Source organism: Pangasianodon hypophthalmus, chromosome 10, assembly GCF_027358585.1.
Source record: "Pangasianodon hypophthalmus isolate fPanHyp1 chromosome 10, fPanHyp1.pri, whole genome shotgun sequence".
In the NCBI taxonomy this organism is placed as follows: domain Eukaryota; kingdom Metazoa; phylum Chordata; class Actinopteri; order Siluriformes; family Pangasiidae; genus Pangasianodon; species Pangasianodon hypophthalmus.
The window spans coordinates 4,334,493-4,478,671 of NC_069719.1; the positions used below are offsets into that span (position 1 = coordinate 4,334,493).

Sequence of the window (144,179 nt, forward strand, 5' to 3'; positions counted from 1 at the left end):
AGCCACCTTCCCCTGCAGTTGCTGAGACATGCTTGCCCTCTCCGCAGCCTTATGCTGGGCAAACAGGAGGATGCAACCCATTTATTCTACAATGCTCTCTCTTTTTTGGGATGCAGCCCTCCCAATTCCCCTTGGAGAGGGCCAAGATAGCATATATGATTGCCCTATTAACTGGTAAAACTCTGTGGTCTGGCACCACCACCTGCCAGACCACCCCACGATCAATTCTTTCATTGCAGCACTACAAAGCACCTTTGACCACCCAGCCAGTGGAGGGGGCCTGACCATGTCCCTCCTCTGGATGAGCCGATTATACCATTGAGTTTCGAACCATGGCAGCTAGTTCAGGCTGGAACAGCCAAGCTCTCCAGGCAGTTTACATACAAGGCCTCTCAGAGGATTTGAAAGATGAGCTGGGTGCTTGTGATCCCCCCGGGAATTAGCCTGGACAACCATCTACAGGAGCGACGGTTGGAGCGCCAGTTAAATAGGTCAATCCAGCCAGAGCATGTTTTCAGACGGGCCCTTCTAGCTCCCCCTGCTAGAACCCATGCAGTTGGGTACCACTGCTTTACCATGGCAAGAAGGGCTTGATTGCCTTGACCCACAATTGTCACGGCACCATGGGCAGTCGGGCCAGTGCCAGGCCTCCCGCCCATACAAACCTTTAAAAGACAGGGGTCCTCCCAGATAGAGGGGTCTGGGTTTGCCCTGAATGCGGCCCCTCACACTTCTGGCCTCTTTCTATCAGCCACCCTTCTTTGGGGCGAGGGCAAACAGGAGAGCCTCTAGGTTTTTATTGATTCAGGGGCCGCAGGCAGTTTCATTGACGAAGGATTGGCCCACAGCCTGTAATTGCCCCGGAGGTCCTTTTATACCCATTCCATGTTTCTGCCCTGGATGGGCAACCACTGGCCTCTGGGCCCATAACCACCCAGATGGTGCTGCTCACCCTGTGCACAGGGCCCCACCCTGAGAGCGAGGCCCTAAACATCAATAGGGTTCCCAAGCTACTCCTCGTCTTGGGTTTCCCCTGGATGCGTCAGCACAACCCCTGGATCAATTGGTCCACTGGTTCAATCTCAGTATGGGGCTGCCAAAGCACCCAGCCTGAGGGGCACATACAGCTCCCCCTCCATTGTAAAGGAACCGGTGGACCTGTCGGGGGTGCCGGAGGATTACTGGGACCTCCAAGAGGTGTTTTCCTTTCCACCTTTACACCTCATAGGCCCTTTGACTGTGCTATTAACCTGCTCCCTAGTGCAGCCTCCACAGGGCAGGTTATTTTTCCCTTTCCCACCCAGAGCATAAAGCTATGGATGAATATATCCACCTCACCGGCAGGCTCAGACTTCTTCTTTGTTAACAAACAGGATGGAGCCTTCACCCCTGCATAGATTACTGCAGCCTGAACGCGGTGACCCAAAAGGACCATCACCCCCTGCCCTTGATGAACTTGGCCTTTGACCGACTACAACAGGTCAAGGTATTTTCTAAACTAGACTGACTTGGTTTGCATCAGGGCAGGGGATGAATGGAAGACCATGTATATCATGCCCTTGGGTAGCCCTTGTACCCCCTGCAGTCTTCCAGCGCTTCATAAATGAGGCTCTCCACAAGATGTTGAACCAGTATGTGTTCGTCTACATTTATGACATCTTAATCTTTACCAACTCGCTAACAGAGCATGTGGTACACGTCCACCAAGTCCTTCAGCTCCTCCTTCAAAATCACCTATATGTGAAGCTTGAGAAGTCAGTTTCAATTCACCATTATCTCTTTCTTGGGCTTTGTCGTATCTCGTAACTTCTTCTTTTTTAATTTTTGCAGAGATATATCTTTGGAAAAGCATTTAATAATGTGATTGTATATCCAATCTTTTACATAATTCTCATAATGCAAAATGTACTCTGCAAAGTCATCGAAGTTTGATTTTTCTAGTAGCTCCTTCTGAATGGTGTACTGAAATAGTACTTGTGAACTATAATCAGTAGTCTTATTCTCAAACTGCATCAACAACGTCAGGTCCAAGGGACTGGTCGATATACTCAGTGACTGCTGGCTTAAGACAGAGCTGAGTGAAGTCTCGTGCTTTCCTCTGGCACTGGTCCTACTCTTTGTACAAATCAATAAAATCAGAGAGATACTGACTCTTAAATTTCTGTACATGTTTTAATGGATGTTGCTGAATGAGATACTTCCTGTGCATCTCAAGGAACTTCCTAGAAGCAATGCCACAAAAGTGCAGTTTAAGGTCAAATTCAAATTTGATATTGAATTGGAACTTGCATTTTTTACGTGTACATCAATTTCATCAAGCACATCTTTTGTAAATGTTTCTTGGTAATCACTTTTAGATTGTGTAAACTATTCAATCATCCTAGTGCAATTGGTAATTATATCAACTGCAATAACCTCTACGTCATGCTGTGCACTTTGTAGATTGAAAACAGCTGCAAATTTTTCCCAATCTTTTCCCATGTTTACATGTTTTATTTTGGCCTTGAAATCTTTTTCGCCCATATTTTGTCAAAATCTCAAGTTTCTCCTTTCCTTTTCTCTCTCCTTGTTTGTCCTCATGTCAACAGCAGCATCTAATCTTTTTTTCACTTGATACTTAATTTAAGTCTCCAGAGATTTAATGCTTTTGGCAAAAACAGCATTGTATTTTTCCACCAAATGCACAATTCTGTCTTTTCTTTTGTAGTAATTTTTCAATTTCTCGGTAATTGCTTTTGTTTGAAGCATAATCTCTTTATCTGAATTTTCTTTAAGTGGTTCAACAATCTCATGAATAAAACTGGTTTCAGCGTTAGATATTTGAACTTTTGCAGTACTAAGCAAAGAGAAGATATGTCTTGTAAAACACCACTCCCAGTCTGAAAACTCGTTGTCATAGGCATGGGCCACAAGTTTCTGAAACTAAAGATGAAGTTCTCAAACTTCACTGTCTTCATACCACTGCTATGCAGATGACACTCAACTCATCCTCTCCTTCCCTCCCTCAGACACTCATGTTTCTGCTTGGATATCAGCATGTCTGGCAGACATCTCATCATGGATGACAGCTCATCAGCTGAAACTTAATCCCACCAAAACCGAACTGCTGTTCATCCCAGGTGATTCATCCCCATCTCAGGATCTTGCAATCTCCCTAGACAATTCTCTGATCTCGCCTTCGGTTACTGCACACAACCTTGGAGTAACCATGGACAATCAACTGTCCTTCTCCTCTCACGTTGCTCATGTCGATTTCTCCTTTATAACATCAGGAGAATCCGTCCATTTCATTCCACACAGGCCACACAGGTGCTTGTTCAGTCCCTTGTCATTTCAAGACTGGACTACTGCAATTCACTCCTGGCAGGTCTGCCTCTGAGCGCCATTCGCCCTCTGTAACTGATCCAAAATGCAGCTGCATGACTGGTTTTCAACCTTCCTAAATTTTCCCACACCTCCCCATTGCTACGCTCCCTCCACTGGCTTCCTGTAGCTGCCCGCATCAGATTTAAAACACTGATGCGTGCCTACAAAGCCAAAGACGGACCAGCACCCACTTATCTCAAAGCACTTATCACACCTCGCACGGCACCACGCTCCCTCCGATCCTCTAGCACTGCTCGACTGGTCCCACCATCTCTCAGGGTACAAGGCATGCATCGAGACTCTTCTCTGTTCTGGCACCAAGGTGGTGGAATGAACTTCCCCTAGATGTCTGAACAGCTGAGTCACTGGCAGTCTTCAAACGATGTCTAAAGACTTACCTCTTCATAAAGTACTTAAGTTAGCACTAAAAAAAAAAAAAAAAAAAAGTATTGTCTGAGCGCTTGTCTATTACCTCCCCAACAGAATTTTGGACTGATGGTATTCCTAGTTTGTGACCTAGCAAGCCAATATCAGAATGTATTTTTGATAGACTTCAAAGCACTATTGTAAGTCGCTCTGGAAAAGGGCGTCTGCCAAATGCCATAAATGTAAATGTAAAGCTACTCATCCATTGCAGGAACTCTGGGATCTGGGAGGGTTCTTCATCTTTTCTTGCTTCAAGGATACCCAAGAGGGTTTTCTTAAAATCAAGAAGAGACACACTGTAGCCTGTATTAACTGGTGCCATTGGTGGTGTGCCATAGGCCTGGTATGTACCAGTTATTCTTTTCCACATCATAATCCAAGACATTAGTGAATTTCTTCACATTAGGCTGCTTCTCCAGCTCAGCTGCAATCAATTTCATCTCATTTAATTGGTCCAAGAATTGAACTGCTATCTGCAAGATGTCCTTCATCTCTGTGGAATTTTCCATTGCTATATACGCTAAGACCAATCACAAACGTGGCCAATTCATTGTCATGTTCATAACTCTCTTCTAGTTGTGCTAATGCTGGTGATTTCAACCCAGCTATATCAATCAGAAGTACAAAGTCATAAAGTAACTCTTCCTTCAAGTCTTTACCCACAGGAAGGAAAATCATGTACGCTCCATGTGTCCACTGCTCACTGCAAACTGAACTCCAAACAGTGTTGAGTAGTGTTGATTTACCAGTACTCTGCACTTCTAACACCTGTCAGAACCAGCAAACGGCTCTTCTCCCCAACCATCCTGTGAAGCTCCATGAGAACATCATTAACCCATTTCTCTGGGATATTTGATGCATCTCCATCAAATAGTTCAAGAGGAAATCCAGCCAGAAGCATTTTGGCAGCCAGAGTAGGGAGATTTAGAATTTTGTCAGATATTTTAGTTGAACCAAATGAAGCAGCCTCATAGATTAGTCCCATTTCTCTCATGTAATGGTCTATGCCAAGAGAGCAATCAAGAAGCTCCTGGTCTAATCGGGCTATAGCATCTCTGTCTTTCTGTTGTTCACACTGTGTATATTCGTGCCATAGATTTGACATGTGTTTGCGTGATCGCATGTCCAGCTTTACTCCCAGCCATCTGAGAAAAAAAGGCTTGCTCAATGTCATCAGAGGTCAACAATGCTTTATTAAGATGTCCATTGTTTTAGTCATCTTATACTGGCTTTGTTTGTTCTGAATTTCATCTTTTTCATTTTGAAGTTGGACCGTATACTTCTCCAAACTCAACTCTCCTTAATGTTGTAATCGGAAGTGCTCTTTTTCTATCTGAGCCAGTCTTTTCCAGTTTTCACCTTGCAGTGGCAGCTGTGTCTTTTTATATTCCACCACTTGACGAACTCCAATACTTTTCATGAGTTCCTCTGCCATTTCCTCTGCTGATCCACAGGCTCTGTTTTCACTTTCATCAGTGCCCAGACCTAATTCTTGAGCAATTCTCTTCATAGCCTCGATTTCATGATCTGTGATGCTCACTCAGCACTTTTTTTAATGGCAGAAGTGATTGTCTTTGAGAAAATAGCCAACTTCATGTTTGGCTTTTCTGAATGATATGATTACTTTCCAGTTGCAGAGTATCAACTGCTGCTTTAATGGGTGACTTCACATTCTGGTTCTCTGAGAGTTGACCACAAGAAAGATTTTGGACTTAATTTCTTATAAAGAGGCAAACAGCCTCTGCTCATTTTTGTCCACATTGTCTAGGAAAACAAAGACAGCTGTTGACACCTGAGTAAGAAAACTGAATTGTGTTTCAAAAGTGCAAATATCTCCTCTTAATTTAGCAATAGCCACTGGCTCAGGAAAGACATTGATGCTATTGTTTCCACATGGCAGATTCCAGCACATTTCAACCATGCCATTGGAGATTAACCTGGGAGCAAATCCTCCGATCATTTCTCGATGAGAAAAAAATCATGATGTTGCTGTTACTTGTTGAGCACTTGGTTCAAAACCTGTGACATGGACAAGCTGCAGTTGCTTAGCCTCACAAATGATATCAAGGGAATTTTCGCATGAACAACACTGTCTTCAACAAAGCCTTTAGATTCTGACATTGAATGGGGCCAATCTTTCAGGATACCTTGAAGTTCCCATAACATAAGAGTGCACTGATTATGTATTCCGTGAGGTAACAAAAATGGTACTGCAAACTGGCACATAGACATTTTCAGTGCCATTTCTTGCTGGAGATAGCTAGACGAAGAGGGCAGTGTGGAGATCTAAAAATTGGGACTACTATCACAGTCCTGCTCAGCAAACAAATCATCCGTTTTATAATTTTCTCCAGTTGCACATAGTAAAGATATTAAATTTGAATCAGCCATCAGTACCTTTCTTAAGAAACCCCATATCATTGCTTGCAGTGAGTGAACATCAGATACACTGGCACAGTTGATCTCCAGCAAAGACCTGAGGGTCAGCTTGTATGGGTAGTATTTTTCAAGTCCCAGTGTTTTAAGGAATGAAAGAAGTGCATCTGAAAGTAGAGATTTTATTTTAATATCAATGTTAATATCAGTGCTAGTTAAGAAAATATGCTCCAAACAAATATGTGTAGACTGCTTATCGTAAACATTTCTGTGTCTCATTCAAAAAAAAAATCATCTATTGTAAACCTACAGAGCCTGGAAACTGACAAAAGTATCTGAATATGAATTTTGTATATTTCAATTATTTACATCACATTAAAAAAATGATTTTTTTTTCTGTGTTGTATTGAATAAATTTACATTTTTGCCAATGGTTTTTCTTTGTTTTGAACATGCTAGGGGTAATATTTGGCTTTTTTTTTTTTCATTTTACACTTATAGTTTAAAAAAATAAAAATGTGCATGAAAATCTCACAATTCAAATTTCAAAAATTTTTATGTACAGATTTTGTGTAAATTAGGTCAAAGGTGAACCTTCCAGGATTCACAGGAGAAAAGGTTTTTATTCTACTCAAATAATTAGTTAGCTAGCTTTCTACAGTGATGATAAACATGGAATGCTTAGTGTATGCCCGACATAACTATTCTTAATGTTCTAGCTAGTTAGGCCATGCTAACATTACTTGCTTGCTGGTAAAATTGAACTGCTTAATAGTAATTTAGCAATTTTAGTATAGCATGAAAACTTTGGATGAACTTGTCTCATTAAGGTTCATATCTTCCATTTTGATTCCACTTAACTGTACTAAATGTCTCTTCGTTTTATTTTATGTGATGTATACAATTGAAAAACATGAAATTCATATTCAAATGCTTTTTTAGTTTCACACAGTTTTTAGCTTTTAGATCACAATCCTTTCATTCCATGTCTTCAATATGCAATAGACTTTCACCAGTTAAATAAATTGCGTACGAATAAACAAAATTAGTTTTCTTATGTACGTCATTTCAAAGTGGTGTGGAGAGTGGTGCATGACATATATAAGTGGGACTCGTGTCCAGCTGAGTTTATTTTATATACTTATTTTATACAGATGTAAGAACATAAACATGTAGAAATACTTATGTAGTTGTTGTATTTAAATTACTTCTGCTGTAATTTCGAATATGGTAACTTGTCTAACACCTTGTCATGTACATATAAACATATAAACACATGATGAGACCGTCAACAAAGTCATAAAGTAACAATGACATGTTTGCTGAAAATACTTTCATGTCATGTTACTACTTCTCCTTTTCTCTACTTGCCAATCATATGCTGGACTGCATGTAGCTTTTGGAGTTATCCTGTTCAATTTGTAACTATGGTCAGAGTTATTTCTGATACATTCACCATGCTGAGTGTATCTACGAGCTTTGAGCCTGTGACTTGCTAGCTTAGCGCGTTCTCTTGTTGTTAGTTTAGAGTGTTAGCTTACACTCTGAGATGTCTGAGATAGCTAGAGTGTTGTTATTGCTTCTAGCAGCTTACACAGGTCACAGGATAGAAATGGTTGTGTCCATCTGTTTTCCTCTCATCCTCTGAAGCTATTGGCACTACCAGGGACTAAGTGTGCCTGTCCTTCTGACCTGGGACTAATAATTCCAGTGGACTACGCTGCATTTAGCCCAAACCAAAATGGATTTATGCTCATGAATCCTGTCCCCAAATCTCCTGAAGCCCAAGATCGGCTACTAGTTGTGTGCCTAGTGTCTTGGAATTAACCATTTGTGTGAGGCTCAGAGGCTGTCTGCACCAAATGGCAAGCTATATCCAAGCTTAGATCCTCGTTCTAAGTCTGCCCTAACACAACCTAGCCAGATTGCAAATTATAAATGTTCAGGCCCATCAAGGACTTGCATGCAATGCAAAAAGCCAGAGAAACACCTTGAGATTTTCTCCATATGTATAAATGACTTGACATCAGGCATGACTCAGGTAAAATCACTAATTTTATGGCTGAAACCAAAAACTATGGCTCATGACCTTCAGCAGAGCCCTCCTGATAGCCTCTTGGCAAGCAACCAAGAGGCAGAGGATGTACTGACAACTGAGTCTTGTTACTCCAAAAACTGTGGTGTCCAGAAGATGGCCAAGAGTGCTCTTCCACCTACCAGTTGACATCAAATTATATGTAGTGTAACAGTCTTGGTCTGTCACAGTATTTCCTCTTTTATATGTAAAGTTACTACCTGTGACTAGGGGGAGTATGGTGCTGGGGGCTTGAGTATAACAGCAATGTAATGATAGAAGAAGTCAGATTGTTTGGTGCTAGCAGCATGGTTCATGGTGTCCTGGTGCTACTCTTGGAGTCCGACTGAGAATTTAAAGGATTTTCTGCTCAGTTAATAAGGACTCTTTAGTCTTTGCTATCGCTACCCAAGGAGGGTTATTTACCAGAGAAGGTTTAACCTCAGGACTTCATACTCCTATCCTGTTTGGGACGTTTCTTTGGTTGATGTTCTAGAACTAATGGATGATTGTACCCTTGGTTTTTGATGGATTGTGAAGGACTAACCTTATCTACAACTGCTCCACACATTTCAACATTTTTTACCTTCATTCATCTACAACATCAAGGATTTACAATCTACGTGGACTAATCAGATAAGACATTTTTGATTTATTTTTTTATTTTTTTATGTGCAAGGGTATTGAATGTTTTTCACATCTGATTTTTGTGGGTTTATGTGGGAATGCATACCTTGTGTTTATATTGTATATGACTTGTTTATGGAATTATATGTTCCTTTTTTGCATCTATCATTTGTCTTGTTGAGTGTTTGAATTTACACAGATCCTATTTATAACTTTGCCGGTGGTTCCCTCCGACAGGTAGTTTGGGGTTTAAAATTCCAGGCGATTTGTCAATGGCTCAATGGAAGGATTACATATACATCTATGTGGCAGGCTGGTGGGTGCTGACAGGATCGGCCTGAACCACGTAATCTCGTGCATCTCATAACTGGTAGTTTCACCAGATAAAGCATTAGGCTCAGAGGTATGGCTGCTCCAGTGTTAAGTGCAGATGTAATCTCATGTAATGAGAGCTTATATTACTGCACAATTGGCAAGTATGAGTAATTCTTTGGTGAATTTTCTGATAACATTGGAGCAGCTACTCCAAACAGTAGAAGCCAGCTCCTTCAGTACAGAAGTTTCCTTCAGTTTCACTTCTAATGGCCCTGCCAGAGAAATGGGAAAATTGTCCTCCAATCTGGCCTGTCTGCTGCAACAAATGTGGCTAACAGTACAAACTGCTGGAAACATGCTAAGCAACACTGAGTACCTGGGCTGCTCTTTTGGCCTGCAGCCAAAGAAGTGCTAGAGTGTAGATTATAGGTTTCTGTATCATGAAGCCAGTAGAACAGTGCAGATCAACCATGTGACACCAGTAGATCACCTAGGAATGAACCAACACTCCAACACCCTTGTAAGGCCCCAGGATCCATCAGAGCCATAGGTATATGAAACCACACAGCCCAAGACCTAACAAAAGCCTGAATGCCCCAGATCCACCCCATAGGTTGGACCATAAGTTGCAATCCCCATCTTGAAAAAAAACTGCATGGAACCCACCAATCAAGAGTGATGACTGCTGGCGGGATGCTTCACAGCTGAAAACATTGCCCATTGGACAGCAACTACATAAGATAAGTGGGTTCTGATGACCATGTCACAGAGGTACAAAATCCTTTCTGCTGTTGGCACCCAATTTCAGACCTAAAAAGACTTGCTGTTCTGCCCCAAGAAGATTGTTACCTCTTGGACAGATGTGAAATTGAAAAAGTTCAACTCAACACATTTTCTTATTCTTTTTTCTTATGATTCAGGCAGATGCAGTACATCCAAAGGAATGGTTTGCACCCAGAAGTGGTTCAACAGGAACCGAAATTTCTGGTAAAAAGGAGCAGGTGGACCTCTTTGCTGGTGCCAAGTCGACTTATGGTTGATCATTGTTCTCCCTAATGGAGCCCTCTGGGACAAGACACACTAGCTCACAACTGGCCTTGTGGCCTATTGTATGCATTTCGACATTTGCTTGTTGGTCTGCTGACACCGCAAAGAATTCAGCAATTATATACATGAGCCTGTAATGGCCACCGGGTCCCTGGTTCCCACTGCTACTCTTGCAAGTGATTGGGCTGTGCTGACAGCTTCCTCCCCAAAAAGAATAAACGTCACAGATGAATGGAGTGGTGAACAACCTCAAAGCATTCTACAAAGGTCAGTCTGCAGAATGTTTCCTATGTTCCCTACTGCACACCTCACTGTGCTATTTGAACTGCATGGCATCCATTCATTCATTGGACCAATTATTCATCTGTCACAGTGCAAAGACATGGGGTGCCCCCTTATCTAAACAGAGATTGGCCCACTGGGTGACAGAGATCATCACTACAGCCTATGAACAGTCTTGATGCCCAGTCCATACCATGACGTGCCAATCCATGAGGAGTCTGTCACCTTCATGGGCACTACTAAGAGACATGCCACTCCAGGAGGTCTGCAGCTGTCTGGACATCACTGTGTAACTTCTCCAGGTTCACCAAGGTCAACAATGCCCCTCCTAGTGCTGTGAATGCAGCTATCATCACCTACTTTCCCATTCCATAGGTTCCTTATGACATTGTGGCAGGGGGTATCCAGGCATTAGACACCACCCCTGGCAGTTAGAAGGAGTGAAATAGAGCATTAATTACAGATTTATCTGGTGTTTTATGAACACAAAATAACCACCAGGGTTCCCTTTCATTCAGAGCTGCATCTGACCCAATAGGCATTTGGCAAGTAGGGAACTTTGTTTTATAGAAAATACTACATCACTGTCACATTACAACTATATTGAAGGTCTTTGCATGCTTACACACACAAGATATCCAGATATCCAGATATTGTGGTGGTCACCTGGTGGTTATCTGGTGTTTTGGTGACTGTGCCACAGGGTGTGTGTCTAGTGCAGCAATGCATTCACAGCCAGTACTCACACTTTCTGCTTTCAGCTGATGTCGCTGGCTAGCCCAAACACCTATTTTTCTAGAGGCAAAAAAGGGGAGTTGAGTGTGTAAGTCTTCCCTTGCCAGTACATAGCCTCTCCACCACCAAGAGTCCTGCCAAGGCTCCTCAACATCCGGTGGCAAGATAAGATACCAGACACCAAGGTTCTTAGCCAAGCTAGCATGCCTAACTTCTTCGCACTGCTGCAACAGTCCCAGCTTCACTGTGCTGGACACATTACAAGAACATTCGATGACAGACTCCCCAAATGTATTCTCTATGGTGAGCCAACATCTGGTGGTCTCTTCAACCCTGCTGCCCTGTCCATACTGCAGCAGAACCTTCCATGCAAGAATCTGCCTCATCAGCCACCTCCGCACCCACCCCAACCCTGACTGAAGATGGTCATCTTCATCATGAAGGACTACATACTATCTGGTGTTTATGACCACCATTATTCTGTGTGAAAATGGCTTTAACTGATTAAGTCAATGTTAGTTAGTTAACAAATAAATTGAATAAATGTAAAACTGTGAAATTTATTATTAACAGCTAGTAAGGTGACCAGTTTGATTAACCAAATTCAGTAACTGTAGAATTCATTAAATCAATAATTACTTTAATTATAGAAAAAGAAATAATTTATTGCCAGCAACATAAATAATGCAAATCCAATATACTATGTAATTCAATTAGTTTATATATTAACAGAATGTAAATCAGTAAAGAAAATATATAAACCAATTGAATTATACAGTAAAGAAAATATACTGTATAATTCAATTGGTTTATATATTTTCTTTAATGAGTTACATTTAATTAGAAAACTGATCAATAATTCACAATCTGTGGCTGTGGATGGTCCACATGGATAAAGATTGCACTTTGCAAAAACAGATTTTGCCCAAGACTCACTCTTGATTCAGCGGATAATCGCACTTGCATACTGTAGATTTGTACAATAGGACTGCTGCTGTAATCATAAAGACTGTTCTGTGCTCATCCCTGGACTCTTATTCACAATCTGCTCATATTTTCAACACACTTAGTATTGTTTGACTTGACTCTTCTACAAACGTATGCTGGAAAGATTTATAATCCTTCACAGCCTAACTAGTGGGTTATTGCACAGTTGCAACATATGCTTTTCCTGCTTCATTTCCTTTTAATTATCTAATATAATTGCTCTAATCAATATATGGCTATTTGTAACTGTCTGCAATAACAGCCCACCTATGTCACTGTTAATATCCAATAATACATGAAAACTAAAAGGGGGCCCCCATGATTTTTAAAATAAATATGCAAAAAAGCACACTTTACTTTCATTTGGTGGATTGTTTATGTTTAGGTTTATGTAACAGGTACTCACAGGGGCCCCTTGTGGTGTGAAAACTCATTATTATTGACAACTTGGCTTAAAAATTTTGTGTTAAGTGTTACTTTGCATTGCAATGTATTTATTTTTATTATTGTATGGTTGCAAATTTTGTTAACAATTTCTTTGTAATTTTATTTTTGTAATTTATTTGTAACTTATTTTTTTACCTTAATTTTTTAATATATATTTTTAATTCCATTTTTTTTTATTTATATAATTTACTTGCTTGAAGATTTTGTTTTTTGCTTAGGGCTAACAAATTATTTAATTAAAACTCACAATGTCAGGATAATTTACAACTTGTTACAACTTGACCAAATAATTTAAAAATGTATTTGGGCAAGCAAATTAATTTCCCATTCAAGGTTATTGTTTTTTAATATTAATAACTTCAGATAAAAACCACACCAAAGCATTTTGAATCACTTTATTAATACTTAAAACACCCAACTGCAACAGGATATTTCAGTTTCACTAACTATAAAGTTCATCTCATTTCAGATCAAAATGTTCATCAATACATTGGTGGAATTCATTTCTACCCGAAAGGGCAAATTGTCATCTACTGAGTCAGAGTATACTATCTTATCTGCTCACTCTTTCAAACAACAGCGCTTTACAATGACTCATTTTTTTAAAGTTGCAAAAGAACAGAAGAATGTTGCCAGAAGTTACCTGACCATATTCCACCTTATGGAATTTTACAGATTTCTTTTTCATTTTCAAAACCTGCTTTACATAATGAAATATAATGATTGTACAACTACACCACTACATTCATTCATCTTCAGTAAGCGCTTGATCCTCATCAGGGTTAAAGCAGATCCAGAGCTTTCTTATACACTAGGCAAGAATTCACCCTGGATCAAACCAGGGAACTTGGAGCTGTGAGGTGACAATACTACCTGGTGCAGCAACACAACACCCATACATATTTTTACACGTAACAAAATTACAATTACTGAATCCATGTTACAGTTAGAATACCTCTTACAATAGCTCTTTTTTTGGCTTTTTTTTTTTTCATTTCTATCTTATCAACATTGACAGATTTTGTTTTTTATTCATTGGAAACCTTTTTGGAAAATCAGAGCATAATGACATACATACATACCTCTTGGCTCTGTTTCATGTGTTGTTTTTCCCAATTTGTTATATGTGTTTTTAAATTGGATAAAATGTCATGAAACTATGAAATAGAAAGTGTGAACTCCTCTGTCATGAAGACTTTCATGTGGCAGAAAATCTACAAACTGTTATAAAGTGCTGAGCCTGGTGACTTCTTTCATAAATTTTAAACAAACATCTCCTTACGGAAAACATCACCATATCAACGATTACACATTTTTCTTTGTTAAGTAACAGTACATTTTAATCCATTTATTATTAGCCTTGGATTAAATTAGGCCACACAAGTCCCTGAGCTCTAGCTTTTACTATAGAATGTATAGCACATTAAATATATATATATATATATATATTATATTTAATGTGTGTTAATGCAAGGAATAAACATGACAGGCTGTGCCAGTAAGGAAGACATGGAATATACCGTATACACAAACTGATGAAAAGAACCAGGTGAATTGCATTATGGGGAGGCAGAGCAAGGCATCCAAATTATTGTTATAAACATATGTAACACTTTTTTTTCGGTCTCCTAATACTTCTGCTTTATAAACTGTTCCTCTCAATCTATTAAGAGTTTATGTATATTAATGCCATTCATTATAAGACATTAAGCTTGGCATATAACATTCTAAACGCATTTATAATGAATCATGTATGGATGACTCATAGAAATCTGATAAATATGGGAGATATTAGTTTATTTTTAAAGCACACTGAAATCACATTTGACGTTCCAACCAATTTTGATTTACAGATTAATATATTTATGTTTGTTTATGTAGTTAGTTCAGTTAATAAACATAATTGTAACATTTCTAACAAAGTTGTAACAACTGTAACAAAGTGATTAAAAAACATCATTGTAACATCTGAATTAACATCGCAAATACAGAAATATATAATACAGAAACCACAAAAATGTTATCAGACAAATAATATATAATTAAGGATGAGCCGATTTTTCAGTATAACAAAAAGATGGCTCAACAGACAAACATAACTAGCACACCTGAGCAATAACATGAGTGATGGAACTGTGAATATTTTTTAATTGTATTGTTCAGTTAGACTTTGTGTTCTCTTCACAAATACCAGTATTTTTGCTGTGACATTTTGGAAGTTTTTTCTCATTTAATATTGAAGTTATTCTTCAGACTAATAAGCGCCTGCTCTTTAGTGATTTTCTTCCATTCATCTGGATACACAGCTGGTTCTGCTTCAAACTGTTTAGCAAATTTGTCATTATATGTCACCATCACATACTTCCAGTAATCTGAGGCCTTCATAGACATGTCAGGTGCAATATGCCAGTCTGGGTAGTACTTCTTGTAGTCTTTGCAGGGATGAGGTTCAAAATTTGTTTCATGACTTCGAAACGTTCCATTCCCATGTACACTAGATGTACAGATCTCTTCACAGAGAGTATTAGTCTTTGCATATACAAAACCGCCAAGTCCTTTTGGTCTATGTAGACCTGCATGGTGTTGTCGATGTTTCTTTCCTCCTGCCTCACATGGTGTTTTGCAAAAGGGACACTTTCTCCCACATCCAAACACCCTCTTAAAGAGCTCGTTTTGGGGCTTCACAGACACATTGTTGAGTGTCTCTTTGATATCAGTTGACCTGGAGATTTCCTCTGTTAGCTGTCGTTTCATGTCATCTATACATTCATAGAGACTTTTGGTGAAGGGAGCACAACAGCTTGTATTCTGAAAGAGGACCCCTTCCACTGTGTTCATGGATATTGAGATGACACGGCTCATAGATTTGCAAAAGTTCTGGATCAACCTTGTTGTACCTCCTGCATTATTGGGCAAAGGAGACCCATTGTCATCAAGCTTAGAAGCTTCCATTTCTTTCATGATCCTCTTCATTATGATGTCCAACTTCTTCATTTTTAAATTTTGCAGAGATATGTCCTTGGACAGGCATTTAACTATATGATTGTATATCCAGTCTTTGACGTAAGCACTATATTGCAGAATGTACTTCTTAAAATCATCAAAGTTTGATTTTTCCAGTAGCTCCTTTTGAATTGTGTATTGAAACAGCACTCGAGAGCTATACTCAGTTGGGTTGTTTAGCAGAACTGCATCAACAATGTCAGGTCCAAGGGACTGGTTAATGTACTCAGTCACTGCTGGCTTGAGACAGAGCTGAGTGAAGTCTCGTGCTTTCCTTTGACACTGGTCCCTCTCTCTGTACAAATCAATGAAATCAGAGAGATACTGACTCTTAAATTTCTGCAAGTGTTTAAAGGGATCTTGCTCAGTGAGGAATTTCCTGTGCATCTCAAGGAATTTCCGAGAGGCAATGCCACAAATGTGCAATTTAAGGTCAAGTTCAAATTTTGTATTTATTTTTGAACCTGCATGTTGGAGCTGTTCATCAATTTCCTCTAGCACATCTTTTGTGAAGGTGTTTTGGTAATCACATTTTTCTTGTGCATGCTGCTGAATGATTTTATCGCAGTACTTAATTATACCCTTTGCAGTAATCTCTAAATCTTGCTTTGCGCTACGCTGTGTGAAGAAACTTTGTATTTTCTTTTCCAATTTTACATGTTTCTCTTTGACCTGGAATTCCCCTCGGCCATACTGTGTCAAATCTTGAACTTTGTGCAAATCCTCCATGACATTGAGATTGACTAAACTTGCTCGCAGTTGCTTCAAAACATCAGAAGGAACATCCTTTTCTTTTAGACCAGTGATGTTTGCCACCTCTCTTTTCCACATTCTCTCAAAATCAGCTGTGAGCTCTTTGTCAGACACCTCATCTCTACAATGTTTGTAATTTTGCAGAAGTTGAAGGACTTGGCACTCAATCATTGCAGTTTGCTTTCTGTGAATGTCTTCTAATTTCTTCTTGTTACTCTTCATCTCAAGAGCAGCATCTAATGTTTTTCTTACTTCATCCTTCATTTCGTTCTCTAGACCTTTGATGTTATTAGCAAAATCAGCTTTGTACTTTTCCACCAAGTATACATGGCGGTCTTTCTTTTTGTAGTAGTCTTTTAGTTTTTCAGTAATTTCCTTTGTTTGAGAGGCAATCTCTTCATGTGATTTCTGTTTAAGTGGCTCAACAACCTCATTATTACCACTTGTTTCAGTGTTATATATTTGAACTATTTCAGTTGTAAGCCAAGATTGAATATGTCTTCTGAAAGACCACTCCCATCTTGAAAACTCTTTGCAAAGGTTGTCATACGCATGGGCCACAAGACTGTTTCTGAAACTAAAGATGAAGTTCTCAAACTTCACTGCCCTCCACAAGCTACTCATCCATTGCAGGAACTCTGGGATCTGAGAGAGTTCTTCATCCTTTCTTGCTTTAACCACTTCCAAGAGAGTTCTCTTAAAATCAAGAACAGCCACACTGTAGCCTGCATTAACTGGTGCCATTGGTGGTGTGCCATGCCATAGGCCTGGTATGTACCAGTTATTCTTTTCCACATCATAATCCAAGACATCAGTGAATTTTTTTATGTTACGCTTCTTTTCCATCGCAGCTGCAATCATTGTCATCTCATTTAGTTGGTCCAAGAGCTGTTTTCGTTCGGTCAGGTTTTTGTTATATGCTGATACACCAGCAACATTTTGGTGAACAAAATGACAAACTGTTTTTTTACCAAGTTCTGTCATCCGCAAAAAGGCATGAACTGCTATCTGCAAGACATCCTTCATCTCTGTGGAATTCTCCATTGCTATATTGATGATGGTTACATCACTAAGACCAATCACAAATGTGGCCAATTCATTGTCATGCTCATAACTGTCTTCCAGTTGTGCCAGTGCTGGTGATTTCAATCCCTCTGTGTCAATTAAAAGGATAAAGTCACAAAGTAACTCTTCCTTCAAGTCTTTACCCACAGGAAGGAAAATCATGTAAGCTCCACGTGTGCATCGTCCACTACCCACTGCAAACTGAACTCCAAACATGGTGTTGAGCAGTGTTGATTTACCAGTGCTCTGAACCCCTAACACTGTCAGAACCAGCAAACGGCTCTTCTCCCCAACCATCCTGTGAAGCTCCATGAGAACATCACTCACCCATTTCTCTGGGATATTTGATGCATCTCCATCAAGTAGTTCAAGAGGAAACCCAGCCAGAAGCATTTTGGCAGCCAGAGTAGGAAGGCTACTTATTTTATCAGACATTTTGTTTGTCCCAAATAAAGCAGCCTCATAGATTAGTCCCATTTCTCTCATGTAGTGCTCTATACCAAGAGAACAATCAAGAAGCTCCTGGTCTAATTGGACAATGCTGCCTCTGTCTTTCTTTTGTTCACATTCTTTGTATTTGCGTCGAAGGTTTGACATGTGTTTGCGTGATTGCATGTCCAATTTTAGTCCCATCCATTTCAGAAAGAAGGCTCGCTCAGTATCATCAGAGCTCAACAAAGCATCTATGAAGGTCTCCATTGTTTTTGTCATTTTGTACTGACTTTGTCTGTTCCAAATTTCCTCCTTTTCTTTTTGAAGTTGAACCTTATATTTCTCTAAGCTTAATTCTCCCGAATTGTGTAATCTGCAATGCTCTTTTTCAATTTTAGCCAGTCTTTTCCAATTATCACCTTGTAGTGGCAGCTGTGTCTTTTTATAGTCTGTTATTTGACGAACTCCAATAGTTTTCATGACTTTCTCTGCACTTGCTTCTGCTGATACACAGGCTTTTCTTTGAATCTCATCAACAGCAAGACCTAATTCCTGAGCAGTCTTCTTCATGGAATCAATACTATATGATTTGTGACATTCACTTAGAACAGTCTTAATGGAAGAATTGATCATTTTTGCAAAAGTAGCCAAATTCACTTTTTGGCTTTTCTTAATTATGTGGTCTCTTTCCAGTTGCAGAGTATCAATTACTGCCTCAATCGATGACTTCACATTCTGCGTCATATTTCTCTGAGAGTTGACCACAAGAAAGATTTTGGACTTCATTTCTTCCAAAGAGGCAAACAATCTTTGCTCCTTTTCTTCGACACTGTCCAGGAACACAAAGACAGCTGCTGATACCTTCATAAGAAAACTGAATTGTGTTTCAAAAGGACCAGCAGCTCCTCTCAAATTAGCAATAGCCACTGCCTCAGGAAAGACATCGATGCTATTGTTCCCACATGGGAGATTCCAGCATATTTCAACCATGCCATTAGCAATTACCCTGGGAGCAGAACCTCCAATCATTTCTCGATGAGAAAAGAAGTCATGGTGCTGCTCTGAATTGTTGAGCACTTGGTTCAAAACCTGTGATTTGGACAAGCTGCTGTTACTTAACCTCACAAATGATATCAAGGGAATTTCTGCATGAACAACACTGTTTTCAACAAACTCTTTAGATTCTGACATTGAAAGGGGGCGCCATTCTTTCACGATACATCTAAGAGCCCATAACATTAGAGTGCACTGATTATATACTCCTTGAGGCAACACAAATGGTACTGCAAACTGGCACGTTGACATTTTCAGTGCAATTTCTTGCTGGAGAAAACTATCTGCACAGAAAAAGAGGACAGTGTGAAGATCTAGAAGGTTAGGGCTACAATCATTGTCGTCTTCACTAAACAAGTCACCTGCTTTATCTTTTTCACAAAGTGCAGATAGTACAGATCTTGATTTCGAATTAACCATCAGTAACTTTCTTAAGAAGGCCCATGGTATTGCTTCCAGTGAGTCAATCTCTTGATTGGACACAGTGGCACTGTTGATTTCCAGTAAAGACCTCAGAGTCAGCTTGTTTGGGTAGTACTTTTCAAGTCCCAGTGTTTTCAAAAATGAAAGAAGGCCATCTGAAAATAGAGATAAATTTTACTTGAATACTACTGATATAAATAGTCACAAATGTACATCAAAACTATTTGTAATCAACTGTTTTCTGACAGAATACAAGATTTCCCCCCTTCAAATTTTGTGATTTGTTAAGTAATAACAGCTAAGTCTTTAGTCTTTGTTTGAAGGCAGTCAAGGAAAGGAAGCAGGGTTTGATAAGTCCCTGCAATTAAGTGGAGGCTGTTGGCTTTGTAGGCAAGCATCAGTATTTTAAATCCGTTGCAAGCAGCTACAAGAAACGATTGGCGTGCAGCAATAGGTGATACAGGAGAGCTTGTGAAGCTTGAATGCAAATCATGTACTTACATTATGAATCAGATTCAGGGATCTGATGGCAAGTATGACTAGGGTGATGGGGATGCAAAATGCAACTCTGCACTGTGTGCTCACAAATGGAGGTAGATAAGGTGTGTGGTCTGTGTGGTCCCAGAGGCCCTCCCCAGTCTAAAGTATACCAGTCAGTATTCAAGGCAGTATTCAGGCTGCATGCAGACCTTAAACCATCAGATCCTAATTCAAGATGAGGCATGTGAAAAGGGCTGAGTGGTGAGGGTGAGGTGTGCTTACAGAGACAAGCACGTGTATGCACCGCTGCTCTTGAATTAAAGTTAGTGGTTATTTCTTGCCTGTCTCATGCAGTGATCTTGGAAACCAGTTGGCTGTGATTTGTTTATTTTGCTGCTGATGTAGGACTGGCTTGGTCCCAAAATTAAAGCATTTTGCTGTTTTATATGGCCTTGGCAGTGTAGGCACCTCTGGGTATGCCATGTGACTCCCTTTCTCCTTGCACACCTTTTGGCCTTCCCTTTGGTGCAGCAACAAGCAGTAATACTTTGAAAAACATTTTCAGCAAGGCCACTGTGATGATTGGTTAAAATGTTGTGCTTACCCATTTTGAAGTTATTAATGAAAAGCTGTGCAAAATGAGTAAGGACACTCAAACAGAAGGAACTGATTAAATTGTTGGTCCCAAAAAAGCCACAGGAAAATCTGTTTTCATGTGGCTCATTATATCCCTATGGCTAGGCAACTGGAGATTGATAAAACACTACACTACTTAATGGGCCATATTTATTGGCCAGGTATTCATTGTGATGTAATTTAAGGATGTGTATCATGTCCCCAATCTAATGTAATAAATCCGGTGGTGGCCCCAATACCAATACAAGATATCAGTTCCATACCATCTCTACCCCCATCTCTATGTCCTAAGCCACATTCCCCAAATTTAAATTGAAACGAATTCTGATTTCCTTCTGTTATGCCATAGTGTTATTAACTTCAACTTACCTCTAAGCTGGCTTGAGTCCCTCTGTGCTGATCCTGATCCTGATCCACGGTCTTTTGTAATGCATAAAATAAAGTCATATTTAATTAAAGACACATATCAGATTAGCAGATTGTTAGTAGTAAAATCAAGTTGAAACTGCAAATGTAATGCCACATACCCACAGATATCAATACATGTGCATAAATACCTGAATGAATATATAATGTCAAAAATGCTAATACATAGTTCCTACTTTTAATGACATCTCTGTTAGAAGCCATCTTTCTTCAGCATTAGGCTGTTTTTCAAGCTACCCATACAGATCTTCAGAAACACCTGTGGGGGCAAAAAAAAAAGAACATGATTCAGTCTATCCGTCCAGCCAAGGTTTTCTATAGCGCAATATCTCAAGAAAGAGTGGTTAAATGTTTGTAGAATTTATATGGAATTATGATTGTGACCAGCAGATTAACTGATTAGATTTTGGAATTGATCCAAGGTCACAGCAAGGTTAAATGTCTCAAATAGTTTTTCTTCAATAGCTTCCTTACTCTTTGTCATATAGACATGCTACTTACATATTCGCGTTCAGGAACTCAAGGCCCATTGTCTGGCTATCTACCCTCGGTCCATATGTGTGGCTGTCCATCTGTCTGTGCATTTGTTGAGATTCTTGTTAGCATGATATCTCAAAAAAGAGTGGTTGAATGTTTGAAGAATTTATATGGAATTATCATTGTACAGTAACTAGCAGATGAACTAATTAGATGTTGAAATTTATCCAAACAGAGTTAAGGTAACAGCAAGTCAAATGTCTGAAATAGTTTTTCTTCAATAACTTCCTTCCTGTTTAAAGAAGGGTATTTCTGCCATACTTATTATTAACAAAAAGGACTAGATCTGGTTGCAGAGACGTCCCCATCAACACATCAAGGCATCAAGTTCTAATTGTTTTTAACTTTGAAAAATACCAATTTAAAGAGGTGTTATTGTGAAAAGAGTTTATTTTGTATTTTGGATAGGTTTTTATGCTATAAATTATTACATCTGTGCATAGTGTGTTTGCAGCAATTATATATATATATATATATATATATATATATATATATATATATATATATATATATATATATATATATATATAATGTCATTATATAATATATTATATATATATATATAATGTCAAATAAATATTATTTGACCATTGTGGGTCTGCTTAGGGACATTGGGCCTATTGGGTAGCTTCAGCCAAAATGGTCTGCAAGTTTGACAGAGAGAGGAACACTACAGCAATTTAATATATACCTTTGAAGCCTCTGTCAACTTATTTTTATAATTAGCTTCTTATTATTAGCTGTAGCTTGAGTGGATTACTTTCGACTGCAAAAGAAAGAACAATGTACAGTACTGTGCAAAAGTTTTAGACACCCTTTTTTTTAGTACAAACTTTGTTATAGATTTTTATTTTATGACTTCTACATTATTGATTCAGTATGAAAACATTTTAGATTTCCAAACATTAGTTGTCCAGCACAAAATTAAATGTTACAGAAAAATGTTTGTATGTCAGTAAAGAAAGCAGCATATTACATAAGAGACACTTTTCAGACAAAAAACATAATGAAGGCTGCTGGGTTTCTCTGCAAAAATAAAAAGCAAGTCTGGCAGTCAAAGTCTCCAGAAGAACTGTGGCTGGTTCTGCAAGTAAAACTTACAGCTAATTCCCTTATAAAACTGCACAAATTGTACCTCAGACTACTTTTTTTTTAAAGCATCACACCAAATATTGACTTTGTTTCATTTATTTTTACTGCTCTTTATAGTATTTAATGTAATTAATGTAGAAACATTTAATTTCATTATTTTGAAGGCATCTTTGCTCTACAGCATTTCTTTGCATGTGCCTAAGACTTTTGCACAATACTGTATATTTTCAGTTGAGATATTTCTGAACTTCTTTTTTCTGCCAGTTTCTTCTGGCTGGTTTGAGTTGGGCAAGACAATATTTGTTAGAGCTGATGCCAGGCCTACAAAATTACCAAATAGAATTAGCCATCTGCTCACATCAACCTCCCTTGACAGAAACTATAGTGGCTTCTTTCTTGCTTACTCAGCCTATTTATGCCTGAACAACTGAGTGAAACTGCATCCAAATAGATTTTATATCTATATTTATATTTTGTTTGTTTCTTTGCTTGTTCTTAAAGTGGTGATATGAGAAGTAGCGTGACTGCACTACAATTAAGATCATCAATATCTACACCTACTACTTTAAAAAGGTAGACATATTGTTTTTTTCTAATTATTGTTTCACAACATAAACACATAAAAATCTGATTTTGCCAAGCTTCACCTGTGAAACCCCTGAAGTCTTACATTATATTTGCAACTTACCACAAGTGCTGTGCCACAAGAAATATGCATAGAAAAACACAAATCTACATCCCACTGCATTTTTGGCTTGCATCTTGTGTAAAAAGCAAAGTATTATGGAAGCTCTGCTGTTATTCCCATCTGTTTTTCTAGCACTAACAATGCCAATGAGTTGTTTAAATTGCCAGGGAGACAGCACTGCTAATCAGGACTATTGATAGCTTTTTATCTTAACTAAATTGTTATTCAATTAGGAAAATATATTTCTGATTGTTCCATTTGTTAATGCTAATTAAATGACAGATCATTAGTCTAATTTTTAATACTACGTCTATTAAAACGCTACAAATTTAGTATCTACCTCTATCTAGTAGAACATACAGTCACACTGGAGTAATCACTGATTTGTCAGTCAGACTATGTTGCTGAATGTCTTAAGAGGCATTTGGCCAATGGCTTTCTATTAATCTCATGATCTGTCCTGTGAATAACTTCATAACAATTTACGCGTATACAGTTCTCTAATTTTATAAAATATACTTTGTATCTTGTAAAGGGAAAGGGAAAGGAAAGGGCTGTAGCTTCTAAAGGGAAAAAAAAATTGAAGTGCAGAAAATTGTAAAGTTTTATCATTGCTTACCACATTTAGTCAATTAAAGGATGAGTTCTCATGCTGATGTTGGTGTCAGTTCTGTTGTTACTGCTGTTTGTGGTCAGTATTTATACTCAGTAGACTATTCTACACCCTGAGTTGGCATCATTACTTTTGATTCATTATCTGCAAATGTGCAGAGCAGGTTTTGCAAGTGAAAACAAAAGTCTAAGATAAGATCAGGTCATGTTACTTTTGGTATTTTTGCAAGAAAGCATCATAATGATTTAAGACTGCACTTAACTACAGTGACGAAATACTGAACAGTTCACTAACAAGTTCTCCACCCTTAAAAACACATTTGTGTAAGACATAGGCCTACCATTGTTTTGAAAAGTGCTGCATGAGGGTGGGGTGACAAAATATTACATGTGCATGATAAATGAGAAACAGGTTGCCAATGACTAGAATAAAGTAATGTAAATAACATTTAAAAAATGCTTTTTAAAATACTGATTATCACAAAGCAGTTTTACAGGCATCATTGACCTTGAAAACTATGGCCTAGGTATGGGGATAAATTAAGTATTTTATGTAGCAAAATGCAGGTTGTTAGAAATACACTTGTATATGCAGTAGACTACTATCATATACTGTAAATCATTCCTTTTTTTCTGTTAAGTTTGGTACACATGGAGGAGATTGGAGGTGACGGTATTGGAGATTGCACATCTCTGAGCTCCTCCATGTACAAGAAACACAGTTGTATAGGATGTTTTGTATAGGATGTAGCATTACAATTTCCCTTCACTGGTTCTAAGGGGCCCAAAACTGTTCCAGCATGACAATGCCCTTGTGCACAAACTGACATCCATGAAGACATGGTTTGCCAAGATTGGAGTGGAAGAGTGGCCCTGACCTTAACCACACTGAAATCCTTTTGGATGAACTAGTATGCAGACTGTGTTCCAGGCCTCCACAACATCAGTGCCTGACCTCATTAATGGTCTTTTGGCTGAATGAACAAATCCCCACAGCCACATTCCAAAATCTAGTGGAAAACCTTCCCAGAAGAGTAGGGGTTATTATAACAGTAAAGTCAGTTATCCACAAACTGTTGTGTATACAGTCAGGTCCATCAGTATTTGGACAGTGACAAAATTTTTGTAATCTTGCCTCTGTACACCACCACAATGGATTTGAAATTTAGCAATCATTGCGATTGTGATTGAAGTGTAGACTTGCAGCTGTAATTCAAGGGGTTTAACAAAAATATTGCATTAACTGTCTACGAGCCTTCCAGGCTTTTTGGTGTTGCTGAACTCACCAGTGCATTCCTTCTTTTTAAGAATTCTTTTTTTAATTCCTTCTTTTTTTCAGTATAATGATGGCCTCCTTCACTCACAGTGGAGCTCTTTATTTTAAAGTGCTTGAACTGTTTTATGATGTACCTTTCTGCATATGTAGGTATATTTACAACAAGGTTGTTGTTGTGAACCTGTTTCTCATTTTAGTCTTTTCTCTGCCTCACCCACATCTTTATAAAAACAAATTTACACCCATGTCATTTACAGATTTGTTCTCATGTAACATAAAGGGTGGGTAAAGTGGATTGTTTGCAAAAAGAAACTACTCAGGAAATACTGGAATGGCAAATTAAATTGAAAGTTTGCAAACGCCTATGAGGTGGCACCTGGCAGCATTTTTTCACCTTCAGATATGATGTCGTTAATAATGTCGTTTTTTTACCTATCTGTAGGGATTTCTGAACATGTTTTTTAGTTAATGCTAAAGAAACAAAGTAACAGATGAGGCAAAGTATAGGAACTATAGATTTTAATATTTGACAATATTTAATATTTAATCCAATTTTCATGCATGTGCACTTGTGTATGTATTTTATTTTCTTAGTAACCATGAACAGAAGATAATGTCAGTGGATCTCTGTTTTTGGGTGGCACTTTCCCTAACACAATGGCCTCAGAATATTGCATGAATATGAATATTGCATACTCTTCTAATATATATTCATACCCCTGGTCTGAACTAAGCAGTAGCCCTACCAAATCTACCCAGACATGCTTGAAGGACACATGAATAATGGGGAAAGGTGGCAGTTTGTGAGGTTAAGCTGCACTCTGCAGTGATAGGTCACGAATAGGATTAGCATGCATTCACTCCTACCACAATGCGCCTGACCTATGGGCCTGGTCATTTGTACTTAAGTGGTGCATACATTCCACGGGTATGGCCACTGCAGTCTAGGCTAGGGGCATGATGGCAGGATGTGCCATGGTGTCTACACAGCCCAACTTCTCCAGCATACAGTTTTCCACCATAGTCACAATGTACTTCAGGCCTGCCCCTGCCCTATCTCCATGGAGGTTACAACCCCCTTGCCAGGATCTTAGTTAGCTGGACAGATTATCTGGTTCATTGTTTGAAGGTACACCACTGTGGGGCTGCCAGAAACTGCCATTCTGAAGGCCTGTCACCTAGGCCTCACCAATACCTGATCAGCTAAAAGAACTATTGGGTTGATTACGGTCTTCTGCAACCTCTGGAAAATAGGTCATGATCCAAAACATTAAATGTACCATGGAACACTGTGAAGGCCACCATCAACAAGTGGAGAAAATGGAGCACCACATGGACATTACCAAGAAGAGGATATCCCTCTAAAATTGACAAAAGGACAAGAAGAAATCTTATCAGGGAGGCTAGGAAGAGACCTATGGCAGAATTAAAGGAGCTAGAGGAATATCTGGCAAGAACTGGTCACTCCTTGCATGTGAAACAGTCTCTCGTATTCTTCACATGTCTGGGCTTTTCAGCTGGGACTGGGCCGCTAGTCAAGATAGAGGGAATCATGGATAGCTCCAATTTAATTTTAAGCTTCTAATTTAATTTTTGGCACAAAACCTGCAGGCCTGAATCTGACGAAAAATTTCACCATCCAGCACAATAATGCCCAAAGCACAAATCCAAGTCAACAAAGAAATGGCTTCAGAATAAGAAGATCAACTTTTCATAACGGCCTGATCAGATCCCAGAACTAAATCCTATTGAAAACCTGTGGAATGAGTTGAAGAGGGCTGTGCACAGGAGATCCCATCATAAATTGATAGATCTGGAGCATTTTTGCACGGAAGAGTGGAATAAAACTGCCAAATCAAGATGTGCCAAATCAAGCTGGTAGACTCTTACCCAAAAAGAGTAAGTGCTGTGCAATGTTACAGCAAAGGGTGCTGTAACATTGCAATTGTTAAGGGATGTGAATACTTAAGCAACCAGATTGTTGTAACTTTGTGACAATCCCTGTGTTACCAGGAAAATGAGGACACGGGATACAGGTGTGACACAACTCAAAAAAAAAGATTTTAATGTAACAGAAGCTTGCTTTTCAGCCTTGTTCATCAAAATCACACGCACGCAAGCCATCCGGCCTGCCACTTACTCCACCAGACACTCTTTCTCGATTATGATGTAATTACTCTCACGCACTGAGAGCTTGCAGCTGATATACAGCATGGGGTGTTCCTCCCCCTCCACCATCTAGGACAACACAGCCCCCAGTCCCCTGTCCAATGTGTCCCTCTGTAAAACAATTGGGAGATAGAAGACAGGAGAATGTAAGAGTGGTCCACCATAAATTGCAGCTTTTACCTGAGTGAAGGCTTGTTGGCATGGCTCCGTCCACTGGACTAGAAACTGTCTCACTTCCTTTTTGTCTTGGGTCTTGGGCAGGCCACAATTGCTGCTGTCTTATCAATTTGGGGACACACCTCCCATGGCCTAAGTGGAAGCCCAGATCACGTACTTCCACCTGTCCAATTGCACACTTGGGCCCTCCCCACCCTCCGTCGTCGAAGGTCCAGGCAACGCCTCCCCCCGCCAACACTGCGCCCACACCGTATTGCGCTACTGCAGGGCCCATCCACATATATTCCCCTTAACAATGCCTGCAATGCTGGCCAATTTGTTCTCAAAATTAGTGGATGGGTGAGGCGAAGTCTAACCCCTGCCTCTGTTTTATGCTTTTGTACCTGGAATTGAATTATGACGGGCACTAGTGGATATGCATGCACATCCCCATGCACACACTTCACCACACGTGCTGTATCCAATATCTCCAGACCTTGAACCATGCCTTGGTGAATTGAGTTTTGTTTACAGCCCGAATCCACCAATGTACGGTATATACCCTATATACCACAGGTATGTGGTATGTCCCAGCTCAATCAAGGAAAGTCTGCAGTGCTTCACGGACCCAGACCAATGCCCCAACTTTCATCATGTGGCATTGGTCCTGAAAATGCCGGGTTCCCCACAAAGCCGACACACTTGACCAGGGCTTACTCCCACACCTGTGGCTCCAGAGGCACCGACCTGAGGAAGATGAGAGACAACAGAAGTGGGAGGGGTAGCTCGGAAAACCAAGCTCAAGGAATTGGTTTACGGGTGAACAGGTGCCCATTTCCGAGCTGCCAGGAGAGCGGGATGGCAGGTAGTGAAACGTGAGGAGGAGAGAAGGAGAAGGGGAGCTGAACCGCCTCTTCCAGTGACGCCAGACGGTGGCACTGGACCCATTCCGCCATCCCCTCCAGTAGCTGTGTGACGGACTGCTCCAGTACCACTAGGTCGACTACATCCTCAGTGCTGCGCTCCTCTGCCAGTAATCACCGTCAACAGGTGTCTCGGAACTCTTGGGCAAATGAGAACGGGCAGCCAAGCTCACTGAGCGCCAGCAAGCGGAACCACTGATGGTGCTGTTAGGGGGACCGGATCCTTTCTTTGTCTACACTTTGGCCTTTCCATCACTTTGACAGAGATTAATCTTGGTTCCAGAACTTTTGTGGCTCATGTCTGTATTTCTTTGTGAATTCCAATCTGGCCTTCAGATTCTTACTGCTGATGAGCATCTTTGCATCTTGTGGTATGGCCTTCTTGGAAGTCTTCTTCAAGTGGTGGATTGTGATACCTTCACCCCTACCATACGGAGATTGTTGGTCATGTCGCTGACTGTTGCTTTTTGGTTTTTCTTCACAGTTCTCACAATGTTTCTGTCATCAACTGCTGTTGTTTTCCTTGGCCAGCCTGTTTCATGTGTGGTTGTTAGTACACCAGTGGTTTCCTTCTTTATCAGGACATTCCTAATTGTTGTATTGGCTATGCCCAACGCTTGTGCAATGGCTCTGATTGATTTTCCGTCTTTCCTCAGTTTCAAAATGGCTTGCTTTTCTCTCATAGACAGCTCTCTGGTGTTCTTTTTATAATAATAATAATAATGCATTTTATTTACTGGCGCCTTTCAAAAAACACAAGGTCACCTCACAAGCAGGCAAAAAATACAAATACAAATCACTACACAAGACAAAGGCACACAACAAACACTCAGCATATACAAATAAAATACAGTAAAGACTCAGTAGATTATTATAGACTATTATAGAAAAGCCTGAATAAAAAGATATGTCTTAAGACGCTTTTTAAAAGTCCGCAGGCAGTCGCTGTTACGAATATCAAGGGGAAGGGAATTCCATAGGCGAGGGGCAGCATAGCTAAAAGATCTGGCAACCATAGTAGTTAGTCGAATCCGAGGTACCACAAGAGAAATTGAAGATGAGGATCTGAGAGCACATGGAGGGGTGTAAACATGAAGAAGTTGAGTAAGGTATTGGGGTGCAAGATTATGAAGTGCCTTGTAAGTAAGTAACAGGATCTTGTATTCAACTCGATACCTTACTGCAACTGCTGAAGAACTGGAGAAATGTGCTCAGTAGAAGGTGTTCTAGAAAGAATACGTGCTGCAGAATTCTGAACCAACTGAAGCTTATATAGCAATTTAGATGGAACACCAGTGAGAAGGGCATTACAATAATTTTTGGTTTTTTGATTTTTTAAATTTTTTAACAACAAATGCAGTCTTCACAGGAGAGAACAGCATACCTACAGTGAAGCATGGTAGTGGCAGCATCATGCTATGGGGCTGCTTCTCTTTAGCTATGACTGGGGTTATTCCACCAAGGAATGGCTTCAGAAGAAGAAGATGTTTTGAAATGGCCCAGTCAGAGCCCAGATCTAAATCCTATTGAAAACCTGTGGAATGACTTTAAGTGGGCTGTGTACAGGAAATACCCTCACAGCTGGATAGATCTGGAGCATTTTTGCAAGGAAGATTGGAATAAAATTGCAAAATCAAGATGCGTTAAACTGGTAAACCTGTACCCAAAAAACTGAATGTTGTATTACAAGCAAAAGATGCTTCAGCAAAGTATTAGTTAAAGGGTGTACACTAGGGGTATAATAATACATCGTGACATGATGCATCATGGAAATGTGAGAGTCATATTGTGAAAACCAGCATTCTGTTAATTATGCATGTAATGCAGTTGCACTGTTTGAACACCAGAGGTCCCAATCTGAGAGCATCCATAGAGAGCATGCTGGTCACATATTCATGTTCTTTCTTGAAGAGCCTGCGAGATCTGTACTTGTGAAGTCCAGTAGCCTGATAGCTCTAGATTGCAATGACCAACATGCATTATGCATTATAAGGTTACACAACCAAGTTAAAATGAGCTCTACAGTAGCTTCCAAACAACACCAAAGGCTGCAGAAACCAGACATTTTAGCCAACTTTGGAGCTTTATTTCTGCTGCGTAAGCTCATTATGTTTCAGTCAATCAAGTTCTCAGGTCAGACAATTTGTTTATTCAATCAAAATATTTGGGAGAATTTATAAATTTATTTATTTATTTTTAAGATATGGTGAACCAGTAGTACAATATTACCTCTGCAACCATTTTTTATTTATTTAGTTTGATCCAGACAAAAATGCACATTGTTTTGCATTGTTTATGTTTCAGAAATAAAAAAAAGGTCTTTAGTCTTTTCAGTCATAATTTTTCTTCATTCAAATTTTGTTCACAATATTCTGAAAAGTGAAATCGTGAAGCCAGTATTGTGAATCGAATCAAATAATGACCGGAGTGTATCATTACACCTGTAGTGTGCACATTTGTGCAACCAGGTTATTATGAGTTTTTTCTTTTTCTTTTTTCCCCTAAAACATTTCTAGTTGATTCTCACTTGAATTTTTTTGCCTGCTATATCACATTAAATGTGAAAATGATACAACATGATTTATGTTGGTTTTATTTTATTTACAACAGAAAAATCTGCCATTTCAACAGGGGTGTGTAGAATTTTTATATCCACTGCCTTTGATTCTATTTAGTGCTCAAAATATATATTATATTCATATATGTTTTTGTATTTGGATTTAAAATGGAAGTATCTGAAAGTTGGGGGGGGTCTGAATGTTTTTTTTTTTTCTGAATGAAAATATTTCTTAAATAATTTTCTTGTTGTAATATACAAAAAACTAGCCATATTTTAGACAAGAGTAGACAAAACCACACTCTTTGTTGATAGGTTGTCTGATTGAGCATGCCCCTAGTCAGAATGAGAGAACAAGTGGAGGACATTAGCTAGCTAGCTTGCTACAATGTCAGCATGGACATACAAACAACACCTAGCTCTGTTCCTTAGCCCCAACCAGCCTCTCCGGACACAGAAAAGCTTTAGTAAGTCTCGGTCATTACTTAGCCTGCCTGCAGCAAGAACTTGCAGGCAACTGTGCATGAGGCCCTTGCCAATGACAAGCAAGCTCAGGTTGGCCTTAAGCAATTCCTCAAGAAACACCAAAATGGTTTTGGGTAAACTTCTTTCAACCTACCCCAGCTTTTTTGATGCCATGCCAGTGGTGCTGACTGTGTTTAAACACACAGTGATATTTGGGGCCTCAACCACTATATGCAAGAACTCTTCCTCCATGTTGAAGAACCTATTATCTGAGCACAGAGGAAATATGTTTCTGCACTGACAAAAAGCCCATTTTATCCAGCTGGCCTTCGAGAGGAACTTAACCAGAAAATTTTGTGCAGAGTGGAACAAGCTACTTCCAACTCTACTGAGTGAAGGCAAGATGAAATTTTTTTTTTTTTTTTTACATTTTAATAGGCTATTAATAGCTGGTTGTATTTGGTTAGTTGCTTATATTTTTTGTGTTAAAGGTTGTGTTACAGATGTAACCTAGCCTAGCCTAACCTATAAAATGATGCAACTCTTAAGCAGTAGGCTGCAGTGTGTAGGCCGTGGGGTTATGTGTGTTTTGCGCAGTTGGGTAACATCACTGCCCCCATTCTGAATTTCATATGTCATCTCATGGGTTCCCAGCTGGAACCAGTTCTGTCTGGTAGTCCTGGTTAAGGTTGAGGTGGATCTGGAGCCAATCCCAGGAACAGTAGGCAGTAATGCACCCTGGATGGGACACCAATCAGGACACCACAAATACACATTCACGCACTCATTCACACACAATACATGCCAAGGGGTGATTTAGCAAAGCCAAGCTACTGGCATGTTTTTAGGAGGTGGGACAGTTCTTATAACCAAACAAATGTATTATGTTAGGAAAAAAAAAAGCACAGGCTATGCTGTTAAAGGAACATAGGGAATATATTTATTAACAGTTATTATACAGATGAAAAAGCTGAGGTGAATATTAAGAGGAGGCATGCCAACCAAACTATAGTTATGAACATATTATGTAACGTTTTTAGGTCTCCTAACACTCCTGCTTCATAGTCTGGTCCACAAAAAAATCTTCTAAGCATTTATGCTTATGCTATTCATTATAAGGCATTATGCTTGGCATATAACATTTATAATGTACAGTATTATGTATGGAGAACCTGTAGAAATCTAATGAAATCTTTTGTTTTACTATGTACTGTGTACTTTCTAATGCTGCTATGTATCTAATATCCTTTGTCTTGTGGGTCAGTGCTAATACAGTATATGTTATATGTTTAGACCTGAAGCTAGCTAAACTACATTTCATTATACTGTATACCCATGTACAGTATATGTATGATGACAATAAAGTTGAACTGAATCAAATTTAATGAATATAAGCGATTATTCATTTATTATGTTTTTATTCGTTTATTTTAATAACAAAAATGTAATAACACTTTCCCTCACAACCAATTTTGCTTTACAGATAAATTTATGCATTTGTTTATGCAGTTAATTCATGAATATACCCATACTGTATGATCATACAGTATATTCTGAATAATGCATTCATTTGAATTTCAGAAAGTAATTAATAAACATAACTGTGATCTTTTAACAAAATTGTAACAAATGTAACAACACAATTGTAACATTTGAATGAACACTGCAAATACAGAAATAATCAAACCATCAAAAAAATTCTAAATTCACTTTTCCTTTTTTTTTTTAATCACTGTAGACATACATGTATAATGTTTATTAGAAACCATTTAACTACCTGAGAATCACTTTTATTTAGACTGATTACATATTTAGATGATAGTAAGTAAGGATGAGCCTTTTTTCATTATAAAAAAAAAGAGAGACATAAGAAAAAGAAAAAGACAGACATAACTGGCGCTCAAGATATCACCTGAGCAATAACATGAGTGATTACGAATTGATTTTTTTCATCGCTAAGTTGTTTAGGCGGATTTTCTTCAGAAATGCCAAAAGATTTACAGTGACATTTTGGAAGTTTTTTCTCATTTAATATTGAAGTTATTCTTCAGACTAATAAGCGCCTGCTCTTTAGTGATTTTCTTCCATTCATCTGGATACACAGCTGATTCTGCTTTATAACTTTCAGCAAATTGCTTATTGAATGTCACAAGCACATACTTCCAGTAATCTGAGGCCTTCATAGACATGTCAGGTGCAATATGCCAGTCTGGGTAGTACTTCTTGTAGTCTTTGCAGAGATGAGGTTCGAAATTTGTTTCTTGACTTTGAAACGTTCCATTCCCATGTACACTAGATGTACAGATCTCTTCACAGAGAGTATTAGTCTTTGCATTTAGGAAACCGCAAAGTCCTTTTGGTCTGTGCACAGCTACGTGGTGTTGTTGATGATTCTTTCCTCCTGCCTCACATGGTGTTTTGCAAAAGGGACATTTCTTCCCACATCCTAACACCCTCTTAAAGAGCTCGTTTTGGGGCTTCACAGACACATTGTTGAGTGTCTCTTTGATATCAGTTGACCTGGAGATTTCCTCTGTTAGCTGTCGTTTCATGTCATCTATACATTCATAGAGACTTTTGGTGAAGGGAGCACAACAGCTTGTATTCTGAAAGAGGACCCCTTCCACTGTGTTCATGGATATTGAGATGACACGGCTCATAGATTTGCAAAAGTTCTGGATCAACCTTGTTGTACCTCCTGCATTATTGGGCAAAGGAGACCCATTGTCATCAAGCTTAGAAGCTTCCATTTCTTTCATGATCCTCTTCATTATGATGTCCAACTTCTTCATTTTTAAATTTTGCAGAGATATGTCCTTGGACAGGCATTTAACTACATGATTGTATATCCAATCTTTCATAAAAGTGTCATATTGCAGAATGTAATTTTTAAAATCATCAAAGTTTGATTTTTCCAGTAGCTCCTTTTGAATTGTGTATTGAAACAGCACTCGAGAGCTATACTCAGTTGGGTTGTTTAGCAGAACTGCATCAACAATGTCAGGTCCAAGGGACTGGTTAATGTACTCAGTCACTGCTGGCTTGAGACAGAGCTGAGTGAAGTCTCGTGCTTTCCTTTGACACTGGTCCCTCTCTCTGTACAAATCAATGAAATCAGAGAGATACTGACTCTTAAATTTCTGCAAGTGTTTAAAGGGATCTTGCTCAGTGAGGAATTTCCTGTGCATCATAAGGAATTTCCTAGAGGCAATGCCACAAATGTGCAATTTAAGGTCAAGTTCAAATTTTGTATTTATTTTTGAACCTGAATGTTGGAGCTGTTCATCAATTTCCTCTAGCACATCTTTTGTGAAGGTGTTTTGGTAATCACATTTTTCTTGTGCATGCTGCTGAATGATTTTATCGCAGTACTTAATTACAGCATTTGCAGTAATCTCTAAATCTTGCTTTGCGCTACGCTGTGTGAAGAAACTTTGTAATTTCATTACAAATTTTACATGTTTCTCTTTGACCTGGAATTCCCCTCGGCCATACTGTGTCAAATCTTGAACATCGTGAAAGGTTTCGTTGACATTACGATTGACTAAACTTGCTCGCAGTTGCCTCAAAACATCAGAAGGAACATCCTTTTCTTTTAGACCAGTGATGTTTGCCACCTCTCTTTTCCACATTCTCTCAAAATCAGCTCTGAGGTCCTCATCAGAAACTTCATCTTTCTGATCTTTGTAAATTTTCACGAGTTGAAGGACTTGGCACTCAATCATTGCAGTTTGCTTTCTGTGAATGTCTTCTACTATCTTCTTGTTACTCCTCATCTCAAGAGCAGCATCTAATGTTTTTCTCACTTCATCCTTCATTTCTTTCTCCAGAAATCTAATGTTATTAGCAAAATCAGCTTTGTACTTTTCCACCAAGTATACATGGCGGTCTTTCTTTTTGTAGTAGTCTTTTAGTTTTTCATCAATTATCTTTTTTTGAGAGGTAATCTCTTTGTATGCTTTCTCTATAAGTGCCTCAACAACCTCATTTGTACCATTTTTTTCATTGTTAGACATCTGAACTATTTCAGTTGTAAGCCAAGATTGAATATGTCTTCTGAAAGACCACTCCCAGTCTGAAAACTCTTTGCAAAGGTTGTCATACGCATGGGCCACAAGACTGTTTCTGAAACTAAAGATGAAGTTCTCAAACTTCACTGCCCTCCACAAGCTACTCATCCATTGCAGAAACTCTGGGATCTGAGAGGGTTCTTCATCCTTTCTTGCTTTAAGGATACCCAAGAGGGTTTTCTTAAAATCAAACACAGCCACACTGTAGCCTGCATTAACTTGTGCCATTGGTGGTGTGCCATGCCATAGGCCTGGTATATACCAATTATTCTTTTCCACATCATAATCCAAGACATCAGTGAACTTCTTCACACTGGGCTTCTTTTCCATCTCAGCTGCAATCATTGTCATCTCATTTAGTTGGTCAAAGAGCTGTTTTCGTTCGGTCAGGTTTTTGTTATATGCTGATACACCAGCAACATTTTGGTGAACAAAATGACAAACTGTTTTTTTACCAAGTTCTGTCATCCGTAAAAAAGCATGAACTGCTATCTGCAAGACATCCTTCATCTCTGTCGAATTCTCCATTGCTATATTGATGATGGTTACATCACTAAGACCAATCACAAATGTGGCCAATTCATTGTCATGCTCATAACTGTCTTCCAGTTGTGCCAGTGCTGGTGATTTCAAACCCTCTGTATCAATCAGAAGGATAAAGTCACAAAGTAACTCTTCCTTCAAGTCTTTACCCACAGGAAGGAAAATCATGTACGCTCCACGTGTGCATCGTCCACTGCCCACTGCAAACTGAACTCCAAACATGGTGTTGAGCAGTGTTGATTTACCAGTACTCTGAACCCCTAACACCGTCAGAACCAGCAAACGGCTCTTCTCCCCAACCATCCTGTGAAGCTCCATGAGAACATCACTCACCCATTTCTCTGGGATATTTGATGCATCTCCATCAAGTAGTTCAAGAGGAAACCCAGCCAGAAGCATTTTGGCAGCCAGAGTAGGGAGATTGAGAATTTCGTCAGACATTTTGGTTGAACCAAATGAAGCAGCCTCATAGATTAGTCCCATTTCTCTCATGTAATGCTCTATGCCAAGAGAACAATCAAGAAGCTCCTGGTCTAATTGGGCTATGGCATCTCTGTCTTTCTTTTGTTCACACTCTCTGTATTTGCGTTGAAGATTTGACATGTGTTTGCGTGATTGCATGTCCATCTTTAGTCCCATCCATTTCAGAAAGAAGGCTCGCTCAGTGTTATCAAAGGTTGACATAGCTTTTATGAAGACATCCATTGCTCTTGTCATTTTGCACTGGCTTTGTTTTTTACAAATTTCATCTTTTTCTTTTTGAAGTTGAACCTTATACTCCTCCAAGCTCATTTCTCCTGAATTTTTTAATCTACATTGCTCTTTTTCTATTTTAGCCAGTGATTTCCAATTTTCACCTTGTAGTGGCAACTGTGTCTTTTTATAGTCCGTTATTTGACGAACTCCAATAGTTTTCATGACTTTCTCTGCCATTTCTTCTGCTGATATTGAGGCTTTGTTTTCACTTTCATCAATGCCAAGACCTAATTGCTGAGCAATGTTCTTCATGGACTCGATGTTACATGATGTGTGACACTCACGTAAGAGAACAGTCTTAATGGCAGAATTGATTGTCTTTGCAAAAGTAGCCAAATTCACTTTTTGGCTTTTCTTAATTATGTGGTCTCTTTCCAGTTGCAGAGTATCAATTAGTGTTTCAATAGATGACTTCACATTCTGGTTCATATTTCTCTTAGCATTGACCACAAGAAAGATTTTGGACTTAATTCCTTGTAAAGAGGCGAACAGCCTTTGCTCATTTTCATTAACACTGTCCAGGAACACAAAGACAGCTGTTGACACCTGAGTAAGGAAACTGAATTGGGTTTCAAATGTGCAAACATCTCCTCTTAAATTAGCAATAGCCACTGCCTCAGGAAAGACGTCAATGCTATTTTTTCCACATGGCAGATTCCAGCATATTTCAACCATGCCATTAGCGATTACCCTGGGAGCAGATCCTCCAATCATTTCTCGATGAGAAAAGAAGTCATGGTGCTGCTCTGAATTGTTAAGCCCTTGGTTCAAAACCTGTGATTTGGACAAGCTGCTGTTACTTAACCTCACAAATGATATCAAGGGAATTTCTGCATGAACAACATTGTCTTCAACAAACTCTTTAGATTCTGACATTGAATGGGGACGCCATTCTTTCAGGATACCTCGAAGCGCCCATAACATTAGAGTGCACTGATTATATACACCTTGAGGCAACACAAATGGCACTGCAAACTGACACACTGACATTTTCAGTGCAATTTCTTGTTGGAGAAAACTGTCTGCACAGAAAAAGAGGGCAGTGTGAAGATCTAGAAGGTTAAAGCTACAATCATTGTCTTCTTCACTAAACAAGTCATCTCCATCCTTTTCACAAAGTGCAGATAGTAAAGATCTTGATTTCGAATTAACCATCAGTAACTTTCTTAGGAAGGCCCATGTTATTGCTTCCAGTGAGTCAATCTCTTCATCAGACACAGTGGCACTGTTGATTTCCAGTAAAGACCTCAGGGTCAGCTTGTTTGGGTAGTACTTTTCAAGTCCCAGTGTTTTCAAAAATGAAAGAAGGCCATCTGAAAATAAAAACAAATTTTATTGTAATACTAATGATATGTGGTGATAAATTATAAATGTCACAAATCTACATCAAACACATAATATTCTGTAACATTTGGTAACATTTATATTTATTGCTTTTGGCAGATGCCTTTATCCACAGCGACTTACAGAAGTGCTTACTAATCTCTATCAAAGATATATGTGTCCCATGCCACCCCCTGATGTTGCATGAGCAGCAGTTTGAAAAGATGCAGTTGGCTGGCTTTGCATGCCTTGGTGGAAGCACGTGATAATCCTTGCCCTCCCTGGTCAGTAGCTGCCGTGTGATAGAGGAGAGCTGCCTAATGGGTGAGAATTGGCCTCCTCTTTTCAGCTAAATTGCGCGTAGTGATCAGCCTAAGAGAGAGAGAGCTTCTGTCTTTTACAGTCCATCCCGTTTGCCCGTTGGACCCAGAGAGAGCGAACAAAGGCTGATGGTCCTTTTGATGGTTCACGGGGCGACGTATAGCCATCTTATGTACTTTAGTTTGCTGTAAAGTACTTTAATAAAATTGTGCACCCTATTTGTGGATGCATGGTACCTACAATGTCTTCTGTGAATCTATGGTTGGTCACTGAAGCACTGAAAGTGCTGGAACCGTGTTGTAAATGTTAGGATTTTTCTTCTTGTTATTATTATTTTTATTATTTTCTTTCTGCCTTAGAATGAATTGTGCAGACAGGCAAGTGAGATAGGCCCGATTGGCCCAGTGGTGATGCTAGAGTACAAGTGTTTATGTTTTGCTCCATATGCCATAAACCATGAGCCAAACAAAATTCTTTTTGCCTCGCATTTCTTGGGTTCTCCCAAATAAAAAAGCCCAAGAACCATTTAGCTCTGCCCAGTTAGATTTTTATGTTATTTTACATATCTGTATGTGTTAATTTGTAAGTGGATTGTGCACTGTGCTAATCTGTAAGTGGATTTTTGATGATGACCTAATTAATTACAAAACATGGCCACCATCGTCAATCAGATGTCAGCAGGCATTTGTCAGGTATAACATTTGAGCTATCATCATGAAACGTGAATAATTGTTTCAGGTTCAGTTTTTGCCCAAAAAAAAAACATCTCTTGAATCTTGAAATCTCTTGAAATCTCTTGAAAAATAAGATGTAGAAAGAAATTTTGTTTCTGAAACTATAGAAAATTGCCTTTTGAACCATTCAGCCACACCCACTCAAATTTATGATTTGCATAATCATAAAATGAACCAAACTGGAAATACATGTTCAGTACATGTAGACGTCTGAGGACTTCTGCAAAGGTTGGGGTGTGGTCATACATAGGGGTGGAGTTTAGGTTCAAATTTCTCAAGAACCATAAGGCTGATCAAGCTGAAATTTAGTATGGTGCATCTATGTGCTAATCTGTAAGTGGATGTTTCATGATCCCTAATTGCTGAAAAAGCAGGGCTGCCACTGGCCAATCAAGTTTTAGCAGGCATTTGTCAAGGTTCCCATTAAGCCATTAACTTGAACTATCATAGAACTTGAATGGTAGTTTCAGTGAGGGACCTCATATTCATAGGGGTTGGGGTTAAATTCAAACAGCCATTTCTCAAGAACCAACGGTCCAGTTGAGCCGAAATGCATTGGTGTGATGCACTGATCTGCTAATCTGTAACTGGATTTTTAATCATCACTAAACTAAACAACTAGCATTGAGCTATCATCACAAAATTTGATGAGTATCTTCATATATGGTCTCTAAATGGTTCTGTGTATCTTGGCAATAACTGGCCAGTTGGGGTGCTATTTGTGAGGAGTGCTTTGACCCCATGCATCGCCAAATTTGGCTATATTATTATTATTATCATTGGCATAGAAAGATGCTTCATTTTTGCTGCAACTTGAATTTGCACACATGGCGGAGTAGTCAAGGCAGTCTCCACAGAGTGTAGCTAGCCTAACATTGCCGAGTGTTCTATTGTAAACTGCATCATGTCTTACCGGCAGTTAACAAAGACTAACAGAGAAGATGTTATTCACGAAAATACACACATTTTAAATTTTAATCACAATTACACCTGCAAGGTTATTTCAGTATATGTGCAACAGTAACGGAGCTAATAAGCTAACAAAAATAATGTCCATTAATATGTAACTGCCCGGGGTGAGTTAAAGAGGTGGATATCAATAACCCAAAATTAGTCAATAACACTGGATATATATCGCTAACTTTATTTTTGAGGAAAGCAGCAGGCTGTATATCAAATCAGCAAGCTCTGTCCATTACAAGCTGGACCGTTAATATTTGAAATGCAATCTCGAGACCAGAATATCTAAACCAACATGTAGGGTTGTTACCAAATGAACCCAATAATGAAACAAATAGCCCAACTAAACTACCCAATATGTGTAACTCAATTGAGTTAAAAGAACAACATAACTTTTTTTTACTGTGTAATAGTGGATATAAGATATGCACCATCTCTATCCCACCTCTATGATCTACCCCCATTCACCAAATTTAAACTACAATTAATTCTGATTTCCCTCTGTTATGCCATAATGTTATTAACTTCAACTCACCTCTAAGCTGGCTTGAGTCCTTCTGTGATGATCCTGATCCTGAACCAAAGTCTTTTGCTATGTACAAAATAAAATAAAAAAAGATAAATAAAAAATAAATTAAATAAATAAATAAATAAGTAAAATTAAAAAGTTGTATTTAATTATAAACACATAGCAACTTATTTAATTTAGCAGATTGCTAGCAGTAAAATCTAGGTTGAAACTGCAAATGCAATCACACACACACATGTGCATGAATATTTAAATGAATATACCATGTTGTGAAAAATACTAATATATATTTCTTACTTTTAGTGACATCTGCGTTAGAAGCCATGTTTCTTCAGCATTAGTTTGTCATTTTTTAAGACACTGATACAAATTTTCAGTTATACCTGAGGAGAAAAGAAAAGATTTGATGTGGTAAATATTATTAACTATATGCAAAGTCATGGTATGGAGGATGCAGAGCAAAAATGGTCTGTAAGTAAGAATAGCAGAGAGAGGCACTCTAAAACAATTTAATAAATACCATTAAAGCCCCTGTCATCTTATTAGCTTCTTACTATTAGCTGTAGCTTCTGTGGTTTAGTTTTGACTGCAAAAGAAAGTACAATGTTTTTGGGGTTTCTTTCTGCTTTTCTGTCAAATTCTTCTGGCTGATTTGAGTTGGACAGGACTATACACTGTAACTGTAACAGGATTGTATATGCTAGAGGTGATGGCAGGCCTACAAAATTACCAATCGGAATTAGCCATCTGCTTATGTCAGCCTCCACTGACCCCTAGCACTGAAACTAAAGTGACTTCTTTCTGCTTACTCAGCCTCTTTGAAGACCATGAGCGAAACTCCACCCAGATAGCATCTTGTATACATGTCTTCATGATGAGCAGATTTTATATGTTTTAATGATGAGCACATCTAGGCCATATTGCTTTTCAAATGAGAATTAACAGATTGAGTGAACTACAGTTGAAATAATAGCGATCTACACCTACTGTAAAATGGAAGACAAGCATTATTTTTGTCTGATTAATCTATTTTTTACAGTAATTCTTCTATTTACACATATGAACATTATTAAGCTACAATTCTTTCATTTCTGACAATGTTTTTAGCATTTATATGATAAAATCTCACATTAAAAACAAAAAATATGTTATTCTGATCTTGCAGAGCATCACCTGTGAAACTTGTCCAACATTATTTTTGCACTTTCCACAAGTTCTTTGCCACTATAAATATGTGCAATAACACAAATATACATCCCACTGCATTTCTGACTCTCATATTGTGTAAAAATTAAAGGTATTTTGGAAGTACCGCTGTCACTCCTACTCTTTTATCCAGTACTAGATAAGAGATCTCATGACCTGTCCTGTGAATAACATTGCACCAACACATATATAGTCAATTTCTCTATTTTTAAAACACTGGTATCTTGAAAATGGAACAGTAATGCAAAAGGTTTGTAGCTTCTAAAGGAAGAAAATATTTGAAGTTCAGAAAGTATTTTCATTGCTTACCACAGTCAATTACAGACTGTTAGGATGAGTTCTCATGCTGATGTCTGTGTTATTTCTGTTCTTACTGCTGCTTGTGGTCAGTATTTGTACTCAGGAGACTGTTCTACACCCTGAGATGGGTGTAGAAAGGATAGTTTTGCTTCACTATGTGCAAATGTGCAGAGCAGGTTCTGCAAGTGAAAAACAGTCTGAGGTGACATTTGGTCATGTTACATATGATAATATGCAATAAAGCATCATTATGATTTAAGACAGCATTGAATTCCTTCAAGTTCCAGTAAATACTAAGCACTTTGCTAATAAGTTGTTTTCTCCACCTTCATGTACGTATTTGTGAAAGACATGGGCATACCTTTGTTTCAAAAAGTGCTGCATGAGGGTGGGGTGACAAAAAAAAAGGAATATGGGGTAAAATAGAATATGGTTGATTTCTAGTTATATAGTTTTATATAGTTATAGAGTATTTGTGATAGGATATCTACTTATATAGTATTTGTAGATAGTATTTGTAGATTGCTTTACACAATACTCATCATCTCAAAGCAGCTTTACAGGCATTGTTCACTTTGAATGCTATGGCCTAGGTAATGGGATAAAATAAGTGTTTTATGTAGCAAAATACAGGATGTTAGAAATGCACTTGTATATGCAATAGACTACCATCATACAGTAGGAATCATTCCTGGAGAGGCTACAGATTTTTTTGTTAAATTTCATGCACAAAGTATTGGACAGAATATTTCTCTCAAGTAATGCAAAGAATTTTCCTTGCACAAATATATACATATCCCAAACACACTTTTCAAGCAAAACATTTCCCAAAAGTAAAAATTTTAAAATAATAAATATACTGGTCATAATTAGACCAAACAAATGATTTGGACACTCAAGAGTGGCTTCATTAAAGATCACAGTTATTGTGTTTTAGTATTTAATTTATCATTCTTTGTTTCTCAGAACTTCTTGACAAAGTCTGATCATGGAATCAACCAGTTTCTGTAACAATTGTGGTGGAAGTTTCCTCCAAGTTTCAACCAACAAAACTTTCAGTTCAACCACAACGGAGCATTGACAATCAGCAATTTCTTCTCCATTGCATCCCATAGATGCTCTATAGGGTTTAGGTCAGAGTTCTGGGAAGTATTCACTTGTTGTTCGAATAATTTCTTTGTTGATTTCTGTAGGTTTATATCGAAAATGCCTCTGTACACTTCTGAGTTTATGACGCCATCAGTGAACACAAGCTCACCAACACCACTGTAGGAAAACCAGCCCCAGCCACTTCTGTGCCTTTAGAGGAGTTTGGTTGGAATTTTTCTCCTGGTTTTCTCCATACAAACACTCTGCCATCAGATGCAAGTTAAATTTGGATTCATCTGAAAATAAGACGGTTCTCCAAAGGTTTCTGTCTTTCTGTGCATGTTTTTATTTTGCTAATTTCACCCTTGTTTATTCCTGAGGCTGATGAATGGTTTCTGCCGCATTACTCTTCCCTCTGTAACCATGCTCATTGATGCTGTTTTGAATATTTTGGGCTCTTGTTGTACCTTGTACATTCTGGTAATTCTTATTGATGTTTGAAGCAATTGTTGCTGATGTTTCTCACATGATTTTCTTGATTTTACTCCCAATTATCCTGCCCAATCTGCTAGTGGGCTAGTGTTCTTTCTGGGTCTGAGTGTACATTGTCTGTTTTCCTTCACAAGTCCTTCGTCTTGCTCTGGGGACAATTTTCATCCACAGAACCTGGGCTTCTTCAAAATTAAAGGGAGAATGGATGGAACACAAAACAGGAGGATATTACAAAAAGAACCTGCTTTAATCTGCTAAAAAAAAAAAAAAAAAAAACACCAAAGCAGGAGTGGTTAAAAACAAAAAAGGTTACTGTTCTACAGTGGCTAAGTCAAAATCCAGATCTGAATCACACTGAAAATCTGTGGCACTGTTTGAAAATTGCAGTTAACAACATCCAACCAAACTGAAGAACCTAGAGCAAATCTGCCAGGAAGAATGGGCGAAAATCACTCCCAAACAAAGCTGGTACGAACTTACCATAACACACTTAAATCTTTTATTTCAGCAAAAGGTGGTAGTACTAGTATGAATAGACTGAATAGATACATTTAAGAGCATATTGGTTTGCAATTAAAAAAAAAAAATACTGGCTGGAACAATCCATCAAGAATTGTGACAATACGTTTAATGTAGATTAATGTAATGGAGGTGTGGGACAGTGGAGCTCTTTATTTATTGTTTGAAATGTTTTGTGATTTTAACTTACTGCATACTGTATGTAGGTATATACGCAACAGGGCTGTTGTTGTGAACGTGTTTCTTATTTTGCTCATTCCTCTGCCCCACCCTCATTTTTGTCCACAACACTTTTCAAAACAAATTTACACCCATGTCCTTTATGGGTTTGTTCTTTTAGAAAATAAAGGGTGGAAAAATGTTTCCATAAAGATGCTGATAAGGAATTACTGGAATGGAAACTTAAACTGAAAGTTGGCACCTCTGAGGTGTCACCTGACAGCCTTCATAATGTTTTTCGTAACTTTTAATGTTTTGTTCACCTATCTGCAGGTATTTCTGTTTAAACATGTATTTCTGGTAAAACACGTTTAATAGTTCTGAAGAAACACAGAAGATGTAAAGAGTATATTATAGATTTTAATATTTGACAATATTTAATAGTTATTCAAATTTCTATGCATGTACATGTGAGTATGTGCTTTATTTTCTAAATAACCATGAACATGAGCTCATGTTATTAGATCTCAGTTTTGGGATGTCACCTTCCATAGCACAATAGCCTCAGAATATTGCATGGTATAGTCCACTAATATACATTCCTGCCTCTGGTCTGAGGTAAGCAGTAGCCCCACCAGATCTATCCAGACATGCTTGAAGAATGGGAAATGGTGGTAGTTTGTGGGGTTAAGCTACAATCTGCAGTGATAGGTCAAAACAGGATTAATATGCGTTTACCCCTACCACAACAGGCCTGATGTATGGGCCTGGTCATTTGAACTAAACTGATGCATACACTCCACAGGTAGGGTCACTGTAGTCTAGGCTGGTGGCAGGATGGCAGGATGTATCCACTATGAACCACTACCCAACTCAACCAGCACACACACTGGTCTTCCCTCCATGGTCCATTTGTACATTGGTCCTACCCCTGGCTTGGAGGCTACCATGGAGGCTACAACCCCCTTGCCAGGATCCCAGAGAGCTGTACAGATTATCTGGTTCACTACTTGATGGTGCACCAACATGTCACCTAAAACTTAACAATACCTCTGCAGCACACTAGTACTACCTGAGCTACCAGATTGATCCCCTGCAACCTCAGGAAAAGAGGTCACTACCTTTCCCCAGACTACCATCAGAAAGATTATACCTAATTTGGCCTCTTGACCTCTATAGCTTTCCCTGGAGGGACTACAGGAAGTACTACCATAAGACCTCTAACCCAGCAACTGAATGTAAATTAAAGTACCTCCATGGCTCAACTCTGGTCACTTTCAACCATTCCATGCTAATTCTATTTAAAACTTTCATGATATACGGACAGGTTCGGTCCTGTTTTTGCTGTGTTATTTCAATGGAGTTTGTCAGTTGGTCTTCATATGGATATATGGAATGATATGATTATAGAAATATGCTGCCTTCAATCACCAGTTTGCAGTTGTGCACAAGTCAAAAAACTGTTCTCAGCTCTCATTCCTCTCTCTGAGATCATGTAATTATGTTACCCCTTTATATACTTTATTTTCTGTGCCAATCTTGGCACTGAGGTTCCCCATTAGTAAAATTTATACTTTGCTGAATGTATATATCATTGATATCTTTTAGTTTATTGCAATCTTTGATATCTTCTTGATTGTCATTTTTTGGAACAATGTTAAGCTTGATGTTTTTCTTTTTGGTCTTGACTGTTGCTTTTGGCACGGTGCCTCTCAGCTAAAAACAACTGTGCATTTGTATGGACAATATATCTACCACTCCCTCCATGTGTGGATCATTATCATATCTTTGCCTGAATGCACCTCTCCTGTTGACGGTCTTAAACTGGCCATCTTAATTGTTAACTGCCTTTAGCTTTGTGCATTGTGTACATGTTCTAGTTTCCAATCCTCAAGATTTGCTTTAAAAATAAATTTTTAAGAGGTCATGCCCAAGTCTCACCCTTGCTTCACTGGATAATCTCACTTAGATCATGTACATTTATACCTAAGAACTGCTGCTGTAATCATAAGGACTGCCCTGTGTGCATTTCAGGACTCCTATTCACAGTATGCTCATACTGAACATCCTGTCAAACACAATGCCTTTATAGTATACAGTTGTAGAATGTAATGATTTATAACCCCACTATCTGGTACCACCCAAAAGAGGGTAGGTTATCTTTCGAATCTGGTTCACCTCAAGGTTTGTACCTCATGTTTGTACCTCATGTTTCTACCTCAGGTCTCATGTTTTGTTTTGCGTGCCACCATCACCTCTGGCTTGCTCATTAGCGCTCTAAATTTACATCAGATTTCTGTAAAGCTGCTTTGCGACAGTATTTACTCATAAATGTGATATACAACCGAAATGAATGTTAGAAATATGAAGTATGAAATATAAAGTATAATGTTCTCCATAAATGTGAAAATGTTACATGAAACATGAAAAGACAGCCTTATCCTTACATAGTGTATACATGCAATAAATCATAAATCATATATAAATGTACCAATTTTACTACAAACAGTATACTAATCTAAATTTTACATCTACATTATAATGGCAAGCTTCCTGAATACGTTATACATGCATAGTCTTATAATGAATGCATACCACAGAAACAATTAGAGGTGCATTACGCTTGCATGGAGAAGACAATAGTCACATAACGAGAGCCTAGAGGCATTTTCAGAGTTCATGTGTCATTAAAATATTTCAGAGTTCATATAAAACATTAAAATATTGCCTGTGGTGATAAAAGTAGACATCTCAGCAAACATGAAGAGCAGGTTTAGAAAATGTGAAGAATATGCACTTCCTAGCCACTTTAATAGTCACCGAGATCATCTGTACACCTGCTCAATTCATGCAATTATTCAATCTGCCAAGCATGTGGCAGCAGTGCAATGCATAAAATCACACAGAGTGAAAATTCTACACTGCTCTTAAAAAGAAAGTTTCTTCTTCCATTTTGTGTAAGAAAAGCATGGCTTCACATACAATGACTAAATATACAAGCTGTATTTCCCCTCTTTGTGAATTCCTAGCTGAGAGTGTGTTATCCCCCTCTCACTGAAACCACACTATTAGATTTTCAAATACACTTTGAGCCTCTTTTAATCAGACATATTTGACTCACCAACAGAACAGAGTGAATTAACTGAGCTCATTCCTGGGATGTGAAGACAGAAATTAGCTATACATAAGTTGTGTTTAAGAACATTGCAAATGCATATAAGATATTATCTAATGATGACTTTTGGCAGCATTCTTTTGCATTGTCAGATTTTAAAAAAAAAGAAGAAAAGAAAAAAGAAAACAGAATTTGTAATTGGAAGACAGTATTCACAAATAGATAGTGTTGTGGAATTGTAACTTCCGGCTTGAAAATGTGCGGCAGCCTGAGAAAACCCTTTACACTGCGATATGTTGCTGTTCACTCTGCATACTTCTTGAAACTACATAAGTTACCCCCAAAAGTGAAAAGCGAGAAAACTGCATTTAAAGATTTCATTCAGACGCAGGAGCATCATGGACATTTTTACAGCAGCTATCTGATTACAGACTTAACTGATAAGGTTTATGTCTGTTTTGCTTACTGCACATAGCTATCCAACAACTTAATCAAAGCATGTTATTCACTGTGTGAGGAAATCACACTTTGCTAGCAAGGCTTTAATCTTTAGACAGACTGACTGTTTATACCACCTTGCGTGTTAAACTGGCTCCTTACACAAGATAATTTTTGGAAGAAAGCCAAGGCAAGATTGGAATGTCACCTAAACAAAATCATGACCGTGATGTTTTGTTAAAACATATTTGTTTTATCAAAGTTGAGATGTCAAAGTAAATTACTGTTAGGAAACCACACCTTTGGCTGTTTTTCAGTATTTAGCCACAGCAACATTCTAGAAGTTTTCCCAGAATGCCGCACATACACAGTACATAGACTGATCTTTGCCTATGTGCAGCTGTAAAACTGAAAACACACTTAAACAGCTTGTTCATACTGACTGAACATTCATTCATCTTCAGTATCAGCTTTTTCCTGGTCAGGGTCATGGTGGATCCGGAGTTTATCTCGGAAACACTGAACACAAGGCGGGAGAATTCCCAGATGGAACACCAATCTTTCACAGGGCACCATGCACACACACACACACACACACACACACACATTTACACACTTATTCACACCTAGGGGCAATTCAGCATAGCCAATCCATCTACTGGTGTGTTTTTAGGAGGTGGGAGGAAACCGGAGAACTCAGAGAAAACCTACAAGAGCACACGGAGAACATGCGAGGTGCCATCTACGCCACTGTGCCACCCCCTGACTGAACAATGTAGAGAAGTGTAATTATTGTCACCAATATTTTAAGAAATATAAATATATTTGGGGATCTCCTCAAGCCAATTTTACTTCTGTCAGGAACTCTACACTCTTCCATTCAAGCTCAGTTATAGAAGCTTTTATATTATATGACCAGTTATATGTTTGTGCATACTACATGCTGCTTACTGCAAGTATGAGTATGTAGTACACAGTACATACTGATGCAGTATACATGTATCCCATTTTAAACACAGCCACAGTTTTATCTACAAGCTAGAGTTAAAAATCTGTCATTTCCACTTCGAAGTGTCTGGTTTCCACTTTCTGTAATTTACCTGAATTCACTCACCTGTGCTTTACTGACATCTTTGACATCCCATTATACAGTTTATAGCATTTTGTAAAGTTAAATAATACATATTTTAATATTTATAAATATTAATAAAAAAATTTTAGCAGGCACGTCCATTACCAAATCCACGTCCATTGGTAAAATCATTACCAAAATAGCTTACTGGTATTTCCTTTTAAAAATCAATTCTCTTTTCATTTGCCAATTATTTTTATTTTTAAATTATCCCCTCCCAATCCAGAGAAAAGCCCAAGATATATTTAACATATACAGCTGTACACATACATAACTCTACATCAGTCACAACTGATAGTTGAGGCATTTATAAATATTCCACAGTTCTGTGTTATAGGTGGTGTTTAGCATTAATGTCGTAGTGTTTTCAGACACACATCCATAATGTAAATTACTGGTGTGAAATAGCAGTGTGCTAGTGATATCTGCGGTGCACAGATATCAGTCAGAAATTATTCATTAGCAGCAGCATTAATGGCGTGTTTGTGAAATGGAATGAAGAATTATTTAGTCAGCATTTGGTCATATCCTCATCTGCTGAAATGCAGTTCCACTTGTTCTGTTGATCCCTTCGGTGCTATGTTCATAGAAGGCACGAAGTGCGTGCGCACACACACACACTGTTTCTGTCAGTCAGGTTGGCACAGTATGAGTCTATTTGGCATGATATACACGAATGAGAGGCCTTTGCTGTGTTTGTCCATGCCTCTGTGTGCGTGAGTGTGCGTGAGTGTGAGTGTTTGTGAGTATCATTCACTTTCAGATCCTCTGCATTTCGACAATTGCTCATCCGCCAGCAGATGAACCTGTGCAAAAACACACAACAATCCACATTACAGCACCCACAGTGCTGATTAATATCATCCATCCTGGTGTGGGTGAAACCATAGTTACCTGTGTGTCCAGGATTCGCTGGTAAGCGGGGGCGGAGAGTTCCTCCAGTGTCTCGGCCACTGGTTTGTTGAGTGTTTCTGGGAGGAGGAGTCCCATGGCTCCGGCTGACACACCAGTCAGGCAGAACACCATGAAAGGCATGGACGCATGCAGCACTTTCTGAACGATCAACAAAACACAACCAATATGTCATCACTAATATATCACTGAAAATAAGGTATAGTAAAATGTATATAAAAAAGATCTTTATCTGGAAAAAATATCTATGTATAGAAATGAACAAATCCAGGTCCATACAGCCATATACACTCACCGGCCACTTTATTAGGAATACCTGTACACCTGCTTATTCAGCCAATCAACCGATCTTGTGGCAGCAGCACAGTGAATAAAATCATGCAGATGCAGGTCAAGACCTTCAGTTAATGTTCACTGCAAACTCTCAGTAATTTTGTCTGTGGCATGATTGTTGGTGCCAGACAGAGTGGTGCAAAAAACAAAAAACATCCAGTGAGCAGCGGTTTTGGAGGCAGAAACACGTTTGTTGATGAGAAAGGTCAGAGGAGAATGGCCAGACTTCTCTGAGGTGAAAGGAAGGCTACAGTAACTCAAATAAGCACTCTTCAGGACTCTGACACTACAGAGGGCACGGACTCACCAAAACTGGACAGCTGAAGATGGGAAAAAGATGTTTGATGTGAAGATTAACTGAAGCTTTTCGCCTGTATCTGCAGGATTTTATGCATTGCATTGCTGCCACATGATTGGATGAATGAGTAGGTATAAAGCTGTTCCTATTATAAAGTGTATAAATAAATAAAATAAATATAATAAATAAAATATATATATAAAATAAATATTTGTATAAACACTATATGTAAATGCTCACAGCACATGATTAGTGTAAAAATCAGACTAGTAAAATACACTGTTATAAACAGTACTCACCATACTGGGTACAAAAGGAGCCAAAATGCCTCCAACCCTACAAGACATGGAGCACACACCCAGGCCTGCGTTCCTAATTCAGTCACACACATACACACACACAAAAAACTAGTGATGAACACTGGACAAACATTACAAATCATACATTTCATAGTCCGACCACTGCTCGTTACAAAGGACCCAGTTCAGGTAAATGATATAGCAGAATGCTTGCATTTTAAGAAACTAAACTTAACAATAATAATGATCAAAATAAGATAATTTATGAAGTGTATTATGTATGAATTACAAAGTGTCTAGTCTAACATTCCACTGTAGGAATGAGTGAACTAGTGTGTGTGTGTGTGTGTGTGTGCATGTACCTGATAACAGTGGGGTAGAGTTCTGACGTGTATACATAGACGATGTTGAAGGCAGCACTGACCATCAGCTTCCCCAAAAGAGCAAAAGAGCTGCCACTGACCACAGAATCTGTGTGTGTGAGAGAGAGAGAGAGAGAGAGAGAGAGAGAGAGAGAGAGAGAGAGAGAGAGAAAGAGAGAGAGAGAGAGCGAGAGAGAGAGCAATAGAGAGAGAGACAGAGAGAGAGAGAGACAGAGAGAGAGAGAGGCAGAGACAGAGAGTCAAAGAGGCAAAGAGAGACAGAGAGAGAAAGAAAAAACGAGAGAGCGACAGAGGGAGAGGCCAAGAGACAGAGAAGTAGAGAGACCGAGACAGTCAGAGAGGGAAAGAGAGAGAGAGAGAGAGAGAGAGAGAGAGAGAGAGAGAGAGAGAGAGAGAAGGAGAGAGAATCAGACATGGAGAGACAAAGAGAGGGTGAGGGAGAGAGAAAGAGAGAGAGAGAATCCATTGTTAATTAATTCTCATAGGAAATTGAAATCTAAATAGATCTTGTCTTAATTAAATTATTTTTCAAATTTTAGTAGCAGTTTATTTCATTTAACACATACGTTCCTAAAACAGTGTCTGATTCTGTTTGGTAATTGTTGTCAGTCTTTTAAAAATCCAACACTAATAATAGATTCAAATTATCATAGTTTATGGCCTTATAATATTCTAGAAATTCCATCTAAAAATGAAGAGTCATCAAAGCAGCCTTAAAGAAATCTGGATGTAGATTTAGATCCACAGTGAACAAGCCAGAGGCAACAGTGGTTAAAAAGACACCTCCCTGAGACTACATGAGAGGAACTAGACTTCCACCATCCTCACCGGATAGTGGGATTATAAATCATTACAGTGTACTGGTGTAGAAGAGTAAAGCCATACAGTACAGTACTGAGTGTGTAAGGATGCTCAGTATGAGCAGATAAGAGGAAATAAGAGTCCTGGGATGAGCACAGAACAGTCTTTATGATTACAGCAGCAGTTCATGCATACAAAACTACAGTATATAGGTGAGATTGTCCACTGAAGCAAGAGTGAGACTTGGGCATAAACTGTTTTTGGAAGTGGAAGAGGATGGAAGTGACAATAGTGTGAGTACAGTGATGCAGAAGAGCTTTGTAAAGAGAAGTATAAAGAGCCAAGTTTGCTGTTAGTACTAGCCAATGCATGTTATAGAATATGAACTTTCAGTTCAGTTTATGGCAATTCAGTTATTATTTAATTTAAAAACTGAAACATTATAATTTTTATCTGTTTACAGTTACACTTAATGTTGTGAAACATCCACAAAACAAGCTAGTTCTTGTTATTACTAACTTCATACGTTTTGCACATTTTAGTAATTTCCCTGCTCCCAACACACCTGATTCAACTAATCAGCTAATTAACAGTCATCCCTAAGTTGAAGTGTGTGTGTTAGAGCAGGGAAAACACTCAAATGAGTAGGACAGAGGGTTCTTCAGGACCAGGGCTGGGAGCAGGTGACTTGTATTTTAGCAGCTTTAGCAGTCATTTAAACATAGCCGCTTTAATCAGTTAATAAATTAATAAAACAAATTCAGCTTGTCATGTTACTGAAGACTGTTCCATGTCATTAAAATAAAGTTACAGCTGTACTTCTAACTGGTACCAAGCCCTGATAATGGAGACTCATTCCACAGATGCTAAATAAACCTCTCACACCTGTGATGATAAACCTGTGTTTTGCCTCGCAGCAGATAAATAAGTCTCACTTTCTGACCAATCAGAATCAAGAATTCAACAGCACTGTGGTGTACTAAAACATATCAGTCTACTCTTTAATGTGTTTAAACGTGTTAATATTTTTAACTCTTTTATTTTTAATATTTTTATTTATGGGCTTAGTAGTAGGACTGACATATTCCAGGCAATACTATACTTCAGCTTTGACTATACCGGGCATCCGTTAATATAAGAGCAGTATTTTGTCAGTATTGCAGGAATGTCTACACTCTGTTTATAATAAAATGCAGTATTATCTCCTCACCAGCTTGAACAGGTACCACCACTGACAGAAGACAGCACAGACCGGCAAGGATAAGAAAACTGGCTAATGATTTTCGTCTCCCTGACCTGAGACAAAGGAGAGTGAGGACGAGAGAGAGAGACAGAGAGAGAGAGAGAGGATAAAGAAAATATCAGTAATAATTTAAAAAACACATTACAGTGTGTTGCAGTGTTCATATAGAAAATACTGTAGCTATCTGGTGATAATGTTGCTGTGCAATATTTTCAAAATATTAAATATAAAAAAAAATTCTACATTAATGAGTCGTGTCTATTCAAAATTACAAATGCAGCATGTGTGTGTGTGTGTGTGTGTGTGTGTGTGTGTGTGTACCAGGGCTTATTGATGAAGTATATGCACAGTGGGTAGGCTGGCAGCTCCACCAGGCCGTACATGGCTACAGTGAAGTACAGACTGCCTTTATCATCACTTGCATTCATCGTCAATCCATAATACACCAGACTGCAGGCATACCTGCAACACACACACACACACACACACACACACATCATGTACACATACAGACATTATCGTCCACAGATAAACACAGCTAACTCTTAAAAATCACAAAGCCATCGTCCCATGATTGAGGATGACGTTGATATTCATTGTATGAATTTTACAACAACATATAAAGACTTTGATGAAGGTTTATAAAACAACCAGAATCCAGAATCAGCTTTTGACATTTTATAGATTTTAGATTTACGGTTTTCCAGTTTAGTCGTCAAGACATTGGCCAAATTTGGTGTATTTCTGTATTTTGCTTCTACAAAGCTCATGGAGCTAACATGTTATGGAAGTGTAAAGCTACCAGTTTAGCACTGTGTGAGCTGCATGCCTAAATTATTTCACACTTAACTCAAAAAAAATTTGGCCCATGACCACCATTTGCACATAAACCATTTCATAAAACAGCAGATCACATCTGTATTAAAAAATAATAACCTAATCTGAATTGTATTATGATCTGCAATCTCCATGTTCAAACTTTTAGGTCATGCCTTCTAGTTTATTTCTCCAATAAAAACGGCATATGATTCAATCTACATATGAATCTGGAATGATTACCTGACACCCTGGAAGCCCCGATCCCCCTCATCTCACATAGTAATATTTTGGTTTTGATTTTCTTGATTGAATGATAACCTGACACGGTGCCCTTGGATAACGGACTTCATTTGGTGTTAATGGGAAAAATGTGTACACGATGTTCACCAAACTATCACTTTAAACACTCCCTTTGCTGTTTGTGGCACAAGCAGTCAATCAGAAACACAATGGAGTGATGTGTTAGATCATAGGATGTGTGTTTAGTAATGTGTTTAAATTGTTTCATCAGTCTCAGTGCACACACTCGTACTCACCAGACGTACATGAGGACGACAGTCCTGCAGCGCAGCACGCGGTGTCTGACCAGCTGCAGCAGTCCTGCGTTGGGCGTCTCTGTGCCCGTTGTGCCCGGAGTTTTCCTCAGCTTCAGAGTCACACTTCCCTTTCCATTCCGGCAAGCAAAATCCTGCAGCACTTTCTCCGCCTGTGCCATCCGGCCCTGAGAGTACAGCCAGCGCGGAGACTCAGGCAGCATGCTATCAGCAACACACACATACACACACAGGCACAAACAGCAACATTTTATTTTATTATTTCTTTTTTTATTATTATTTTAATGTTTTGTAATATTCCAAGTTATCTAATTTAATTTACCTTTATAATGTTTTATCATTTATTATGCTTTATCATTTACTGGGAGAACACACACACACATGCACGCACACACACATGCGCACACACACATGCGCGCACACACACACACATGCGCACACAATCCCAGAGTTAAACAAGATGTTTTTCTCATTTTGTTTTAGTTTATATTTTTTGTAACATTCAAATTTATCTATTTTAATTAACTATTTTTTAACTAAAAGTATGAATTTAAAGCATTTTAAATATATTTATTTCATGTTTTGTAATGTCTAATGTATCTATTTTAATTGACCTATATTAGAAAACAGGAAGACTTCCCAAGCTCTCTGGTTTGATATTTAGAAATTCAGGAAACTTTAAAACATTTTAAAATGCAGCAACACAAAGCTAAAGAGAGCAAATTGTGTAGAAAACATCTGGTGAATTTGTGGGGGTAATAATAAATAAATCTGGCACAAAATGAAGTTGCCCACTCCCAAACTCAAATTTCTTTTCCACATTCCTGTGTCTTTCCTATTTTCATGACTTCTCAGTGAGTCCTCAGTTATTTAAAGCTAAATTTTAAAAAGTAAGGGACCGTTTTTCCAAAAATAACGTGGTATATATTTTAGGGAATGCACTGCCTCTTGAAATAACGTTATCTAGCATTATGTTAACAGTTTAATTATTTTACTTTTCATCATGGCACATTGTGCTAGTGGTTTATAGCCGTCACAGCCGTAATTCAGATATTCACACGTACATGCAGAAGAGGAAAAGCAGCACACCGGGGCAGTTAGCAGCCATAGCCAGGTTTCTCCAGGACCTGACGTAGTAGCCAAGAAGAGCGAACAGAGCGATGCCCACTGCAAAGGTCATGTTGGTTATCGTGCCTGTAACACACACACACACACACACACACACACACACACACACACACACACACATGCAGACACAAGCAAAGCCTTGCATAACTATTCATTCCCTTAAACTTTTCCACTTTTTGTAGTGTTACAACCTGGAACTGAAATTGGCTTCACTGAACAAATACCATTCAATTTATTTAAAATCATTTTGCAAACTATATTAACTTTTTTTCCCTGCTTCAATACCATGTGCTATTTTATGCAGAGTCATAACATATAATCCTACAAAACAACACTACAAAACAGGGAAAAGCTCAAGGGGGTGAATACGTACACAAGGTACTAGTGAGTATTATGGCTCACTAGTACTACACAGTGTGGCATCCTGAAGCTATTTGCTTGTGTTCACTGAAAAGTATCTATAGCTATATGTTGTGTAATGTCAACTGAATGTTAACCGATTGTACAGATTGCCGCAGTGTGAGATTTTGTTACACCTCGAGAATACGCTACCTGTCAGAGCCCAGTAGGCTTTACCCACGTATTCCTGTGAGAGGATGAAGCAGACGAGTGCCATCCCTCCGTTCATCATCCCCACCATCAGCCGCGACAGAGCAAAGAGCTCGTAACTGGGGGCCAGCGCACTGCCATAGGCAAAGATTATTTCAAAGAACAGAGCTGAAAGAGAGAGTGAGAGAGAGAGAAAGAGATGGATGGAAAAACAGACTGTCTGGAGTCACTGATAAAATCAGAACATGAAAACATGCACCAGGCATCTGAAGGTCACACTTTATCAGTGTAGTAATTTATATATATATATTATATACACACAACAATGTAGTGAATATCTCATGACACATTCTGAATGTTGGTTTACTTTTTTTGGGGGAAAAAAATGACAATATATTGAAATCTGTTGTACTTTTCTGTTGTCACTTGAGGTTATTTTTTTTATAGAAGTTAAGGTGAGGATCACACAATTATTATTTTGGCCATGATAAATAAAAACACAGAATTGAAGAAGGGTCTACTTTCTTTTTCCCATGACTATATGTTAGGAATAAAACACGCTGTTGTAGGAAACTAATCAACGACTGAGCAGTGTGATGCAGCCTGACTCTACTCTGTTATTTTTATAAAATTGATATATACACAGCTGTTTCTAAAGACTTGTCCTGACATCCATTGCTAAGTATCCAACAGAGAAGCATTAGTACTGATGAGGAAGATGGGTTTCCTTCCGATTTTATCAGACAGCGGTCCGAACAGCACGTTTCCCACGAGCACGCCCACAAAAAACAGCGATCCTGCCAGGCTCACTTTGTACGCCTCCTGCTTGACCAGGTGCCACTGCAGAACACACACAAAACACACACTGAGCCAATGGTACATACACAATATCTCAATATCACATTGAGACTAACTGTTAAAATTCAGAATACATAATTATATGCAAAGGAAAAAAGTTGCTCAATATAATGACCAAAGCTTTTATCACAGCTTACACCACAGTGCTGTTGACTTCTCCATTCTGATTGGTCAGAAGGTGTTGATTAATTTTCTATAACAGCAGCTCTGACAGTAGTGCAGGTGCGATTTGCATGTTTCTGTTAATGCACTTGTAATAATAAGCTATTGTTTCTATAGTAACAAAGTACAACAGAGGACACATTTATTTAACATTTTTGGAAGGAGTCTCCAGTGTGAGTGCTTTGTAACAGTCAGAAGTAAAGCTGTAACTTCAAGTTTTCGGTCACAGGAAAGTCTTGATGGCAGAGGGGGTGGGGCTGGTGATGGAACAGCTGATTAAAGCTATTATAATGTAAATGATAATAGCAATTAACTTGTTTCCTGGATACCATTAAATGTAATCATTAAATGGATAAAAATTACAATGTGCCTAAAAGTTCTTAGCATTTTCATATTGCTGTGGTATAAGAGGAATAAAACACTTCAGTGTGTGATGTTACTAGAAAATAATCAACTTGTTGATTCATTTCCTATGACAGCACACCCCAAATATTTTATTCCTTACTTTTGACAATCTACATATTAAATAAAAATTTCAAAAATCCAATAAAAATGACTATAAACTGTTTCAGCTGTTCACGCCATGTTAACGTTTTGAACAGAATTATGTAAACAGAAGTACGGGACTGAATTGAGTGCATCTCTCAGGAGCATAATGCACTTTACACTGCACAACTCATTATCATCTTCTTCCTGCATGAACCTGCGATCTCTCACCTCCGTCACGATGGAGCTGACGTCCTTCGTGAACGTTACGGTGTGTGTGAAATCTCCTCCGCTCTGCGTGATGACCTCGAGCTGGTACTCGGGAACAGCACCGATGAGAACGATGAACATGCACTGACACGCCATGTAGATCTGTAACAGAAACAAGAGCACGTTCTGCCATCATTCATTGTATGTAACAGTATCTAAAAGGGTCGGACAGCATGGGGCAAGTCAGTAGAGTCAGCTCCAGAATTATTGGCACCCTTGGTAAAGATGGGAAAAGACAGGAACATGAGAAATAAAATGTAAGAAAAATGACTGTGTGGTTAATTAGTTTAATTTCACACTGAAACTAGGAAAGAACTATGAAATAACCTTTAATTGAAGTAAACTCATTCTAAGAAAATAAAACCATAACAAAACAAAACCATCACTGTCACAATTAGTGGCACCCCTACATTTAGCACTTTGTGAAACCTCTACCAACATAACAACACTCTTCTCCTATACACAGCCTTCTCCTATAACACTTGATGAAATTGGAAAATACAGAGCAAAGAATCTGAGACACTCCTCGATACACAATCTTTCCAGATCCTCGGTCCGCTCTTGTGTCTCCTCTTCAGCTCCAGTAGTTTTTAATAGTGTTTAGATCAGGGGGCTGGGATAGCCATGTCAAAAGCTTGATCTTGTTGATTTTTGTGTAAATGTAATCTATGGATATTTGGATCGTTGTCCTGCCATGCAACCACTATGCAGCTGTAATGTCTTGGCTGAAGTAGCAAGATTTTCATTTAAAATCACCTGGTACTTCATGCGGACTTCGCGTAATGCACAACACTGCAGACCCTCAGCTGTACCTAACAGTCGGAATTAGCTTTTTTCCCCTGTATAACCATCATTCTTTGTATTCAGTGATTATACTATTAATACCTACTTAATACCTATTAATACTACCCCTTGCTGTGTCCTGGTGTTTGGGGCGGGGTTACACATCAGGAGGGAGTGTCATGTGTAATCCCTCCCACAGCTGTCATTTGCTGTTCTTTAATAGCCAATGCACCAAGCAAAAACAGCTACATCAAGACACAGGAGCACAAATTTTTGACTTTTGGCTTTTTATAATTAGTGGTTTTGGTGATGTGACAGAACAGTAACTTCCTTTTAGTCCAAAATATCAGTGTTTGATTTGAGATGTTATTACCTTACAAAAATGTAGTGTGTAGGAAGAAATTTGAGATGCAAGCTACTATACAAATACTATTTTTGTACTTTTTCTTTAAAATAGTTGACCTTTGCTGTTAAACAAGTAGATTGGAGCAGATTTTAAAGGATCTCACAAACCTGCATTGATACTGGTATAGCATAACATTAACGAACAAATCTGAAATATGGAAGGAATAAAACACTTGGGGTCATGCTGTTATAGGAAAACAATGCAATGAGGCGCAGTTACTGTTACCACCTTTTCCAATAGCAGCATGTGTTTTATTCCTCTTATACCACAGCAATTTTCCAACAATTACAATTCTCTTAACGAATAAAACTGTTAATACACAATTACAGTTTATTAAGAACAACACAGTCCTCTCTCCATGCTGAAGGTGGAAAAATGAAAGTTACAGCTTTACCTCTGACTGTCACAAAGCACTGACACTGGAGACTCCTTCCTTAAATGTTAAATAAACGCCTCCTTACAGAAAGCTTCACCATATCAATGTTTACACCTGTTACTCCGTTCTAATACGCTATTATTTCTATAGTAACAGCTCATTCATGAGGACGTGTATGACAGCCACTCTACAAAATCTAAGGCTAATAATAAATGGATTAAAAATGTATTATTTAACAGTCGTTGATATGGTGAAGTTTTATGTGAGGAGACGTTTCTTTAACATTTATAGAAGGAGTCTCAGGTGTTTTCCACCATGAGAAATTTGAGGATTCTTCAGGATAGAGACGTTTTGCGATTTCTGGTTTCTTAGTAACTCAGCGTCATAATTTCAAGAGGGAGAAAAAAAGAGAGGTTTTATAACTGCTGTAATAAGTGAACTAACTTTCCAGAACATTAAATGTAATGATAAACGAATGAAAAGTATATGTCGTTCATGTAATCCCTGGCAAACTGATGTGGTATAAGAGGCATAAAAATACAACGGGACATGCTGTTAGAGGAAAATAATCAACTTTTTGGTGGTGAGCTCCTCACCCTCTTGGGATAGTAGAAGTATGGTCTCGGGATTTGTGTGAAGCTGATGTGGAACTGGCTTTGGAGCTTATTTGGAAGAATGCATTTGCTTCTTCTTTACTTTTGCTCACCGGCTGATTCAGTATAAATTTGTATTTTTTTTTTTTTTATTTTATATAACTCCACACTGCGCATTCCAAACAAAACTTACCGCTATCATTTGTTCCAAATGTTCCTCAAATGCTACTGATACCTTCGTCCTTGTATTGTGGCAGCGTCCTCCAGTCAAACATCTCCGGGAAAGCGCTGCAGACTTGTTGTCCTCTTCTTTAGAAAGAGATGCTCGTATATCCCCAGAGACGACTCACCTTTCAATCTAAACCTTCTCCACAAGAATATACTACAGGCTTGCTCAACTGATATACCATATCAGTTTGCCAGGGATTTTTTTTTTATTATTATGTATGTGTATATCTAGTTCGTTGTTATTCTGTTCATTGTTGCACTTTGGGATGAGGCAATAAGGAAAATCATTTCACTACATTACATCACATGTATGTAATATGTATGTGACAAATAAAGATCCTCGAACCTTGAACCTGAACCTATTATTTGCTTTCTCTGGCTCTTAATGTATCATAGAGAAATTTGATCTCAGTTTATCTTATCGTGTGTACTGTGTGTGCGGCTGTTTGTTCGGTTATCTAGTTTATGTTTGTACAGCACTTTGGTCAACTCCGTGTTGTTTTAAATTGTGTTATATAAATAAATTGTCACTGACTGAAAATATATTCACAAAAACTTTAGGATGGTTATAGTATCTCCAGTAGATGTCACTGATTATTTTCCTATAACAGCACGAGCCCAAGTGGTTTACTCCTTACGTAATAAAAACTTCTGACCAATCAGATTCGAGAATTCGACAGCAGTGTGGTATAATGGTATTTATATCAAGATATATCCTTATATCGATGTATGTTGGGTTAAGAGAACAGGTATAGGGGAAGAATTTGCAGAACTTCTCGTTATAAAATCTGAAGCCTGAAAACTTACTGATTGCAGCTTTAATCTGAAACGGTGCCATTTTTTTTTTTACATGCAAATCTCACCTTGTGCCAGAGAGGAGATCTGACTGTGGAGGATTTCACCATGTCATGCACATTATAAGCAAGAATGAAGCCTACACTGTGCATTAATAAACCTAAGACTTGCTTTGGCTCCAGCTTGTATACATATACACACGTGTTTAGAAGCATTGCTAACCATGATGCTAGCTAGCTTTAACATTACCTGCAGCAGTACCAACACAGCAACCATGCGTTTCTGGTGTCCGTCAAACTCCCCGACAAGTTGAAAAGCTTCTTCCAAATCCATTTCTGAGAAATAATTCGCGACATAACATGTCACATGGGTTTAAAAACTAAACATCTGCTTAAAACAAATAAAAACAGCCAGGCTTCCTGATGCTGGAATCACGGAGGGAGAAATTTCTACGCCAGAATCCCAAACGCATGCAGTTATTAAACTAGGGCACTTTGTAGGACGCAGACTCTTACCAGTTCATTCACTAAGTAGGGAGCTCGGAGAGGAAGTGAACAACTTTTTATAAACAGGCATCTGGGCTACGCTTCTTAGACGTGGAACTGTATCACGTGACTCAGTGCCCGAATTTGATTGGTGCAGCCTTTGTAATTGAAATCTCGCTCCAGGAAGTGATGGATGGAGATTAATTAACCCTTTGTTTATTGGATCCCCCCTCCCTCAACCAAAAATAAATAAATACAAATAATAATTATTTGTTATTATTATTCAAATATCTTTATCAGGGTCCAAGCCAGTCATATGCCCTGAACATTTTACACTTCATATATGAGGACATTATTGAATAAAAGCACATTTATTGTTGTCATACCATCACTCTTGAGAATCTTAACAGCTTTATTTGTTTAAAGTCAGACATTTCTTTTTTAAAAACAGTCCTTAATCAGCAGTTGTTCTTAATTTTTTAAAAATTGAAGATGACAACACAAACACAAATACCCATTTTAACCAAGTGATAAACAAATGAATTTGACACAACACTTTGAACTTATTATTCAACATTAAAAACAGTGAGGATAAAGACATACAAACATATAAAGAGACTATTTAAATTCATGTCAAAAAATAAAGACAGATTAAAATACATATGCTATATAAGTATAATAAGTACTGAAACGGTACTGAAACAGGTAACTGAGTAAAGAAACTGAAATGGAGTCATCACTGATTTTGGGTCCTGAGCGGTAATCTGGATCGAGGTGGCGTCACCAAGGTCTCGTTTTCAGCTACCTTTGAGCGGTTCAGGGACTTGCTGCTGGGGTTTTCTTTTTTGGACTTTTTCTGTAGTAAAGGAAAGAAGAGCAACATTGTAATAAAACTGCAGTTAAAAACTGTTCATGTGGCTTAAGGTACTATAGAAGTGAGTCAAGTTCTAAAATGCAAGGGAACTTGGGCTGTGTCCCAAACTTCATCCTGATTTTCATGACAGTGTGGTTATACTAAGGGTTTGCATCGACTAGTCTAGTACATTAACTAGGCGCTGATGTGGGGATGTCAACTAGTCAAGGTGGTGGGAAGAAAGCAGCTAAATGTAACCTTCAGTACTTAGTACTGAAAATACACTGTATGTCCAAAAGTTTGTGGACACCTGACCATCACATATGTTTACAGTATTAGATATACGCTATATGGCTAAAAGTATACAGACACCTGACCATCACATCCGTACGTGTTCCTTCGCCAAACTCTTGCCACAAATTTGGAAGGACAATTGTATAGAATGTCTTTGTATGCTGTAACAATTCAATTTTCCTTCACTGAAACTAAGAGGCTCAAATCTGTTCCAGCATGACAATGCCCCTGTTCACAAAGCGAGCTCCATGCAGACATGGTGTTTGAAGGTTGGAGTGAAAGAACTCGAGGGTCCTGCACAGAGCCCTGACCTCAACCCCACTGAACACCTTTGGGATGAACTGGAACACCGAATAAGTTCCCCGGACTTCTTCATCCAACATCAGTGCCTGATCTCACTAATGCTCTTGTAGCTGAATGAACACAAATCCCCACAGCCACGCCCCAAAATCTAGTGGAAAGCTTCCCAGAAGAGTGGAGCTTATTATAACAACAAATGGGGAATAAACCTGGAATGGGATGTTCAACAAGCACATATGGGTGTGATGTCAGGTGTCATATAGTGTATTTTGTTGTCTGAAAATATTTCAGACTAAATGAAGCCAATTCTACAGTCGAGTGCACATTGTTTATGACTACACTGGGAAGTGTCTTTACTTTTTAAAGTTTTCTTTTGCTTTAATAGAAGGCACACTCTCTCTGCCAGAATCAACTATTTCAGCTGAGCCACAGCTGCCTTCAGTACATTTTAGTAATTGGTACATCTTTAAATAGTGTAATATGAAGACCTGCCAACCTCAAATTAGCCAGCATCCAGTTAAATATCAAGAGTTCAAAACTTGTGCAACTGTCAATCATTCCAGATTGAGTTGCTGATTGGCTGAAGTGCCATTTTATTGGTGGGGAAGGGAAGAAGCCTTCTCTATTTGCGTATGTCTGAACGATAACTTTACCTTAAAGAAGGGAACCCTTCCCTCCTCGTAGCACATCAGATTCTCTTCCGATATAGACTGCTGGGTCGAGTTACTGTCACTGGAGCTGCAAACTTCATCCTCCAGAGAGTCCTATACATAGATATATACATATTACTCCTTTAAACATTCCACAGGCAACATTCAGCCTCATACAAAACATTCCCAGAATGTGGTGTGAGGATTGTACCTGGTCTACAGGTTTCTCCTCCTCCTCTCCCTCGAGGAGGACTTCACACTGACCGAGCGCGCTCATTAGCTGCTCCTGCTGAGCCCTAAACTCCTCCTCCAGCTCTGTTCTGCTCCTCAGTGGCACCAGTACACGTGGGTACATGTAGTCCTTACGCTTCGGCGTTGTGCCTACACACACACGCACGCACACACCACACACACACACACACCACGTTTTTTTCATCAAACAGTATACATTTGCTACTATAAAGGCTACATCATCTGCACAACTAACAGAAAAACCATTTGTTCGTTTTTGTTGTAAAAATACTGTTGTAAAAAATATATATATATATATATATATATCTCATTGTTTTATGAGTTGTGACAGTTTGGGCCACCAATTTCAAAACTGTCTGGATTGTTTGCAAAGATTAATAAAATCACTTTTAAAAAAATAAATAAAAAAAATAAATAAATAAAATGTGAAGGGCATAGAAAATACAAAATTTTAGGGTGCTTTCCCACCTGTTAATCTTTTTGCCAAGTCTGAATCAGAGAAAACTTTTCATTTGATTGAAAATGTATTTGTAAAGCTCATTCATTGGTCAGAAATAATTGGCGATGGAAAAAGGTGAACAGAATGTTACCAAGTGTGCACAGAAATCACCCAAACATAAGGACACAGATTATAGACTTTCAGTCTATTAAAAAAATGAGGACTACTCCCTACTGGAACATCTCCTGGGGGGGAAGGGAAAAAAAAAAAAAAAAAAAAAAAAATACAACACATCTCCTGAAACATCTCGTGGTGTCTCACCAGTAGGCAGATCCTGTTGGAGTTCACTACTGAGGAAGTTGTTGACTGTATTTAGGGCTTGTGTGGTGAGAGTTGACAGCTCTTCTCTGTGCTGCTGCAGGATGGCCTGGTCTTCACCCGTCTGCACCTCCACTCCCTTCAGGAGCCCTTCCATTTCCTGCTGCACTGGAGCGAGGCGAGTTCGGCATTCCTCCATCACAGCCTGACCGCGCTCCTCTACACGCTGCGTGTACACGAAGCAGAGGATCAGAGGTTACATCTGCACACCCTCAATTAACCATTCTTTTGATAGATAGATAACATTCTAACCAATTATGTTATTCTTTTTTTTTTTTTCCAGGCAAACTTGGAAGGGATTTAAAATGAACACTGTTGCTACCCAGTGGTTTAATCAAACATACTGTTATTTAAACATACTGCAGGAGAATAATTATCAGTTTTAAATTAGTATGTATAATCATAGTTTTACACTTTCCTTGTCACAGCTTTTTTTTTTTTTTTAAATCATTTTCCTGATAATTTTTATGTTTCACTAGTTTCACTGCTTTATGCAAAGTCACTCAGTGAAGTACACTTGCATGTGCACCGTGGTGTTTTGAATTGAGTGTTCGTAAATATTAGATAAACAGCGAACGGTCCTGTGTCTTCATATCATGTTAATGTACCTCTTGAAATTTCATCATGATTAGTGTCATAGGCACAAAAAAATTCAACACACACACAGGAAAATCAGTGACTCAGTGGTGTGATGTGGCCCAATGCAAAGCAGATTTACTCTTACCACCCCAATGGCAATTATTCCTCTTATTATACTGCTACAATTTGCCAACGACTACAATTTATTTATTTAAGAATGAAACATTAATCCTTTTCAAGTTACACTGAATGTTATGGAATATCCATGAAATAAGTTAGTTACTTTCACAGCTGCTCTACCGTAAGCGAAAACTATCATTCTCTCACCAGCCTCTCCTTTTCCCTTTTGCATCTTCTCATTTTACCCAGAAATCTTAGACCTTGCCATCCTGAACATTTTCCGATGGCAGAAAAAGTTTTTACCTTTACGCCAACATTGGAGACTACTTCCATGAATGTTAAAACTTCCCCTTACAGCAAACTGCACAATATCAACAATTACACAACTTTTTAATCAGTTTATGTGGTGTGTCTACCATAAAGGTTTCTGTGGAGGTTAGTACTATAGAAAGGATGATGTACTAGAAAAAAGGTATTAATATAAACCTGTCAGACCTGCCGTTATTAAAAAAAAAAAAAAAAAAAAAAAAAAAATGAATCACCTTCTGACCAAGTGGAATCGAGAATTCAGCAGTGCTTTAGTATAAATAGCGTTATAGCCTGAACTCTTTAGTCAGATGATACCCAACCCCTCATTTTTACATGAAAGCTTTTTATGGTCTTTCAAAAGGTTAACATCTTTGCAGATTAAGCATATACGAGTATCAACCAGTATGAGCAATACATTTAGATTAGTTGGGATTCCAATGACGAATATAAAAGAGGGTAAATAAATAAATAAATAAAAGATCTTGTACACCAACAGAAGAACTGTCATTATCACCAGGAATGTGACACACAGCTCACTTCCTATCAGCCCTTCAGTGATAGTACACGTCTTACCTTCAGAAGCTCGTGCACTGCGGCCTTGTTCTCCTCTGCGAGGGTCAGCTGATCCTCAGCACGTCTCTCAGTCAGGTCTCTGGCTGCACGACACCACTGAAGGCTCGAGTCAGCCAATGACTCCAGAGAGCTCTGCAGGAGGCCGCAGTAACCGGCACCTTCCTCCAGCGCTGTGCGTCCCTCCTCCGCCACTCCACTCATCTCCTTCATCACGCCATCTGTACATGAACTTAAACGAGCGCTGACTGACGAGCTCTCCTGCTCAGCCTCGGTGCATTTGCTAAGCAAATGAAGAAACTTTTATATTAACATTTATATCACCGTTTACTCAATTTCCCAAATTATAAGTACATAAAAAGTTATGAATAAAAGAATGTTTAAATGTTAGAAAAATGGCATGTTGAGAAAATGGCCATGAGTCTATGTTGAGTTAATGCATTCTAGTGCTTTGTCGAATTTTATATTCAAAATATTTGAGGTTGTGCTGCATGGGCAAGGAACAAGAATTGCGATTTTACAGGGGCTGTTAACCTCAGCGCTCCCTCCTCACCTCTGTATTGTGTTTTTCAGAGTCTCCATCGGAGGTCCCTGTGCATCTGAAGCCTCCTGAAGCCCCTGAAAGTCAGACTGTGTGTCCAGGGCCAGGAGGTTCATCTGATCCTGGACACACTGAAGGAGCTGCGCTACACGCTGCAACACAGAGCGAGAACCCGACAATCACAATCAGTAATGGACAAGGCAGTATACATACACTATTTTAATATAGCACATTGCTCCTTATACATTTAGTTTCATTTGGCTTGGGCTGCTTAGTGCATGTTGTGTAGTTATACAGATGTAGCGTATATTGTGTCTCTAATGCATTTATCTTTAATCAGTCTGAACTCACAGCACTTCTGTTAACACATTGTTTTTAAATGTGCTTTTTGTACAGAACACATGAGGCCCTGATGTTATAGAAAAATAATCAAGGATGGGGAGAGTGTTATGATTAAGTAGAATTACTGTTACCACCCCAGAGTTAATTACTTTCCTGTACCAAGGTATTTCATTTCTCTTAAACCACAACAATTTGCCCAGATTCATTAAAGAATGACATACTTTTTATCCATTTGTAGTTACATTTAATGTTATGGTTACAGTGTGCATGTTGCATGAGCCACTTTTTTAATCATCAGAGAATTGGTTACAGAATGGCAAACCATTCTATAAAATTAAGTTTTTTATTTAGTAAACTTGTGCTGAAATAACTAGTGTTTTTTTTTTCTTTTTTTCATTCTTTCATTCTTTTAACAAGTGTGGTGAACAGATGAGCTGAGGATAACTGAACAGACATACTGTTTTGTGTTGGTGGCTGGCCTGGTTGATCTGCTCTTTCAGCTTGCTATGTTCAGCCTGGAGGGAAGTGAAGCCCTGAACAGCCGTTTCCCGCATGCTCGCCAGCGCCTCCACGTGGCCACTGAAAAATGCAGTCATCTCTGCCTTCATCCCCTCCATCTGAGAGAAGAAAATCACCACCACCGTGACACACTTCAGCATATTATTTAAGATATTAGACTCTACCCTGGTAGTAAATTCAAGAAGGCTTGCGACTATAGCAACAGTTAATTGCCAAATAATAACTTCATTTAAAATTACAGGCTATAATAAAAAAATAAAAACTGCAAAAATCTGGTGAAATGCAAAACATTCATGGACTCCTCATGTGATGAACAGGATTACAGAACTGACAAGAAAACATGATTCGATTTCATCAACAATTAGAAGACCACTGCCCAAAACAGTGAATAATTTGAAGTGACTGGCATACAACTGTGTGTGTTGACTATGTACCACTTCAGGTTGTGCTTTAATATAAAAATAAATCAACAATGGGGTGGTGTAATGTGACCCAAAGCAAAGCAGTTACTGTCACCACCCTGAAGTTGATTATTTTCCAGTAACAGTATGTCCTTTGTTACAGTTAAATACTGTGGAACATCCACAAAACTAGGTAGTTCCTGTTATCACCTACATTATAGCAGCTAAACAGTCATTCCCTCACCACGGAATTCCCTCACCAGCCCTCCTTTTGTTCTCTCGAAGAAAATTTAGAGGAATAAGAAGGGGGGGAAAAAATAAATAAATAAATAAATGCAGCTCATATTAATCAACACCTACTGACCAATCAGAATCGAGAATTCGACAGCCCTGTGGTATCATGTAACACTGTCTACCTGTTGGCATATTCCTAATTTAAGTCACCTAAATTACAAATGATTTGTTTCAGGATAGCTTTTATCCAAGTAATGACAGAGGAACCCAAGTTTTGAACACATACCTGTCCAGCCAGTGCATTATATCTCTGCAGTGTCTGTTTCAAGCCTTCGTTCACGGCCATAATTGATCCGATAGCAGGCATCGCTTTTGCAATTAGAACATCTTCTAGGTGAAGTTTATGCTCGTCCTTTGGGGAAAAGAAAAGTCCAGATTAGTACAAAAACACTAATCCAGTGAAAACCTTCTGTTATAACAACTACAAACAGAACAGCTGTTTTACAGTCCCTGGGATTTGAACCCACAACCTTTTCATCAACCCAAATCCTGACTGATGCTGACGTAAATGTGCTTATATTCCAGGCACATCCTGTGAAATCCTCACCAGCATTTGAAGCATGGCATCTCGGCTCCCGTTTGTGAGCTCTTCCTGCTGCAGCAGCTTGGCCTTACAGCCGTCCACTCCTTCCTCCACCGCCTCCCGGACAGCAGTGTAGGAACGCAGCACGGAGCCCACGGCCTCCTCAAACACGCGGCCCGTTCCCCCCAGCAGCTCCGCTGAACACACACAGACCACAGCAAGCCACAACAAGATCACAACCTGTTCTTAGTGATTCTTCAATCTATAGAGTGCCAATCCTAATCCAACAGGCTTTATTCAGAAGCATCAGACATGTTTAAAATAAAACTCTACTTTGAAGAAAGCGTTTTGTTAATTGTGCCATTTCGTATAATTCAATATGCCGCATGAAGGCCTCCTTGAAAATCAGGGATTTACTCCATCATATACACTTGGAAATTCAGTTTTAGGCCAATATGTACACTAAACACACACTGAATTTACACTAAAAAGAGTCTTGTGTACCTTGTATACACTTTATAGATTACAAACAATGAGCTAACAGCAGCCGTCTAGTCTCTATTCAACCCCAGGAGTGTGATATACTCACCCATGGCACTGCGGTAGTGATCTAGCATGGCAGCGTGTTTGAGGCTGTGCTCCTGCAGTGCGCTTTGCATGCTGCTGCAGGTCTGCTCCATTTGCTGGGCGAAGTTACTCTGAGCTACGGTGTTGTGCTGCTCCACGGCCTGCACCCGCTGCAGCTTAGCATGTAGGCCTCCCACGTCCGCCGTGCTCACCTCCGCCGTACTCAGCAGCTAGGGAACATTCATAACATTAATCGTTAAGTGCAACGTCTTATATAACAAAAATCCTTTATTCGCTAGGATTGTTACGGTTTGACGTTTTCACAGCATCACACCTGCCCTGCAGTGTTGTACAGCTGGTTCTCAGAGGTCTGCAGCTGAGTGGTGATGAACTCCTCCTGTGTGAGCCTCTGCCTGGTCTCCTTCAGGTCCTTGTGAGCCTCCTCCAGCTTCTGGCTCTTGTCCTGCAGGTCCTCGTTGCACTGGTCCAGCTTCTGTTTACTGTCTGTGAACAGCTCCATCACCTAGATTAGAGATTTAGGCACTTTATTCTCTTTTCCTGAAGAAAATCACTTTTCAACTGCTTCGCAGCCAATTCTGACTTCAGGATGGCCGCTACTACAGTTTTTAAAAGTCCCCATGAATTCAAAACTAGTGTCCTAGAGCTTTTTGTCCAAGTCTGTACCGATACATATTAAAATTTGAATTTAAATATGCGAGGTTTAAATTTGAATTCTATTTTAAACTTTCGTAGTATCATTTCGAGTAGAACATAAACATGGGTCTTTCATGTAGAGTTGTTTGTGCAGGTAGAAAATTGTTTAAATATGTTTTCAGCTAATCAATTTTTTTGAAAATTGCACAAATCATTTTGTCAAACAGCAAGGAAAATTATCCACAGCCTCAGAGTACATTTTCTGATGGTGTTTACAAATGTGTCTTGAAATTCCAGGCCTTTAAGACATTACAGGGAAAAATTTTTTTGAACCATTAACAGGAAATAAAAGGACAGCCGTTAACTTGCTGAAAGTGCTGCCCGCCAAAACCGTGTGCATGATCGTCACTCGCACAAAAGCAGAAGTTTGAAATACTCACCCTCTTGAGTTCCTCCTCCACCGCTGCAATTCTGTCTGTGTACTCTGTGATCTGTTCTTCCTGACTCACCAGTTTACTGTTCATACTCCTACAAAATACACACACAATCAACACTCAGCTGATATTCAGTGCTAGTTTCACCAGCAGGGAGAGTTTGGATTGCATGAGTTTTTTACAAAATGAGGCCACAAGGTGTAAGAGTTATAGCTGACTAGAAGACTAGAATTCACATTCATTCTGGGGGGGAACTAAATAAATAAATAAATAAATAAATAAATAAACTTGTAGTCTGCTAGAAGTTAAATGTATGGGACAGCACTCTAAATAATTACACACACTCTGAGTTAAAGCTTGAGATGCTTTTACACTTGCCATTTGTCCGCCCCTCAACCACCAGCATACATTTTGCATGTAATCTTGCGGGAAACAGATGATTTACTAAGAATCAGATGCTTTTATTAAAATGTCTGGGGTTTTTTTTGGTCACAGAAGAGCTTTCAGACTTGAAAAAACTTCAGAGGGTGACCTCGAGCACTTTGTTTTTACCTTTCAAACAGGTCAAGTTGGGGTTCAAACGAAAAACAAACATGGAGGAGTGAATGCTGAATGAAAAACGAGTAAGTCTTATCAGCGAAGTGAACATTAGGAAATTTACACCATGTCTCCCATATTCCAAGCATCCTTATGCACACTGGCCTCATCGTACACTGTACATTAAAAGATTCTACGAGAACAAGTACTTGGTCTAATGTTCTAGTAAGAGTACTAATCATAACTTGGGAACTCACTCGTAGTTCTCAGCTGAGAGATACACGCCATGCTTCTCCCGGGTGGCAGCCAAATCCCGCTTCAGACGCTCAATCTCCTCTGTGTACTCCTGGATTTATATTAAAAAAAAAAAAAGTTTCATTAAGTCTGATCACATTTTTAAGCATCAAGCATGCCAAGAGAAAATTAAACCTTTCATGTCTGACTCAACCGTAAATGCCACATTTTCAGTAGGTTTATTTAATATCTATTGTGTAAGCGCTCACACTTAAACCTTCTAAGCAGAAGATAAACACATGCAAGTATCTATTGTCCTGTTCCATTTTAGAGAAAAGCACACATTTATGATAGGACTTGCCTTGATTAGGGTTCTCTTGGTGAGTTTCTGGTTCACTTCAGGCTTGTTCATGATGTTCTTTGCCCTGTTAGCATAATCCAGTGTACTCAGAGTCTCCTGCATTCAGTGACCAAGAAAACATTTAGGATCAGTTACAAGCAAGCGCTCTGGCATTCAGGTTTGCTGAAATGCTTAGAACAGCTTTGACTTAAACATGGCGGGTTAGAAACTTACAAAATCACCATCTACCTCTAACATTTTCATTTATTTTAAAATGTCCAGTATAACTAGCCTTAACTGAAAATTTTCAGCAATAAAAACATTTATGGAAGCCATGTACGTGACTGTTTCAGTTCAGTAGTCAGGGAACTGATCAGGGAGTCGGCCATTTTAATCGCAAGATCCTTCCAGTTCACTGGAACGTTCGCTCCCTAAAATATCCCACAATGCACCACAAAAACCAGGGAGCATCGATGCTCACTATGTTCCCTTACTGGAAATGACGTCACATTTTCTGAAGCCTCTCAGCTTAGGGGGAAGAAGAAAGAAAGAAAAAATAAAAAATAAATGATGGACGAACCTAACCAACTTTGCCTATAGATATAAATAGCTTGCTTTCATTGTTGTAGCTCTCAAACGATTATTTACATTAGCAATTTTTGACGTTCTATATACAGTTTGTTTGAGTCTAATGACTTTTAGGTGTTTAATGAATAAAAAAAATCCATTAGCTAGCCTACGATCCTGCTTGAAGTACCATGACAGAAATGCGTATGATTAAGCCAACACATATATACGACATATAATGTCAGAAAAATATCAGTCCTCCCTGTCGTTGATAAATGCCAGTGGTGATGTTTCACGACAGTATGTAGTCATGTTACAGGTAATTGAGTCATCAGTGTACACAATATACTACTGATTCACGAGCTAGGGATCTGTTTGAGACGCACCCATTGATTTTCTATTCTTTATACCAAAGTGTTGCTGAATTCTAAATTCTGATTGTTCAGGAGATATTGATTAATTTCCTATAATGGCAGTATCATACTGCAGCTGCAGATGACAAGTTTATATTAATATGCTCACTCTAATACTTGATTGAAAGTGAACAACTGTTTATAGCTGCTATAAAAACGCAAATGATAACAGGATCTTGTTCTGTGAACGTACCACAACCATAAACCGATAAAAACTATGACATACTGTTCTTTAATTAAAGAAAAGAAATTAGTTGCACTGGCCAATTTCTGCAGTACAAGAGGAATAAAGCACATGGTACATGCTGTATAGGAAAATGATCAACTTCAGGATGGTAACAGTAGCTACGCCCTGCAGCGAGCCGCTTCACATCACCCTGTCGTTAATTATTTTCCTATAACTGCTCGTCCCCAAGTGTTTTATTCCTTATGTAACAGTAGAACTATTATTCTACAACAATTTTAGCGATAGTAAAACAAAAATAAAATTTTCTTCTGCACAGAAAACCTAGTCAGTCGGTGAGATTTTAAGCAGCATGTCTGCGCACCAGGAAGTGAAACTCACCTCTAAGTTGATGGAAGCTGGAGACACGGTGGCAATGATGGAGGTCTTGGTGCGTCCACCCAGTGAGTCCTGGAGGATACGTGTGAGTTTGGACTCACGGTAGGGCACATGGGGACCGCGTTCTACCAGAGCCGTGATCACACGGCCCAGCGTCAACAGGGACTGGTTAATGTTTCCCGCCTCACGTGCACGCTTGTCCACTGCTCCAGAGCGGCCGATGTTCTCGCTGCCCGCAAGATCCACCTACACAGACAGAGATACTTCATTAATATGATTTACTTCAATGAGACACAAATATTATACTAATACAGACTGCAAGACAGTTGTCCTCTAACATACACTAATGCAACAAGTGTGCTTTAACCTGGGAATAAACAAAAAATCATTAATAATGAATATCCAAAATAACTGATACAAAGCAAGCCTTACCAGGTTCAGTTTTCCAATCTTCACCAGCTCCTCTCCATCCAGAGTGATCTCCTTCATGTGAATGGTGACGGAGAACACGGAGTGGGAACGACTGGAGGGAAAAGCAAAAAGTGATTATTCTCTTACCATTCCCCATCCACGCACCCAACGCCGCCTTTTAACAAAACTATCTCCGTAATAAACTCTTAAGAAACTAAAGCCTACCAGAATTTCCCCATTTTCTCCATAATTTCAAAAGCAAATCATGGAAATTTATGTGGGTGTAGGTTGTTTTCCTACCTGGAGTATGCGTTCATCAGTGTGGATGCAGTCTTCCTCTTGGCTGCTCCTCTCTCGAGGATCTGATAGACCTCGTTCTTGTTATGTACCGTTATCTCCTCCAGTCCCTTAACAATAACACCTCTCTGATAAAGAGATACAGAGAGAGGAAAAAAAAATAATAATACAGTCAGACACACAAAAAAAAAAGAATAGCATCTAGACTTAAATTTGAACTTAAAAGACCTAACACATTCCGTTATCTCTTCAACAACTGTCTTCAAACAATCATGGTACTGTTACTGACCTTGTTCCTGGGGTCATCAAACAGCTGCAGCCTCTCGGTGACATCTGGTGAGGGGCTGAGCAGGTCAAACAGCTCTTCATTATAGATCTCCAGCAGGGAAACCTTCACTGAGAACTCTGTGCCGTTACTGGTCAGCTTCTCAAAGATCTGGTGAAGAGTACGAGGGATGATACCAGCCAGAGGATCCTGGAAGAGAAAGGCATAATGCATCATCACCATCATCATCATCACTGAAGTTAGTCCATAGTCACTGTTTCTTTAACAAAATCCTCATCTTACCTCCTCCCAGGTGAATTCCTCATTAGGTGACCTTTCACCCTCCATTGTGAAGGTCTTCCCTGTGCCTGTTTGCCCATATCTTAAAAAGAAACAAGAAAAAACATTTGGATCAGATTCAAAACAGTTCTTAAACATCAAATTTTCTGACAGATATCATGGTTTGAAGGTTCACTCACGCGAAAACGGTGCAGTTATATCCCATGATGACTTCGTCCAATATGGGGCACACCACGCTCCTGTACACATCTATCTGCTTTGCAGACGGACCAAACACCTGCATATGAACGAGACGGGGTGAAAATTAAACCTACCACATTACAGTATACATCTGCAATGCGTATTACAACTTTCCTTCTCCAACACACCTAATATATTTAGCAGGGGTGTTACATGGTTTCATTTTATTTGCCATAATTCAATAGCTGCTTTACATATAATTTACTCAAAGACAAATACAACGAAATGAGAACAAACAGTTCAACCAAAAATGATCAGTTTTTCCCCCAAAACCAAACAGTATGGCGAACATTTGACCTTTTTTAGGGACTTTCTTTCATCAGACCAAAAAAAAGAAAAAAAACTAGTTTATTAAATAATACCTAAATGTGATGTGCAGTTATGGTAGAAGAAAAACACAGTTACATCATAAGGTTGGATAGAAGGTGTGATGGGCATCAAACTAACATTGAGAAGCAGGATGCAGCTTGATCTCAGTAAGATTCAGGGTTTAATAAATGCCAGACATTCAGCGAGGATTTAAAACATTTTGAAAAAAATAAACAAATACATTTTAAAATTAGTGATTAGTGAAGACATTATATTGGTGCATAATCTGTGCATTTTATGTTAAGGAACTTTCTTATCCTGAATTTCAGGCAAATATGAAATGCTGAGCAACTTTACTGCAGTCACTAACTCTTCCTCTTGCTGTCCATTGAAAAAAAAGAAAAAACAGTAACACAATGTTTTGTTAAGTCTGGAATAAAAGATATTATAATAAAAAATAAAAACTCATTAACACCACAAACAGCATGATTAAAAAGATAAAGGTGCTGAGTGGACTCTCACTCTCTGTGTTATAGCAACTTTGGGACTAAACCTCGCTCCACGGACTCATTGAATCAGATTGCGTGTAACGTGCATATAAACAGAGATCGTCTACAGAGTGTTCAGTTTAGGATAGATATAAACAGCTCATTGGGAATCTGCAATCGGATTGAATTCATTCAGATTTCAAAAACTTTGCATGTAATATGTAACAACCACCAGTTCTGACAGTGACACGCAAAAGGTTTCCATGACTTACTCTCCCATTATCAGATTATTAAAAGGACATTAACACGCAATCGAAAAGGCATTTCACTCGGATTGGCCTCGGTTTGAGTCGGTTTACTCTGTTCCGATCTAGCTGTATACATGCACTTTAAGCTGTCAGTCTGATTATTAACGGATTATTAGGATGCATGTAAAAGTTGCTAATATTCAGCAGCCTTGCATCAGTAAGTATTTAAGTAAATAAGTAAGTAAATAAATGAGGTAGAAATCTGGTTCAACACACGCACCATGTCAAAGGTGTACGTTTTCCTGGAGGTTTTGTCGGTGACGTTCCCAGTACGGACCATCACCTCTTTCCTGTTTGAGTCACACTCCACCACTCCATGGGAGTTAGACTTCCGCTCCACTGCATTGAAAGGCCTGGAAAACATTCACAATAAATATCCGTTATAAACACGGGCAATAGATTCTCACAAAAAACTTCACAACATCCACAAGAAACATCCTCAATAAATATCCACAGCAAACCTTTACAATAGACATCCACAATAAATCTTTACAATAAATATCCACAACAAACCATCATAATGAATATCCATTAGAAACATGAAGAATAGATATTCACAGTAAACAGGCACAATAAACCTTTACAATAAACATCCACAGCAAACCTTTACAATAAATATCCACAATAAACATTATAATCATGGACAAGAGAACAAAGAATAGAATTTGTATATAATATATATAATAAATATGAATAAATGTACATATAAATAACCTCCTCAGTAAATATCCACAACAAACCTTTAACAAAATATCCACAGTAAATATCCACAATAAACCTTCTCAAATAAATATTCATTATAATCATGGACAATAGAAACATTATCCATAAAAAACATCTGCAGTAAATGTCCACAATAAACCTTCTCAAACAAATATCCACAACAAACCTTCACAATAAATATTCATTACAATCATGGACAAAAGAAACATTATCCATAATGAATAATTGTGTTTATCATGTTTATAAGTGTTTATCAGTAACCAACATCCTCAGTGTTTAATATTCAATTGACATCCTCAGTGTTTATCAGGAATGATCATCCTCAGTGTTTATCAGGAATGATCATCCTCAGTGTTTATCAGTAATGATCATCCTCAGTGTTTATCAGTAATGATCATCCTCAGTGTTTATCAGTAATGATCATCCTCGGTGTTTATCAGTAATGATCATCCTCAGTGTTTATCAGGAATGATCGTCCTCGGCGTTTATCAGGAATGATCATCCTCAGTGTTTATCAGGAATGATCGTCCTCGGTGTTTATCAGGAATGATCGTCCTCGGTGTTTATCAGGAATGATCGTCCTCGGTGTTTATCAGGAATGATCGTCCTCAGTGTTTATCAGGAATGATCGTCCTCGGTGTTTATCAGGAATGATCGTCCTCTGTGTTTATCAGGAATGATCGTCCTCAGTGTTTATCAGGAATGATCGTCCTCAGTGTTTATCAGGAATGATCGTCCTCGGTGTTTATCAGGAATGATCGTCCTCTGTGTTTATCAGGAATGATCGTCCTCGGTGTTTATCAGGAATGATCGTCCTCGGTGTTTATCAGGAATGATCATCCTCAGTGTTTATCAGGAATGATCGTCCTCGGCGTTTATCAGGAATGATCATCCTCAGTGTTTATCAGGAATGATCGTCCTCGGTGTTTATCAGGAATGATCGTCCTCTGTGTTTATCAGGAATGATCGTCCTCAGTGTTTATCAGGAATGAGCATCAGTGTTTATCAGGAATGAGCATCAGTGTTTATCAGGAATGAGCATCAGTGTTTATCAGGAATGAGCATCAGTGTTTATCAGGAATGAGCATCAGTGTTTATCAGGAATGAGCATCAGTGTTTATCAGGAATGATCATCCTCAGTGTTTATCAGTAATGATCATCCTCAGTGTTTATCAGTAATGATCATCCTCAGTGTTTATCAGTAATGATCATCCTCAGTGTTTATCAGTAATGATCATCCTCAGTGTTTATCAGTAATGATCATCCTCAGTGTTTATCAGTAATGATCGTCCTCAGTGTTTATCAGGAATGATCGTCCTCAGTGTTTATCAGGAATGATCGTCCTCAGTGTTTATCAGGAATGATCGTCCTCAGTGTTTATCAGGAATGATCGTCCTCAGTGTTTATCAGTAATGAGCATCAGTGTTTATCAGGAATGAGCATCAGTGTTTATCAGGAATGAGCATCAGTGTTTATCAGTAATGAGCATCAGTGTTTATCAGTAATGAGCATCAGTGTTTATCAGTAATGAGCATCAGTAGTGAACACTTGTGTAATGATCAGGAAGAGAAAAGTAAAAACACAGCTGAGTGAAGTGTGTACCTGCATCTCACAACCACTTGGATGTTTCGGCCCTTTTCCTCTTTTTTGGTGATGGGTATTAGATTAGACATGGTCAGAGAGCGTCTTCTGGAGTGATCCAGCTCGGCACTTTCTCTTCACTGATGTTTTGCTGTCACATGTTTTTAAAAATAAAGTGTTTACATTAGACAGGGTGTTTACGCTGTTAGTTACCTGCTACGCCGTTGCTCGCTAATTAGCTAGCTGACGTTATTTAAAGGTTTTAAAACGACTAGCTATAACCTGACTACTACACAAATAAGTACACTTAATCAAGGAAATTTTAGGGGAATGTTTTAACTAATTAAACAACTTATGTCACACAAATAACAGCGATATGTATAAAGCTAGCCGGTGATGGCGCCCATAAAGTCACTGCTGCTAATTTAAATGGACTACAAGCTAACGATTACAACTAGCTCGGAAAACTTACCCAACAGTGAGCCCCGCGCTGGTGTCTCACACGGGGTGAAGATAAAGAAGAACTCAATATTTTTCTCCTGAGAAAAATCAAGGAAAAAACACTTCGCGACTCTCCAAACGTCACTCCACTGAACAGAACAAGCGCAAGTGGACAGTTAGCTGACTTTGAATGTTGCGCCCCAGGAGCCGTGAGCCAATCAGCGTACGGCATTACCCTAGTCTGCAATGTTATTGGTTGAAGTCGCGGAAAAGGGGCGGGTCCGTGTGGCATCACGGGAGTTGGATTTGTTAGTGAAGTTTTTTTACACTGAAGGCAAAGTTTGAAGGTTGAATAGTATATTAGAGTTTACTTCATGGGGTGCTTAAACTTTTTGCAGGCAGAGAAGCAAACCTGTTTTTCTTATACACTTGTAAAAGAAGATTGTGATTTGTAATTAAGCTTATAACCTATAAAATAAAGCTTGTAACTGAAGTTTGGTTTGATGGTTTTGTTATTGTTTTGGTCAGAAACCAGCAAAACGGGTGCATTTAAATTAAATATCTCTCTAAGGTTTAAAATCTTCCTATGGCTAAAATGTTATCTTTTACACAAACCTCTTGCGGTCTCACTGGAAAAACGTGGACTAGGAACTGAAACTTGTGTTGTCACATTTAGAAAAATAAACCTTAGCATGTACATTGTGAGTACCAGCGGAAGAAGAATGTGTAGCTGTAGAGCTTTACTGTCAGGAAGTCAGTATTAAACTGTTCAATTTCCATTATCCTTTTCTCCTTTTCTTCAGCTATGAAGTTGAAGAGCTATCTTTAGGAAGATAATATTTTAGCCGTAGGAAGATTTTAAACCTTAGAGAGATATAATTTAATTTAAATGCACCCAATTTGCTGGATTCTGACCAAAATAATTACAAAACCATTAAACCAAACTTCAGTTACAAGCTTTATTTTATAGGTAATAAACATAATTACAAATTACAATTTTGACCATACTAGAACTGTGTACTGGTCGCTGCTGCTTATTGTCCCCTTTTAGTAGTTAATGTACTGTCTTAGTTATTGTCCTGTTTTAGTAGTTATTGTACTGTCTTAATTATTGTCCTGTTTTAGTAATAAATGTACTGTCCTAGTTATTGTCCTGTTTTAGTAATAAATGTACTGTCTTAATTATTGTCTGGTTTTAGTAATAAATGTACTGTCTTAGTTATTGTCCTGTTTTAGTAATAAATGTACTGTCCTAGTTATTGTCCTGTTTTAGTAATAAATGTACTGTCTTAATTATTGTCTGGTTTTAGTAATAAATGTACCGTCTTAGTTATTGTCCTGTTTTAGTAATAAATGTACTGTCCTAGTTATTGTCCTGTTTTAGTAATAAATGTACTGTCTTAGTTATTGTCCTGTTTTAGTAATAAATGTACTGTCTTAGTTATTGTCCTGTTTTAGTAATAAATGTACTGTCTTAGTTATTGTCCCGTTTTTAGTAGTCATTGTACTGTCTTAGTTATTGTCCCGTTTTAGTAATAAATGTACTGTCCTAGTTATTGTCCTGTTTTAGTAATAAATGTACTGTCTTAGTTATTGTCCTGTTTTAGTAATAAATGTACTGTCCTAGTTATTGTCCTGTTTTAGTAATAAATGTACTGTCCTAGTTATTGTCCTGTTTTAGTAATAAATGTACTGTCTTAGTTATTGTCCTGTTTTAGTAATAAATGTACTGTCCTAGTTATTGTCCTGTTTTAGTAATAAATGTACTGTCTTAGTTATTGTCCTGTTTTAGTAATAAATGTACTGTCTTAGTTATTGTCCCGTTTTTAGTAATAAATGTACTGTCTTAGTTATTGTCCCGTTTTTAGTAATAAATGTACTGTCTTAGTTATTGTCCTGTTTTAGTAATAAATGTACCGTCCTAGTTATTGTCCTGTTTTAGTAATAAATGTACTGTCTTAGTTATTGTCCCGTTTTTAGTAATAAATGTACTGTCTTAGTTATTGTCCCGTTTTTAGTAATAAATGTACTGTCTTAGTTATTGTCCTGTTTTAGTAATAAATGTACCGTCCTAGTTATTGTCCTGTTTTAGTAATAAATGTACTGTCTTAGTTATTGTCCCGTTTTTAGTAGTTATTGTACTGTCTTAGTTATTGTCCCGTTTTTAGTAATAAATGTACTGTCTTAGTTATTGTCCCGTTTTTAGTAATAAATGTACTGTCTTAGTTATTGTCCCGTTTTTAGTAATAAATGTACTGTCTTAGTTATTGTCCTGTTTTAGTAATAAATGTACCGTCCTAGTTATTGTCCTGTTTTAGTAATAAATGTACTGTCTTAGTTATTGTCCCGTTTTTAGTAGTTATTGTACTGTCTTAGTTATTGTCCCGTTTTTAGTAATAAATGTACTGTCTTAGTTATTGTCCCGTTTTTAGTAGTCATTGTACTGTCTTAGCTATTGTCCTGTTTTAGTAGTTATTGTACTACTGACATTTTTCTGTAATATTTAATTTTGTGCCATAAAACTAATATTTGGAAATGTTTTTGTACTGAATCAATAATGTAGAAGTCATAAAAATAAAAATCTATAACAAAGTTTGTACTAAAAAAAAAAGGGTGCCTAAGACTTTTGCACAGTACTGTACATTGATGGATAGGAATATACATACCTAACTTTAAAATCTGTCTTTTAAAAAGACTAACAAATAACTTGTCAGTCTATTCAGGTAAAGTAACAGCAATTATCCATAGATAATTACAAGATGTTAGACCAAATAGAGAAGTTATATGCTCAGATTCAGCATCAGAACTAAGTAGCTTGGTATCACTAAAGAGTGAACGGGAACATCTAATAACCGAGATCCAATCACTTTTAAAGAACATGGGTGCCAGATCATGGTGATTTAAGTGCAACAAAATGGCAGACAAACTGGCAAATGCTACTATACAGAGAACAGTACAACTGGGTAAGGGGGAAAGTAAATCTATCATCTGCTCAGTGATTATGGAGAAATGGCACATAAAATGGCTAAATGGTAACACTGCATGCCATATGTACAAGATATTGTACACTATATGGCCAAAAGTATATAGACACCTGATCATCACACCCATATGTGATTTTTCTCCAAACTCTTGCCACAAATTTGGAAGGACACAATTGTATAGAATGTCTCTGTATGCTGTAACATTAGAATTTCCCTTCACTGGAACTAAGAGGCTCAATCCTGTTCCAGTATGACAATGCCACGTGTACAAAGCGAGCTCCGTGAAGACATGGTGTGTGAAGGTTGGAGTGGAAGAACTCGAGTGTCCTGCACAGAGCCCTGACCTCAACCCCACTGAACACCTTTGGGATGAACTGGAACACTGACTGCACCCCAGACCTCCTCACCAACATCAGCGCCTGACCTCACTAATGCTCTTGTAGCTGAATGATCACAAATCCCCACAGCCACGCTCCAAAATCTAGTGGAAAGCCTTCCCAGAAATGTGGACCTTATTATAACAGGAAAGGGGAACTAAACATGGAATGAGATGTTCAAAAAGCACATATGGGTGTGATGGTCAGGTGTCCACAAACTTCTGGCCATATAGTGTAGAGATAGCTCAATATGGATGATGGAGCAGGAAAGAACAAGTTCTCCCAGATAGCTTATGGGACATACCAGACTTAATTCATATATACATCTGATGGTCTATGTGTTACATGTAGGGTAGCAGATACTGTTGAACATGGCATCTTACACTGTATAAAATACAGAGAAGAAAGGGAAGAACTATCCCTTTGGGAGAACTGGTAAGGCAAGAGAAGAATTTGGAAGAGAGGAAAGGGAAGTGAAGGTGCAGGAAGGAAAATTTTCTACAGATTTGTGTATGAAACTGGGTTAGACCAACATATATACTTTATTATCCATGCATGCGTCCATCCATTTTCTGTACCGCTTATCCTACACAGGGTCGTGGGGAACCTGGAGCCTATCCCAGGGGCCTCGGGACACAAGGTGAGGGACACCCTGGTACCAATCCATTACAGGACACAATCGCTATGGACAATTTAGAGATGCCAGTCATCCTACAACGCATGTCTTTGGACTGGGGGAGGAAACCTCTGAAGCACAGGGAGAACATGCAAGCACACAGGGCAGAGGTGGGGATCGAACCCCCAACCCTGGAGGTGCGAGGCAACAGTGATAACCATGAAGCCACTATGCCCCCTACATTATTACTGGTAGTAGTAGTAGTAGTAGTAGTAGTAGTAGTAGTAGTAGTAGTAGTAGTAGTAGTAGTAGTAGTAGTAGTAGTAGTAGTAGTAGTAGTAGTAGTAGTAGTAGTAGTAGTAGTAGGTAGGAACTGATAGATAGAGATATGAACATCTAGTATCCAAAACGCCATCAAATCTACAGAAGAGGAAGAGGAAGGGGAAGAGGAGGAGGAGGAAGAAGAAACACGCGTTCTTGTTTCCGCCCGAACACACTTTTTGGTTGCACACTGCACTTCACATGAATGGAAAAGGCAATGGCAACATGACTATGACTTGACATCGTCCGTGCGTTTCAGGATCGTTTTGAAAACTCACTCTAAGTCCATTTTTCCTAACTGTTTCCACTTGTAAGTCGTTGGAGTGTCAGTGCTGCTGAGAGGAGCGGTGCAGTTAGCTGATAAAGCTATTAGCTACATTAGCGAGGCAGCTAGCTACAGGTTCATTGACTAGCCGCGATCACTCGAGCTCCCTGTCCAGCTGTGTAACTGATCCAACACTAATAACAATAAACAACGGTGAAAAAATGCTGGCAGAAATCCTCGACCTTCCTCCTGAGGACAAGATATTTTACGCCGTCTTGGTGTTTTCGTGGACGGTTTATCTTTGGGAGGCCTACCTCTCCTCCAGACAGGTGAAGTCATCTGTGCTGTTAATCACTGAAATGAATGTATAAACTCTCTCATATAATGCTACTAAAATCATAATTAAAGATATTGCATGTATTTCTAAAGGTCTTGTTTTTTACTTTAATTCGAGTGAGGGTTTTTTGAGCATTATGTAATAATATTACAACAATAACTCACTATTTGTAGATATAATGACTATATGCTCCATTATATACAAATATGTTAATGCAATTTTATATCTTTATGTGTATATATATATATATATATATATATATATATATATATATATATATATATATATAAATAATCTTTTATATCTAGATATCTCTTATATCCTTTTATATACAATTTGTAAAAAAAAAAAAAAAAAGGAATTTTTAACTCATTACAGCATGACACTTCATACTTTTTATCCTTTTATAGTTACATTTCCCATATATATCCACAAAGTATATGGATATGTATGCGTATATATTTACATGGGAATGTATATATGCGTGTATAATGTATAATGAAGTATAATGTGTATTTAAGTTTTAGATTTTTATACTTTTTTATATACTTTTGCTTTGTTTTTGTGTGTGTGTTTTTTTTTTGTTTGTTTGTTTTGTTTTGTTTTTTAGGTTGTTGTGTTGATTTCCTTGTTTATACTGTATGGTGAAGCCGGAGACAAATTTCCAATAAAAGTAACTAACTAACTAGATTTAATGTTGTAGATCATCCATAAAACAAGTTAGTTCCTGTTATCACTTACTATATAACAGCTAGAAACACTCGTCCCCTCACCAGCCTCTGTCTTTTTTTTTTTTTTTTTTCCTGGTTTCAGATAATCATACCACATAAATGAGAGAAATATGAGAAGTCTGTATCTCTGCATTGCGTTTGATGAAGGCGTTTTAAGTCGGTCTTCTGTCAGAAAATGATTGAATACGTTGTATGATATAATTTAATATCTTATTTATTACAGCAGCAAAGGTGCTTTGCATACAATGTGGAACTTGTTCAGTTGGGCTAAACGGATATCATACTTCACTCACAAACACGGAAACGTCATTTTAATTGGTTTAATATTCAGACTGTTTTATTACTTAAAAAAAAAAACCAATGTCAAAAATATCCAGATGCTTAAAGATATTTCTGCTACACATGATGTACATATAGTTTTGCTAACAAACAATAAGCAAAAATGTAGTGTTTCATTGAAATTGTTTTGAAAAACTGACTTTTATATAATATGTAGATAGCCTCTCGTTGTGAGTGTGTGTGCATGATGCATGCAGGACATCCAGGCTCCAGATCCACCGTGACTCTGACCAGGATAAAGTGCTTACTGTAGATGAATGAATAAATGAATTTAAAAGTGTTCTCCCTGACAGTGTTTTTATATATATATATATATATATATATATTATGTATAGATATTATACCAGTCCATTTGCATATCCTACCACTAATGTGTCTCAGATCTGTGAGAGGATCTTGCCAATGCCACTTGTTTTGCAGGTTGCTGCTTATCGTAAAATGCCACAGCTGCATTTCAGATCTAATAATGCCGATTTCTGTGATTCTGCAGTACTCTTTTAGGCGTGTATAGCTCACACTTGTGTTTTGCCGTCTCAGAGGAGGATCTACAGCTCCGCCATGCACGTGCCCGCTGAGCTGGGGAAGATTATGGACGCCGAGACGTTTGAGAAGTCACGCCTCTACCAGCTGGACAAGAGCAACTTCGGTTTCTGGTCAGGACTTTACTCTGAGACCGAGGGAACGGTGAGTGGGTGCACTAACACCACGCACAGAGTGTGTAGAGTTTATCTCCAGTCCCAAGCTAGTTCGCAGAAACTAAAAGACCATACTGTGATCATTCTGTTACACAGATGCATTAATATATGATCCATAAAACATGCAAAATAAAGAAGATATGTATAAAGCAATATGGAAGGAATAAAACACTTTGGGGCTTGTTGTTACTGGAAAATAATCAACGACAGGGTGGCGTGACACAAAATGTTCCTGCTGTCACCCCGAAGTTTTATTTTTCAATAACAGCACGTGCTGAAGTGTTTAATTCCTCTTATACTCTGAGTGCAGTTTTCTTTTTTTATTAAAAAAATAGCACGTCTTACTTTTTATCCGTTTATAAGTGCTTTTTAATGTTGTGGAACGTCCGCGAAACAAGTTCCTGTTGTCATGTGTGTTATAACACAAGCTATAAACAGTGGTTCCCTCAGCAGCCCGCTCTTTTTCTCTGTCTTTTGACGTTAATAAGACAAAAAGTGCAGCTTGTCATGTTGCGGAGAAACCGGAACGCGTTAACTCTCTTGTCCTGAAGGCTTTGCAGTGGCGGAAATCTCACTGACCGTTACGAAGCGCTGACACTGGAGACTCCTTCCATAAATCCTTAATAAACTTCTCCTCGCAGAAAGCTTCATCGTATCAACGTTTCTTTCTTTCTTAAATAAGAAGACGGTTTTTAATCTGTTTACATGGAGCATCTGCTGTACAAGTCCGTGTATGTGTTGTTACTACAGAAGCGATAATGTATGAGAACGAGTGCATTAATTAGTGATGACAGATATAATGTAAAAATAAAAACAAATAAAGCTATGCTGTGGAGCGTTGCTTATGGCTTAGTTTGTTGCTGATTTTTGATTCATGGCATTGAGAATAATGTGGTGTGTGTTTCCTGCTACAGCATACTTAGTCTAACTTATTATACATTTGAAGAATGAAGAATGTGTTCAGTATCAGGAGTAGATTTTGACTGGAAAGGTTAATTTTTTTTTTTTTCTCCAGCTCATCCTGCTGTTTGGAGGCATCCCGTTCCTGTGGAAGATCTCGGGAAGCCTGACCGGTCGCTTCGGCCTCGGCCCGGAGTATGAGGTGCGTCTGAGCTCCTTACATTTCACTTTAAACTTGCTCTTTCTACAGACAAATAGTGTGGATCAAATCATCAGTGAAATCTAGCAATAAATTCCTCCTCAAATCCTGAGCACTTGTCTAGAGAAACTGCCTTTTTTTTTTTTTTTTTTTTTTTTTTTTTTTTTTTTTTTTAAATAATAAACCTGTGCACGGGCTGCTGCAGATCTCCCAGTCGCTGGTCTTCTTGATGCTAGCAACGTTATTCAGCGCCATCACGGGTCTGCCGTGGAGTCTCTACAGCACGTTCGTCATCGAGGAGAAGCACGGCTTTAACCAGCAGGTGAGAAGAACATCCACAGCATTTCATATGTCAAAGTTTATTTGATTTATTAGGCTTGCAGTACCAGCTGGGGCTGAACACCTTATTGCAATGATTAATGAGAAAAAAAAAAAAAGCTGCAAATATGGTGCAGACCATGATGGGGTGTTCTGTTGTAGGAAAATAATCAAAGCTACCTCCCTGAAGTTTATTATTTTCCTCTAACAGCACTTCCTGAAGTGTTTTATTCCATTTATACAACAGAAATTTGCCAACAGTTACAGCTTTTTATTTATTAAAGAACATGTCATGCATTTTATGTATTTTTAGTTACATTTAATTCTTACATTGTAGCTATAAACTAAAAATAAATAAATATTATAGTTTGTTGACTAGAAGTTTCCACTGAAACACACTGCAGGGCTGTGCACACACACACACACACACACACACACACACACACACACACACACACACACACACACACACACAGTTTCACATGAATGGGGAAAAATTCACTGTGATTTTGAGTGCTTTGTGAAATTCTCTAATTGATTTTTTTTTTCCCTGTTTGTTTCTGTATCTTTGTATTTCTTTCTCTTCAGACTTTAGGCTTCTTCCTGAAAGATGCTCTGAAGAAGTTTGTGGTGACTCAGTGTATTCTGCTGCCCGTGACCTCTCTGCTCCTCTACATCATAAAGATCGGCGGAGATTATTTCTTCATCTACGCCTGGCTCTTCACACTCATCGTCTCTCTGGTTAGTGACTGTCACCATTATTATATAATCACATTATACTGTATAAACACAGCTATTTGTGGTGCTTGGGATTAGTTGAGGTGATTGCAATTCATCGTTGGCATTCATTGGCATTTCCATTTTACATTTATTCATTTGGGAGTTGTTTTTATCCAAAGCTGAGCAGAAGAAGATTAAGGCTGGGACTTATTTATTTATTTATTTATTTTTGCTTAAGTGGCTGCAAGGTGGGTGGAAGATAGTTGGTGTCAAAAAGCTCTGCTGCCAACCTTTTTTGGATCACAGCGGAGCTTCCAAAGCTTGTCAGAAAAGCGCCAAGTGACATCAAGCACTTTTTTTTGCCTCCTGTCGAGGGCGCAAATTGGGAGCAAGTTAAGAAAAACAAACATGGAGGACAGAGTGCTGTTGAGAAATGAGACACGTTTCATTGCCAGTATTTCAGCATTGCAATGTAACTAAAAATATGCCTTTTTCTTTTTTTTTTTGGGGGGGGGGCGGGACATTCAATGTACTCAATGTGATATTCCACTTTTACTGTGGGAACATTCCATCAAATCAAACAAGCAGATCAAATCTGACGAGCTAGGTGTTATGTTTTTTTTGTTTTTTTCTTTTCTTTTTGCACATCAGCACAAAAGGTGCTGCTGCCAGCAATTTTTCTGAAGGAACAAAAATGAATTCTGAGCCATGAACACTGAGCCACCACCCGGCCGCTGTCCTGTTGTTCCCATTTAATTTCTTAATACAATAAAATTGCTGCATTTAAACATTATTCTTTATTATTGCACCTTTGGAATACTGTCAGCTCAACTAGTCGTAAATCTCAGAAGAAGAAGAAGAAGAAGCAGCTTTTATTTGTGACATACTTTGCAGCACAGTGAAATTCTTTTTCTTTGTATATCCCAGCTTGTTAGGAAGCTGGCGTCAGAGCTCAGGGTCAGCCATGATACAGCGCCCCTGGAGCAGAAAGGGTTAAGGGCCTGGGTGGTGCTGGGGCTAGAGCCCCTGACCTACTGATCAGTACCCATTGAGCCACCACTGCTCTCTCATATTCGCTTAATAACAAGAATAATTTTGATTGTTTTTTTAAATTTGGACCCCACTTTTCGCTATTCTTTCCCAAAATTGCTAGATATCATTCGTTGCTTTTATGAAAAGGTTCACCGTGACGGCTGAGCTTTATAAAAGCGTCTGCTTGTCATAGGATTACACGTAAGCATGTTTGTGTGCTGCTAGTGTGAAAACAGCCTTAAAACACACATGCTGATCAGACATTTTTTTTCTCTTCCTCCCTGTACAATGTGCAGGTTCTGGTGACCATCTACGCCGACTACATCGCGCCGCTGTTTGATAAGTTCACCCCGCTGCCAGAAGGAGAGCTGAAGACTGACATCGAAAGCATGGCCAAGTCCATCAACTTCCCGCTCACCAAGATCTATGTGGTAGAAGGTACTAGAACACCTTGGAACTGTGAAATCATTTCACAGCCATGAATATTAAAGGGTGCTTGGGCTGTATTAGACTGGGGAACCACTCAGGGTTTTTACTCAGCGATGACTCGATATACAGGAGAGGCAGACAAAACATGACATGTTACTGGTTCATATTTGACACTATTTAGTGTTGTATTATACAGTTTTGGTCTTTGACTGTGAGTGTTTGAGTGGCATGGCATTTTTTAAATTTAAATCATCATTTTAAATAAAACATGATCTAGCATTTCTTTTTGGCAATTTTTTTTTTAAATGCTTTTAAATTGCAAAACATTTGGATAACTTACCTTGTCCCATTTCGTCTTCCACCATCACTTCCCAGGATCTAAAAGATCCTCGCACAGCAACGCCTACTTCTACGGTTTCTTCAAGAACAAGCGCATTGTGCTGTTCGACACGCTGCTGGAAGATTACTCACCTCTAAACAAGAAAAATGATGGAGAGTCCACCGATCAGGACAAGAACGAGGAGACAGAAGATGAGACCAAGCTCCAACCTAAGGTTAGTACCTGAGAACTGATTAACCAACCCTAGCCTGATTAACTGCATAATAATTTTTTTAGAAAAATGAATAATTTATACTACAGCGCTGTTGAATTCTGGAATCTGATTGGTCAGAAGGGCTTTTCTATGACTGGATTAATTTACTAGAACAGCAGCTTTTGGTTGATTGACTGAGTAAGTAAGTGGGCAGTTACTTTTTTCCACACAGGGCCAGTTGGTGTTGAATACCTTTTTTTTCTTAAATAAAGGAAGTGATCATTTTGAGTTTACTCGGGTTGGCTTTAGTTTCAATATCTAAAACAATTAAACAAACATGTAAGAACAGAAGCACTCTGGAAAGGGGCAAATACTTTTTCACAGTAAATAATACAGTTTATGTGTATGGTTATGATCTGCTGTACATTCTGCTATGATTTATAAATGAGTTATAAATAACATTTATTTATTTATTTATTTATTTAAACTTTCTAGCACAAGAAGCAAGGCTGCAGTAACCCAGAGGTTCTGGCGGTTCTTGGCCATGAACTGGGACACTGGAAACTGGGCCACACAGTGAAGCACATCATCATTAGCCAGGTGAGCTAGTCATTATGTACAGAGGACATGTGAGATTTTAAACTTATCATTAAACTGAGCTTGTGTCACTTCTTCAGTCTACACTATGGTTGGAATTGTGAAAATAACTCATGCTACAATAATGATACAAACTCGTACAATATTGTTCACTGAACACCTCCTCCCCGGCAAACAGCTGGCTAATTCAGTCTAATGTTTCAGGTCAGAGATATGATATCAGTTTCCGTTTCCCTTTTCTGCTTGAAACAGACACTGCAAACATTAGCAGCTAGATGACAATCTTTTAAACATTAGGATTCAGGACACAGACTGAGACTTGGACTTGTCTGGGCAGTTGAACACTGACTGTCAGAATAACTAACTATATCCTGAATAAACCGTATTCCATCTGGGTTTTATTTCTCTCTTTCCCTCCACAGCTGAACTCATTCCTCTGCTTTTTCCTGTTCGCTGCTCTGATTGGTCGGAAAGAGCTCTTCATGGCCTTCGGCTTCCACAACAGCCAGCCGACTCTCATTGGGCTGCTGATCATCTTCCAGTTCATCTTCTCCCCATACAATGAGGTATACTGACTCCTTCTGCTCTGTCTACAGTGTGTGTGTGTGCACGTGTGGGACAGATTTTGTGATTGGGCCACAAACTAGTGCAGTGATTGGTCGATAAGTTTGTGTGGTTTATGATTGTATATACTGTATATAGGAAAACCACATTTATGAACATCTTGCTATTTTGAATAACCAGAAACACATGACTTAATTCGTTCAGTAATAACTAAATAATTGTAATAATTGGCAGATATTTGTAGCACAAATGTTTTATTCCTTACTTATTTATTAGTAACTTATTGTGTATTATGTTGCTGTTTTTCATTTTGATAAATATCCTGTTTATATAAAACTTTGGTGTCAGGTAGAACTTTTGTCCATATAAAATTATTATTAGTTATTTTGGGTTATCTAGATTTTTAGCTCCTTAAAATCGGTATAAGTGTCATTTCATATTCGTGTCGAGCCCTTTTCATGTTATTATTGTTCTTTGGGGAAGAAAGCTTGCTTGTCCTCAGAATTTCTATATAAATGTGGAAATGTATAATTATAATTTTTTAGCTCATGAGATACTGAGACCTTTGCAGGGTTTTGGAGCACCTTCAGACTGAATAATTGGACATCATTTTCCACTCTTTCCATGATCTTTAATTATATTTCACTTCTCCAGCTCCTGACGTTCTGCCTGACTGTGCTGAGTCGCAGGTTCGAGTTCCAGGCAGACGCGTTCGCGCGAGCCATGGGCCGATCGACTGAGCTCTGCTCGGCCCTCATCAAGCTAAACAAGGACAACTTGGGCTTTCCTGTTGCTGATTGGCTCTTCTCAATGTGGCACTATTCCCACCCTCCACTGCTGGAGCGACTCAGGGCCATCAAGGACACAAAGAAACAAGACTGACGGTTCCACCAGGGGGCGCCACGTTCACCATCCGCCCCTCACAGGAAGGGCCTCCGATGGCCACTTCTGGCTGTCTGAAGAAAGGAAAAAAAAGTGTCTCTCTCTTAATATTTGTCTCTTATTCCCTTAAGTTTTGAGGGTTTGTTTCACAAATTTTCTACCTGTTTTAATTAGTTGGCTTTAATTTGATTTGTATACAGTCTAACGCATCAGCGGAAAGAGGACTCGAGAAAGATCATACTTTTTAAATTCAGAAATGTCCTCTCCTTCTACATTTACAACCAATCATTATTAATTATATTTTCCATACCTTCGATATCGTAGCCTTGATTTTGTCCAGGAGAGAGACAGCACGAGGTAAAGCACCTCGTTTAACCTCGTCAGTGATGACGAACACCTTACAAAAATACCTGGCCTCGTTCTACTTAAATTATTTCACTTTTGAGTAATTTGAGTCAATTGCTTTTCTTTAGAACTAAAAAGATTCGGACCATATCTGTAAATACAGTGTTGATTTCCTTTTTTTTAATTCAGAGCAACGTAGATAAATAAATGTTGACAGTAGTTAGAAATCTGTTGAAATTTTTACAGTTTAGTTTCTTTTTAATTTGAGTGCCTCTAGCATATGCCTGAGTGGGCAGGAGTGTGTGTGTGTGTGTGTGTGTGCGTGCGTATGCGTGAAAAGTGATGAAATTATCCAATCCCATTTTTTTTTCCATGTCTTCGTTAGATGAAATCCAAAGCATTACCTTTACACGGAAGCCTTGTTGCTTGTCATCAACCAGCCTTAGTTTCTAAATGTATCTCAGTGTCACATCACAGACACTGCTTTGAGAAAAGGCTTTCATTGTGGTGGATTAATGTTTGCATGCTGGAATTAAGAATCCACTCATTCCCCTCGTAGAGTACGGAACGTGTCGGGGTAAAGAAAACAGAAAGGATTAGAAGAGCGGGATGAAGCCATAATCAAAGATTAAACAAAGGATTAAGAAGACGAGGATTTAGTAAGAAATTGTTGGATGTGTTTAGGCATCTCAGGAGTTCCACATGATTTACATACATTATATACATAATATATAATATTAATATTAGAATAATATTATATATATAATGTATATGAGTGCACTACGTAGTGTTTTCTCTATGTCTAAGCGATTTCAGATCTGTCCACCCTGTAAAGAAAACTCGCCTTGGAAATCATCCCTTCCCACGTTTGCCGTGTTTGATGTGATGTTTGTGAATGTACCATCTCATGAATAAAGCCCTTCACAGCAAATTTGCCATGGTGTCTTTCTGCTATTATCAGTTCTGCTGAAATGAATCGGTCTTGTATACATTTTCTGTGTGGTCCATAGAGCCAAATACTCACTGGCCACTTTATTAGGAACTACTAATATTGGGTAGGACCAGTTTTGCTCTCAGAGCAGCCTCAGTTTTTCGTGGCTTTGAGTCAGCAAGATTCTGGTCCATTTTGATATGATTACATCACAATTAATCCTGCGATTTTTCAGCTGCACATCCATGCTGTAAACCTCCTGTTCTACCATATCCCTATGGTGCACTACTGGATTCAGATTTGGTGACTAGGGAGGCCACAGAGGTACATCATCGTGCTGGAAGTAGCCATTATAGAATGGGTAAAAGGGATGCACATGGTCAGCAATAATAGTCACTGTGCCTGTGACATTCCAATAATGCTCAGTCAGTATTATATTTTATGGTAAGTTTATGGTTTATGGCAAATTAGATTTACCAAGAAAACATTCATGACACCAGTACACCACCAACAGGAGGCTGAAGTTTCCAGTTCAATTCAATTTTAATTAAATTTTATTTGTATAGCACTTTTAACAATGGACATTGTCACAGAGCAGCTTTACAGAAATAAATACATTCAGGATATAAATTTTAAATGAATTTTAAATATGAATTTATCCCTAATGAGCAAGCCAGAGGCGACGATAGCAAGGAAAAACTCCCTGAGACGATATGAGGAAGAAACTTTGAGAGGAACCAGACTCAAAAGGGAACCAATCCTCATCTGCGTGATAACAGATGGTGCGATTATAAATAAATCCCTCCTATAACTGTGTACTACATGGACAAATAGTGCAATTGTGCAACCAGTAAATTCATTACAGTTTTCACATGAAGCCTGTTTTGTTGAACTTATCCACTGTCCACTGATGGAGACCTGAGTGCAAAACTGAAGCTTTGACAGGTTGGTTTCATAGAGTCACACTGTTGATGCCAAGTTCTGAGCCTTCTATCTGCATATCACAGCAGGAAACAAGATTCATCAGACCAGGTGACATTTTTCCAATCTTCAGCTGTCCGGGTTCAGTGAGTCTGTGCCCACTGTAGCCTCAGTATCCTGTTCTTTCAAGCAGTTTTTCCTAAATCAAAACTGATCCTGGCTTCATTAAGTATAGGACACCATGTGTTTGCAAATGAGCCGTATGTTTTTGGGGATTTATATATACAGTCAGGTCTGGAAGTATTTGGACAGTGACAGAGTTTTTGTGATTTTGCCTTTATACACCACCACAATGGATTTGAAATAAAACAATCAAGATGGGATTGAAGTGTAGACTTTCAGCTTTATTTTAAGAGGTTGCACAAAAATATGGCATTTACCATTTAGGAATTACAGCCATTTTCATCAAAGTACCTCCATTTTCAGGGGCTCAAAGGTATTTGGACAATTGACTGACAAGAAGTTAATTGACCAATTGTGGTCCATTCCCTCGTTACTTCAAGACAAATGAAGCAGATAAAAGGTCTGGAGTTGATATCTGTACATGGTATTAAGTTGGCATTTGGCAGCAGTTTGACTGGAGCTACCAATATGAAGTCCAAGGAGATCTCAATGCAAGTGAAGGAGGCCATCATTAGGCTCAAAAAACAACATAAATCTATAAGAGATACAGCAAAAACCTTAGGTGTGGCCAAATCAACAGTTGCGTACATTCTTAAAAAGAAAGAAAGCACTGGTGAGCTCAACAACATCGAAAGGCCTGGAAGACCACGGAAGACAACTAAAGTGAATGATCGCAGAATCCTTTGCTTGGTGAAGAAAAACTCCTTCACAACATCAACAGAAGTCAAGAATACTCTGGAGAAGGTAGGCGTTTCATTGTCAAAATCTACAATCAAGAGACACCTTCATGAATGTAAATACAGAGGGTTTACAACAAGGTGCAAACCACTGGTAACATTCAAGAACAGGAAAGCCAGATTAGACTTTGCCAGAAAACATCTAAAAAAGCCTCCCATGTTCTGGAATAAGATTCTTTAGATTGATGAAACCAAGATTAACTTGTACCAGAATGATGGGAAGAGAAAAGTATCGTGAAAGAAAGGAACAGCTCATGATCCAAAGTATACCACATCATGTGTCAAACATGGTGGAGGAAGTGTTATGGCATGGGCATGTATGGCTGACAATGGAATGGGTTCACTGTTGTTTACTGATGATGTGACTGCTGACAGAAGTAGCAAGATGAATTCTGAGGTGTATAGGGCTATAGTTTCTGCTCACATTCAGCCAAATGCTACAAAACTGATAGGACGCCGCTTCACAGTGCAGGTGGATAAAGACTCTAAACATACTGTGAAAGCAACTCAAGACTTTTTGAAGGCAAAGAAATGGAATATTCTTCAATGGCAAAGTTCTCAACCCAACAGAGCATGCTTTTCACTTACTGAAGACAAGACTGAAGGCAGAAAGACCCACAAACAAGCAGCAACTGAAGGTGGCTGCAGTGAAGGCCTGGCAAAGCATCTCCAGGGAGGAAACTCAGAATTTGAGTTTTGAGAACATGGGCTCCAGACTTCAGGCAGTCATTGACTGCAAAGGATTTTCATCCAAGTATTAAAATTATGGTTATATTTACAGTTATGTCACTTTGTCCAAATACCTTTGAGCCCCTGAAAATGGAGGTACTTTATTGAAAATGGCTGTAATTCCTAAATGGTAAATGCCATATTTTTGTGGAACCTCTTAAAATAAAGCTGTAAGTCTACACTTCGATCCCATCTTGATTGTTTTATTTCATGTACACACACATATAATTTGGATGTAGGCAATATTGCAATATTGTAATTTAATTAAAATGCGTCCTATTTTCAACATGTGAGCTGTTTGTGAGTGTGAATGGTGAATCTTAGCAGTGTGTATGAGGAGGCAATGTGACAGGATCGGCTTGGTAATGTGATTTCATTATTTAGAAGGTAGATTGATATTTTACAAAACAATTTCAGCCAGAAACAGCATGGTGGTGCAGTGGGTAGCATTGCCGCTTCACAGCTCCAGGGTCCCTGCTTTGATCCTGATCTCAGGTTACTGTCTGTTTGGAATTTCACACGCTTTCCTTGTGTCCGTGTGGGTTTCCTCCGGGTTCTCTCGTTTCCTCCCAGGTGGATTGGCTATACTAAATTGCCTCTAGGTCAGAATGAGTGTGTTAATGTGTGTGCATGGTGCCCTGCAATGGACTGGCGCCCCATCCCATCCCATCGCAATCCCGCCTCACATCCGGTGTTCCTGGGACAGGCTCCGGATACATCGCCACTGTAACCAGGATAAAGCATCATCATGAGTATATACGTCGACATTTTGACCCTTTTACGGCAATACTTATATAGATACTTTGACTGCAAGTTGGTTTTTAATTTCTCAAAAAGATTATCAATAAAAGTATAACATTTTTGCAATTTTCCCTCAATTAATAATTGCAATTTGTGCTCCAAGGCTTCTTGTGCAACCTTTCTAATATTTATTAAATAAATTTAATTGTATATAACCTAGCAAATGTTTAAAAATAGACCAACTTTACATTTAAAGAGCATTATAATGTGATTTGTACTGTGTCTCTGTGCTGCTTTCAGGTTGGTGCCATGCTGTTTCAGCACGTCTCGTGACACATGTCAAAAACGTCGCGTGCTATTTCGGTGGCCATACCATTTTTACCTTATAATACATAATACATAATATAAAAAAAACCCATTTGTTCGTTATTATTAACACGCCCAGTAGTCAATCAAAATATGACTATATCGCTCATGTGGGCTGATTCAGCTCACGGACAAATGACTGTAGAGGACGCGAGGTCGACTTCCACCCCCTCTCCCTCCCCCTCTGCGGTCTGTCGAATGGTTTCTCCCAGTTTGTGGACGTTCACGCGCAGGCTCGCTCGCGCGCGCACTCGCACTCACGGGCACGAGCGTGAACTTGTCAGGGCATATTTATAATGTGGAGGTTTTTCAAGCCGAGCCTGAGGAACATCTTTACCACACACCTCAGGATGTCGTCTGAACAGGTAGCCATTTTGATTCGTTTTCATAAAAATGAATACGTTTAAATAAATCTTGGATACGCAGTCATTTTCCTCAACTCTCTCAAATTATTTTATTTATCTCACGCGGTTTCTCTCTGTATATTTTCCCACTGTGTCAAATGTCTTAAAATACATATATTTATATATATTCTTATAACCAGCTAGCAGTGATTTGATAAATAAACACTTGTGTGCTCAACGTCAGAGTTGCTGGAGGTGAGGGCCGTTACGTAGCCACGCCCACCTACTGAAATCTCGATTCTGATTGGTCGGATGGTGTTGCTTAAGTATGGACTAAAACACTTCGTGGTGTTCTGTTATAGGAAAATAATCAGCTTCAGGGCGATATAGAAACTCCGATTTACACAATAGCCCATGTTTATTATAATGTTTATTATAATTTCCCACAACAGCACGTCTTGAAGTGTTTTATTGCTTTTATACAATTTTGAAAAAAATTTTAATACAATTTTTCAAATTTATTAATGAATGCCTGGTCATGCTTCATAACCATTTATAACCACAGCACTGTTGAATTCTGGTCGAGAACTTGAGGGGGAGAGAGGGAGAAGGAGAGAGGGGGGGAGAGAGAGAGAGAGGGAGGGGGAAAGAGAGGGAGGGAGGGGGGAGAGAGAGAAGGAGAGAGAGAGAGAGGGGGAAAGAGAGGGAGGGAGGGGGGAGAGAGAGAAGGAGAGAGAGAGAGAGGGGGAAAGAGAGGGAGGGAGGGGGGGAGAGAGAGAAGGAGAGAGAGAGAGAGAGAGAGAAAGGGGGAAAGAGAGAGAGGGAGGGGGAGAGAGAAAGAGATTGAGAGAGAGGGGTGAGAGAGAGAGAGAGAGAGAGCGAGAGGAAGAGATTGAGAGAGAGGGAGAGTAGAATAGGAACTTATCTCTCCGATATTCAACAACATTAAATCTAACTATAAACTACAACGTTTGTACATTAATAAACTGTAATCATTGGCAAATCGCTGTCATATAAGCAGAACAACACACTCCAGACTGTACTGTTAGACAAAAATAATGCACTTTGACAAATTGGCTCCTGTTATCACTTACAATATATCAGCTATAAACAGTCGTCCTATTAAACAGTTAATAAGACAAAAACATAGCTTGATACGTTACCAAGAAACTGGAACGCACAAACTACTCAGTCCTGAAGACTTTTCTGTGGTGGGAAATTTACTGACTGTTACATGAGCTGACACTGGAGACTCCTTCCATAAATGTTAAATAAACGTCTCCTCATAGAAAGCTTCACCATGTCAATGAGTATACATTTTTCTTTGTTAAATAATAACTTTTTTTAAATCTGTGTGCTGTCTGAGCTGCTTTTATAGAAAATTAATCAACACTTTCTAACCAATCAGAATTGAGAATTCAACAGTGTTGTGGTTTTCTATAACAGCAGCTCTGAGATTAGTTCCAGCTATAATGCAGATCACAGGCTTACATTAATGCGCTTGTTCTAATGCGTTACTGTTTCCATAATAACAAGTTGCACAGTGCCTACGTGATATATTTTTCTTCTCCATTACATGTGAAAGCTGGGAGAGTTGGGGAAAGGTGCAGGGAAGGGAGGAGGAGGAGGCGGCGCAGTCAGGGAGGCAGGAGGAGCGTTTGGAAAGAGGCAGGCCGCCGAGGAAGAGATGTATTTCAAGTGAGTACATGTTGCACTGATGTGCGGTGATTGAACAAGACTTGGCCTGTGAGCCACACTTCCTGAAGGAAAGAGTGATTGTCCTACGATAAAGCTTAGATGATATTAAAAAACACCAGATAAACACACATAGTCATAAGTTACATGAAAAACCAAATACTGCTATACTAAATAAGCTATTTTGTTCAAATAACGTGTGTTACACTGCATAGCTTCACAAATTATCCACCCTGAACATCATCCATGTTAAGCTTTATAATAAACATGATCTTCAGTGGCATCCAGGATTGATTTTATAATGAAATTCTGAGCTGAATTCATGCCTTTGCATTCTCGCTTGTTGTAGGAAGAAGGAGCGGGAGCAGATAGCTGGTCTTAGACAACATCATCAGGAAGAAATCAATCACCACCAGAAGGAGATTGAGCGTCTTCAAGAAGAGATCAGCCGCCACGAGGGCAAAATTCGCCAATTAAAAAAGCATGACTGAGACTAGTGCAAATTAATAATTAATGAGAGCTCTTTGCCAGATCTTCCAACTAACAGTGTTGCACGTTTGGTGGCTTTTTGTAAGTTTTATTAGTTGTGCATGATCGTTAAAATAGAATAAAAGAAGGAAAATAATTAACCAAGATGTTGATATAGTCTTCTTCAAAGAATGTTTACATTTAAAAAGCAGCACATATACCTACACTCACCAAGCACTTTATTAGGAACACCTGTACATTCTCATTCATGCAATTATCTAATCAGCCAATCATATGGCAGCAGTGCAATGCATAAAATCATGCAGATACAGGCAAGCAGCTTTGGGTAATGTTCATATTAAACATCAGAACAAGGAAAAAGATGTAAGCTCAGTGATTTTGACCGTGGCATAATTGTTGGTGCCAGACGGGCTGGTTTGAATATTTCTAGAACTGCTGATCTGGGATTTTCATTCACAACAGTCTCTAGAGTTTACTCAGAATGGCGCAATAAAGAAAAAACTTCCATTGTGCAACAGTTCTGCTGACAGAAACGCCTTGTTGATGAGAGAAGTCAATAGAGAATGGTCAGACTGGTTCGAGCTGACAGAAAGGCTACAGTAACTCAGATACACACTGTACAATTGTGTGAGCGGAAAAGCATCTCAGAATGCACAACAAGTCGAAGCTTGAGGCGGATGTGCTACAGCAGAAAAACACGTCCAATTCTGTCAGGCGAGAACAGAAAGCTGAGGCTGGAGCGGGCACAAGCTCACCAAAACTGGACAGTTGAAGACTGGAAAAACTGATGAATCTCGATTTCTGCTGAGGCCCACAGATTGCAGGGTCAGAATTTGGCACCAACAGGATAACTCCGTGGACCCAACCTGCCTTGTGTCAACAGTCCAGGCTGGTGGAGGTGGTGTAATGGTGTGGGGAATGTTAATACCAATCAATCATCGCCTGAATGCCAGCCTATTTGAGTATTGTTACTGACCATGTGCATCTCTTCATGGCCACAATTTACCATCTTCTAATGGCTACTTTCAGCATGATAATGCACCATGTCACAAAGCAATAGTCGTCTCAAACTGGTTTCATGAACATGACAATGAGTTCAGTGCTCTTCAGTGGCCTCCCAGTCACCGGATCTGAATCCAGTGGAACTGGATGTGGGATGTGATAGAAGAGGAGATTTTCAGCATGAAAATGCACCTGAAAAATCATGTCAACATGGACCAGAATCTCAAAGGAATGTTTCCCTTCATCTTGTGGAGTCCATGCCATGAAGAACTGAGGCTGTTTTGAGAGCAAAGGGACTGAGAGCCCTACCCAGTATTAGTATAGTGTTCCTAATAAAGTGCTCAGTGAGTGTATCTTTATCCACTTAATTAACTTGAGCATATCCTATCAAGTAAAGATGCAAAGCCAGTAGTCCATTATCGCCAAGTACACACTTAAAACATACGCGACTGTCTCGGCGAATCAGAACCTATCTTCTCATCCGGGTATTCTGGCTGTACAAAACCTAGCTACCTAACTAGCTAGCAAGCTAACGACAACTTTAATGAGTTTAATAAACAGCAACCTTGGTGTGATTGTCCTCAAGATACTCATTTTAATATTTAGCCAACTAAATAAACAAACTATGTGAAGACTGCTGCTGCTTCTGAAGAGCTAACTTGGTGGTTCGCTATTCGCTAGTCAAGATAACGGTAGCGAGGCTTGACAGCGAGCTTTCACGGGAAATGTAGTTTTTTTTTCCTGTGATTGTACTACAATCCCCCACCTGAACAAATTACTGTTTCAAATAATTAAGGAAAAGTTTAAAAAAAAAAAAGCATAAAATGTGTTATCTGGAAGACGGTCTTATTTGCCATTAACAGGTAGGAATACCTTAAAGATAATCTGCAAAAAAAAAATCTATGACTGAATTGAACGTATTTATTATTTTTTTTTAAATTATATATTAATATACATAATATTCAATAACTTGTGACGAGTACACAGTTCCTTTAAAAAAAATCTTTTTTGTATAATTAAAATTATACCATGCAAAAATTTGAACGAAAGAATTCACTTCCTGTTTTATCTACATTCGTCACTTCCTCATCTGCTCTAGCCACGCCCACGCCCCTGCCTTTTACCGCGGGTCAACCCGTGCGTCTTTCTTTTCCCCACATCATGGCGGACCGGTTCCATAAGGTGCGTGTCTCAGCGCTGTGAAAAGTGGCTAAAAATAGTGTTGTTACACATTTTCTAAGAACCGCGAATAGAATATTAAACATACTATCGTGTCTATAATGTGTAGAAATTATAATTTTGGTTGAAAATAGGTTTTTTAAGCAAAGCTTTAGTATGGCTTGTCCGCTGTGTGCGTTATTAGCATGATGCTAACGGTAGTAGATTACTAGCTGGTTTTCCTCGTGCATGAAAAATCCCTTTAAGATGTCCGCCGTCTTGGTTTGTTCTTGACTTGGAGCTGCATTTGTGGTTAGTAAGTGAGTTAAACTCAACATTTGGAAGTGTAAATGCTGTTAAACCGCACTCAGAATAGATATTTTGTATAAACGTGGAAGTGGGCTTGGTGTGCTAGCTAACATGAGCAGGCCAGCATCCATGCGGTAGCGTCCTGACCCTCGGTACACGTTTAAAAGCATTGATTTGTAGAGATCGCGTTTAAGCCAGAGTTTTAGAAGGTTCAAGGATATTTTACAGAAGGCTAGATTTGAAATAATCTTTCCTGATGCCTCTGGTGTCTCACTGTATTATGAATGAGTCATCTAATTAGTGATTTTTCTTTCATTGGGATTCTAATGCTTATGATTATGATCACGTTTATTTTTGGGGAAAATCAACTCTACATAGAGAGCTGCTTATTATTTTAAGATCTTGAGCTGTTTATTCTGTGTCTAAAACCACTTGGAGTGATCTCGACCAATTCAAGACCATGCTTAGATATCACTTCTGTTCATTTCATTACCTGGATGGTGTGTGTGCATGTTTGTTTTTTCCCCCTTTCTTGATTATGATCATACTTATTTGTTGAGAAACCTTTTACTCCTGCACATGTGGTTGATATTAAGACCTGAGCAGTGTGTACATTGTGTACCTTAAGCAGCCACTAGTCGTGAACTTGTCCAGCTCTGTGCCATGCTTAAATATAATATTTTCATACTGATTTGTGTTATTTGTGTGTTTTCAGGTTCTGGTAATCGATGGCCGAGGTCATCTCCTCGGTCGCCTCGCCGCTCTTGTGGCCAAGCAGGTGCTGCTTGGTAAGTAACATTTTCAGGGTGTTATTTATTTATTTTTCTGTAAAACAATCGAGACCAAATTGAAAAGACCGTCAGTGATGTCTAATGACCTACATTGCTTGAGTTTAACGACCATGAGAAAACTTAACATGCACTACCATCTGAGACGGTCTCTAAATAATATTTGTTACAGCTGGAGTTTGTTACTGCTATTGAACCCTACACATGGTGTGATCATCCTGACTAACCCCCTGACTAACCACATGAGCTTGTCAGTGTTGGGATGAATTCACACACTTAGCATATTTCTGATCTGTATATTTAAATGTCAGTGCTTTAGTTGTGGGGTTTTAGGCCACGTTCACATTACAAGATACGCTGTCCAATTTTGATTTTATTTATATATTTTTTTTGCTCAGATTGGATTTATCTGTCTTGACAGTTCACATTTGTAGCCACAAATTCTTCTGTATCTGCCTAGAATTTGAATTCAGCTGTTTCCTGAAACATGCCCACTGATTTCTTGTTTTGAACTCAACTCACTTTCAGTAGGTTCCTTCAAGTTTTGCTGAAATCAATTCCCCAAACCTTAAGTACATGGCTAGTTTCCTCATTGTTTCACTGAATATAATCACCGCTGTGGTGGGCTTCAGCTGTTTTCTGACGCTTCTCATTCATGTTGCTTTGCCACTTATTCGACATGCATCAGGTCTAGGACCGTATACAAAAGTGGCTCAGGTCTGATTGGCAAAGATCAGGTTTCTGTATCCACACAGTCCTGGGGGAAAAAAAAAAATCAAATTAAGACAATTGGATTTGTCACTTCAACCTGGTAATGTGGACATGGCCTTAGATTAGATCAGTTAAATTGTAAGGTATATTGCAGTCATAATGCACTTATCAAATGTTGTGCAGCTATTTAGCAAGTAATCTGAATATTTGTGCTCTTTTTTTCTTCTTTCTTTCCCTATTAATATCTTTTACAGGCCACAAAGTCGTTGTCGTGAGATGTGAGGGCATCAACATCTCTGGCAACTTCTACCGTAACAAACGTGAGTGAACTTTTGTGAACTTGGTTTTTAAAGAAGAAAGTATTCCTTTGTTTCCTGAGCCTTCAGAATGTAAAGGAACCATCAGATTTAAGTGCTGAAAGAACTTCGAGGGTAATTGCAGTGTACCAAAGTGATTATTGTAGATGATGGTTTAAGTTGGAGCAAGCACAGAGTTGGGGAAGTACACACAGTGTCAAGGGAAACATTAGGGCACTAGTTAATCCGCTGTGCAAGGAAAGTGCTTCTGGATGCATATACACGTGCATAAATTGCACCTGTAATGTTATGAGCCTTAATGTCACTACTTTAGCACAAGATACCATGATATTAGTGTATAAGGTCGTATTGTTGTAGACCCGTGTTGAACTGCATCATTACAGGTGACAGTGTGGGTGTAGTGTTTAGCTTGTTAACTCCTGATGTCTCGTGTCTGCAGTGAAGTACTTGGCTTTCCTGCGTAAGAGGATGAACACGAACCCCTCCCGCGGTCCGTACCACTTCAGAGCTCCCAGCAGGATCTTCTGGAGGACAGTCAGAGGTGAACTTTTCATTTATTTATTCACTTATTTATTCAGCTACATTTCGAACTGTGATGAACACCTTTTATCCCGAATCTGAGTCTTTTGATGAGACAAACTACGGATCTGACTACTGAGTTCGACCAGACTCAAAATACTAATCTTTAATCTGTTTACAGAAATTTAACCTAAAATTGTCTGTGATCGTGCAGGTATGCTTCCCCACAAAACCAAGCGTGGTCAGGCCGCTCTGGAGAGGCTGAAGGTGTTCGATGGCATTCCCCCTCCTTACGACAAGGTAACGCTGCTGTTCACTTCAAACTCGCTGCTGAAGCAAACATGTCTGTGATGCTAATTTCTTTACCTACATTGTTTGAGTTTCCTCTGAGAACATTAAATCTAACTGAGACATGTTAGACTGTTAGATCTCATTAGGTACTGTGGGTTTGTTTATTTATTTAAATTGGTTGCTTGTTTTTTGTTTTTGCAGAGGAAGCGTGTGGTGGTGCCAGCAGCATTGAAAATTGTGCGTCTGAAGCCAACTCGCAAGGTAGGACCACTCAAAGTGCATTTTTATTATTTACTGTTCAGCGTGACTAGGAATTAAACCTGGCAAATCGGCATGAGAACTCGACGAGTGCGGTTTTATAAGTAGCCAATAAAAATGCGAGAGTGAGTCGAATGGAATCCTGGATTTATTTATTAATTTTGTATTTATTGTAAATAGATGACAAGTGCATCAGATTTAATGTAGCAATAAAATAGAATTTTTTACTTCTCTATTCATTTTACAGCTACAATTTTTACGTACTGTTCCTCTCATTTGTTGCACTTCTTGGTTTTCATTACTCACCCACATACTTTTGAATTAATAGACTTCTCAGAGATGAAGTGGTGAAAACACATTTCAGTGCTCCAAACCTTAAATATAACTTTTTATAGTGTGTAATTTGCTTAATGAGTTTTGAACTTAACTAAAGAACCAAGTGACACCTGACTGTTCATTTTCTACATACGTGCACAATAGCTACAATTTCAGCAGCAAGCTACAAAACATGACCAGCAAATTAGTTGGCGACAAGTCAGTTTTTTTTCCCCCTCCCCCTGAATGATTCCTCGGACCACAGTCCTGTGGTGCGGGTTATGCGCACAAAAAAATGGAATTTATAACAGTGGTTTCAGCTTGTTCAGTATTTTTGCAACCTCATGTATAGAGACATTAAGAAGAAAAATAAAGCTTACAAATGTCACTGGTGCCTCTGGTGAGAGTAAGTCCCTAGTACAGATATTTTGCATTGCAGATCTGCCAGAGAAGTTAATACAAAGCCTAGTATGTTTGAGAGCTATAGCTCTGGCAGTTTTTTTTGGAACTAAAAAAACACTGGACAGTGTGCACACAAGCAACAAGACTGTAGGAGTAGTTTCATGTTCACAAGCTACATCAGTACATATACATAAATACAGTTGCTCGTCAGTGATGTTTTATTCCACAGAAGTATTCGAGTTTAATGACCATGAGAATACTTCACATGCACTACCATCTGAGACGAGCAACATTTCTAATCTTAAACAGCATAATGAAGATTATTGTATCAATATCTCATGATGCTCTCTCTCTCTCTCTGTGTCAGTTTGCCCTGCTGGGTCGCCTGGCTCACGAGGTGGGCTGGAAGTACCAGGCCATCACAGCCACGCTCGAGGAGCGCCGCAAAGAGAAGGCTAGGATGTACTACAACAAGAAAAAAGTGCAGATCAAGCTGACCAAGCAGGCAGAGAAGAACGTCGAGAGCAAGATCGCAAAATATACCGATGTACTGAAACAGTACGGTGTCCTGGTCTGAGCTGTCCACCCGGCTAATCTAATAAATGTTTATAGAAACTACAGCGTGTTGGTCTTATTTAGTGGTCTGAGAGGTTTCCTGAGCAGACTGTTAATTCTTACTGATGGCAAATTAAACACAAATTTCCCCAGATAGTAGCAGTTAAACAAGTGCAAGAATGGTTCACTAGCATGAAGATTTTATAAGTTATAGCTGCCGATACAGAGAGGGTAGAGTTGCTACCTTACAGCTCCAGGGTCCTGAGTTCAATTTTGAGCTCAGGTTACTGTCTGTATGGAGTTTCACAAGTGTGTGTGTGTGGATTTGCTCTGGGTTTGCTGGTTTCCTCCTGGAAGTAGACAGTTAATTGAGTCAGTTCCACAGTAAATTTGTTCTACTTTCCTTATCTCTCCATCCCAATCTCCTATGCTGTAACAGTAAAAGGTGCGACTGCATGTAATCATCACTTCTATATGCATTGTTTATCCCACTAGGTGGTCATGTATCACTGGGAAAGCTTGGCTGCATGATTGCAGTTCCACTGTTAAATAACGGTGATGTTATAGGAAAGTAATCAACCACCAGGTGGTGTGATGTAGCCTAAGGCAAATTACTGATAATAAGCTGATTAATTTCTTGTAACAGCATGTCAGAAGCAATTTGCCAGTGCTCATATAGACCATGACCGCTGATTTTAAAAATGTCATGTACTGTAGGAATAATTATGAAGGTTTTCAGTTATCCAGGTTTGTTTGCATTTCCGGACTTGAAGGTGGTGTATCTGTAGCCACTGGAGGCATGTAAAGGGTTCTCCATGAGCGAACAAAACTTAAAGCCCCAGAAATAAGCTGTGAAGTGGCTTTAACTCTTATTTTCTTTAATATTGTTTACTAGTGCTAAACAGCTGAGCTAATTTCCTGTTAAAGTCTCAATCTGTGATTAAAATTGAATGTTCAGGAGTTACTCCTGTCCTGTGCCACAGTTTTTAGAAATTTATGGAGGATCCAGAACAATACATGGTTTATTAACCCTGTCAGGTGTGTGTTGGTTTTCAGTGTGACATGAGTATCATATTTTACCCTTTTTAAATTCACCTGCAGTTTCTTGATTTCCCCTCCTGAGAGCAGTGTAGTCCAGATGTTCTCACCACTGCAGGAGTGATTGTGTTGGATGATGATTAGAGCTTGTAAAGTGCTTTACAGGGAGCAATCAAAACATGGAAGAAAAAGGAAACTAATCTAATATACAAACTCAGTGAATTTCAGTTTTAAACACACATTAAGTGCTAAGAGCATTGGTATTGTTTGGCTGATCATTAAAGCCTGACTCCACCCACTTCAGCAGTGTTTTAGGGATCTTTGATTTCTAACTACCACTTTTGCTGATGTAGAGAGGCTCAAGATGAATAAAACAGTCATGCTATAACTTACAAAAAAATTGGTACACATCAAAGAGGCTCAGCTAGCTGTTACTAACCAGAAAAGAGAATTAATCAATGCTTTTTTAGGTCTGGTATTCTGTGGGGAATGATATTGTAAGACCACTGAAGCCTATTTGGATCAAAAGTGGGCTTCTATTAAAACACCATTATGTATTTTATTCTGCTGAAAACACTAATCATTTTAAAAATATGTTCCTGTTAATTATGACATCATTTAAGTAAATCATTTAATAATTTAAAATGTCTTGATTGCGTATGCACAGTGCAAATGTACGTGCCTGATTCTAGATGCTCTTGAGTACTCAATGAGTTTTTTGCCATTTCCACTGCAGGAACCTTTACAGGAACTTGGGAACATTACGCACATCTTCATAAGATGAATCAGGCTTGATTATAGTGATTGGCCTGTAGTTCAGTTCCAGATGCTTTACTTTACTGAATGTTTACTGGAGTTTACTGTACTGAATGTTGCTGATTGGTCAAGTGCAAGGACGCCATCGTTTTCAAAAACCTTGATTTCTAAAAAGCAATCATCTAAAAGGACTTGCCGTATATTAGTGATGCAGGAATATACAATTTCTGAAACACTTTTGTTTTTAGAAATTGCTGAGTCAGAAAAAATGTCTGCAGATTGTGTCTTTTGGACACACTCTTTGTGTAATAATGTAAATAATAAATGATGAAAGTGGACACTTTATAGAAGATTTCTCAGTACTAGAACAATATACTGTAAAATATTGTATAGTAAAATACTAAATAACTTCCAAGAGAAGGTTAAAAATTACAGATACAGCTATTTAAAACAGTGGACCCATAACCATTAATGAGATTCCTGAGGTGAAAAACTTTATTTTTCATAAAAAGGCAAAAATAAAAAAAAAAAAGTTCACAGTTGCCATTTCACATTTTGACGTAAGCCTTACACAAATCCTCGAGTGTTGCTTTATAAAAGATTTATGCAATGCTCATGAATTATGAACGCCCAAAGGAGATACAGTTCAAATAGACCCTCTGTATTTATTACTGTAGAGTGCATTGCAGTTTTATACGTATGATGAATGATTTATAGAAGTTGGAAAGGTAAATTTCTGTTCTAAACCATGTACAAAGTACAAGCTATGTAAATGTATCATCTGTGGCACAAAAAGAGTCCTTAAGATCCAATTATGTACTTCAGAAAAATGTAAAGGCTCGCTACATTTACTTTCATTAAAAGTCTGCGAAGGATCGTTTTTTACATCTTGCTTGATAATATAGGGAGCATGTGGCGTAGAGATTTACTTTAAATTGTTTCTTTAATCTTATCTCAGGGATCCACATGATGTGGAAAAATAATGGTTGCAATTCAACTCATAGCTTCACAGTTTAGCAGTAAATAAAAAGAAAAAATAACAGTTATTTTTCTTTCTTTCTTTCTTTCTTTCTTGGATTATAAACCATTACAAAGGTTTTCTATTTTTATTTATTCATTGTGTGATTTTCTAGGCAGAAGTTAGAAGCAAGTCTATGTGAATGTTGCAGCTCAGTGCCAAACAGAGTTACTGTTACTACCCGGAAGTTGATTATTTTCCCAGTAAAAGCATGTCCTGAAGTGTTTTATTCCTCTTATACCACAATAATTTGTCAGCAATAGCAGTATTTTATTAATTAACAATGACAGGTCATATGTTTTATCGATGTACATGTTAGATGGTATAGGGACAGTGGCTTAGTGGTTAGTACGTTTGCCTCGCACCTCCGGGGTTGAGGGTTGGAGTCCCACCTCTGCCCTGTGTGTGTGGTGTTTGCATGTTCTGCCTGTGCTTTGGGGGTTTCCTCTGGGTACTCTGGTTTCCTCCCCCAGTCCACAGACATGTGTTGTAGGCTGATTTATGTTTCCATATTGTCTGTAATGTGTGTGTGTAATTGTGCCCTGTGATGGGTTAGCACCCTGTCCAGGGTGTCCCCTGCCTCATGCCCCGAGTCCCCTGGGATAGACCTCAGGCTTCCCTGTGACCTGGAATAGGATAAGCAGTGCGGAAAATGGATGGATGTTGTAGAACATCCACAAACAAGTTAATTCCTGTTATCACTTACATTATAGCAGCTACATAAAAACAGTCGTTCCCTCTCTTTCTCTTGAAGCTAATAAACCAAAGAAGTGCAGCTTGTCATGTTACTCCTCTGTCCTGAAGATTTTCCGCACAGCAGAAAATGTAAAGCTTTACCTCAGACAGATAAAACGACTCCTTCCATAAATGTTAAATAAAAGTTTCCGTCTCCTCACAGAAAACCTCATATCACTGATTACACGTTTTCCCTTGTTAAATAACGACACATTTTAAATCTGTTTATTATTAGACTTAGATCATATTGTGTTGTTGTGTGTTCGCTATACAACTCCTTCTGAATGAGCTGCTCCTATAGAAACGATGCATATTATAACAAGCTCATTCATATAACTCTGTCATTTGAATTACAGCCAGAACTACTAACTAATCAGAAATGAGGACTCATCAGCACTGTGGTACAATAAACTTCAGGATTTTCCTTTAGCAGAGTGAGAACGCATTCCTGAAGTTCTAAGTGAAAATCATTGTCTCAGTGCATCGACTTGTGAAACTTCACTGCCTCAAATACCAAACGATTTTCAATTTTTTGGTTCAGTACTTGAGTTTTCCACCTCAAGCCCATAAATCAGTTGTGTTATATGTGTTAAATGCCTCAGAGTGGCTCAATATTCCGATATTTGGATGATAGGATATGAGAGGATCTTTTAGGGCATAGGATGAGAAAATTAATAAAATACACCCACATTGTCTTGGATCTTGGGACTTTTGTCTTTATTGCAGGTGGAATTCAATTCAATATCTTTGAATAAAAGGCTGCAGATTGTTATCAACTTAGTGAGATGACATCTTTTACTCACTTGTAGTGTGTCATGCTCAGAGGGAAAGCTTTATAAATGCAAAAAACATGAGATTTGCAAATGAGATTATGGTATTTGTGTGTGTGTGTGTGTGGATGGATGGATGGATGGATGGATGGGTAGATGGATGGATGGTGTGCATGTGTGGGGGAGATTTTTCATTTGAACCACTTCTAACCGGTTTGTCGGTCTGTCCTACCTAATTTGTGCTGTGTTCTGTGTGTGTGTGTGTGTGTGTTGTGTCAGTATCTCTTGTCGAACCACTCAGTCATTCAAAGTACAACAAAGCACCAGCTCAGAGTGCTGAATTGTTGAGTAGAAAATAATCCACTCGGTGTGTGAGAGTGGAAGAAAGTAATAAGAAAGTGTGAAGAGTTACGGAATTGTTATTTGCATCCCATTTCCTGGACATATCGGCTTAACTGAATTTATACTTTCGACAGATACTTTTATCCAAAGTGAATCCAAGTCAAGGAGAATGAAATCTGAGTACATAGCTGAGTAGTTCAGGAGTTAGAGGCTTCGCTTGAGGGCCTAACAGTGGCTTTCAAAAATTCAGCTGTCAAAAATTCATTGAGTTTTTAATAAACAAGGATGATTTTGTTGAGAATAAATTAAAGGAGTATTCCCGTGTTTTTCAGCAAAATCTTTATCCAGTGTATCTGCAGAGTATGTGTGATAACCATGAACAAAATCTTAGCCACGGTTATGTGTACTGAAAAAAGAATGGGAAATGTATTTCCTCTAAATTCACTTATAGTACTAAGTCTAAGGGCAGTTGTTGAATTTCATAAAAAGTTTAAAATTTACAAATGTATAGGACTTGTAATGCAAATTTAAAACCACAACAGTTAAAATCTAACAGTAAAGGTTTAAGATGAGAGAAAATGAGAAAATATGGCTACGTTTACATGCACATCAACTTCCTTTTAAGGTCTATATTTGGGTTGCAGCTATATTCCAAATACGATGTTTATATGCGTCCAGGCGTCGGAATATTCCTGTATACATGGTTGTTGTAAGTATGCCCAAGTCACCGTTTCTAACTAGCATCTGTTAGCACCCACAATTCCTTGTGGACCGAGCGTATATCTCCTTTCAGTGGATTTTCTGAATAAGGTGTTTACATGCAACAAATTTCTGATTAAAACAGGCATATTCCAAGTTTCAAGTTCAAGTTGAAGTGGAGTTTATTGTCATTTCAGCCATATACAAGTACATAGTGAAACGAAACAACGTTTCTCCAGGACCAAGGTGCTACATAAGACAACACAGAACTACAAAGGACTACATAAATTATACAAAAAAGTGCACAAGAATCAGAATTTGGGAAATCAGAATATTGTCTTAATCTGAATTGGGCAATCGGATTACGGCATTTACACGCATGACTCAATACTAATTATAATATTGCCAAATAATATTGGAATATTGATGTGCATGTAAACGTAGCCAGGGTTGCGAAACATCACACTTCTGGAGTTTTCTCCACCTCTGAAGTGATACAGTAAAACACATTGATCACATGATCACACATACTTCCTCTTGAAGAAATAGTTCCATGTTAATTTACATACGAATACGTTCGACTTCATAATTCATGAAAGCTTTGTATAAATATATATTTCTAATAAACATTTATAAAAAATTCAACAAGTGCCCTTAGATTTCCATCATGAGTCAGTTTGAAGTAAACAGATTTTCTGGCTTTTTCTTTTTTTTTTTTTTACAATATAGTAAAATCCATCAAAACTGTGTCACACTTACACTAAAGATTCAGCAGATAGATTAGATTAGGTTAAAAATGTTCAGTATTCCTTTAATGAAGTCATAAGAAGTCATACATTGAACCATCTGTGAACTGTTCATAACTTCTCATATGACTTTTTTGTACTCTAGGATTACAATTCATCAGTGCAGTGAGTCCCAAGTACTGAAAATATTCTGTATTAATGATAAGCTATGCCTCATGGGTGCTTTAAAGCACACAAGTCTGAAATCTGACTGTAACAGTGTCATTCAGAATCCTCGTTCATGCCTCATGAGCTTCTTAAAGTTGTCAAGTGCAGCTTATCCCTTATATATACACAGGATAATACAGTTTAAAACCAATTCCCTGGGTGTTTTTCACACTTCCCACTCTTACTAATCTAGTTGTGATTCCCAGTGCCAGCTTTTAGACGTTAAACGCCTAACTTTCGGTTAAATATTGCCATGTTTTAAAGGAGGCATCAGTAACACCCGAAGCAGATCTGATGGATACATATACACTGCCAGTCAAGTTGATATTTTTTATTTTTTTACATTTTACACATTAATGTCTCTCTAATACCTGCTCGATTATTACTGTCCTATCTGCTTTCAGTCAGTAATAACACACTGTGTTTTCACCTACATTAGTAAAGAATATTTTTTGACCTATTTGAAAGCAGAGAAATAGGACAGTGCTGAATTTAGGCCAAAATGTATTCTTTCAAAATCAACCAGTGTGTTAATATAACACCTCTGCTGAGACCGTAGCTTTGACTCGCAAAAGATATGATATGATTATATTTATGTATATATACACACATACACACATACATACATACACACACGCCCACACACACACACACACACACACACACACGCATATATATATAGATTTTGCCTTTATACACCACTACAATGGATTTGAAATAAAACAATCAAGATGGGATTGAAGTGTAGACTTTCAGCTTTATTTTAAGAGATTCCACAAAAATATGGCATTTACCATTTAGGAATTACAGCCATTTTAAGCAAAGTACTTCCATTTTCAGGGGCTCAAAGGAATTTGGACAATTGACTGACAAGACGTTAATTGACCAGGTGCAGTCCATTCCCTCGTTACTTCAAGACAAGCGAAGCAGATTAAAGGCCTGGAGTTGGCATTTGGCAGCTGTTCAACTGGAGCTACCAATATGAAGTCCAAGGAGATCTCAAAGCAAGTGAAGGAGGCCAACATTAGGCTGAAAAACAACATAAATCTATAAGAGAGATAGCAAAAACCTTAGGTGTGGCCAAATCAACAGTTGCGTACATTCTTAAAAAGAAAGAAAGCACTGGTGAGCTCAACAACATCGAAAGGCCTGGAAGACCATGGAAGACAACTAAAGTGGATGATCGTAGAATCCTTTCCTTGGTGAAGAAAAACCCCTTTACAACATTCAACAGAAGTCAAGAATACTCTGGAGAAGGTAGGCGCATCAGTGTCAAAATCTACAATCAAGCGACGCCTTCATGAATGTAAATACAGAGGGTTTACAACAAGGTGCAAACCACTGGTAACATTCAAGAACAGGAAAGCCAGATTAGACTTTGCCAGAAAACATCTAAAAAAGCCTCCAATGTTCTGGAATAAGATTCTTTGGACTGATGAAACCAAGATTAACTTGTACCAGAATGATAGGAAGAGAAAAGTATGGCTGCTGACAGAAGTAGCAAGATGAATTCTGAGGTGTATAGGGCTATACTCTCTGCTCACATTCAGCCAAATGCTACAAAACTGATAGGACGCCGCTTCACAGTGCAGGTGGATAATGACCCTAAACATGCTGCGAAAGCAACTCAAGACTTTTTTGAAGGCAAAGAAATGGAATATTCTTCAATGGCCAAGTCAGTCGCCTGATCTCAACCCAATAGAGCATGCTTTTCACTTACTGAAGACAAGACTGAAGGCAGAAAGACCCACAAACGAGAAGCAAGTGTAGGTGTCTGCAGTGAAGGCCTGGCAAAGCATCTCCAGGGAGGAAATTTGAGTTTTGAGAACATGGGCTCCAGACTTCAGGCAGTGATTGACTGCAAAGGATTTTCATCCAAGTGTTAAAATTATGGTTATATTTACAATTATGTCACTTTGTCCAAATACCTTTGTATTTTGTTGAAAATGGCTGTAATTCCTAAATGGAAAATGCCATATTTTTGTGGAACCTCTTAAAATAAAGCTGAAAGTCTACACTTCGATCCCATCTTGACTGTTTTATTTCAAATCCATTGTGGTGGTGTATAAAGGCAAAATCACAAAAACTCTGTCATTGTCCAAATACTTCCGGACCTGACATATATATATATATATATATATATATATATATATATATATATATATATATATATATATATATATATATATATATATTAGTCTTAATATATAAAAGGTCACACTCCCAGAGTGTCCTGTCTACAAACACACGTCTAACTCATTAATCATGTAGTCAGTCCTGTTACTTATTTACTTATACACACACACACACACACAAAGACATGACACACTTACACCTTATACTCTTGGAGGTTGACATGAATCTCCACTGCATTAGTGATTAATATCTACAGAAGCCCTGAACATAAGTTGTGGGAAAAAAGTTGAAGTGCTAGGTTGTTCATTAAACTTAATAACTCATTATTCTTGAGTTATTATCTCATTATTTTGACTTAAAATTTTAACACCCCACAATCTATCCATACAGCTAATTTATTGAATATCAGCCTAATGTAAGGGAATACAAGTAGAAATAACAGCATAATATGTTATAATTAATTACAAGTTATAAAGTCAAAATAATGACATATAAAGTCAAAACAAAAACTTTTTTTTTGGCTTTTAAAGAAATTAAATGATAAGAAAAGCTCAAACTCTTCTGTAACTTTATTCAGACAAATTTGCAATAGTGAGACTGTACTGTTTATAGCATGAAAATAAAAATGAGTTTTATGTATAAGGAATAAAATATGATATGACATGCTGTTAGGGGAAAATAACTTTAATCCCTACTCTAAGTTAAATTTTAGAAGATACACATTTAAAAACTTTAATACAGTCACAAAAGATATATAGAGAAAAGAAAAGTAAATAAATAAAAACACATATACTAATATATAGTTCTAAACTAAAGTACATTTCAAAGTACAACATTTATCATTAGTGTGCTACCTTTAAGGATACGTCTTCCGTACATTCAGTTCATGTACAAAGTAAAATGTAGTGGGCATTTAAGTAAGGAATAAAACACTTCAGGACATACTGTTGTAGGAAAATAATCAACGACAGAGAGTTGTGATGAAGTAGAGCTAGTTACCACCCCAAAGTTGATTATTTTCCTATAACAACATGTCCTGAATTGTTTTATTCCTCGTATACCACAGCAACTTGCCATTATTTAAAATTTATTAATTAAAGAATGAAACATCATACTTTTTATCCATTTATGTTTACATTTATTGTTGTTAAAAGTCCGTGAAACCAGTTAGTTCCTGTTATCACTTACGTTATAGTGGCTATAGTGGCTCGTTCCATCACCAGCTTCTGTTTTTTTCTCTCTTGATGTTAATAAAATGGTTTGATCCTGAAAATAAAATTCAGCACCATCGTTTTCAGCCCATGCTGATTGAGAAAATGTGATGCTGCTCCATTGTTTTATATACAATATATATATATATATATATATATAGAGAGAGAGAGAGAGAGAGAGAGAGGGGGGGGTTATATGAGGTTTTTGAGAGGGTATCCATTTCCTCTAAATAAGATTATGGACAGTTCTTGGTTCAGTAAAGATTCTGTGTGTTATAGTATAAGTCTAAGACATGAGCCACTGCACATCATCTGAAATGAACTCCTGTTATGTGAATGTAATTATTCTGGACTCATTACTCAGGGAAGCGTTTTCACTTAATCATGCAGAGCACTCAGCATGTCTTTGCTGTAGTAGCCGCTGGTATCTGCAATTCAGGCTACTCTCTTCTTCAAAATCCGTCTTTCATCTTCTTGTTGAGGTGTAGTGAACTGGAAAATACCCCAAAGCTAAGAAGAAGAGTGTATCTTGATTTCATCATACTGTCGACTTGCGTTACCCCCGAGCAAACTCCACAGCTGGGCTTTATCAGAGCTGCAGAGAATCTGTGTGTGTTTAAAACTAAAATTAACTTTACTTTAGGAAAAAAAAGACTCTCTACCTAAATGATTCTCTTTCCTCCTGCTGTGTGTGTGTGTTTAATGAACTGTAATGCCCAGTAGCCTCCCGCTGTGTGTTTTATTCACAGCCGTTTATAGCACAGCAGGGGTTGCAGTCAGTGGCCACACAGCTTCACTCTGTGTGTGTGTGTGTGTGTGTGTGTGTGTGCCCTTGAGCATGGAATTAACCATTGAATTGTCATTGCAGGCACGTGCATATACAAATACAAGCTTTTCATTAAAGGATTATCCTGCATAATAAAGCTTTCAGGAGCTGTTTAAATTTTGACGCAAACACACCACTTGTGCTCAAACATCCCCTGCATCTTTCATTTGCTCACCTGACATAAAACTGGGATAAGGAATATCAGGTCTGCTTATGTAACCTGACCTGACAGTCTGAACTTGGACTGAATTTGCTGGGAAAAGTTCTGCTTCTATAGAGGTAGAGTCACACTTCTTGATGATTAACTAATCTTCTACATTTCATTAGGGACACCTAGCTGCTTATTACTCTCTTAATGACTGTGGAAGTAGGAAGGGTGTACTTATTTATCCTGCCTGGTTTCTGAATATTGGTTTACTTTTTGGGAAAATAAATGACTACATATTGAAATCTATTGTGTGTTTTTTTGTTGTCACTGAAGTTATTTGTCTGTTTTTAGGAGTTGGTGAGGACCACACAATTATTATTTAGGCCCTGATGAATAAAAACATAGAATTTAAGGAGGTGTACTTTCTTTTTTCCCACGACTGTATATTTGGCTTGTGTGACCTATTATGAATTTGCAAACATTAAAATCTTAATAAACCTGCTATATGTGTGAAATCCATCAAATGACGCTGTGGCTGAATTCTGAATTAAAAACAAAAAATAAGAAAGTTTTTTTCTTTTTTCAGTAACATACGGTGACACATCAACTTTAGGACACTAGAAACAAATTTCAATAAAATTCTGAGCAAATATTTGTATTTAGGATATTTTCTAACCATGCCTTGGCTATCTTCCTACAAAGGTCATGTTGTGTAACTGGCCAGATTAACAAACACGGCAGTAGCAGTCAGTCTGCGTAAAGATGTGTAAAACTGATTAAGCTAACTAAGTGCGATTTTGTCACGCAGTGAATGTGTGAGTTGTTGCATAGTTGTGTGTTGGATAGTGAAATGCACATAATAACTTAATCAGTTTGGTTCATATTCAGATATCAGCTGTCAATATTTCAATTCAGTTTTCTCCCTTTTCAAATTTTGGTTTAAAATGCTAGAATATTACTTGTGGTCAAGATACATTCAGAAGAAAAAGATGTTTCAGTTCATGTTGTTTGTAGTAGAAAATGTCATCATTTCACCATATGAAGGGTTTTCTCACGCTAACACACATATAACCTAATCAGTTCTGTCCTTCCTGTTGTCAAATTGACAAACTGGGCCTTGCTAGTTAGCCTAAAAGCTTTAGCTTCATGGAAAACACACAGCAGGCTCCATAGTCGTGATCATAGAGCATGCACAAAAACAAGGCGTAAGATTTTTTATATTTGTAGTAAATTTGTGATCACTGGTGCGGGTGGTAACATGGTGCAGAGCAATACAGTTGTAAGAAAGGGGTTGGGTTTGAATGAAACTGTAGTTAGGAGCGTTTCTGAGTAAACATGTAGTTTCTCATTAAACATGAAGTGTGTATAGTGTTGCGCATTGACGTACAATTATATTTTACGTACAGACTTTACGTCGTTTTTTAGGGGTAGAAATAAACAGCTGGTCTTTGTTTATATCTTGGACAAACATAGAGACTTGGGTACAAGCAAACATGCTTTTATTTTGAATACCAACAATTCAAAATCATTTAAATAGTTAGATAGGCGCTAAAGAGAAAAGACGCTGATGGTCAATGATGAATATATGCTGTAGATAATGACATGCAGTGTTGATATACATTGATTTACATTGTGTGTGTGGCAGAACATTGATTTTTATTGTATATAAGCTGCATGTGACAGTTTTTTTCTGCGGCTTGAAACACAGATGCTAGCTGGATAAGAGCTGGCTGTTAGGAGTGTTATAAAACAAGGTGATTTTAATTGTATTTTGCTTGATCGCTACAGCAAAAGTACGTACCCATGGGCCTTGGGCCGGTCATTGCATCCACATTAAACAGAGCAGCACTTCTTACCCTTAAATGAGTTATACTGTATATATAGGTATTTAATTTAGATCAATCAACATACAGTAACCAAATCTTTAATATCAGCATTCTGTTAATTATACATCTAATGCATTTGCACTGCTTTAACATTAGAGGTCCCAGTCTGCACAATCCATAGAGTTATACAGAAAAATATACAGAAGTGCATGCTGGTCATGTGATCATGTTCTTTTGTGGAGACAAAAATGCACAATATTTTGCATTGTTTATGATTCAGACATGAAAAAAGGAGTCTTTTCAGTCATCTTTTTTTTTATTCAAATTTTGTCCAAAATTACCAACTGGGAATACCAACTCCTGAAACCCAGTATTGTGAATCGAATCATATCGTGGCTGGAGTGTGTATCCTAACCCTAATAAATATACATCATTTTTCACAGTTAGCTGGCTAGCTGTTTGCTAACGAAAGACAAACATGGAGGCATTGGTGGGTTTTTTTTCGCCATTTTGTAGAAAATGAAGTCATTTTAACTTCTGACTTTCTGACGGGATTTCTGTAATAAATTTTATTACACATCTCCTCAGTGATAAAACTCTCGCATCAGGACAACAATACAATGATCACAGAATGAGTGAGTTTCTAGTGGGTTATGTTTTCTACCAACTCATAGAAAATACAACCCACTAGTTTGTGTCACGTGGTCATATGATCACACTACTTTAATCAGCCTGGGGGATCTCACTTTTATTTAAATGATTTTATTTTCTTTCTTTGTAGTCGAGGTTTTACCATCAAGACCAAGTATATAGTTGAGTGCCTCTTTTAACCATTTTTCATTTTTTTGAGAATCATGGGTACGCGTGCTATGAGACTAAATACGGCAAGTAGCAGCAGTCAAACATCTTTATTTCCAGCATGAGGTGACATCTGCATTGAAAATCACGGACATGTGCATCTGGACGGGACTAAAATTATTAGATGACTGCAAAGTTTGGTGAAAAACAGTAGGTAATTCGGCCTGTACTTTTCTCAGAGGAGGACGGAGGAAAAACACTGACATGGCTGATTCTGGACTGAAATAAATTCACCTGAAAAACAGGAAATTACCCCAGAACCCCATGAAAATTTTATCCTGTCCAAATATGGCTTAAGATGAGGGCTGTCTTGATTGTCTTTCTACTTGGACACACAAACTCCAATGAGACTTGCAGTATTTTGAGATCTATTAAAAATAATCTATAGATTTGGAGTACAGCCCATTGTTCTACATTTATGTAAGTGGTGATTTCCAAGAAGATATAATACAGTATATCTCTCCAAAAGTGAGAGCAATACACGCAGCTGAACAAAATAAGTGTATCAAGGACTCTTCTTCTTCATTGCACAATGAGCATTCTGCCATCTGTAAGATCATCTATAAATTTATTTTAGTATGTTTCAACCTGTTACAGGGATAATAACGATGAAGAATTTTATGATGAATCTCTTTCACTTTATTAGGTAAAGTAAAACAATATGTGTGCTTCATTCCATATATTACTCTTAATGTGGAACAGGACATTCTTTACATACAAGTAGAGCACTCGGGGGTAACTTTGAGCCTGTGTGAGTACTTTTTAACTAATTTTGTTTCTTTTTTGTTTAAAAGGTCTGTGCTTCCAGTTGTGTGACTAGGAATTATATCCCTTACAGGGCGATATAAAAGAATAGACTTTATAAACTGAACTATTTTAGCTAATATATGTTGAATAGCCATTTTAAAAATCTTTTTCTGATATTCCAGTACATGTATTACTAAGTTCTCAATAAACGCAGAAATTGACGGTGTAGATTTAACAGTTCAGTAACAAAATCACTGCCTTTATCGTGTCCATCTTCACTGTAAATGGTCTTGTTTCTGCGCAGAATATTCTTGATGTCAGTCACAGAAAGCATCTGTGACATCACAACAGGAGCTGGAAGAAAAGAGAGAAAAGATTTCAGGCCATTTTACTTCATTCACCACTTTTGGCGAACCACACACAGCGAGGTAGGATCTGACTTCTATTATTATTATTATTATTATTATTATTATTATTATTATTAGGGGTCCAAGCAGGAAGTGCTGGAACCCCACTGTCAATCAGTCCTAAGGAGGCGGAGCTGGTTTACTCAAATAGCTGTAATTCGTAGTTGGTAGTACAGTATTTGAACCAAACTTGACAGACATGTTCAGTACAAGTTTCTGAGGACATCTGCAAAGGTTGGGGTGTGCTTTTAGCCTTCAGATATGATGAGCACTCAGGGAGTGACACTGCACACACGCGACTTTCGAAGAGGCGAGCCGCTTGAGATGATTGATATCGCGCAAGCGCTGTCGCTAAACAATGTCAAGTGCTTTCCACAAAGTGGCAACCAAAATTCTGTACAGAACAATAAATACAATACAATGCAGAGCAATTTCCTACATTTTTACACTGGGACCAGAGAGATACAGTATATTGAAAAGATGAGAATATGAATCTGAAATGATTTTATTGGCCGAGAAAGATTTTGACTTGAACCAAATCACAACATGATCATCTGCTATTAATTCTTTAACTTCTTCTGTTTTTCAGATTCTTATAATGAATTATTAGTGAATCTGCTTTAATTAGGAAATTGTGTGTGTGTGTGTGTGTGTGTGTTTTCTTTTATAGATTAGTGCAAAAATCAGAATTGCGACTCGAAACTGCGATACAGAGGTATGGTTGCTTTCTCACATGGTTGAAACATGAAGAGTGCCAGTATTGGTGCTAGCTGTCGTAATCTGTTGTTTCTGCACTGACATGATTCTATTTGAGCACTGATTACCAAACTACTAAACCTGAGCCACTTAAATTGATGTGAACTTAATTTGTTCTCAGGAAATTAGTGATAAGGAGAGAATGTATCAGTCTGGAACAGCTGAAGCGTCCTTTCCGGACTCCATGCGCCCTCAGGGCCTGATGGCCTTTAGGGACATCTTGGACATTGTTCTTCATCTGTGTGATGAGTATGTTGATTTCTCCCCTAATTTTTATGCTTAAGTTACATAAAATTGAATTATTTTACACATTAACAGATGATTAATAAGTCATTAAATTTGTGAACTCTTTTTAAGGGAATGGATGTCTTTGACTAAGGACATGACGCATCAGGTAAGAATCTAATGTGTTAATAAATACAGTGAAATACAGTATATATGGTGTGAGTTTGCTGGAGATGTGCTGTTATAAGAGAGGAATTGATGATGGGATGGTGTGATAATCTCACCATCGCAAAGTTGATCATTTTCCTTATTATTTTATTTCTCATATAAAACAGAAACGTACCAAAATTGTAACAGTTCCTTTTTTAATGAACAGCATGGCATGCATGTAGCATTCAGTCTACATTTTTAAAAAGATCCACACCATCTGGGTCACAGATCATTTCATTTGACCCTAAAATGTAGAATAGAATGCAAGGATTGTAAGAGATGTTTATAATCACTGCAAGCTAGTTGACACTGCTGGCTAGAGAAATCATGGCTGTGTGGATCATCAATTTTCAAATGTCATTAGTGCTTTCAAATCATTAACAAGGTTATAAAACTATAGTTTGATCTTTATTTTTTCATGTGTATGATATTTAATATTCAATAACCTGAATTTTCTTTGTTTCTATGTTGTTTAAACAGTTTACGAAATTGAAGTTTGCGTCTCTCTGCACAAAAATTGTGATATCCGTGTCGGCGTCGGTCATTGCGAAGATGCTGCCGGATCTTATTGAAAGCTTCGGGATTGAATCAGTTCTTCGTGCAGAAGCTAAGTTAAAGAAAAAGGTTGAATGTGAATCGAGGAGCCATTCTGCAACATCGGGCTCCTCAGGTCAAAGGTAAGCCCATCTACAACAGCCTGAGTCTACACACCGACAACTGTCTCAGTATCCACTGTTAATGTTCACAAAGATGAGCTCCACTGTTTAAGTGACAAGGAGATTGTTTAATAACTGCTTCCATTTTAATGGCAGAAAATTTGTATTTAAATATTTTGTTTATTTATTTCAATGGATAATAAATAATTTGCATTAATTTCCTCTCATTCCTAGATTACCAGAAGACTCCTCTGATTTGGTATGTAACTCCGTTGAAACAGCCATCACTAAAATCAAAGCTGCAATGCAGGAGGCAATCCGGAGGGTTGCGTCAGGGCAAAAGTCAAAGACTGTGGCTGAGGATGTAAACAAGTCCCTCACAAACATCTCTCCTGACTCTGATGTCAAGCCTGAAACTGACGGTTCTGCGCAGCTCCAAAACAAGGCTACAGAGCCTCTGAGTGCTATTCTGGTGAAAAAGGTTTCACATATTTTAACTCAGACAGGTTTGGATCCCAACGTAGTGACGTCTTCTGATGCCAAGGATATTGTTGGAATAGTGGTCAATGGTTTAGTCAGTGCTGCTGAGGAAAATGATGTTCATGCATTTCCAAGTGGTACCTCGAGCTCCTCGAAAAAGCCTTGCTCTGGTCTGCAGGATGCAGCACCAGCAGTACCTGATGCTCAGAAGAAACCTTCCAAACTGCTGGCTGATGTTGACAGCTGCACTGAGGAGGTCATGTGCCAGCTTGAAAAACTATATGTGCATGAGGAGCAGCAGGCCAAGTCCAGCTTTTATAAAAAGACACAGTCTAAAGGTAAAATGTATATTGTTTCAAATGCAGAAATGACATCTGAGGAAAGCAGCTTTGTCACAAGTAGGTCTGACGTGTTCCTCAACGACGCCGCTTTGGCAGTTCGAAACATTCTGCTGGAAAAGTCAGTCCCAGACCTTTTAGATAAACCAATAACCACATTATATGACTCTGGGCCTTTTAGAAGCCAATTTGCATTAAAACGTGGCGCTATGGATTCTGGCGGCTCAGCGGTTATGATTTTGGACCAGTTTTACGAGTCGATGCAATCGATAGCGGCAGATGCAACAAATAGCTCGGATGCTCTTGCTGGCTTTGCAGGTGACGCTGTTGATATCGGAAAAGGACAATCTTGGAAAAGTCCACGTACCACCTTAAAAAAAGTGCGCGGTCATCTCCAAGAATTTCTTTCAAAATTTAGTCCAGAAGAGATCAAAGAGAAGGAGGATGAGCTGGTTATTGACCTGTGCACGGAAGAGGTTATTAATGAAGCCGTATATTTGTACAGGAATGAACTGACAGGCCCAACTTCAATCACAGAGATCAACATACTGACGTCAGCCCAATTTCAGGCCAAGTTAGCCCACCGTGTAAGTGAGATTATCCTCCAGAAGCTGGAGTCCTGTCCTTCGTTAACGCCAAAAAAATGTTTCTCAGAAGGTCATCTCAAAGACATCTCTTCTGACATTTCGAGATCTGTTAGCAGCACGTTGCAGCAGTTTGCAAGCTCTCAGCTAGCTTTCAGAAGCGACTCATCTTCCCAAACTTCGCCCAGCCCATTACTGAGGGCACCGAATCATTCGGGTCATAGCAGCTTATTCTCTCCTTTGTGTCTTTTCATTGAGGTGCAGAATAAGCTGAAGAATTTTTTCAGTTTGTTTATAGAAAGTCCTGAGAAACCAGAGTCAGAGAAAGATGATGCTGATGATGATCGTGTCATTCCGATTTACATCACCGACGACGGCAGTGTTCATGAAATAACAGATGAAAACGAGCTTTTGTTCAAAAGGGAAAATTTGGCACCACAGGACATGATACGTGAGCAAGCACACGTATTAACAACTCTAACAGCTGAACTTTTCCTAAAATCAAACGGAGCAGGAGGTTTTGGCAGGAAGCTTTCCTCAGATTCCCTTCTTGAGACAGCAGGGACTGAGGTCAACACCATAAATTTCATCCCCTGTCCTTCCGAGCTTGTTTACACTTTTGCAGAGGAGTCCATTAAGTGCTTACTCCACTATGTGCTGAAGCCGAGCCCTGAGCGTTCACATCTGGCAGGGTCTAATCAAGGTGCTTCATGCAGTACTCCTGAAGTCATTTCAGGCTCAGGTGCAGCACACGAAGCAGAAAAAAACATCATGGACAGATCAGCTGGCCGTCCATCACCAGAGTCACTGGGAAATCTTACCATCAACAATCAGCAGAATCCTCCCAGTTGTTGTTCCCTCCTTCCTATAAGTCATGGAGGCTCTGTAGATCCAGCATCTGTAGCCATCGAGAAGGAGGAGAGACGTGGGTTTGACATTATTCTGGAGAAAATCCCACCCATGATCTGCTGTGGCTTTAAGGTATGAAGGATTTTTTCCCTTAAAAATTCTCTTTTTTTCACTCTTCTGCCTGTGGTTTTGAGTAAGAAAAAGTACAACATGACTTACAGCATTATGCACATTTCTCAGTTGATTTATTATTGCAGAGGCCAGTTTCTGCTTCTTGATTTCTCTTTTTATCTTGATAAATCATTTCTAGAAATTGAACAATGGCAGCGCAGATTTTCTGACTCTCAGTGAGCAGCCCACTAGTTCCACCGAGGAAGACCTTCACATGTGTAAGTCTTTAAAATAACACTGAACTGAAATTTTTTCTAATCCACATTGAGCACCTTCACGCCAGATGACGTCTTTTATAGAAACGTTGCATGAAATTCACACATAAATAATAGCTTCATTCATTCATGTGTAGTTTTCACACACTTCATATGTTTCATACATGTTGTTGTATTTTCACATTTTTTTCCACGTTTCTTTTTTTCTTCATGTGTGCAGCACGTGGTTTCATTTATCAGACATTTTTTCATTTATAAGATCCATTCCAATCCTGCATATGCTGATAATGATCTAAAAAAGCAGTTTTGTCATTTCACTGTAACTCAGCTTCATCTTATATTTTCCAGCTTCACACGGTGAATTAAATTCCTCCAGGCACTTCCTGAAGAATTTCCGCAAAAGTCTGGCCAGGATGTTCTCCTGCATCTCCAGAGCCTGTACCAGCTGTGTCAGAGATCAGTCCACTCTGTAACCCTGCAGAAATGATTAATAAACACTGACATCTCTGAATGCTGCTTATGTGTGTGATGTCGCCTGTCAGACAGAATGCGCAAGAATGAAGAACTGTCTCATTTGTGCAAGAAAATATACAGTGGAGTCCAAAATCTGAGATCACATTAAAAATCTGGGATTTTTAAAAATTTTTAACCTGGACATACACAGAGAGCTTTTACAATTTTGTAAAAAAAAGAAAAGTTCTTTGGAAGAAAATAATAATATAAGCAAATATTACTATATTATTATTTTTTAATTATTAAAAATATGAGAAAATAATCTACACTGTTTCCACCTAACGCTTGATTATTTTCCTATAACAACATGTCTCAGTGTGATTTATTCCTCATACACTACATCAATTTGGCATCGTTTACATTTTTAAAATTTGTCAACGAACAACACAATGTTCGGAACGTCCACAAAACTAGCTATCTCCTGTTATCACTTACTTTATAGCAGCTAGAAACAGTCATTCGCTTACCATTGTTTCTTTTCTCCCTCTCTTTAATCTTTATAAGATAAAAAAAAAAACAAATAAACAAAAAAAAAGACTTCAGAATAAAAAAAGACTTCAGAAAACTAACTATTACAAAGCACTGACACTGGAGACTGCCTTAAAAGTTAAACAAATGTCTCCTTACAGGAAACCTAACCATATCAACCATTATACATTATTCTTTGTTAAATATCACATTTTTATAATCTGTTATAAGGCTTAGGTTATGATGAGCATTTGACATACAAGTCCCCATGTATGAGCTGTTACTATAGGAAAGATAACGTATTAGAACGAGCGCATTAATACTGGTAATGTAAATGCTGCTGTTAAAGAAAATTAATCAACATTTTCTGAGCAGATTCAGATTTTGCAACTTTGCTACAACTGCGTTCCTATGAACTCCAACCAAATTGCTTGTTAGAATTTCTATGGATTACATACAGGTTTGTGTTATCTAGCTATTGCTCAAGCTGCTGTTGCTAGTAATAAGTGAAGGTCACTCACCATGAGTGACTGCCCTAACCTCTGCCTGTCAGCCTGTGAAACGCGGGATGAAGGGCATTGGAGACAAAGGGAACAAGTGATGGATTTGGTGTGTGGACTTCATGATATCACTAGCAGATAGGACTGGAATGAGGTCCATGAGTGAACATTCGCCTCTGCCCCTTGTCACACTTCAGAAGGGCCATTAGGGATATGGTTCTGTCCCTTATGTTGATAAAAGGCATGGAAAAACAGATGAGAGAACATGGCGAAGAGAGAAGAAGGGCATGTGGGAAAGAGTTCATGGCCCCAGGCTGTAGCTCATTTCTCTCCGAGGTCCTGCAGGCAGTGAACCAGTGGACAATCCCATCAAGAGAACAGGATCCATTTTAAAAAGGACCGAGGTCTCGACTCCACTTCTGTCTGCTCTGTGGATGAAATGTGGCATTAACTCGCTTGTCAGGCCCTCTGGCACCAGGATGTATACAGATTGTGCCAACAGACAGCTTCATTTAGACATGAGAGATGGAGACTGTCAGAGCGAGAAAGAGACAGAGATCAGTCATGGCTGGAGAGGTGTGTTTCCAACGATGTATGTGACATGCTAACATCACACACACCCTGGTGTGCTGAATTTTAAAATCACAGTTAACTGAATCCTAACAGAATTACATCCAACACTAGCACACTGACTATTTCTCTTCTATTTATTATTATTTATTATCTCCTGTATCAGTAGTTGTCTTATGGATTTTAAAGTCTGAAAAAAATCCATCCATCCAACGTGCTGTTCCTTAAAAAATGATGAAGTCATTTTACAGATTTTAATGGATAATAAGTAAATATTCTTATGATTTGTTACAGCACTGTGTAGCAAACAGTTTGTCATCGTGGAGGTGGTTTCAAATAGTTAATTTTGTTTTGTTAAAAGTGTTCTTAACTATTTACGTGTTATGTATATTTTTTAAATTCAGTAATTGACTTGTACAGGTCTAATAATAGAAAAATAATCTTCCGGTTCTTTGGATGGATGTCAAATTTCTAGAATAACAATATATTGTATTTATTTTAAATATTCCTTTGGGGTGCCTATAATTTTGCCCTATACACTGTATATGTAAGATAAATGATGTTTATTCTATCCGATCTTTTTTGCTGTCTAGAAAAAATGAAAGTCAATGTAGAAAAGGGTTTTTAAAACAGAAAACTATAGTATGTTTAGAAATATGCCACACAGATGAATTTGTAGTTTTACTGAGACATTTTTTAGACATTTAGCTTAGAATTGTACTGCAGACCATCATTATCTGAGTGATCATTTTGCATGTTAGAGCTTTAGTTCACCCTAGATTTTCTATTTCTGTCAAAAAAAAAACAAACAAAAAAAAAAAACACAGAATTAACAGTGGAATTCTTGATTCTGATTGGACAGCAGCTCTGACAGTAGTTCTGGCTGTAATGTAAATCATTGGTTTATAATAATAATAATAATAATAATAATAATACTAGGGTGCATGGTGGCTTAGTGGTTAGCATGTTTGCCTCACACCCCCAGGATTGAGAGTTTGATTCCCTCCTCTTCCTTGTGTGTGTGGAGTTTGCATGTTCTCCCCGCTTCAGTGGTTTCCTTCCCCAGTCCAAAGACATGCGTTGTAGGCTGAGTGGCATCTCTAAGTTGTGAGAGTGTGTGTGCAGTTCTGCCCTGCAATGGGTTGGCACCCTGTCCAGGATGTGCCCTGCCTTGTGTCCCGAGTCTCCTGGGATAAGCTCCAGGCTCCCTGTGACCCTGTGTAGGATAAGCAGTGCAGAAAATGGATGGATAATAACAACAATAATGCACTCTTTCTAATGTGTTATAGTTTCTATAGTAACAAGTTACACAGGGACAGATAAAAAAAAACACATTTAATTGTTGATATGGTGAAGTTTTCTATACGGAGACGTTTATTTAACATTTATGGAAGGAGTCTCCAGTGTCAGCACTTTGTAACTGTCGGAGGTAAAACTGCAACTTTCTGTTTTCCACAATGGGAAAGTCTTCAGGACGGAGGAGTTTGTGCTTGGGGTGTCTTGGTAACATGCGTTTGCCTGTAAAAGAGTAAGTACATTGTTTTAGCGATGCTTCTTGGTCGAGCTTCGTCTTAGTCGACGGAACATCTGTTATAAAACATAGCAGAACTAGAGTACACTGCAGCTATCATAGCGATTACTGATAATAGCAAAATGGCAAACTGCCATGGCAGCTCATGATATCTTCCACAACGTCTGTAAGTGGAAGTGGAAGAAACTGTCTGCAGCAAAACCATGAATGGTATTGAAGTTGCAGAAATAGTGTCGATGAAGCAAATCCTGGAGCTTCCACGTTGGAACTAAACATTTTCCAGGAGCAGCTACAACACGTCCTAGCGTCCCAATGACACTGCAAGTGAGTCTAAGAAACAGAGAAGTGAAAAGTACACAAAGGAAAGAGAAGAATGGGGGAAAACACATTATTTAGTGGACTGGGTCTGAGGGAAAGGTCAAACTAGCTATAGTGTCTAGAGGAGAACACAGAACATGCATTTGCCCAATCAATACTCAGCCCACACAGACCCACCAATTTCCTACTGTATGTACAGGGTTTAAACCAGACAGCTGCAGAGGATGTGTGTGTGTAAGTGTTTATGTGTGTGTGTGTGGTGTGTGTGTATGTGTGTATTACCCTCACATTTCATCACAGAGGCTGTATTTGTGGCTTCTCTTACCGCTGATTAAAGCTGCTACCTGTTCTTGCCTTTGACACTGACGTTTGACCATTTGACCAAAGGCTTCCTCTCTCTCTCTCTCTCTCTCTCTCTCTCTCTCGCTTTCTATCTTTCTCTCTCTCTCTATCTCTTTTTTCTCACTTTCTCAGTTTCTCTCTCTTCTCTCCATTATACTCTCTGTGTGTTCTCTGTCCTTTCTCCTTCTCCTTTCTCTCACTTTCTTTTTTTTAAACTTCCCTCTGTCTGTGTATTCAGTCCACATTTTCCCCCTCGGGTGCTTCTGGAAAATCCCCGGAGGTGTAAACTACACACAGTAGTTTGTAAATGTTAGCAATATATAAAATCTATAGTTTTATGGACTACTAGAGCCACTTCTAAAAGAGAGGGAGAGAAAATTAAGAAAACAAATGAAGAAGATTGAGAATAAATAAATAAATAAATAAATAAATAGAAAAAAATATATTATGTGCATCAACAAATCAAAAACCAAGCACAGTTTGACAGCAAAACAGAAACCTATGACAGAAAAAAAAAAAATACAAATAAAAAAATGGAGAGGAAAATTTTTCTTTGCTCTCAATTTTCCTCCCTTTTCTTCTAATATCAGTTCTCTCTATTCCTCTCAATTTTCTTATATTCACCACCACCACCGCCATCTCTCTCTCTCTCTCTCTCTCTCTCTCTCTCTGTGTGTGTGTGTGTGTGTGTGTGTGTGTTTGAGATCTGTGCTGCTTCTAATCTATTTTTCAGGTTGGTCACCAAACAAAAGAACTAATAGGTTTGCACTAAAGGACAAAAAGCAGTCGTAATGTCAAAGCTTCCTGGATCATATGATCCACATCCCCAACCACAGGACCTCTGATCACCTTCACCTGTACCCAATCACTCACAGACACACACACACACACACACACACACACACACAAATAATACAGACGGTCTCTATGTCATCGCGAAGTCTTGCTCCTACTATTTTCTAGTGATGTTACTGAGCCTCTGTATATCATTATCCTGGTTTAGACTTCTCTTCTCTTGGTTATTGATTCTGTCCCAGACCTGGACGTGTTAAACATTTTGAATCAGCTTTGCAACCTTACGTATCTGCCTCGAGTGTTTCTATAAACTCTGCACTTTCATCCACCTTGTATATGTCTGACACAATGCTTTGGTGCTTTTCCTAAGCACTCTCATCCTAACTTTTAACTACAGTTAAGATTTAAAAAAATTAGACAAATCTACATTTCTGTTCTTGGAATCTTGAAAAAAAGTGAAAAATGACATTTTTGGACATCAATCTCCTACTAAAGTCGGACCCAGAAAAGAATTTTAGAAGGTTGATCTGAGCACTCGAAAAATACCGGATCAGCAATGTTCAACGTATGAAAAAACTGGCTGTAGTTCAGCTACTCCAGATTGTTAAAAAATTAAGTTTTCACACAATATTCTAGGTTTTGCATTTTATTTACCCTCTCTGGTCTAATTAAAAACCCCAGAAAGCACAGGAAAGTATGCATTTATTCTTCCTGCATAACATGGCATAACATATTGAAATGTTTTTTTTCTTTACATGTAATCACATATTCTTACATATGATTGCATGTAAAGTGTATTGAATTTTTCCATAAGTGTTGTTGCTATTTCATTCAATTCATACAAGTTAAATGTTATTTCATACCATCAGGCAACACTGTAGATTGTAGCAGGCAAATTCCTCCCTCGATTTGAGACTAGCTGAGTTTATTACAATAACCTTGGTTAAGCCATTCCTGCTTTCCAAAAATATGTAAATGAAGAGGAATTCATCAGCAAATTCATGTACAACATGTTCAATTGTTCCATCAAGTCATCTCTGGTTCTCTAGAGTTTTGTATCAAAATTTTCCTGTCTGCTTTTCTCTTTTCAGCAGAGAAGTGACAGTTTTCTAAAAGACCACCAGAGAATTAGAAGCCCAGAGGGACAGTGTTTACAGATGGAGAAAAAGTGCAGTAGGGATGGAAATAGAAGAAATGTTTTATTCAAATTCAGCACAAAAATGCAAATTATTACATTTCCAACAGCGCAAATATTCTGAAAAAGACATGAGAACATAATGTTATTGCAAAGCAGAAAGAAGGAAATAAAGAATGAACAACCTTGATGGCCCTCAGCCTCGTTTTGATTTACAAGACAAGTGTTATTTCAAGCAGAAGAAATGCACACTCTGCAACTTTAACATAAGTCAAAGATAATGAAAAAGGAGAGTGTTGTACACAAGTCCTCAATTCAGAGATCAAGATGGTCAGAAGATCCATGGCAGCCATTTTGTAATCATTTTTTTTCACTTTACAGTAGGGATGTAACCGAATAAAATGCATTATTCAGAAAGAACAGATAATGTGCTCTTAACAATACAAATACAGATATAAACAGGAGGCGCATTATTATTATTTTTTTTTACTGACACTTAAAGGTAGCTGCATTCATGATTTCTATTTTTTTAAGGTATTTCAAGTCTATAACACCCTATTGCCATGTTTCCTCTGAATACTAAACCTGGTAAACAGAAAATCTGTAACCCTTTTATTCCAACAACTAATAAAAAAAACTTTCAGGTTAGTTGTCTGTCCTTTTGTGCAATTTGTACTTTGCTTAGACAATGTGTGTTTAGCTATGTACTTTTAGTTCCTTCTACTAACAGATTTTAGGGGAAAAAAAGAGAACAAAGAGTGAATAATCCTTCTCAATTATTGCTGATGATGTATCACAGATGTTTGTGAAAAATATCAATCCCAGTGAAGATCAAATCCAGAGGGTGTGTCACTCTGTGGAATCATCTGACATGACTGTCACTGATTGGCTGCATGAATCTACAGTCTGGGCTAGAAGGAATTCAGCCCTAGCTTCACATCTTGATACCATTTTTTGTATATTAATTATGACCACAAAGTATATTAATTTTATGACACAAAAATCCAAAATAATCATCTTTAAGATAGTAAGAGAGCAAATAATCTGATGTGGATCCCAAAAAAGAAACATTATATTGATGTTTTGTTTTTTTTTAATCTTTGAAAGACTGCTAGGTATGTAGTATTTTAAGAAGTAAAATATATTCAGTTTGGAAAAGAGCGAAATAGAGTTTCTGGTCATGTGAGAATGGTTATGACTGTGTTTCCTGTAATACACTCAGCAGAATGTTGACCTTTTGTGGAATATACATGATGCCTTTTGTATGCTGTGGTGGACTCAACCTAATTTTTTTTTTTGTCAGGCTTCTCCTTTCAGCTTTTCCTCAGTTCATCTGTTATGACCTGTGGTCCTGCTGCTGTTATGCCTGAAGAATTTATATATTGTTACTTGAAAGAAGATGAATGAGAGAAACTCAGGCAGTTAAGCTTGTAACCTGGAAGATTAACAGATAATACTTAATTATCAATGTCTTTTTACTTTAATTTACCCAGAACGTATTTTAATGCTGTATCAGTGCTGTTATTACAGTGTATATATATAGTATATACATATATATATATACAGTATATACACATATATATACGATTTCAATTAGATTTCATATCATAATGTTTATGACATATTGAACAAAATATACATACTGATTGCAGGTGTGTGTGTGTGTGTGGTTGTGTGTGTGGGTGTGTAAGTAAGAGATGAATGGAATGGGACAGCCTTTAAAATGGCTTTTTGTTTTATATTTATAGGACAGTTATTTTATGTAGCATTCTTATGTCACTTTGTTAGTCTCAGGTCAAAAGTAACATAATCTCTGTATTACAGATTTATTGTGATTTTTCAGAGCAATTTTTTCCATATGGATTAGACAAGCTGTGCCGTGTTTGATGTTTGAAGCAGTTCGATATAATTTGACTTTTTGATTTTTTTCTAAAGTGAAATTAAAACAAAATTTTAGAAAGGGTCATTACAGGAAGAACAGCAGGTCATGAACTTCCACCAGTTAACGCACCTGACCTACAGAGAAATGAATGTGTGACACGGTGGTACTGCAGGGAGTGTTAGTTAGTTAGTTTTCACTTGTGATTATGTGACTAATATATAATCACATATGAACATGATCATGTGGAAATAGCACATAAATGAATGATGTGAAAAATTACATGTGAAAATAAATCATGTGGAAAAAAATCACGTGAGTGTAAAAACGTGAAAAACATTGTGTGAAACATAACACATTAAAACCACATGTATATAATTCCATATGTGAATCATGTGATTATCCTCATGTGAAGGTAATGTGTTTCTGTAAGGTGTGTGTGTGTGTGTGTGTGTGTGTGTGTGGTACAGTAAAATGGACTAGCTTCCCATTCGGAGTGTATCCCCACCTCACACCCAGCTGTTCCCAGCCTCTAGATTCCAGATGCTCCACGACCCTGACCAGGATAAAGCACTTACTGAATAGGAATGAATGAAATATAAAAACATAAAACCAATTTTAAAAAGATGTAAAAGTCTTTGTTCATTCAAAGCTTGGACTGAGCATCTCAAACTACAGAAAGTGAAGAAAAGAGAGAGAATATAAAATGAAGCTGGCTTCTATTTCACCCTCAAGGCTATTCTCTTTCATTAACTTTAATTCAGCTCCTTTCGTTCATTCTCTCTCTCTCTCTCTCTCTCTCTCTCTCTCTCTCTCGCACACACACACACACACACACACACACACACACACACACAGACCATCTCTCTCTATTTGTGACTTTCTCTTCTCACTTGCAAGTGTCATAGCGGTAAATTAACTTATTTGTATTCTCCAAGCCTCATTCTCTCTCTCTCTCTCTCTCTCTCTCTCTCTCTCTCTCTCACACACACACACACACACACACACACAAATCCTCGTTTATTAGTTCTTGTATAAATACTGCTTAGCTCATAATTACAAACCATCTTTTATCAAAAGTTAACATTAGACTGAAGAGGTGGAGTTAGAGGTTCTAAATACACCAAAAATATAATACAGAGTCATGTAGAAAAAAAATCATGTGGAAAAAAAATGACTGCCATTCTGTTATCCTCTTTCACAGGGATTTCTCACAATTTGACCATGACCATAAATATTACAGCACTGTCCTTCATGCAGCCTTTCTGAATTGCTCATCACTGCTTCTCAGCTCTTTGCGAGAGAGATTCAAGCCACTATTTTAGTGCTAGTGCATGCATAATTTGCCGGTTAGCACTGGTGTGTCGCTCTTTTACTTGGTCACATTTGCTGCTCAGATGAGGAAAAATTTGGATTATTACAGTCTAAGACTAACCATATGTCATGAAAGCACTAAAATACACATTAATTGTGTCTTAATAAGTTTAAAAATGATATAGAAGTATTTACTACATATTGGTCATATTCAAATAGTGTAGTGGAGATGTGGGCGTGGTTAAATGTGACCAGAGAGAAATCAATTTAAAGTTTGATACGTTGATATACACTGTGTATGACAGAGTCGTATTGTGTTACAAACAGATACAAATACATATACGAACAGGAGGAGGACTGTTGTTCTTCTTTTCTTGCCACAACCAATCACAGGGCATCTGGTTGAGACTGGGATGCTGCGGAACGCAATAAAAAAGTTGTGTGAGAGGATTTAATTTCATGCAGGAGCAAGCGAGCACTCAGATATTAATGCTGCATTCGAGGTGAAGTTGTAGCTTGTAATTCCCTGCCTACAACTGGTAAAAACCACCAAAAACATCCCCTCAACATGAAATTTCAACTCGTCATCTTGGGGTAGTCTTCACAACTCCCAGTTCCTTCCCTATTTACAGAGTGACATCAAATCAACATGGCCGCTCAGACGGTGAACAGTGTAAAGTTCCCCTTCTCTATTTTTTAATTAGTTTATAGCAGTATTGGCTTTAGATCAGTTGTTATAAAGACAGAGTGCTTGTTTAAATCTATAACATTGATCATACTAATTGCTGTTTTGTGAAGGTAATCATCAACATTACAATTATCTCAACATTACAATTATGTCGACATTAGAGTATCTCAGCGAGCTATTTTCTGCTGTTGCTGCTGTGCTGCAATGTCAGTTCAAAATATTGCATAAATGGTTGAAGTTCACTATAATACAACACAACCAATAGCCATTCAGGCCTGTAACTGTAAAAATGCACTTAACGTATCTTTTTATAAGCTTTACATGCTTTGACAAAGCAAACAAAAGACACGTGTCCATGTTTTTTTTTTCTCCACTTTGCACGTCGAACGTGCTGAGGTGGGAAATGACGTTATTACAACTACGCAAATTACCACATACAAGGCACCACGAACGCTGCATAACAGCTCACGGGACAAAGAAAGACCACGTTCATTAACGGTGTTCATTCTTTCATCATTAGTAACTAGCTCTTTGTAGTAGCCAGAATTCTCAGATCATGCTGACAGTGCTGGCATTTTCTACCTCTGGGTTTTTTTCCCCAATATTTCTGGTGGCATAGTGGTAGGGTTAAGTAAAAAAAATGACAGATATGGATATTTAGAGCAATAAACAGATACAGATATAGACAGTCGCATTGTGTTAGACTGCTACTTTATATTCAGGAGGCTTTATATACCCACGAGGCTGCTATCCTCATTAACCTCTTCTCACGAGTCTGCCAAGCTGATGAAGATTTGCTCACTGCTGACGGACACATCAACTTTAAATCCGCTCGGAAAGGCAAAAGCTAGAACCTGAGCTTCTCTGTTGTCTCTGAGGCAATGCTTGAGAACTCTCCAAGTCTTCTTTGGCGTAGCTTTCAAAGTGAGTGACGAAGGTGTGCGATGGATTTGAGAGACAACTCTGCTAGTTCCATAAATGCATCTCTGATCACTAATTCACAGTTGCTGCAAGCTTTTTGGCAAGAGCTCTGTGTTTGCTTTGCTCTGTACTGCATGTTTCTGCCCGTTGCGAATCTACATCTAAAGCTGCAAACTTCAAGAAAATTGGGAAGGGCCCAACAGTGGCAGATTGGCGTTGCTGGGACTTGAACCCCCCACCTTCTGATTAGTAATGCAATGTCTTAACAATTAGCATATTTAATACTATACTCCACCTCCTAGTAGTTAGTTTGGGAACTTCACCTCAGTCTTCACTTCCTGTTTTGGTGTTTTTGGTTGTCTGAATTTCACTTCTCTTCCACAGAGAGCGACTTAACTTAAAACAAAATTTTGCTACTTAGCCTAATTAACTACCTTATATCGTGAGCAAGGTCTGCTGTACTCCTGTCTTCTCCTTCATTCCTCTTCTTCACCAACAAAGAGAAAGCCAACAAATTCCTAACACCCGCCCGATATAAACATTATTCATGCATTGTGACTTCTGCACACACAAAAATCATATTAAGTGAATATAACTTGGTACATTTCTAGCAAGTAACATTAGCTAGCTAGAGAACACATAGATATCATCAAATATTTGCCAAAACAGCCCCTATTGTAACAGAAATACGAAGCTAGCTTGTCGATATGGAATACTTAGCAAGAATGTCAAAAGTTCACTGTCAATTTCTTTGTTTTGAAATATGATTTAGATATGAAGCTAGTTTGTAATAACAGCAGAATAGCTAGCTACAGTATGTTTTTTGATTGATTACCTTCCATTCAGGCTTCACGAGCTTTCTTTGCTAATTACTGTTAGCACATTAGCCTAAGGGCACATTTGTTTCCTGACTCCTGTGTTTTCATTATATTCTGAATTATAAATATTATTAGCAGTCGCTCGGGTCTCAGTCCTGTAACAGTTCACTACAATAAAGCTGTAGGTTGGTGTTTTGAAATAGTTGAAGTATTACCTTGTCCCGCTACTTCAGTTCAGGTGACACAATCAGCACAATATTTCAGACCCTGTATCTCGGGCAATGTCAGATCTGCTTGCTAAATGTCACGAAATCCACTTTGTTTGAACTTTCGCCCTTTTCAAAAAGCTGTCTAAAATATATTCTTTGATTTGGATCAGATAAAGAGACCCTCAGGTTTCTCCCTGTGATTACACTCCCCTGATACTGAGAATAAACCCACCATCATCTGTTTTATGTTCAAACATTTTTTTTCTTGAGGGAAATGGGTACAGAACAAAAGGCAAGCTTTTCCTTTCTTTATTACAGATAGAGAGAGTGCCATAGGGCAGCTGTTTCTCACACTTTTAAACAATTAATGGTAAATTTTTGTCAAATAATCATTCTATTTGTTCTATTCAATATTCATTAACAGAGACAAGTTTTAATATGTGCTTTTATGTTGTGACTAAAAATTGTTTGAGGCAAATGAAATTGCTGCCTCACAGATCCAGGGTTCGAATCTTCTCTGGTTTCCTCTCACTGTACAAAAACATGCAGGTTGGCGGAATGGCTACGCTAAATTGCCCCTGGGGGTGTGTGTGTGTGTGTGTGTGTGAATGGTGCCCTTTGATGGACTGGTGTCCCATCCAGGGTGTAGTCTCCCACCTTGTGCCCAGTGTTGCTGGGACTGGTTCTGGATCCACAGCTATCTTGATCAGGATGAAGCAGTTACCGAAGATTAATGAATGAATGAATGAATGAATGAAAAGAATTGCAACAAAATGTGATTAAAATGCATTTGTTGGAATAAATAACATAGTGGTGCTATGTGTGAGATATGGAAGGTATGTACCAATGAAACAGACACCAAATTTGGATGGTAGTGTGATAGTTAGTATTTGTATAGGTACAATGAGAATGTGGCAGTTTATTAATACCAAAGAGACACAACACCACTGAGTTCACCACTATGCATTCTCCTGAGTAGCACTAAAGGTTTCTAGCTAAGTTTCATCTTATAATCTATTCATAACATCGCCAAGGGGAACTTTTTAAGGAATTCCTGAGAAGTTAAGAGGAAGGGTGAGGATGATAGAGAATTTCGTGAATGAATATGGACCGTGATTGGCTGATGTGGTAGCAGTCTGTGTGGTAAACTCATAAATGAAATTCCAATGCATACATGTAGTTGTTCAAATAAAACTTTTTGGTTGGATTGCTGAGTTTGGTGATGCTGCTCCGGTCGCTGTCCCAGGTGCTGAACATTTGGAGGACTTGCTTATATATGAATGGATACATATTCATTTGCCGGGTTCTGGATATTTAATCCATGTTATATATCTATATATAAAGGTCACCACAAGCCACCAGAACAGCTTCAATGCCACTTGGCACAGATTCTACAAGTCTGGAACTTTATTGGAATGATGAACACTGTTCATTCCCTCAGTTGGTGTTTTGATAATGGTGTTGGTGAGTGCTTTCTAGCACATAACTCCAAAACCTCACATAGGTGTTCAATGTCTAAAGTCAGAATTGAGACATGCCTCTGTTTTGGTCAAACTCCAACCAGCATGTGCATCTCCCATGCAACCATCTGAATATTAACTCACTAAATGCTTAACTTAACTCTGAATATGGCCAGACTTTCTCATAGTACATGACACTGCATCCTCATCAAGGTCTCATGATTACATGTTGTTAGTATATTAATAAAGTAATATTACTTTTTTCAATTATACACTAATGAACATGCACTGAAAACTGAAGTGCTAATTAATTGGTGTTGCTGCTTTGGTATGAATTGGAAAATCATTAACTCACACTGTTGGAAATGCACTCTGCGATGGACTGCTCTCCCATCCAGGGTGTATTCCTGCCTTGTGTCCAGTGTTCCCAGGATACGCAGCAACCCTGACTAGGATAAAGCACTTACTGAAGATGAAGATGCTGTTGCTGAAAATTCTAGGACATGTATATCTTGGAAAATAGCAGCCTGGTTTTGCGATTGCAATTTGCAAATTTGTAAAATTCCCATGATTCCCATGAAAAACTACAGACGGTTAAGATTTGGCTTTTGTATAAAATATTTTGTATAAAATCCAAATTTCTCTCACTTCTTTAAATTTCTTGTATTAAATTGGTTTGGATATATATGTTATCACACTAATCGTTAAAATATGAAATATTCTTTTTATGTTCTTTTCATGTGAACATGTCCATGCACCTCAAGAGCGAAGAGTTTCTTACATCATTATTTGTGATATGGAATTTTAATGCCTTCTTTAAAATTTCATTAACTTCACCATCTGTCCCTAGACACAAGCCGTCTATGTGTGACTGACTACAAATGACATTAATGTTGCATATTAATGAGCTGGAAATCCAGAAAAGTGGTTTCCTGCTGACAAAAGCCTCATTTTAAAAGTCAAATTACTACTAATGTGAAAGTGCCAACTTTAGCTTCTACTAAAGTCCATATGAAGTAGCACAGAATTAGAATGAACAGAAGGTTAACATCCCATCAGACTGTATTGGTATAGCCTGTGAAAGATGACTTCTGTAGAATATTAATAATCAGCTGCTGTTCATACTGTTCAATACTTCTACAGTGAGGAAGCTTTCATCTAAGATAGCAGTCTGATGACATGCACAGTTGGGTAACGTTGCTTTAAAATGTCTGATATCAGCTGAAGCTCAAAATACTAGCTGTTATAGCTGTTATAGCTTTTCTTATGACTTCAGTTGTATGAAATCTAATTAAATTGATTTTGCTTGTTACAAATTGTGTAAGTAATCAGGTTGTACATGTCTAATTATTTGTATTTTGATTGACTTTTGTATTGGGGATCAAGTCTACAATGTGGCTTGGTTTATACCCAAAATATGTGAACATTTATCTGTCAAAAAGGTACAAATATTAAACCACTTTTTAGACCTTACAGCTTATGGAGGCGGAATGAATCTAACCATTAAATTTATTATTATCATGTTTAAAAGATATCTTTTGCTGTATTCATAATCTTCATTCTCCTTTCTTTCCACATGTGTCAGAAGCAGATGTTCTTCTCTCGGGTGCTTCTTCAATAACACAGTAATCACTTTCTCTGTCATTTCAAATTATCAGGAGCTTTTTTAATTTCCTGCTCTGGCTCATTGTTAAGGCTTTAGCCGACACCACAGATCTGGGACGAGGCAGTTCATTTTGGGAGATAAAACCAAAACAGTGAACCATCTGGGTTGGAGTAAATAATTCTATAAAAAAAAAAACAGAAAAAGTCTACAATCTGTGACTTTCTGTGTGCTGAAGTAAGATTTCCAGATAAGAAGGTGAGAAAGTTCATGTTTGTTTTTTCAGTGGATGTTTCTGGATTGCAGGAGAGGAACTGAATGGCTAATTCTCTCACACAGCATAAAAACAATTCTTTGGATATCATATCCATTAGGTATCATAAACTGGACATTTAGCTGATGATTTAATATTGGCAGCTAAGAAATAGGACTACAGAATTACTCAAAATAGATATTATCTTATTTCTCTTATTCTGGATTCAATGCCTCAATCACTGGGACTGACACTACAGAGGCCATGCCTTCTTCACTGGGACTGACACTACAGAAGCCACACCTCCTTCACTGGGACTGATACTACAGAAGCCACGCCTCCTTCACTGGGACTGATACTACAGAAGCCACGCCTCCTTCACTGGGACTGACACTACAGAACCCACGCCTCCTTCACTGGGACTGACACTACAGAGGCCACGCCTTCTTCACTGGACTGACACTACAGAGGCCACACCTCCTTCACTGGGACTGACACTACAGAGGCCATGCCTTCTTCACTGAGACTGACACTACAGAAGCCACACCTCCTTCACTGGGACTGATACTACAGAAGCCACGCCTCCTTCACTGGGACTGATACTACAGAAGCCACGCCTCCTTCACTGGGACTGACACTACAGAACCCACGCCTCCTTCACTGGGACTGACACTACAGAGGCCACGCCTTCTTCACTGGACTGACACTACAGAGGCCACACCTCCTTCACTGGGACTGACACTACAGAGGCCATGCCTTCTTCACTGAGACTGACACTACAGAAGCCACACCTCCTTCACTGGGACTGACACTAGAGAGGCCATGCCTCCTTCACTGGGACTGACACTACAGAGGCCACGCCTCCTTCACTGGGACTGACACTAGAGAAGCCACACCTCCTTCACTGGGACTGACATTAGAGAGGCCACGCCTCCTTCACTGGGACTGACACTACAGAAGCCACACCTCCTTCACTGGGACTGACACTACAGAAGCCACACCTCCTTCACTGGGACTGACACTACAGAGGCCACGCCTCCTTCACTGGGACTGACACTACAGAAGCCACACCTCCTTCACTGGGACTGACACTACAGAGGCCACGCCTCCTTCACTGGGACTGACACTACAGAAGCCACACCTCCTTCACTGGGACTGACACTACAGAGGCCACGCCTCCTTCACTGGGACTGACACTACAGAAGCCACACCTCCTTCACTGGGACTGACACTACAGAAGCCACGCCTCCTTCACTGGGACTGACACTACAGAAGCCACACCTCCTTCACTGGGACTGACACTAGAGAGGCCACGCCTCCTTCACTGGGACTGACACTACAGAAGCCACACCTCCTTCACTGGGACTGACACTAGAGAGGCCACACCTCCTTCCCTGGGACTGACACTACAGAAGCCACACCTCCTTCACTGGGACTGACAGACACAGAGGCCACGCCTTCTTCAGTGTGATTGATAGGCACAGAAATATCTGAAGTGAGAGTAAGAATAAAACTGTACTGTGACCCAGAGTACAAAAAGGAAATCTATGTGATACAGTTTCTCAGTAATTCACAAATAACAAAATAAGCTGTATGTGTGTGTGTGTGTGTGTGTGTGTGTGTGTGTGCTGTTGGACAGATACAAAGATGCCTTTATTGATTCTGTTTTGATTCCCTTCCAACTTTTTCCTGATACACGCTGCTGAATTGAGGCATTGATTCGTGTCTGTGAATCTGTACAGTTTTTTATTTCCAGCCTCTCTTTCAGCGCCTGGCTCCTGTACGTGTGCACAGCGTGCATCATCTGTATTGCTTCACATCTCAGAGGTATCAGAGCTCATGTTGCATTAGCAGGGCTGAAATTAGTCTCCAATCAATAAGAACCTGTTAATTTGCAGTGTTGCAGCTGCAGTGTTTGGTTCAATATACTAACCTCTCTCTCATTTATGTAGGGATTAAAACACTGTGTCATGCTGTTATAGGAAAATAATCAACAATGGGGTGATGTGATGTGGCCCATACAGCAGCGTGACTGTTACCATCCTGAGGTTAATTATTTTCAAATAACAGCATGTCCGTAAGTGTTTTATTCCTTTCTCTAATACCACAGTAATTTGACAATGATTACAATTGTTAATTTATTGGAGAATAACACGTCATACTTTTTATCCATTTCCTGAGTTTGATTCAGAAAAAGTAAGAGCAAGAGGGCGGTAATATTGAATATACCGATATTGATAGTGCTGATATTCAGTACAATCACAGGATTGCGAGTGCGATATTGCTTTTATATACAGTTCTATAAATAAGAAATTAATATCAAGTAATTGACATTTCAGACTCAATACCCGAATAGCCCATCAGCTAGCTAGCTAGCTAGCTCACATTGATTTGTTTTCATATTTTAAGTAAAAAGTTATACTCCTGAAAACTACGTCCACTGATGATGTCACTAACTCTAATGTAATAACTTTTTCCAACTAGGAAGTGTAATTTTATGTGACGAACACAGACGAGCGGAGTGATACACACAGTGAAATGTCCCAGTGTGGTTACATTAAATATAAGCACTCTCTGTACATTGCTCGTCCAATCGAATTAGAGGACCAGAACTAAGTGTTGTATGATGTTATTTCACGCAATAGCCTCGAGGTTCATTTGTATTTGCCCTGAAGGCAGAGGTTGATTTTTCATGTCATTTCTCCGGGAAGTTGCTTTTCCCCTTAACACAGGACCTCAGGGCAGAAAGTACAGAAGGAAACAGTAGAAAGTGATGTTATGGCCCACATTCCTGTCATCTACAGCTTGGACATCTACAGGGAGTTTATTATATCTGTATTTGGAGAGTTACTGCAAAAAAACAACAAAAAAATGTGAAGACAATTTATCAGCACAGCACTTTCCGATTGAAGATCTTCATCAACTGTCAACTGTGCAACAAAGTGCTTGTAAAACCGAACATTTCTTATATAGATATTATTTTTCAGGTCTAGTCCCCTGGATTGGTGACAAAATCCTCTTTTCAGTTGCACCATACTCTGGATATAAAAAGTTTACACACCTCTGTTAAATTGCAGGGTTTTGTGATGTAAAAAATGAAACCAAGATAAATGTCATATATATCATGTCATATATTTTTCATCTTTAATGTGATATAGCAGCAACAGAATTCAGTGAAAAACAAACAGAAACCTTTTTGGGAATAAACGTTCACCAAACATTGACAATGTTAACTATTAGTAGCTAGATAAAATGCTAAAATACTAATCATTATTATTAAATAAACTAAATGTTAAATAAACCGGGGCAAAATAAGATATTTGTTAAAACAACTGTTAAAGCTGCCTGTACTTCTCATGCGTTTGTTTTCCTCAGAACCTCCTGGAGCTAGCTAAACCACACACACACACACACATACTGGTTTTTAAGTCTTACGAGGACTTTGCCGGCCAAACCAGTTGAAACGTGGTTTAAGGGGACCCACCTTTCCCTTTGTGCTACAGCAATGCCGTAAACATCAAAAAATTTGGTTTTTTTTTAGCAAGACAAATTTCACTTCAGATTTCTTCTACGCAAAATTAAACTCTTAAACACAAGACCTGACATTATGGTTGCATATAAGGACCGTCTGAGAAGCTCCCGCCTCCGACAGAATTGGTACTTATAAGGTCACACCGCTTTATCGGGACATCAGTTTAACAATACACAAAAAAAGACTTTACACTGTATTAGAAGGACAGGCATGTTTTATTGGTACTCGACTTAACACAAACACAAACATGACCACATGGTGATTTACCGGGTCACCTGTGACTTAACAGAACAAGTCCTTCTATACAACAATTACAGAACATTAAGCAACTCAGGTTAGGGATACTACAACTGAGCACTTAAAAAACATAACTGTTAACTGTTAACATAATTTTTAACTCTGTTAAATACAGTCCCCTCTGAAAAGCAAGTTCAATTATATTGTTTTTCCTATACCTAGACATCTGGGTTTAAGATCAAATGACGAATATAAAATGATAGCTCAGAATTTTAGCTTTTTTT

The 144,179-nt window shown here is 38.4% G+C and overlaps 9 protein-coding genes and 4 non-coding genes across 19 annotated transcripts in view; 7 read left to right on the top strand and 6 right to left on the bottom strand.

The window, feature by feature from the left end:
• Positions 1 to 5,512: 5,512 nt before the first annotated feature.
• Positions 5,513 to 11,634, bottom strand: LOC113545018 (up-regulator of cell proliferation-like). Its single transcript, XM_053237504.1, is given in 3 exon segments — positions 5,513 to 5,770; positions 5,773 to 6,078; positions 11,461 to 11,634. Coding segments are annotated over 3 exon segments (738 nt in total).
• Positions 11,635 to 14,435: 2,801 nt separating this feature from the next.
• LOC128319112 (up-regulator of cell proliferation-like) lies at positions 14,436 to 23,958 on the bottom strand. Of its 3 annotated transcripts, XM_053237291.1 has the most exons (5): positions 23,890 to 23,958; positions 21,455 to 21,529; positions 21,130 to 21,212; positions 20,897 to 20,947; positions 14,436 to 19,566 (listed from the first exon to the last, which is right to left on the bottom strand). In XM_053237291.1, the coding sequence occupies exons 3-5, from the start codon at positions 21,155 to 21,157 to the stop codon at positions 14,909 to 14,911; spliced, it is 4,737 nt and encodes a 1,578-aa protein (XP_053093266.1). In that variant the 5' UTR covers positions 21,158 to 21,212; positions 21,455 to 21,529; positions 23,890 to 23,958; the 3' UTR covers positions 14,436 to 14,908. The 3 variants fall into 3 exon arrangements, with proteins under 3 accessions (XP_053093266.1, XP_053093268.1, XP_053093267.1); XM_053237293.1 differs by lacking the exon at positions 21,455 to 21,529 and having other exon boundaries at positions 23,890 to 23,938; XM_053237292.1 differs by lacking the exon at positions 23,890 to 23,958 and having other exon boundaries at positions 21,455 to 21,891.
• A 9,205-nt stretch (positions 23,959 to 33,163) lies between these two features.
• Positions 33,164 to 42,228, bottom strand: LOC113545061 (up-regulator of cell proliferation-like). The gene is made up of 4 exons (XM_053237680.1): positions 42,180 to 42,228; positions 40,962 to 41,047; positions 40,671 to 40,727; positions 33,164 to 38,110 (listed from the first exon to the last, which is right to left on the bottom strand). Exons 2-4 carry the CDS (start codon positions 40,987 to 40,989, stop codon positions 33,453 to 33,455), a joined length of 4,743 nt encoding a protein of 1,580 aa, XP_053093655.1. The 5' UTR covers positions 40,990 to 41,047; positions 42,180 to 42,228; the 3' UTR covers positions 33,164 to 33,452.
• A 4,564-nt stretch (positions 42,229 to 46,792) lies between these two features.
• slc22a15 (solute carrier family 22 member 15) lies at positions 46,793 to 62,016 on the bottom strand. Of its 2 annotated transcripts, none has more exons than XM_034308179.2 (12): positions 61,640 to 62,016; positions 58,171 to 58,311; positions 57,141 to 57,273; positions 56,437 to 56,601; positions 55,821 to 55,950; positions 54,748 to 54,960; positions 53,705 to 53,845; positions 53,351 to 53,436; positions 51,319 to 51,427; positions 50,957 to 51,029; positions 50,009 to 50,167; positions 46,793 to 49,920 (listed from the first exon to the last, which is right to left on the bottom strand). In XM_034308179.2, the coding sequence occupies exons 1-12, from the start codon at positions 61,721 to 61,723 to the stop codon at positions 49,864 to 49,866; spliced, it is 1,491 nt and encodes a 496-aa protein (XP_034164070.2). In that variant the 5' UTR covers positions 61,724 to 62,016; the 3' UTR covers positions 46,793 to 49,863. The 2 variants fall into 2 exon arrangements, with proteins under 2 accessions (XP_034164070.2, XP_026799863.2); XM_026944062.3 differs by having other exon boundaries at positions 46,798 to 49,920; positions 54,739 to 54,960; positions 61,640 to 62,006.
• Positions 62,017 to 62,267: 251 nt separating this feature from the next.
• kif11 (kinesin family member 11) lies at positions 62,268 to 79,096 on the bottom strand. Its single transcript, XM_026944321.3, has 23 exons — positions 78,942 to 79,096; positions 78,491 to 78,620; positions 76,386 to 76,518; positions 75,000 to 75,097; positions 74,824 to 74,902; positions 74,545 to 74,730; positions 74,259 to 74,383; positions 73,980 to 74,070; positions 73,551 to 73,793; positions 72,027 to 72,122; positions 71,689 to 71,777; positions 70,901 to 70,988; positions 70,141 to 70,329; positions 69,829 to 70,036; positions 69,264 to 69,436; positions 68,943 to 69,068; positions 67,961 to 68,119; positions 67,173 to 67,312; positions 66,623 to 66,902; positions 64,985 to 65,207; positions 64,184 to 64,353; positions 63,976 to 64,086; positions 62,268 to 62,731 (listed from the first exon to the last, which is right to left on the bottom strand). The coding sequence occupies exons 2-23, from the start codon at positions 78,559 to 78,561 to the stop codon at positions 62,612 to 62,614; spliced, it is 3,198 nt and encodes a 1,065-aa protein (XP_026800122.3). The 5' UTR covers positions 78,562 to 78,620; positions 78,942 to 79,096; the 3' UTR covers positions 62,268 to 62,611.
• A 4,258-nt stretch (positions 79,097 to 83,354) lies between these two features.
• On the top strand, positions 83,355 to 93,025 carry zmpste24 (zinc metallopeptidase, STE24 homolog). The gene is made up of 10 exons (XM_034308180.2): positions 83,355 to 83,802; positions 85,418 to 85,564; positions 86,591 to 86,677; positions 86,880 to 86,996; positions 87,581 to 87,733; positions 89,041 to 89,182; positions 89,549 to 89,727; positions 90,202 to 90,306; positions 90,726 to 90,869; positions 91,522 to 93,025. The coding sequence occupies exons 1-10, from the start codon at positions 83,695 to 83,697 to the stop codon at positions 91,747 to 91,749; spliced, it is 1,410 nt and encodes a 469-aa protein (XP_034164071.1). The 5' UTR covers positions 83,355 to 83,694; the 3' UTR covers positions 91,750 to 93,025.
• A 3,882-nt stretch (positions 93,026 to 96,907) lies between these two features.
• Positions 96,908 to 99,370, top strand: LOC113545090 (ATPase inhibitor B, mitochondrial). The gene is made up of 3 exons (XM_026944241.3): positions 96,908 to 97,067; positions 98,632 to 98,744; positions 99,091 to 99,370. Exons 1-3 carry the CDS (start codon positions 96,999 to 97,001, stop codon positions 99,230 to 99,232), a joined length of 324 nt encoding a protein of 107 aa, XP_026800042.1. The 5' UTR covers positions 96,908 to 96,998; the 3' UTR covers positions 99,233 to 99,370.
• Positions 99,371 to 101,330: 1,960 nt separating this feature from the next.
• Positions 101,331 to 105,918, top strand: rpl13a (ribosomal protein L13a). Its single transcript, XM_026944299.3, has 7 exons — positions 101,331 to 101,414; positions 102,415 to 102,487; positions 103,453 to 103,518; positions 103,955 to 104,056; positions 104,249 to 104,334; positions 104,527 to 104,586; positions 105,668 to 105,918. The coding sequence occupies exons 1-7, from the start codon at positions 101,394 to 101,396 to the stop codon at positions 105,875 to 105,877; spliced, it is 618 nt and encodes a 205-aa protein (XP_026800100.1). The 5' UTR covers positions 101,331 to 101,393; the 3' UTR covers positions 105,878 to 105,918.
• Positions 102,555 to 102,637, top strand: LOC113545147 (small nucleolar RNA Z195/SNORD33/SNORD32 family). The gene has a single exon (XR_003404590.1). It is a non-coding gene; the product is annotated as a small nucleolar RNA Z195/SNORD33/SNORD32 family (small nucleolar RNA).
• LOC113545149 (small nucleolar RNA SNORD50) lies at positions 104,103 to 104,176 on the top strand. Its single transcript, XR_003404592.1, has one exon. It is a non-coding gene; the product is annotated as a small nucleolar RNA SNORD50 (small nucleolar RNA).
• Positions 104,374 to 104,450, top strand: LOC113545148 (small nucleolar RNA SNORD34). Its single transcript, XR_003404591.1, has one exon. It is a non-coding gene; the product is annotated as a small nucleolar RNA SNORD34 (small nucleolar RNA).
• LOC113545146 (small nucleolar RNA Z195/SNORD33/SNORD32 family) lies at positions 105,504 to 105,587 on the top strand. The gene has a single exon (XR_003404589.1). It is a non-coding gene; the product is annotated as a small nucleolar RNA Z195/SNORD33/SNORD32 family (small nucleolar RNA).
• A 37,609-nt stretch (positions 105,919 to 143,527) lies between the features above and the next one.
• The window catches only part of LOC117597320 (inactive histone-lysine N-methyltransferase 2E-like), an 8,758-nt gene continuing 8,106 nt past the window's right edge, over positions 143,528 to 144,179 (bottom strand). For all 4 annotated transcript variants that reach the window (XM_053237698.1, XM_053237697.1, XM_053237696.1 and 1 more), the window contains one exon: positions 143,528 to 144,179. This exon is cut by the window's right edge. The gene's annotated coding sequence lies outside the window, so the exon portion shown is untranslated.

Excerpts from the sequence above, each read along its gene's own strand:
- LOC128319112 (XM_053237291.1), bottom strand. The coding sequence starts at position 21,157 with ATGGCTTCTAACAGAGATGTCATTAAAA. Across the intron at positions 20,948-21,129 it reads TAACAGAGATGTCATTAAAA|ACCGTGGATCAGGATCAGGA; the intron begins GTAGGAACTATG and ends GCATTACAAAAG. Across the intron at positions 19,567-20,896 it reads GGACTCAAGCCAGCTTAGAG|ATGGCCTTCTTTCATTTTTG; the intron begins GTAAGTTGAAGT and ends CTCTATTTTCAG.
- kif11 (XM_026944321.3), bottom strand. The coding sequence starts at position 78,561 with ATGTCTAATCTAATACCCATCACCAAAAAAGAGGAAAAGGGCCGAAAC. Across the intron at positions 74,384-74,544 it reads TTGATGACCCCAGGAACAAG|AGAGGTGTTATTGTTAAGGG; the intron begins GTCAGTAACAGT and ends TCTCTTTATCAG. Across the intron at positions 67,313-67,960 it reads CCAGCCACCAACACAAAACA|CGTGTAGCGCAGCTCCTTCA; the intron begins GTATGTCTGTTC and ends TCTGTGTTGCAG.
- slc22a15 (XM_026944062.3), bottom strand. The coding sequence starts at position 61,723 with ATGGATTTGGAAGAAGCTTTTCAACTTGTCGGGGAGTTTGACGGACAC. Across the intron at positions 57,274-58,170 it reads TCAGCTCCATCGTGACGGAG|TGGCACCTGGTCAAGCAGGA; the intron begins GTGAGAGATCGC and ends TGTGTTCTGCAG. Across the intron at positions 50,168-50,956 it reads CTCCTTTTGTACCCAGTATG|AAAGTGCTGCATGCGTCCAT; the intron begins GTGAGTACTGTT and ends TTGATCGTTCAG.
- rpl13a (XM_026944299.3), top strand. The coding sequence starts at position 101,394 with ATGGCGGACCGGTTCCATAAG. Across the intron at positions 102,488-103,452 it reads GGCCAAGCAGGTGCTGCTTG|GCCACAAAGTCGTTGTCGTG; the intron begins GTAAGTAACATT and ends TATCTTTTACAG. Across the intron at positions 103,519-103,954 it reads CAACTTCTACCGTAACAAAC|TGAAGTACTTGGCTTTCCTG; the intron begins GTGAGTGAACTT and ends TCGTGTCTGCAG.
- LOC113545090 (XM_026944241.3), top strand. The coding sequence starts at position 96,999 with ATGTGGAGGTTTTTCAAGCCGAGCCTGAGGAACATCTTTACCACACAC. Across the intron at positions 97,068-98,631 it reads TCAGGATGTCGTCTGAACAG|CTGGGAGAGTTGGGGAAAGG; the intron begins GTAGCCATTTTG and ends TACATGTGAAAG. Across the intron at positions 98,745-99,090 it reads GAGGAAGAGATGTATTTCAA|GAAGAAGGAGCGGGAGCAGA; the intron begins GTGAGTACATGT and ends CGCTTGTTGTAG.
- zmpste24 (XM_034308180.2), top strand. The coding sequence starts at position 83,695 with ATGCTGGCAGAAATCCTCGACCTTCCTCCTGAGGACAAGATATTTTAC. Across the intron at positions 85,565-86,590 it reads ACTCTGAGACCGAGGGAACG|CTCATCCTGCTGTTTGGAGG; the intron begins GTGAGTGGGTGC and ends TTTTTTCTCCAG. Across the intron at positions 90,870-91,521 it reads TCTTCTCCCCATACAATGAG|CTCCTGACGTTCTGCCTGAC; the intron begins GTATACTGACTC and ends TCACTTCTCCAG.
- LOC113545061 (XM_053237680.1), bottom strand. The coding sequence starts at position 40,989 with ATGGCTTCTAACGCAGATGTCACTAAAA. Across the intron at positions 40,728-40,961 it reads TAACGCAGATGTCACTAAAA|CAAAAGACTTTGGTTCAGGA; the intron begins GTAAGAAATATA and ends TTTTGTACATAG. Across the intron at positions 38,111-40,670 it reads GGACTCAAGCCAGCTTAGAG|ATGGCCTTCTTTCATTTTTG; the intron begins GTGAGTTGAAGT and ends TTTTATTTTCAG.